General features: G+C 41.6%; 1 protein-coding gene across 1 annotated transcript; it reads left to right on the top strand.

Moving 5' to 3' along the window:
• The first annotated feature begins 6,701 nt into the window (after positions 1 to 6,701).
• Positions 6,702 to 105,255, top strand: LTK (leukocyte receptor tyrosine kinase). Its single transcript, XM_065684260.1, has 29 exons — positions 6,702 to 6,864; positions 49,655 to 49,765; positions 53,738 to 53,893; positions 54,535 to 54,757; positions 61,330 to 61,469; positions 63,409 to 63,546; positions 64,433 to 64,585; positions 66,675 to 66,775; positions 68,567 to 68,733; positions 71,588 to 71,682; positions 76,552 to 76,659; positions 78,568 to 78,745; positions 79,282 to 79,432; positions 81,461 to 81,592; positions 82,126 to 82,282; positions 83,179 to 83,361; positions 83,901 to 83,999; positions 84,500 to 84,652; positions 86,852 to 86,962; positions 87,597 to 87,783; positions 88,662 to 88,752; positions 91,144 to 91,208; positions 93,672 to 93,801; positions 96,209 to 96,306; positions 98,912 to 99,004; positions 99,596 to 99,697; positions 101,099 to 101,233; positions 101,423 to 101,513; positions 102,241 to 105,255. The coding sequence occupies exons 1-29, from the start codon at positions 6,822 to 6,824 to the stop codon at positions 103,015 to 103,017; spliced, it is 4,368 nt and encodes a 1,455-aa protein (XP_065540332.1). The 5' UTR covers positions 6,702 to 6,821; the 3' UTR covers positions 103,018 to 105,255.
• The last annotated feature ends 3,284 nt before the right edge of the window (positions 105,256 to 108,539 follow it).

Here is a 108,539-nt window from a genome sequence, read left to right as displayed (position 1 = left end):
TGTTCTTAAACAACTTAAGTGTTGCAAATAACTGTATAATACTTAGACTCAACCTTAAGTCACAATTATTCAGTCTTATCTGTACTTTATATGTACTGGGCAAAGAGATACCAAAACCTGTGCTGCTCACAGGTAGTGTTCATGTCATAGTGATATGTATGTAAAAGGTAGGGTGTATAAGGTAGTTTCAGTAATCTACAGAACTTTGAGTGGTACATTGTGCTAATGACTGACATTATTGATATGTAAAGTTTGCAGAAAAAATAGGATACTTTGGTTTTAATGCCATAGCTTAAATTATATGCTATTTTTCTTTGGGAGGAGTCACATTAAGTGGTTTAAAGAAGATAAATTGCAGATACTTGAGGTCCAGTTATTCAGAATCATACCAGGGAATTCCAAACTTGACAGCACATGCCAGAAATAATGTCTGAATAGGCAGAGTTTCAAACATGAAGTTCTCATTCATGCCTTCTGCTTGGGTGTGCAATTCAGCCTCAGAGCACAAGAAAGGAACCATCGCTCCTGAGGCTTGCTTGCAGATCTTTTTCAAACTGAGCTTAGGAGTCACTCACTGTCTTCCTACATCAAAGAGCGCCAGTTTGGGCATCCATCTTTTATGACTGGCCTAGAATCTAGAAAGTTGCCCAGTTCCTTTGCATGCTCATTCTGAATTCATTTTTCCCTCAAATTAGGGCACTAATTGTTGGGTCGGGTCCTGCAGGCTTGTCTAGGTAGCATAAATAGCAATCAAAGTCTGCTAATTTACAATTGAAGTTATCTCATGGGCTGGATGTCATCATATTCCAACTCGTTGCCATAGTTGAAAGGGTATCCTTGGAAAAACAATACCAATTTGAAAGAACTCAAGGAGATATCTGGACACTGGATGAGAACTTTGCTGCCCTGGGGAGGGAAGAAGAAGGATTTTCAGAAACCAGAACACAGTTTATGTTGCCTGATGTTCCCCATGAAGTATGGGTATAAGGACCTGAAACTAGAAGAGACTGTTGTATAAACATGAGATGGTCATATAACTGCTAAAAGAATAAAAGCTGTAGGAGAAGTTCAAGATTTTGGACTACTTTTTTTGAGAAATGAAGACTTTTAAAGCATCTGTCTCAGAGCAGTGGAACTACAGTTTCCTGTTGCTTCTAAAGGAAAGCTGGTGTCTGGCACTAAAAGGCAGAAAGTTCCATGCAGACTTGATAGGAGCGTTTCCCATCTCCTAAAGCACTGCTTCCAACAAGTGATGTAAAAATAAGCAAAGTGAAAAATAGTAATGAGAGAAACATAAACCCATTTTCTTAAGTGGTATTACAGAAATGATGAATAAGGAATAGAGTATTTATCAGGCCTGTTTGTGGCTGTTGGAATATTGATTCAGTTTCTTAGTCTTAACCTGGAGAGTCAGAAACAGCATCTGGAAGCAAAGACTTAGTAGGATATGAGAAGAAATGGAGCGCCTGAAATAGATCACAGAGGACGGGAAAAGAAGCAGGTAGTAAAAACAGCAGGTGAAGTGGTGTCCTGGTTTAATGGGATGGTAAATATTGATTCCTATGTCATTCTTTCAACCCCCTTACAGCTCAGTGGAAAGTTGTTTTGTGGCCAGGCTGTGATAACTCATGGAATTCCAGCTCACTGTATCCTCATAGCTGGTTCCTGTACTAGGTTTCCTTTATAGGAAAAGCCAAGCACCTTTTCAAGATGTTGCTGCAAAAGCAGATGGTCCAGCTGTTACTGTGGGAGATGACCTGTGCTTTAAACCCCGAATGTCAGTAAGAAATTTTGAGTCATTCAGGTGGTCTGTAAGCTCAAGGTGCTATTGAAAGAAGAATGCTTTTGCATCCACAGGTTCTTAGTAGGTTGTGGTCATATATGTTGTAAGATGGATTCATTAGTTCTAATTGCACATAGCGGGCACTTCAGAAAGCACCACTTCCTGGGACTGTTACATGGCAACTGACTCACACAGTGGCCTTTTTCTTCATTGGGTTTCTTGTGTGACACACTGACTTCCAAGCTGTCTTGGCTGCCATCCTGATGGTTTGCCTTCAGAGTTACAAGTTTTTTGTTTTGAGAAAATGGCAGGAGCTCCAGGTACTCCAAGTCATTTTTGGATTGCTCTCTTTCCTTATCTGTCTCCTTAGTTATCTACAAGTCCCCAGGGGCTTGTGACATCCATTTCTAGTAGCACAGACACTCTCATTTTTAATTCTCCATTGAATAAAATGTCAGAACATGACAAGCCATGCTTTGCTGGAGCCATACTCTGATTTAATAGTGCTGCATATGGCCTTTATAATTTTTCATTAGCAGGTGCTTTATTATTTTGACACTGCTTTCTACTGACCTGTGGTACTGCAAGTAATGGGGTCTTGTAGTGACATGCCTCGTACGTACTTCACTGCAAACTGCCAAAACTCATGTTCATTAAAGGTGTCCTGTTGTCAGACATTACTAACACAGATACTCTAACAGGCAGCAAGGGTAGTACTGACATGCACAAATGGCTTGGATATCTTTTCTTCAATGTGGAAATTAATTCAACAGTCTGTAACAAAAATAAGTTGTTTTTTTCCCATCCAGTAGTGACAAATCGATGCCTCCTTCGCTCTGGTGGATGCTTCCCCTCTCCTATGCAACAAGCATAGCAAGTTCTTCAGACTTTCTGCTTATCTGAGGCTGGTATAAAGCATCATTGGTCCTACTTTTAGTTTATAAATCTCTAATTGATTCTGTGCATGTCCTTTGTAACAGTTTTTTCTCTGATGTCCGAGGTTTTATATGCATTGAAATAAAGTCACATTTAGCAATTAAATTTGACCCTTTATTACCTTTTATAATTTTAAGGGTTAAGGCCACTCTGTTAGCTATTAGGCAGCATTTGGAGCAACTGTGTTATCCGTGGAACTGGCCACACTTAAATTCTGCAGGGATTCGCCCTCAGCAATGTCTAGAGCAATCAAGCTTCACACTTTTTCTGACACCAGGTAGATACTTTTTAAAAAGATCTTGTATGTGGAGCAGACGTAAAATCTAGTTCTGGATATTTTTGCCTCATAGTTCTTATATCAAGTACTCCAGAGACTATGTTTCTAACCATCATCAGATCCTGTGTATTTTTTATGCAACATTGCAATCGTATATTTGAAACCAAAATACTTCTGTAGCCTTTGTGCTTGTGGGAAAGGTTAGGCTGAGAATTGCCAGGTCCCTTAGGCTGTAAAGACTTTTACGACCAGTTTTAGCTCACACAGTTCTTCCATGCATGAAGACGTGAAGATTTAATGGCTATGGAGTAAAGCCAAAGCTTGCTTCTTTATTTATGTACACTAACACCCAATTTCTTTTATGGATAAGTGATGCTCTCCAAGTCTGACTACACAACTTTGAAAAAATTAACAATATTCTCAGTTTGAAGAATCTGAAGACAAGTTAATTTTCTGCTTAGATACTGTATCTCTGACTGGGCCACCTTTGGTTAATGCCTTCAGATTTCCAGATGTTTTTGCAACAGTTAAATTCTATGTCTGGTAGATAGTTTTGTAGAGCACCATTCAGGATGCTAAGGCAGGTAGACTGAGCACACATTTCTTTACATATTTTGTGTTTCAAATGAGTGTATACTCCTTCATCTTAGTGTGGCCAGTCTGCATCATCTTGCCATATTCACCTTGCTCTGTTGGATATTATTTCCATCATAAGGAATCTACTGGTACTTGTCTAGATTTTACCCTACAGCTTATTTTCCATGCAAGGTTTATGAAGTCTCTAACTGTATTTTTCACATATTTTTCTTAGATAAGATGTCACAATACAGATTTTTGTAGTATATGTGCTATCAGAAATGGGCCGTATCTTTCTACGCAGGGCATAGCCCAAAAGGTAACAGTATGTCCTAAAGAAGGCATTGAAGCTGGGTGAACGTTTGCTTTGTGCCTCATGTAGAAAAGCATTTGGTTATCACTCCAGTGCTTTCTACTTGTATATGGGGAATATTTTTATATTCTGTTTAAAATTATTGTCTCCTAAGTATACATGTGAGTGCAAACTCCCATCTTTTTTTCTGGCAGTGCCTAGACCCCCATTGCTGGAGCTCTGCTTGCTTTGTAGGTAAGTGCTTCCACCTCATCTCCCTTCAGTTTTGAGGAATTTTCTTGGCAACATCGTGGGAACTTGTCTTGCAGCCCTGGTTTTAATGTGTTTGAGATGTTACGGAGTTAGGTCTAAGTTCTGGGCTGCCCTCTGTGTTGTTTGCAACAGTGGACAGTAACAGGTGCCCTCAGAAGAACAGAAGAATAGGACAAGCATATCTGCTTCCCTCTTATGGGCTCCAGCAGTTGTTCCTGAGTTGCTGAGCCAGACATGGTATCATTATTTAAGACCAGCGGGTTTTTTCTGTCGCTGGAATCCAGATTCTGGCAGTGCTGTAGCTTGTGCATCAGTGCCCAACTTGAAAGCATGCAATTGTCACAGTTGCTTCCAAACTGATAGTTCAGTTCTCTGCTGATGAGAGCCTTTGCCTCATCATAGCATTGCCTATTGCTCTTAATCTCTTCTACAGAGATTTCCTCTGAATTAGTGGTGTTGCTGTCATTCTCTTGGTGGTGGTGGGTCTTCTCTTGCTGTGCATGCTTTGTACCACCTGCAAACTGTTGATGAGTGGCATTTGCTTGTAGTTCATGCACCCATTTCCAAACCCTGGGCATTGTTCTGACTTCTGATGTTTTCACACTCTGCATATCTTCCTGTGTTTTTCATTGTGAATCATTTTTTATTCCACATCTTTTCTTGTTATTTGCTTTTAAAATCTTTGATTCCCTAAAATACCAGGTTTGGTCTAGCTTGGGTGACTTCCTTTGCTTGATAGATGTGGGTTACCTTGCTGAGGATGAACTATGAACCTTTCGGTAGACCAAAGTTTACTTTTCTGAGCCAAGTGGGTAACGATCCAGTTGGTCAGAAATTAGTCAACTTCTCCTCTGCTTTTACTCTCTGCTTAAAAGCATCACATGCGTCTATCTCATTTTTATTGAATGCCTCACATTTCTCTAATGAGCCTCAGAATTCATCCTTCTTGGCCAAACTAATTGAAAGCCATGGAAAATATGAGCTACCCTTAAGCTGAGTATTATCAGGTATTATCAGAAACAGCATTATTTTGTCTGTCTCTGCTGATGCTACCACTTCCTTGCAGATACAGATTTTTTACATTTCATGAGAGGGTTTAGTTTAGGCAAGTATGGACATTCCTGAGGTGCCTCTACTTTTTATCAATTTGAGTAAGAAATTACCTGCTTTGCAGCCCCAGAGCCTCAGCCAAGAAAGTTATTTCTGAAGAAATAGAAAGCTGGCAGCCTTTTTTTTCTTTCCTTTTTTGTTGGTATTGGGTAGAAACACCATTCTTGGTTATTACTTTGCTTGGGGGACAGTTGATATAAACTTAGTGAATGAGCAATCAATAATGTCTTGCTACCATACTTCTGTAATTGATGTGGCTATAGAGGAAAGCTTCGGAATGATGTTTTCTTCCAAATCATCCAGGTTGTGTTCAGAACTATGTCTCTGTAAAACTGTTGAAGTGAGTGATGTTTTGCTGAACAAAGAGCAAATTTGGAGATTGAAAAACATGGTTATGGTATAAAAGCAAGTTCTACCATTGAACGGTGCATACTTTTCATAGATATCAATGGAAGAGACACAGAAGGTGAAGTAAATTCACTAAATTTTAGTCTAATCTGTGGAATGCAGACCTCTGCCTTGAAAGTGCCAGACTTACTAGACCTATCAGGGCTCTAATTCAAATCAGCTCCAAATTTCTCCAGTGCCTACAGCGTACATGCTATTTTACTCAAGACTTGGGTACTACCTGCTAAATTCACAACAGTCTGCAATCTGTATTACTGTAGTCCACAGCCACAGTCAATTATGGTAATTCAGACTAAAACACTCCTAATCCATGGTAAGGGTATCCACATGGAGAATTTAGCAGAAAGAATGTATCCTGATTCCAAAAAGAATAGCTGTTATTTTAAAACAAACTCCCTGTGAAGGAAAAAACCACATGCAAACAAATTGAAGGCAGAGTGAACTAATGGTTGAAATGCTGATGGACCAGAAGAAAAAGGAGTTTAACAAGTATAATGATTAAAGAGTAGATGCAGAAGCTTGCAGGCAGAGTACCTACGCCCTACTGTGTTGCAGGTCCCTGTTGCATGTCACACTGAGACTGTTTTACTCAGGAGTTAAGTGGCTATAAGTGAAGTTAAGGAAAGAAAGGCTGTGCCTAGGCTGCATAAATAGGTCTGATTTCTCTTTCAGGACAGTCAGTGAAAGGACTTCCAGGCCGAAGGAATCTTCTCTATCATCTTAAATACAAGCTGAGTTTGGTCCAGGCAGCGTGTCTCATGTGTCATTGAGGCAGCTGCAAGGGAAGACTGAGAAGCGGGAACAGCCCAGTAAGATGCTGAATTCAGCTTTTCCTAGTGAATACTAATGCCTAAAAAATTTATAAATGGATGCGTTTATGTCTGAAGCAACTGCGCTGTGGATTTGCTGGCCGTGCAGGAGCGGTATGCAAAAAGGGAGGAGGAGGAGGAGGAGGAGGGAGGGAAGGAAGGAAGGGAGGGAGGGAGGGAGGGTGGCTGGCTCTAGGACCCATGCGAGCCTTCCTGAGCAGGAGGAGGGAATTCTCCTCCAAGGCAGTAGGAGCCCGAGCCCAGCCTCAGAGCTCCTGCGGAGCCCGCAGGAAGCGCTGGGCACGTCCTCTCCGGCGCCGCGCACCCGGCTGGGACCTGCCCGCACCCCGCAGAGCCATGAGCCGGCTCCCACGGCTGCTGCTGTGGGTCACCACGGTGGGTAAGTAACTTCTTCCACATCTCCTGGTGCAAACTCCCTGTTATGCCAAGGGACTCAGACTTACTGTATTGCCCCTTCCCTTTTAATTTAAAAACCCTAAAGCATGATTTTCAAAACAGTGGGGAAAAAAGAAGAGGGGGGAGAAAGTACTGGCACGAAACATATATAAACCCGGTGACATATGGGAAGATAAATCATGATGGGTATTGATTCTAAGTAAATTTTGTTAGGTGAAATGAATAGCTGATCCATAGTTTTAGAAAGGCTGCTGCTGACTGAGGCTTCTAGGCTGGAAGCAGGCGCTGTCATTGTACAAGGGTTCAGCGTGAAATTAACAGCTATACCCCAGGACCATTTTGCTTCTCTGATTACTGGTCTGCTTTCTCTGGGACTATTGTGGAGAGGTGAGTGAAAGTCATGTTTCAGCAGCAGTGAAGGTTGCTTGCAGGAAAAGGTGTAATTTGGAGACGATGCTTTGTCTAAGGAGAGAGATGAGGGAGCCAGGTAAAGGGAGAAGAATTTATCAGGACTGTGAAAGATGGAGTTATGAGCTCCCACCAAGAAAGTGATGCTCAGGCTGAGTTTTGCAAGGAATCTTTGTGCCGCTCTGCTTGTTGTTGTCAGCTTTGGTTCTAAAATGCAGCAAGAGGAAGGAGATGACAGTAGGAAATAAGGGAGATGTCAGGAGGGGAAAGCAGCAGTAATAGGAGAGAAGTTGGGAAGCAGCAGCATGCACACAACCAATGATGCGAAAAAAGGGTAGGAGTGGGACATATTTCCTGTATGTGCACAGTGGCAAGCAAACTCATTATGAAGATTAGGAGAGAAAACCCTGTATCAGGACATGCTGGACTTCCCAGAGAGCAGAAGTTACAACAGTACCCCTAGTGCTGAGATAAAAACATCATCTCGACCATTAGGCAAGGATTGGGAGACACTTCTGTATTTCTCAGCGTAACAAATCATATTACTTCCAGGCAGGAAAGGAGGTAAGGCAAAGAGGTTGTTGGGCACTACAACTAGCTCTTGCTAGTGCAGTGAAATTCTCTGTCTGGCTAAATGCTGAACCTGTATATGTTTTCTTTTATATCACGACACACTAGGAACACCAGTTTTTAAGCAGGTTTCATCATTTTGTTCTGTTTACAATTGATTGCTAAGTCATAGCACAGAGTTTCTGAATTCAGGCTTTTTCTGGCCTGTTATTCCTATTGGGAGGAGATTGTTTTACTGTCAAAGGGTCCCAGGGCAAATGTAGCCCATGCAAGCATTGCTGTGTCCCCCCCACAGCCTCAGTTCTCATAGCATGCAGTCTCATCAAGAGCTGCTAAGTATCATCCCAGTGTTTTTGTTGTAGTGACTTTCAAGGTGCAAGTGAGGTTAGTGTAAGGAGTAGTCATTATATTTGCTGTATCTCTAAGTCTGCGATTTGAAGCATGACTGTATTAGGGCAGAGATAAAAAAGGTGTGTTTTGGAGAGAGTAAGTAAAGAGCTAAATGAAAACAAACGTGCATTTTACAATCTCTGTCCAATCTTCTGCCAAAAATAATCTCAGTCACCCAGGGAGAGACTTGGATGCATGAGCATTTAACTGCATAGCTGCTGTCACAAATCTTCACATGAGGGTTGCTCATCTCACTGGGATATTATGGTCAGCTCTCAGGCTCTGCAGTCAATTACTTTAAAAACCACTTGTGTGTCCACTGAGGAAGTTTTTCTGGAGCATATTCTCAGAGTGGCTTTACATTTCCTTATTTATTTGGAAAGCCCAAGGTGTTGGTGATGAGGGAATTTATAGGTCCACTTTTCTCTCTTTTGTTTTACTGGCTGACATATGCCTTCCTGATGAGCTGCATACTAAATGGATAATTTCAGAGTTCTTATCCACTGAAAAGTTTTGGCACACCAAATAACTGGAGGACGTTGGAATTCTTTTTCTGCAAAAATTAAGCCTGAGAAAATTGAGAAAGTTGTAGAAAACAAGAGCAGCAAAAAAACCTTAGGAAAAGAACCACAAACCTAGGAAGGAACAGATGTGCATTGTTCAGTGTCAAAGCAACTTTACAGTCATTCAGAGGCTGAAGTTGCACACTAGCCTCAGGTCTGAGGAGATGCTCGGAAGAAGGTGACAAAAGCCACCAGATCAATGTGTGGGAGAATTTTCCTTTTATTTTAAGCACCAGTATTGCTTTATGGATGATGTTCCTTTGTTTACTTGAGCTTGGTGGAAGGGGTAGGGGAGGCCTTTTTTCCTCTATGAAAAGCTGGGTTGTGCTTGGCCAGATATCATGCTCTTGCCTTTAGGTGTGAAGGGCAAACAAGCTGCAAAATTACAGCACAACATACATCCTGGGCAAACCTCAAACACCTTCCCAAAGTGCAGTCACGTTTATGCCATTGCTCAGAGTTTAGCTATGAAGTATAACCACAGTTCTTGAGATAATATTAATAGAGGCGTTTTGTCATGTCTTTCTTTACAGTCCTTTCCAATACTTTTAGTGGAGCTGTGACAGAATAGGGTATGTTATGTTTAGTTTCATCTGAAGGACCAGTGATGGGTCTGGGTTTTGCTGAATACTTTCTAATCTAGAGGGGCATAAAGTGGTTGATGGCAGGTTTAGGAGTGAGAAAGACAGCTTTCTGTTTGTTTGTGGGATAGTATGTCAGCTTGGCAATGGTGGATGCCCCATTCCTGGAGGCTATTTTGTCCTTGCATTCATCTAACAAACTGTTTCCAGAAGCCTTGAGGGTTTTTTTCATCTCCCTGGGTTTGCCTGCCCGTCAGAATTGAGCTGCCCTGTTTTATGAACTCAGTTTAAGCTGGTTTAAGTTTAATCAGTCCACACCACACATACATGAAGATGCTTATATAGGACTATGGTACCTCATTTTGTTCTTAATGTAAATCAGCACATCTGTCTGACTGAGACAAATCCGTATTGCTTTGGTGTACCCCTTTGTCTGTCTAGAGGAGAGCATGCCAGGAATGGAAGGGATGGAGCCCTATGTTCTCTTTCGTCTGTTCATTCAAGAACTTCTCTCTTATTTAGCTCTTGTGCCTAGCTCTGCTCAGTTAAAGTAGCACACACATACAATAGTGTGCTCCTTATATAGTTCCAACAAGGACAGCACTAAATGAACCTTGAAATCTGCCTGAAGAGTTAGGTCCATGGTTCCTTACTGTGTGAATGATGTCGTATCTACAGATACTGTGCCCTATGGCACTGTGACTGTAGCTGAAAGTCAGTGGAAAAGGACAGGATGGATATATCATAATCCTGCAGTAAGGAAGCACATGCAGACAAACAGTAGGGATTTGTAAGCCACATCAAGAGGGAGGGCTAAGATGGAAGAAGAAGAAATCAAGTAGTGGAGCCGTGTGTACTGTCACTTTAGAGATTAAGACAATGTCTTGTGATCAGTCACTGGAGAAATGCATCTTGCTGTTAGTGTTACATAGCTGCGCAGTTTCTAATTAGTCCATAAGATCAAAGTTGGAGAAGAAGATGCCCCACTCAGAGAGGTTCAAAAGCATTCCTCTCCCACACTTCAGAGCCTTCAACAAATACACAGGAGTGTCCCTGTCTTCACCCCGCTTATATGTGGTGGGGAACACACTGCCTGTGCTGGTGTGCAGAAGTGCATCTGGTGTCTGTGACTGCAGTGGAGAGAAATCTTCATCTTGAATTAATTGTAGTGAAAAATGCTGCTGTGGTGACACTTCAGAAAGAAGGGGTCTAGGTTTTGAGCTGTTACGTGTGGAGGTTGGGTTTGTGTGTGCAGTGCTTAATCCATATTAAGACATTTAAATCAGTCTAAGTGTTGAATTTTTTCAATTCAGACTTTTGCTTAGAGAAGTATTTTATCTGAAAATCTTAAAGCTTTGTTTAAAAATCCCAAACCATCCTTAGTTTTGACATGAAATATTGTAGTTCAGCTCCCTGAAATGTGCTGGTCTTTGCAACTGCATAAAACTTGTGAAAAGATGTTCAGATTTTTGTTTGGTTTGGGGATTTTTTTTGTGTGTTTTTCGTTGTTATTGTTTTGTGTATTTTCTGTTTGTTTGTTTTTAATCTCTTTGGGTTTACCAGTAACTTGGAAAATCCTGTATTAAGTCCGCTCAGTTACATTGTCAGACCACATACTGATTTGTACCTGGTGTTCATTACTGCACATCCACACAATGGCTGGTACTGTTGTTTATAGCTTGGTACCAGGTAAAATTCCTCAGGAATAAAGGAAATATAATCTGAACTTTTGCAAAGCTTTAGTAAAAGCAGAAGCACAAAGCAGCTGCTGAGAGGAGAGGCAGGTGAGCTCTTTCCAGAAACAAATGGAGAGGAAGGAATCTATGGGATTCACAGTTAATGCAAATTGATGGAGCTCTATAGGAACACAGTTACAGCAGTGCATCATCTTGCCTTCTGTATCTGGAGACTTTTATCTGAGACTCTTACGAGTAAGCATGATTTCTGTATCGAATGCTTAAATCAGAGAAGGAAAATAATGACATTAATTATGTTAATTAATTGGATCAGGCTTCTAGTCTTTTCCTGTCTCTCAGCATCAGTCCTTCCTCTTACAATTCCTCTTCCTCCCATTCCATTATAATTGCTCCCTGCTTCTCTCCTCTCCTGGTGTGTAACAAACTCGGTGCTTTGATGTGGCCTACAATGAGCAGGACAGGATGTGCACAAAGATGCAACACATAGCAGGTAGGATAGCAGGTCAGCTTGGAAAAGAGGTGACCTGCGGCTGGTCTGAGTGAATAAAGAGAACCAAGATCTCTTGTGAGAGTGGTGACAGATCACACCAGTGGGTTATGTGCGCACAGGAGGAACTTTGGTTCAGCACCATTAGGGGTTGGAGGGGCTATGCCAGGGGAATTCCAGGTTCTTGTCTTTTATGCCACATATGAGAGAGGGGAGCTCAGGGTGCAGGACCTTTACAACTAAGTGAATGTGGCATCAGGACCTCCCTGGGTCTGCGCTGCCTAAAGGTCTATGGCTCCCCAGCAAGTGACAGGGTGTCACTGAAGCATATTGCCTCCCTCAAGTGTGCTGTTTCTAAGAGCCTCTTTCAAGGTGGTGTACCTCCACGTTGCAGCTTCTTCCAGTGTGTTTGCTACCAGCTCAACAGGGCCCAAAAGGAGTAATGAAAAGAGAGAAATGACATAAAAGGAAAAAGAAATCACCTTCCAGTCTTCCTCAACTAGAAAAAGCAACTCTGCCATAAGTACACAGGAAATAAAGAACTCAGAATTCCAGTAAGATGCTTATTCACAGATAAGGTTTTATCTTTTTAGGTGTTTCAGGTTGGTTTTCTATATATCCCCCTTAACATAAAGCTGGCTGGCAAACACAAAACATTACACAGGTCTTTACAACCTTGTCTTCCGCTTGTTGGTGAAAAACTTGAGATTTCTAACTGGCTTTATGTTTATTTTAGGCAATTGGACTACATGATTGCTGTAGGTCCCTTGCAACTGAACTATTCTATTCTATATGAAGGAAACACCCTGAAAATGGCACTGAGTTTACAAAACCAGAAGAGACACCTATTAACATAGCAGGCTCATCAGAGTTAAAGGTAGTCAAGAATGAGACTGAAGTATAGAATTGAAAGCTGAAGTCTTTCCAAAAAGCACAGATCTATCCTTGCAACTCAGCTTAACATTTGCCTTATCTAATGGGAGAGCCACGTCTGTTAATAAGACATCACAGATTTTCAGCTATTTGGTATCTGAAATCCCGTAAGCTTTGGCATATCAGCCAAGAATGATGCATTTATTCATGCATTTCTGTTGCTCACTTAGGGTGGGGGGTTTTTTCCCAGTCTGTAGCACAGCATATGTTTGAGGGATAAACAGCCAAACTTTCTGGGATAGAGCATCCACATTTCTCTCCTGTGTCTATGGAGATACATATTTATATATTAAAAATAAAGGAGTGATAATGTAACTGAGTGAGGAACACATTAGAAAGTGACATGAAGTGATGTAATGGTCTTTTAGTACACAGAATAAAGTGCACCTGCTGCTGCACTGTCATGGTGAAGAGGTTTTGTGCTATGAGCCAAATAAACCCCAAATTGGAACTTTTTTCCCCACCTTGAATCCGAACTGACTCAATAACGGCAGTCTTATTGAACATCAATGACAACTGAACCCAGTAGGTTACTGGTTCAGTCAGAGTTTGCTGAAATCTTGCTTGCCACAGCAGAGATTCCATTGGCATGGAAGCAATCTCAAACTGTGGTGTGCTTCTGAGCAGTTTGTATTCAGCTTCTGCTTCCCCAGGGAACTCTGACAAGTGCCTGCTTCCTCATAGCGATGTAGAGCTGATTTGAGTGGCTGTGTGGCTCTGACCAAGAGCTTTTCCTACATGCTGAGAGTGAACTCTGAGTGCTTGAGCATTTCCTCCTCTTTGTAGCTTTGCCTCACAACTTCTGCTCCATTTTCCTGGCATTAGGAAGGCAGGAGGAAACTGTGGGAATACATTGAGAGGATGGGAGATGGCCAGAGCTGGGCAGAGGAGCAGGATGGAGGAGAGCTCGTAGTCTCTTTTCCAGTGGAGACTATGAGCCCAGCCAGTGTGGTTTTGGATTACCAAAACAAGGGTTAGCAGCTGTCAGCCTGAACCTGAGCAACCTCAGGCAAAGCTGAATTCAAACTCGAACTGAACTGAACTTTGCTTCACTGGAGAGTTAATTTTTTTTTTTTTGCAGACCCTGGTATCTTGACTAGTGTTTTAGACAGTATAAGGAACATGGATGATTATGCTCACACCCTTCTAATATGTTAAATGTTTCAATTTTGTCGGATTTTCTGTTTCTGTTGTTATATTTAACTGCAGTTTTAATTTTCCAAGTGTCTGCTATTTATAATTTCTTTTTCCTTCTGAGCTCTGCGTGATTAATACATAGAATCATAGAATAGTTAGGGTTGGAAAGGACCTCAAGATCATCCAGTTCCAACCCCCCTGCCATAGGCAGGGACAACTCACACTAAACCATCCCACACAAGGCTTCATCCAGCCTGGCCTTGAACACTGCCAGGGATGGAGCACTCACAACCCCCCTGGGCAACCCATTCCAGTGCCTCACCACCCTAACAGGAAAGAATTTCCTCCTTATATCCAATCTAAACTTCCCCTGTTTAATTTTTAACCCGTTACCCCTTGTCCTGTCACTACAGTCCCTGATGAAGAGTCCCTCCCCAGCATCCCTATAGGCCCCCTTCAGATACTGGAAGGCTGCTATGAGGTCTCCACGCAGCCTTCTCTTCAGGCTGAACATATTTGCTAATTTGACTTCAGCAAATAGAGTCATAGCAAAACATGATTGCTTGAAATTTCCTTGGTCTTGAACATGTTTTTAGAGTTTGCTCTATGGCATTTTGATGTGTGCTGTGCTGGAGTTCAGATCTTTTTGCATGAGTAACACTCATTCACAACGGGAGCATTTTCTGTTTACAGTCACTACAGGAGCCCAAATAGTACTTAAAACCTCTGAAAGAAGCTGTCTTTAACCCCATGCAGGCTAACAGTTCAGCCTAGATTTTAATGAGACCCTGGGCTTTATGAGTATTACAAGCCCTGATAGCGCAGTCATTGCAGAATACTTGCTATCACCAAGTATTTGTTCAACTTTCCTGAAGTCCACATTCTTCCTGGCCCTTCAAGATCTGTTGGGTTCTTATACGAGTTTAAAGTTTCCCAGAGTTTAACAGACTGTGACAGTTTGTTGCAGTTCTAGAGAAGAAATTTGAAAATCAGTAATGTAACTCTTGTGTATTAATTATAAGCAAAATGAAATGAATAGACAAAGCTGGCATTTAATTATTTCAAAAGGGGTTGTAATCTGACTGTTCAGGTGGGTAGAAAAATGAAAGACTTGGGCAGATCTAGCTCTTTTTACCTCATCCAGAGCTGGGCTGGACTGGTCTGACTAGACACAAGCGTTTAGCCTTCACTCTAAAAGCTATTTTCCTGTTTGATTTCCTGATAAATTCTGGATGTGGTGTAGCTTTTTTTATGTATTCCTTCCCAAACATTGTGTATTGTTTGGAAATATTGTAATTCCAAAACATTTTTTTCCTCTCATGTGTGTCTTCCTGCATATATACATGAAAATTAATGAAAGGAGGGTTTTTTTTCCTGATAGAGAATAACTTTTATTCCCTTATTATAGGACCTGAAAAGACGGGAAAAGTCTTTGCTTTAAACAATGTGTCTTCCACACATTCCTCAGTGGAAGCAGTTACCCAAAACTGTGCAATGGTCAGGGGTTGCTTGTGATTTTTTGTGATAATGTTTTAATTATGCATTTAATATATAGGTTACCATTTTGCAGGGTTTTTGTGGCATGTGACTGTGCAGGCTATCAGCTCTGGTAAATCTAGCTAATAGTTTAAATTAAGCTTCAGCAGAATTGGCATTCACCGCAGTACCAGAGTATGTGTGGAGTAGGCTAGAGAAGTTATTTCATTACTGACAGAAATTGCTTTGTGGCTGCAAGGATGAGGATTGACAAGCAACAGCCCAATTAATAATGGTCATGACATTCTTCTACTGAGAATGGTGTGAGGTGCCTTGTGTCAAGTAAATGCAGAACTTCAGATGTAGAAGTGCTGATTCTTCTGCTGGATTTCTTCGGACTCCTGAGATCAAGTGAACGTGAAGAAGGTCAATGTTCAGGTGATGTTTAGCTCAGCTCTCCAGCAGTCATGGCCACCTTGACCTCTCCTGCCAACCCCCAAACAGCAGCACGGTCTCAGATGTCAGTAGGGATGCTTTGAAATTATCTAGGTTAAAAGGCAGCTTTCTTTTTTGTAAATCATTTTAATGGTCCAGCTGTAGTGTGACCCGATACAGCTTGTGTGGGTACAACTGAGGAGATGGTGATTGCTGACCAAAGACAAGAAGGGAGTCAGTCTCTCAGTAGGGCCAGAGGAAGAGGAGATGGGGAAGGGATTATTTAGGAAGCCCTCAAGCTGTGGGGCTTTCTTTTCTGAATCTCTCCCCCCACTCACTGAAATAAGTGTCCTGTGAAAGTAACCTGAATTTAGACTACATGAATGCACCCTTATATAGCTTAGTCTGTTTTCCACTCTCTTGCAAGGAAGCAAGTGCTTGGTGTCAGTCTTGTATGCTACATGTCAGTGAGCCGACAACCTCCGTATGAAATGTACCACTGTGAAAATAGAAGAACATTGTTGTTAGCTCTCTAGTTCTGTTTATGACAATTTCTTATTTTTAGACCTTGTTACTTTTTGGCATCCTGTCATCAAAATGGTTTTACGGGACAGAATTCAAACTAGCAGTCTGATTCCTATCATTGATGCTACAGTACTGAGGAATAAGAGGTACACAGTGTTGCTGCGTAGTCTCCAAGTCTTCCCTTCAGACAAAATAGTCTGTTTTCAGCTTTGACCCATGCCACGTACAGACTGTTCTGAAACAGTTTGGGATAGGACTGAATGTGTTCTGAGGATGGAGAGCTGGAGTTTACATTTATCACCTAAAAGGGAAACAGTAAAATAGTTTTGGGCCCAGGCTTAAATTTTATACACAAGACGTTTTATAAGTTCTAGCATGAGTTTTATATATTTTTCTATATATTTATATTACAAATGTTTTATATATTATTATGTATATTTTATTAATATTAGATATTTTTATTTTTTTATATATATATAAAAAGGTCAGCTACATTTAAGAATACTCTTAAGCATGTCCTTTATTCTGGGTGAAAATAAGGCTGGCGAGAACTGACAGCTGAAAGTACCTTAGTCTTTCTGAGCTCGGTAAAGAATAAATGTATAACAAGCACCACTTTCTGGTACCTAAACTCTCCAAGCTCAGGTTTCACATCCCAAGATAGGGTTAAAAATCATCAAATTAAACCAAACATATTTATGAGCCATCTGGTTCCTGAGTCTTTCCAGTTTGTGTTTGCTATCCTGGGTAACTATTAAACAATTTTTGTTGCTGTAATTTTCATGTCATTACATGGGTCCAGAAACTGCATGTTTAAGAAAACACTGTAGAGAACTGAATGCAGAGTAGAATTATAAGTGCTGGCAGCACTGGAGAGATTTGTCATTCTTTCAGTCGTCCTAACACACTACTAAAGATGCATGTACAGAATAAATCCTGTTTTCTTTTTAATGTAACTTTAAGTTTGAGTTAGGCAAAGTGAACTTTAAGGTTGTATTATCTAGCTCTTTTCAATATGGTAAGGGGAGTCAGAGTTCCCTGGGCTGGTTTCCAGTTCTGTCACAAGCTTTCTGTATGATCTGAGGAAGGCTACTTAGTCTTGGTGCCTTAATCTTTGTTCTGTTTTAGCCATTTTATCTCCTTTATTCAGATGTGGTGGGACATAAATCAGTGTGTTTAGTTCCTTGAAATAGGTTCAGTGCACATTATTATTTTTATTTTTTGGCCTTTTTTTTAATGAAACACAAGTAGAAACTATAACTCAATTTCAGTGGAAATATAAATGTGTTGCTTTGAAAAAATAAAGGTTATTCTTTCACACTGAATGTTGGGTTACCGATAAGAGCTTTCCAACAGCATTGGCTTTTCCATTGGTGAAGGAAAAAAAAAGTGCTCTCCTTAAAGGTGTGCATTTGTATTGCTTTTCTGTAATGTATCCTTATCTGCTTCTGAGAAGGCATGGCACCAATGAATAGATGTAAAATTTCCTCTTGTTTGTCTGGTGACATGATTGATATTCTTCATGCCAGCTCAGTCATTTGTGACAGTCAATTTTCAGAGTACAGTTTTACTGTGGAAAAAAGAGAGAAGAGAATATAGCTATAATTGCTGGTGTTGAGTTTCTAGGTGCAACCAAATGCTGGTGCTATTTGAAAGTAGCACCTTTTGTGAATGCTAACTGAAGTACAGTAATCAGCTTCTCTTTCTCCATCTCCCTCATCTTTTTGACAGAGTTGTATGCCGAACATCATCAGTTTTATGAAGTCAAATTTGTTTTTGCAGGTCTTGAAAACTTTCTGGGAATTTTGCCTGCTGTGCAAAGTCATTGCACCTCATCAGCCTTACTGCTGCAACTTGTTCTCCTGTGGCTTGGTATCTCCTACACACAGTGGGTAGTAGTACCTGGCAGGTTGAGCTCAGGGAAGGGTGCAATGGTCTAGGTCTTGTTAGATGTACACAGCTTATTTCTCTGTTTCTGCTACTCACACATGGCATGAGCTTTAAAATAATGCAAAGCAATCACTTGGTGTCTCTGTGCATTTGCTTTCAAAGCCAAGATTCTCACATGCATGAAGAGGAAGAAGTAAGTGTATACAAAGAATAAGGCACACAAGCTGAGTGTGCTTTGGAGGCGAGCATTGCTTACAGCAACAGAGAACACTAGCCATGACGCAAGGAAGACATTTGAAATCTTGGCTGCCAAACTGCTAAATACCCTGCTGAAATTTGTGCTCAGTTTTTCATTCCACCTTCTTAGCCTCCTCTGAGTGTTTGTTTGACTGCTTTCCTCTTCTGGAGGCCAGCTGGCACTGAGAGGCTCAGCTGTTAGGAAGCCCATTTGGGAGCCTCTGCTGGCACTGGCAGATTCCACATGCTGCTAGATCCCTTCCTGGCAAAGTTGTGGTCTGTACCTTGGAAGCTGGCAACAATTTCTAGCTGAGACTGTGAGGAAGATGTTTGAAAGATGTTTGCCGCTGGACCTGACAGGGCTGTCCTGGGGCGATGATTTTATGGGTAGGTGTTTGTCCAGCTTCACTGACATGGTAACTATCTCTTCTTCAGAGACACAGGCCTGGGCACTGTACTGTGCAACGTTGCTGTGTTGATGTTAAGTGACAGCAGTGGCCACAGCTGCCCTCAAATGCAGGCCTTCTCCCTCACAGAGCACTATCAATGCATTCCGCCTTACTACTATGCTGGGAACTGAACTGACTTTCCAACATGCATCAGAGTAAGTTTAAAGCCTAGTCTTGCTCTGAGTAGGAGAGAGTAAAGTAGGAATTCAGTGCCCCACGAGTAACTACTGTTTACCCAGCCCCCTATATCACAAAATATTGTGGTATAGAAGGATAACAGATTCTAGCTTGGATACTTCTGGTGTGGTTATGGCACTGTGGCAGATTATATGGCTCTTTTTTTCTTAATACAAGATGAAATTACTTCTTGTCAAAGCCATTCTTTGGTGGAGGGCAATGCAAATAGAATCATAGAATTATAGAATCATTTAGGTTGGAAAAGATCTCTAAGGTCATTTAGTCCAACTAACACTGCCAAGTCAGCCACTAAACCATGTCCCTGAGTGCCACATCTACATGTCTTTAAATACCTCCGGGGTGGTGACTTAACCACTTCCCCAGGCAGCCTGTTCCGGTGCTTGACAACCCTTTTGGTGAAAATTTTACCTAAAGTTCCATCTAAACCTCCCCTGGTGCAGTTTGAGACCATTTCCTCTTTTCCTATCACTTGTTACTTGGGAGAAGAGACCAACCCCCACCTCACTACATCCTCCTTTCAGGTAGTTGTAGAGAGTGATAAGGTCTCCCCTGAACCTCCTTTCCTCCTTTCCCCTCAGCTGCTCCTCATAAGACTTGTGCTCTATACCCTTCATCAGGGTGCACATGTTCCGGCACCTCAGTGTCTTTCTTGTATTGAAATGCTTCAACATCTGCTTCCAAAAGAATATACCACCTACATTGGCTGTGCAGTTCCCTCAGAGTGCATATCTTGTGCTCTGTCACATTTTCTCATTACTATAGGCAAAGAGGAGTTCATCCTCTGCTTGCAAAGAAGCAGTAGCTTTTATTGACCAGGCAGCTGGCTGTTGTGGTGATAGGCATTCTCGGCAGTGCTTGGGACAATTCTGGTATTTACAGCATCATTTTCAACTTCCTGATGCAGAGGAGCTGAGGCTTCCTCAAGGGGAGCTAGCACAGAAAGGACATTTTGAGTGTGATTCTGTGAGAGCTCTATAAGAAGTTCTCCTGAGCACTGATGGGAGACTGAAATGACACCAATGATTTTTCTAAATTACTCTCTCCTCCCTCCCCTGGAACAGTATCCAGTAGAGTCTCAGGTGGGCGGTGGGAGCTCTTGGCAATCATGTATTGAAAAGAACAGTACTGCTCAAATACGTATTTAGTCTTTTCCTGCGGATAATAATCTGCTAATTACAGCTACAGTTTCAAGCTGTTTACAGCTGAAAAGGTAAAATGAGATGCTGGATGAGCAGTCCAAGCATGATCTCAGTGTACAGAAACTGTGGCAGTTGTGCTGCATTTGGCGGTCAAAACAAGTCAAGGAACTCGTGCTTGGTCTGGTAGCTCCTTCCTGGATGTCAGAAGAGTGTGAACTGAAAATGTAGGAATCGTGTAGAATTCAAGAGCCTTTCAGGCAGTGCTTGTATTAAGTGTTAAAAGCTACATGCCACTGTGAGGCATTTTGTCACTTTGCAAGCTGCCTTATATGAGGGACTCCACATTGATGTACCACACTGGGGGCAAAGTCAGGTTTGCTTTAGGTCTTGTCATGATTCAAGCTTTTATTGGGGGCCAACAGAGAAGAAAATTGCACGAGCTCTTGACCTCATGTTGTTTGTTTTCCTCATTGTGCTGGCTTATGCGTACCGGCTGCGTTCTTGGAGCAAAGAACTGAGGCTATCTGCTGTTCATCTTAGCTTGCTCATTTGAGGGCTGAGGGATAGAAACATTGTTTTTCTGCCTTGTGTGGTCAGTTCTGGAGTGACCCCTTGCCAGCAAAAAACCTGCATCTGCAGGCCAGCAGTAGTCAGGCACTGGTATGTAGGGAGACGCTACCAGGATATGTAGTCTCTGTCATAATTCTCTGATAAAGGTCTGCGTAAAGCAAGTAATTACCAAAAGGAGTAGATGGTCTCATACCATTTCCTCACTGATCACTTCCAGAGAGTGCACTTCTCATGGTTCCAAAAGAGCTTAGTACTTCAGAATGTAAGTGGTTGTGAAGCAGGTCTGGACTCCAGCAGCCACAGTGCTTCATGAATTCACTCTAATAGAAGATGGTTTTATTATCTCTTGAGCAAGAGTAAGAGCTTTCATTGAGATATCCAGAGAATTCAACATTCATGTGTTCCGTTTGTCTGCATCCAGTGTTTTTGTGTGCTTGTTTCTCATGCATACAGACACTCTCCAGATATATTCAGAAACGCATCCAGTTGCGTTTCCCTACTGCCTGCAAATAAAATGGCTCAGGAATGATGGTAGAGGTTGTCCCCAGTCGTTTTCTTTCAGGCACTATTTTGTTCATTAGTGTTTAATCAGTTTATCCATGGTCTGAAAGGAAGTTAGAAGTTTTCCCAATAATCTTTTCTTTGCAGATACTCCTTCTGGTTTCTTCTGCTTTGAAGTCTGTCGTGGTTTAAACTGAACCTTGCACTGGTTTCACACTGGGGCAGTGTTTTTGTGTGATGTTTTCGTCTTCAGCATGAAGCTTAAGACAGGCTGAAACGTCTTTGAAAGGAATGTATGAAAGAGGCTGCCTTGTCATAAAATGGATCAGATCAGTGCTGGTATGGTTTAGCTCTCAGTTATCTGGGTTTTCTACTACTCATTCCCTTCCATAAAGCTGCCTGAATATAACGGCTGGGGGATATTTTCAAAGCACAGTTTGTGGGTGTTAAGAATATCAGAATAGCCACGATAGCGTTGGCTCTGCCAGAGCACTAGGGTAATTAATAAAGTTGTCAAACCCGGAAGCTCATCCTCGCAAGTAATGAGAGACAGTTATTTGAAGCTCTCTACCCTGGCAGGAAAGAAATTCTTAATTTCACCATTTCTATTTTGGCACAGATCCCAAAGGGGTCCTTTAAAGGAAAGGAAGGGCTCATTATATTTAAGGACTTCCTCTCAGAAGTAAAATAAAAGCCTTCATATGGAATAGCTACTTTCCAGCTGAGAAGTGTGGTATAGTAGCCTAAAGATCTCTCTAAACCATGCTTCACACTGTAAACCTCCTCACCTTACTCTCTTGGAAGCCAAAAATAACATGAAAAGCCAAGATAACGAAGTTTCCTTCTAGTCATAGTCATTCTTTGCAACATGATTGATTGCCTTCTGTTTTATGTGTTCTGAGAACAGTGGCATCATGTGGCTAACATCACCAGTTTCTTCTATGTTTCTTTACTGGAGATGAAAACTAGTGAAAAAAACTGAAATGCAGGTGACCACTCTTCTGTCTACAAAGTCAGTTTCCTACCAAAAGCAAACTGGTACAATTCATAAATCTTAGTTATGTTGATTTAAGCCGTGATCAAAAACTGTGTTGTGCTTTTTCCACACAAAGGTGATATTTTTGGATCCAAAAATGAAGTTCAGATCTTGGCATGAACAACAGAAGAGTCTTTGAAAATAAAGAAACAATTTGCCAAACAGCCATAAGGTAGTCTAAGTCATCCGTGACTTCTAGTCCTTTCAGGAAGTTCTGGGTACTAGGGCTTTCCCTCCCACTGAGAATCTGTTACACAAAGTTTATTGCTCACAACAGTAATCCCAATTACAGTTTGAAAAAAGATTCTGCACCTCTTACACTGTGCTGGCTGTGAGTTCAGGTATTCATACTGGGAAAGACATCTCTCAGGTGGCAAATACTTAGAACAGTGTGAACAAGCTTAATCCTAATCCTTTCATAAGAGAAATGTGCAGATTTTAGGAGAACGTCCAGACTCACCTTCCTCTAAAAGCTTGGCTCTTGTGCTATTCGGAAACAGTGAGCAATGAAAATATCACTTTTTAGTTCAGCATACCATCAGGGCTCCATACTTAACTAAATTGTCTTGCTATTAAGAAGACTTGATATTGGTGCTGTGATTTGAGTTAGCGTCCTAGCCTTCTTTGCACAGATTGATTTCCTGATACCTTACCTTTTTTACCCTTGAGGTCTCTGTTCATCCATGGTTTCTCTTTCTAACTGAGCTTTCACCAGCCTCATGCATACTGTATCCTAGAAATTGCCTTTTTTGCCATGCCACTGTGGCCTGTCAGGCCTTACTGGCAAAGGACATCAACTGTCATGTCACAAAAAGTGGGATCACTTTTTGTTTGACCTGTTGAGAACCTCTTTGTCACTGCTGTCCTCTGAGACACTCTTTCCCTCTGGCTGAGACCCTTTCTTTGCCTTCCTGATTTCTCCCTCCTTAATCTGGAAATGGTGCCTACCTGCCCCAGTGCTGTCATTGCCTTCAGTTCTGCCCACATTGCTGTTTGGTGTCTGAAGTTACTTCGTACGTTGGTGCTCCGATAATTGCTGCCTCTCGCCATTGCTCCCCTTAGCCTGTTTTGTAGCCGTGCACAGACCTGCTCACTTGTGCACAGTGTACTTGGGACCACAACAAGCAGCGTGGCTTCAGAAAGCTTGTGTATCCTGGCATTTCGCTTTTTTAGCTCTCCTGGGCATATTTTTTTTCCTTCTGGGTTGCAGCACACCATGTCCATGGGGAGCAGTCTGAATACTTTGATTTCTGCTCTCTACTTCTAAAAGGGTGTATTGTGATAGCACAAAGCAACCAACCAGTAGCTCACCCTCATCTTTATGTCTCTGTTGTCTTTTGGTCATTGGTTTCTTGTCTATCTAGTTATCTATGCTTTTGGAGTATCTTTCTCTAATTCTCCCTTGCAGTTACTCTTTGGCATTTAGGACTAATGTGGCACGGTCTGTAATTTATTATCAATGCTTTTCTTTTTTTCTGTCAGTTGTGTTAGACCATGCAAAATATTCCTCCAATTTCTCCATTTTAATTTGTGTAAATCTCTGGAGAGAGGCTGGAGTAGCAGCCCATGGTGCTAAGATAATTTCTGTCAGTAAAAGTAAAGAAAATCCATCTTGACTTGTCCAAGTGTTGAGTTGGGATTTAAAGAGATTGTGAATTGTCCACGTCTGACAGTTTCATTATTTGTGTGTCTTACATTGTTCCATTTGCATATTTAATTAAATACACATGTGTATTTATATATATACACACACAAAATTGGAAAATCAGTTCTTACTAAACTTCAAACATCTTCTCTCTCTCCTCTTTCATCCTTTCCTTCTCATTCTCTTTTCAATTCACAGATTTGGGTTTAGTCATAGCTTACCTTGCAGGATTCCTTCAGAAATCAATAGATGTCTGATCTAGGGAGTCTCTATTCTACTTTTCAGCTTATGCACATGTGTTTAGCATTTGCTTCTTTATGTCCGTTTGTTAATTGTTGTGACTGGGTTTCATGATCCTGGTTTGTCTCTTCCTTGACGTAATTTCCATCCCCTTTGCTTCATTCAATAAGCAGGAATGTCCTGGGTATTTGGTGGTTAGGGGTCAGTGCAGATTAACTGGAAACACTTTTCACTGCACTTAGCCTTGGGATCTACCTAGTCAGAATTCGGTGGATGTTATAAGCTTTTTTTCTTCCAGGTTTGCTAATTCCTTTGCTGGAGGCTGTGCCAGTGCTGATAAAACTCTGCATTTCCCTGGGCTGCATGTAAAAATCTATTTTTAACTTCAAATTACTTCCTAGACATCCATTTCCTCAGAAACCATTCTTTTTATGCCATGTGACTGCCGGACAGGGTCTGGTCCTTCATCTGCATCTTTCATCTTCAGGATTATTCTTCAGAGTTACTAGTTGATGACAATGTTCTCCATACCATAATATAAACATCCTCCCCCTTTTGCATGAGCTGATTTAAATTTTTTTTCTTGTGGAGGAGGAGATGGCATGGAGGAAAAGAATAGGATGTGACCCTGAAGCACTTAGAGAAGGCACCAAGGAATGAGCAGGGTAAAAAAATGTTCTGTTCTCTTTTTACAGATGGCAGCTTGGCCACTAACAGAACAAACCCCATGTAACACAGAGTGTTGGTAGTGCACTTGGGGACATAATCCAGGGTCCTGAGCATGAAGAATGCAAAGGATACTGCCAGAAGATTAGGTTTTTATCTTGTACTTTTCTCCAACCTAATTTAGCCACTAAAGGGCTGATCCAGACAGCAGGCTTTTACTGCCATGTCGGAGATATTTTAGCACGGGTAAGAGGTACAAATTGAACTCATGACAAACCAATTCACTGTGTGGCATTTACAATAGGGACTCTTTATCAGGGATCATAGCGATAGGACAAAGGGGTTTGGGCTCATACTTAAACAGGGGAAGTTCAGGTTAGATATAAGGAAGAAGTTCTTCACTGTGAGGGTGGTGAGGCATTGGGACAGGCTGCCCAAAGAAGTGGTAAGTGCTCCATCCCTGGCAGTGTTCAAGGCCATATTAGACAGTCTTGGGCAACATGGTCTAGTGTGAGGTGTCCCTGCCCATGGCAGGGGGTTGGCATTGGATGACCTTAAGGTCCTTTCCAGCCCAAACTTTTCTGTGATCCTATGATTTAATAGGTTAGCAGTTTAAGCAAGTCTTCTAGACTCTTCTGTAATGCTTTTCTCTCTCTGTTAACCAGCTTAGATTTAACACCTAAGTACTAGGTGGCTGAGGTCATAAATCCTACTTTTATATATTTACCAGCCAATTTATGGTAAGAAATAGTTTAATCTCTTAACAGTACTCTTGTGCATCCTACCTTTTCACAACTTATGCCTATGAAAACTAAACTCTACCATGGAGCAATTGGAATCTTTCCTTCTGGAAAGGAATTTGGCAGATGCTGAGAAAAGGCTTGTAGCACTACTCCCTTATTTTCCTGGCGGTATTGAAGAGAAATTGTAGAGGATGGAATCTTCCATGCTGCTCCATATAGCTGCTGCCAACGTGCTGGTGGTAGGCATACTGCTAGATGAAGTTTAGCAAAACATTCCTGTATTCATAGTTTCGTATGAAAATATAGTTTGACAAAGATGGCCCTTTCTGACAAAGGAAAACACCAAGACCACAAGTTCTGATACAACTGCATAAATCTGATCCATTAACTGGAAAGCAAAATTTAACATTTAAGTACTTGTAATTGAAAAGTAGGATGAAGCAAGTTGCTGTGAAAAATAGGCTGGGCACTAGAAGGCAAGTTAGCTGTTTGTAAGGTTGGTATGAGTTGCATTTCCCTGATATTAGAATAAATGGCATGCTTATTAATAAGCTGTGCCTGGCACAGTCTGTAAACAACAGTGCGCAAATGTCAGTGATCAGATGAGATTATTGCAAATATGATGGCAAAGAGTCCTCTCAAAAAAACAGGAAGCAGAAAATGCCAAGGTTGTATGTTTCTGAAATCTGCTTTCCATGAACAGATCTAGAAGGTCCTTGTCAAAGCATATCAGTTCATTATTCTTCTCTTTTATATGCAAAGCAGCTGAGTATGACTATGAAAACCAGGAGCTTGCTGCCCTAACACTTCCTGGTCTAGTTCCTGGAGACCTAGCATGTTCTTTAATATCCATACCATGTAAAGGGTTGTAAAGAAGATAATACCAACAAATAAAATACTGAATGCCATTAACAAGAAAAATCCATGGAGGAAGGATGCATGTGTTTTCATAAAGATTTAGCCCAAAAGATCTCAGAAGTGCTTTTCTGCCACAATTTGGAAAGCTGATGGAGAAAGTCCTTGTTGTTAGAAAGTCACCAGCTGCAGGTGTGGTTTTAAACTGGTGGGTTTGTTGCAAATTTCATATGTTGGAAAACTGAAAAGAGTTCATGAGCTGTAGGAAATGTTCAGGCGGACAATGCCATTCTAGTCTCCAAAAGATAGGGTGGGTTGAAGACAATTTTTTATTCCATGAAACTTTGTCTTTTTGATTGTATTCCTGTTGTTAACTAATCAATTGTAATAAAATTTCCCCATTATTTTGCACAAGAACCTAACCAGGACCCAGCACATCTTTTGGTTTCTGTTTTACCTATTTAAAACACCAAGAAAACACTCACTTTCTTTTCATACTGAGATGCTTTCAGCATTATGAGACTTCCTAACATGAGTGTTATGGCAGGGGTACTACCAACCAGTTTGTTAAGGACTTTCGGGTTCAAGCTGTATAGAGCTCTTGATTTTTAGCTTGTTTATGCCTGTGGAGGTAGTGCTCTTACATTCTTCTGTGTCATACATATGCTGTGGTGTTTGTTTTCATTTGTTTTCTTGTAAATACAGAATCTACTGTTAATGGAACAATTTGCTTTTTCAGCATCATTATTGAGAACCTTATCATTTCTATTTAGTAAATAGCTGTGTCTTTATTCCCTCTTTTACTATGTGCTACCTAATACCAGGCTGTGTGCATTCAGATCTTGGAGGGCTGAGGTAGCATAGTGGAAGGATGCATACAGTGGTGTCACTGATTCATTTCTTTTTTTCTCTAAAGCCTATCTCCTATGCAGATTTATAATCTCATAGCAGCTTTCCTCGTATCTTAAGGGTTCTGGAAGGGTGTGTACCCAGGAGGTTATTACAGAAAAAGGTACACCAGTTGCTGGTTCACTGGATATCTGTTAATAATTTGATACTTGTAACCTGGCTGAATGACCTCAGATTCTCTTTCTTCTCTGTATTAGAGAACATCAGTTCACTTCTTTTATTTCTGTACTGTGGTTATTTTATTGCTCATCTATACCCTTGTGGTTATCTGATATGTATCACTGTCATAAGAGAGTAAAAGCATCGACCATGACTACTTAAAATCAGTTGAGAAAGTTTTTGCATACATCAGCAGAGAAAAGGGTGAGAGCTTAATAAAAAAGGTTGGTGGATTTGACAGATAATACTTACAGCTGCTACGTAAGTGACCAAATAGATGCTGGAGTTGTGTCAGCCAGAGGTGCATCAGCACACCAGGCTTCTGATCACCACAAGCTGTGCAACATGGGAGTGAATGTTGAGTCTTGGGTTATGTGAAGAGGGTGGATGCTGAATTCTGCTCTGCTGCTTTGCCACCAAGAAAGCTTTAAAGTGTCTGGGAATGGATAGACAGCACCCATTATACTTTGTGACAGCAATATTGCAAAAACAGATGACAGCTGAATTAACAGAAAGACCTTAAAAGGAGGAGGCAACAACGCGATGTGAGTTAAGATCTAAGTATGTTCATCCGTAGGTTACCATAATCAAAATTCCATAAAGAAGGAGTTCAGACATCACAGGAGGGCTTTGATGTGACTAATTAAAGAAAAAATTAAGTGATGTGCTTAATATTTTTTTACAAAGCCTGTGGAATGGATTAATTTTGAAATTAGTGGAAAGCATGGTATGGATGATAGGGTGGAAACTATTTACTTCTTCATGAGGATAGATTCTTTAAGCGTTGACAACAGCAAAGTAGGATAGTGACCAGACAGAGAAAAGAAACTTGACAGAATAACTACTTGATAGATGTTTATGGGTAGAAATCACATAGCAGTAAACACTCAAAATCTGGGTTACAGATATTGCAGCAGCATCTACACTTCAGATAATGAACATAACATTGCAAAAGTACTTGCTAAGAGTACAGATCATAACTTTTCTTAAATGCATGCTTGAAAACAGATAAGCTATTAAATAATGAAGGGGTTAACCTGACTTTGAACTGTGGTGGTTGAAAGGGATTAAGTTGCTGAGGCTAATGAGGAGTGTCCCATCCTCTCCTTTTCCACCCCCAGGCCTTCCTCTCCATCCCAAAATTAATTCTGTGTCAGAATGATGGAAACAAGGAGTTTGAATAGCAGACTTCAAAGTAACTTTATTCCCAGTAGTGCCCATCACTGGGGACATAGCAGTATAAGAAATACAAAGTGATCCAGTACAGAAGTTTAAGAGAGTACTTTATGCAACTGGCCAAATCTGCAGGCATAAAAATATGATTTTGATTAGTGCTATTAAGTTGCTGAATATTTAATGACAGTACATGTACAACTGTGTGAAAATATGATACAGCACGCAATCAGAATTCTCATCTCTTAGCTTCAGCACCCAATGTATTATTGAGGAAAGATGGAAAATTCTAATTTTTGTCAGTGTAGCTGTTACCATTATAAGTAAATATCAAGATTAAGTATTATGTAGCCAATTCAGGAAGCTACATGAAATTCCTAGCAGTGTTAGCACATACTGGGTGTTAGTCTACTTGAAATAAACAGGAAAGATTTCCTTTTATTAGCTGTTATTCCAGTTTATTTGCAACTGAATTGGAATAACTCCTATCCAAATGCATCTGGGTAAACTTTAATTTTCATAAATTAAATGTACTCACACTGAAAAACTGGAGGGCAGAATTTATTCTCATGTAATTCAGATGAGGCTTTCTCTGCTTCCCTCATTTTCTCAAGTGCAGTGATAGGACAGTAGTTAAGAGGTTTGTCAACATGCATATGGGTTTTTTTGGGGGGGATGTTTTGTTTATTTTCAGAGCTGCTAGTAGAATGTAGTTTGGGTAAGGAACAGAAAGCAATGATTCAGCTGTGAGTTAGCTATGAAGATTCTGAAATCCTTTTGAATGAAATTGACACTGTCTGTAATGTCCAGTCGTTACCCCAGAGAAAGAAGGAATGGAGCATCCTTGACATTGTCTCCTGTTCACCCAGCTGAGTCATGTTTTTGAACGTTCCCTGCTGCTGCTTGCACTATGGGCTGTTATAACAGTGTCACTGCCATTGGGGTTCTCTGTGGTGATACAGGGAAGATTTTGAAAGGCAAATGCCAAAGTACTGTGGTTTTGTTATTTTTAAATGCATCTAAAAACTCTGGATAAGGTAGCAAAATGCATGACTCTTACAAGAGAATTAGACCACACTGGCTATTTTGAGGATGCTGAAGTCAATTAACTGTCCTTGGATTTCTGAGGTAACATGGTCCCCAGATCCCTGAGTAAGTGGAAGTCCATCCCAGTCCTGAAATTTTTAATATATTTTTAAAAGAAAAACATGGTTATTACAGGGGCTCTTTCTCATGATTCACCAGTCCTATGGAGCAGAAAAATATCTCCAGTAGAAAAATATCTGCTTTTGAGTGGCTGAGATGCGAAGATACTTGCCCTCTATCAGTGCAACAGTTCAGCCCTGAGACACTGAGATTTATCCCACCTGGGCTGTCCAGAGAGGATTCAGTTCTGTTGCTAATCCATGACTGGCAGACATGCAATGAATTGCTGTCTAGAGATACTTTTCTCTTCCTAATGTCTGTACAGGGAGCCTCTAGACAGACCATGCCATGTGGAGTAATCTCATTTTACTGCTAATTTTTGGGGTTTAACAAGCTACTGCATTTTTTGGTGCCAATAATTGGAGTCATCTGCACCAAAGTTTCCAAGATGGAAAGACAAAAAAAACCCCAAACCCAAACCTAAGTCTCATTCTCCATTTGTCCTTTAATATTGAAGAAAAGAAACTTCCTTTTTGTTACCCTACAGAATATACAGGGTCTGGGCACAGCTAAAATGGTGGGAAGTAATACTGTTAATAGTTTACTCCATATAAGTGAGAACTGGATAAGTCTTTTTAAAACTATTAAGTTGAAGAATCATTATTTAAAGCTAGTACTGTGAGTTACCAGCCAGTTTCAATAATGGCCTTCATTAAACATTTGGGGTTTTGTATGCAAAGTCAAAAATAAGACTAGCAGAGTAATAATAGTTTGTGTAACAAGGATGTGATACAAGAAAGAAGCTTGCTGTCTTCTCTTAAAACTTGCTTAAGGGTTTAAAATCAGCCTGGAATGTCATGTCCCATGACATCTGCACCAAGACCACTGTGCTAGGTTGGAACTGAGGTGCAGCTTTAGATCAAAGGAAAACAGGCATCACTTTCAATGTCTTGGTAGAGGATTGATGCAAAGCAATTCTGTCTGGCTTAACTTTGTGATTTGGTTCCATTACCTGATGCTTTCATTTGATGATTTCAGAATTTGATTATTTAGGACATCACCATTAATTTGATTTATTGATCCAAATTCCGTGTGACCTAGACTTGGCTATAGTTAGATTTTAATTTATAGAATTTAAACCAGTTTTGGCCTAGTGATATCTTGCTTTGTTCTTAGTATTTCTTAATAATTTTTATAAAGAAAATCTATGCAGAGTGCATAGATCTGTGTTTGTATATTTTTTTGTTCTTTTGAACCCAGAAGCCTTGAGGGAAAAAAATGTAATTTAGATTTGATATTTGAGAGATATTTGGTTCTATTTAAATCCTTTGTTCCCACATATTGCACAATACTTCAAACAGCAGCAAAATACAGTGTATAAGTTGCAGTTTGCTCATTATAGATCCAAAATTAACTTTTAACAGGTAATTATAGACAAATTGGTAGTTGCTGATTTCAGCAAATCTCTCCAATACATCAGTTGACATCAGTTCACATCATACCTGCGTCCTTACTGTGAACTGAGCAGAAATGTCCATATAAATAGCAAAAGAAAAAACATCTAAAACCCCAGCATCTATCTCCACTGAAATATCATCATGGTGTTCAAAATGACTCATCGAATTCACATTTTTGGAGACCTGGTTGGAGGTCAAAAGCTTTTATATTTAACAGGTTTCTTCAGTGAAAGTCAGTTAATCCCGGAACGGTTGTGAGTAAATACAGTGTGCGAAGAAGTTACAACAGAGGGAAAACTACAATAACATCAAACCGTGAGTGGGACTGGATTTCAGCAGAGGTGAAAGGCTCCTAAAGATAAAAGTCTGTTCTGCAGGAAGCAGAAATATGTGAAATATCTAAACACAGCCCAGGAGGACACAGTGACTCTTTCTATTGCTTGAGAATACGCAGCGCACTGTTGAAAAACGTTGCTGTGTTACTAACAGCCTGATTTCTTCATTGCTTTTTGTTTGGTTTGGTGTTCATGGCAGAATACTTGGACTTGTGTAATGGTCGTCTAACCTGCCAAGGCAAGGACAAGTTAAGTGTGTGACATCCTGGCAGTGGATTCACTTAAGATAGAAAGTGTGCTACAAATAATGGAGGACTAAAGGACCAGTTGGGTCCCTTGAGTTATTGAGTGCAGTTCACCACAGTTCAAGGCAGCCCTGTCATGGAAATTTATATGAGAATGGACCACAAGACATTCACCCTGTGCTAGGAGAGCTGGAAACACAAAAAAAACACTGAGACGTAACTGTGAAGCTAAACTCTCAAAGCTGTGGCAGCTGAGCAGAGCTGTCTTATGGGTTTTCTGACCCAGGCCAAGTGTACGAGCTAAGGATTAAGTCTGATGTCTTTTCCACTTGCCAGTTGCATCATTCCACCTGAAAAAGATAGTTACCTCATTAAATGATGGTTTGGTTTGAACAAAGACTGTTGCAATGTTGCAGGAGTATCAAACTGAAGTGGGTAACACAACATATGCTCTGTTTAATGTCTGTGGGAGCAGCAACAAGTAATAGGGTAAGTCCTTTCACTAGCTTGATTTTTCTAAATGTCTGAAATCCATTTCCGATAGCTCAAGTAACAGTATCCCACATGCTAGGATTCTTCCTGTTTAATGGAATAGGCTGAAAGGAAACGACTTTGCTTAATTTCTAAAATGCTGGTTTTAAAATTTCTGAGCAAATTGTCCTATGTGCCAGTCGTACCATCAAGGAAATGAATTACTAACCATGCAGCATGCCCACTGCCCTGATTTTTTGAGGTAACAAAGAAATTGGGGTCATCATTCACTGCTCCTCTGTAACTCAATTATTAGACTGATTTCTAAAGGAGACAAATAAGGTTCTAACACCAAGAAGTGTATTTGCTATGGATAACTCTGCTACTGATATGATGAAAAAGTAAGATGTGCTTTTAGGGTATTTGCTGATGCCCTTCATACAAGCTGCAAGTTTAATTGGACATTCACTTCTCTGCCTTTTTCTTTCCCAGTCTTAAATAACTATATTACCAAGAATGGCAGAAGAAAAATGGGCAGAAGACATTTTATTCAGTCTTGGCTTATATGTTGAATGCAAAAAAACATCAAGACAGGTCATTGTGCAAAGAGCCTTACAGACATCAACAGATTGTGACTTTCCCTGTTTTGTCTGAAGGCAGGAAGCTCTTGTTTCCAGTCCATCTAACACTGGTCTGCAATTCATGAACAGAGCAGATGTGCAGAAACCTCTCCATCATGGCTACAGGTTACAGGGTTGACTCTGTTTTCCATTGGGTCGGAGCAATCCCAGGCACAGCTACAGATTGGGCAAAGAATAGATTCAGAGCGGCCCTGTGGAGAAGTACTTGGGGGTGCTGGTCGATGAGAAAATGAACATGAGCCGGCTTCAGTGTGCGCTCGCAGCCCAGAAAGCCAACCGTATCCTGGGCTGCATCAAATGGAGTGTGACCAGCAGGTCGAAAGACGTGATCCTGCCCTTCTATTCTGCTCTTGTGAGACCTCACCTGGAGCATTGTGTGCAGTTCTGGTGTCCTCAGCATAAAAAGGACATGGAACTGCTGGAACAAGTCCAGAGGAGGCCACGAGGATGATCAGGGGACTGGAGCACCTCCCGTATGAAGACAGGCTGAGGAAGTTGGGGCTGTTCAGCCTGGAGAAGAGAAGGCTGCGTGGAGACCTCATAGCAGCCTTCCAGTATCTGAAGGGGGCCTATAGGGATGCTGGGGAGGGACTCTTTGTCAGGGACTGTAGTGACAGGACAAGGGGTAACGGGTTAAAACTTAAACAGGGGAAGTTTAGATTGGATATAAGGAGGAAATTCTTTCCTGTTAGGGTGGTGAGGCACTGGAATGGGTTGCCCAGGGAGGTTGAGTGCTCCATCCCTGGCAGTGTTCAAGGCCAGGTTGGATGAAGCCTTGTGTGGGATGATTTAGTGTGAGGTGTCCCTGCCCATGGCAGGGGGGTTGGAACTGGATGATCTTGAGGTCCTTTCCAACCCTAACTATTCTATGATTCTATGATTTCTTTCTTTTGCAACACCTGCTACCCTTCCCTGTCTTCTGGGAAAAGAAAACAAACCACCAACAAAACAACAAATAAACAAAAAAACCCCAAACCAAACAACTAATTGTAAAATAAAGCCTTTAAGGTTTTTCTAGCTTGCTTGAGGGTTTTTGGGTCTAAGGCGTAAAGTAATGGGCTTTCACACATATGCTGGGAAAGGTAACTGAAGTTGTTGCTGAGTGTGTATAGATTATAGAGTGACTTAAAAAACATGCTTAAGAAAAAGTAGAGAGAAAAGCAATCAATTAAAAGCATTTTGGCTTCAGAGAATGTGGGTGGAACAAGGGCTGCCCTCTTTCAGAAGGGGTAGAGAGCTTCTTGTCCTGTCAGACATGTGATGGACATTAATGGCAGGAATTGCAGACAGTGCCTTGAAGAAAGAATTAAATTGTCTGTTGAAGAAGGGAGTAAAACGTATATCCTCTCCTTTAACAAAAATAACTGTGTTTTTCCCCCAAGAGATCAGGCAAGTCAAGTAGCTTTAGTGGTTTTTCAATATTTATGGCCTAAACCAAACTTTTGCAACCGGGTAGAAAATTAGGAGACATTTTCTCACATGGTCTGGGGGAGTGTATCCTGTATGTTCTTTCTTTTGTATGCCTGGGGGGAGCATTTTTAGTACATAGTGTTGGCCAGATTCCAAATGTCTTGATCTAAGTCAAGAAGAGAAATGTGATTTTTTACCTAGGACCACTGTAGTTCGCATGCAGTCACGTATGTAGGGTTCCTGGTAATGATATATCCTTTTCTCAGAACTAAATTATCCCAGGCAAGGACAAGTCTTTTACACTTCAAGTTTCTATCACCATCTCTGCTCTCATTCCATAGCATAGTTCTTCTGGACTGTGCTGTTCATACTTCTGCTTCATTTCTTACATTCAGCAGTATCTGGGCGTGGCTTTGCCAAAGATGCTTTTTGGGGCACATGCTATTTCATATAAGTAAGTGTGCAATCTCTGGCCCTTTGAAAACAGTAGGTTAAGTTCTTTGGAGCAGACAAGAGTAAGAGGTAAGGAGAATATACAGTGTATTTATTATCTTCCCATTGTGTGTTCACAACTTCTAATATAAATGCAATATAAAAACTTCACTCACCTGTAAGGATACAAACTTTCTGGAATTGAGTCCTTTGATTACCCCTTTCATTTCTACATAGACTTTTAAAGTATACTTTACCACTAACAGTCATTCTGTAGTTTCCAGGAGGTACCATATCTAGTCTTCTGCTTGGTAAGGGAGGAATTGACAGTATACTCACTTTGGAAGCCCAGTTATGTATTCTCGAAACAAACAATGGACATTACCTCAGTTTCATAGCTTGTTTCTCCAAGTTCTTAAAAAAAGAAAGAAAAAAAAAAGGCATTTTAGTATTTGCATCTGTCTCTTTTCTCCTAGCAAATTTTATTCTTCTCCCCATGCAACTTTATTTGCTGACATTTCTTCGTTGTCTCTTGTCTAAGAATGCGAGGTCTTCTGACCTGAGATTTTGCCTTCCTCTACACTGGATAGAGTCTGGTCCTATTTATGTGTGTTGTTTATATGGAAAGTGATATCAATCAGAGCTTCTGCCCATACCTGTACCGTTAATAATCAATTGAAGAGCTGAAAATGGGATCCAGTTCTTCAGGTCTTGAGGGTTTCTCTTCTCCTGAAATTCATAATAGATGTTTCACACAGCTTTAAGGAACCACAGCCTCATGTAGCTTAAAAAGAGGTGGCCAGCAGCCAGCTTTCAAATAAACACTCTCTGCTCTTTCATTAAAAGAAAACATTATCATAATATTAAATTACAAGTCAAATGGTGAAGGTATCTTTCCTTGTATACAAGATATTACCCTTTGAAGTCGTAGAGCCCAGAGTGATTTTTCACATGAGGGTGACCAAGTAGAAAAAAGGAAAAAAATAAATAGAACAGTAACTTCGATTGTTTTCCACATTCCTCTCCTGGTTATAGAAACAACAAGTGTTTAGATAACAAGTTTCTTGTTACCCATATCTTTTCCCCACTTCTCTGAACTTTTATGCCCCTTGTTCTTTATACGTTGTCTATGATATGTTACCTTTCTGGTATGCCTCTCCATATTGACATAAAAGGCTAGTGTTGCAGCTGTATCTTTGTGAAATTATTTTGAAGTCAGATGTTTTACTCAAACTCTTGTTGATGCTGTTGTGAGAAGAGTGGGAAGCTTGCCAGTGAATCTAGCTGAGATAAAGGAGAAATTTCATGACAGAGCTGATAAAAAGCCAATTTTTGTCCCGTTCCTAGATAGCAAGACTGTCAGATGAAAGAGACTGCTAACAACTAACCCTACTGATTATTGCTATTTTTCTTCTTTTTAAAACAATACAGGTAAAACTTCTCACTCACAGACTAGCACACTGGCACTTTGCAGAACAAAGACCTGGATGGTCAAGGTGGGAAGTCAGACAAGTGACCTGGCAAAGCAATATGCAAATCTTCCTCGTTCTATGTTTGTGCCAACAACTATCTTTGGACTTCGTGATCACATAGTTTCTCATGTCCTGACCCCTTCCAGCTCAGCTGTGGGCTTTATCTGCTGCTGACAGAGGTTTTCTTTGGCAGCTGCTGACTCGCTAGCACCATGTATCCCAATGTCTTTAGCATTCTAGATGCTACAAAGAAACAAACAGGATCTGTTTCATCCGTGAGTTTCCTTAGGATTTTTTCGTTTCGAACTCTGTTTTAAGAATTCCAGACACCTGTTCTTCGTGCAAATTGCACAGTTGCTGTCCGTTAAAGTTTGCTATTGACTTCCTTGTGGAAATTTGGATGTTCAGTTCTGCTAGCTGGGTAGTTGGGTGGCATTCTTGGTGAAGTCTTGCTGTTCTGGTTTCCCAGCACGTGAGTGTGTAACTCCTCAGTTCATTTGTCTTAAAGTGTAAAGGCATCATATAGGCAGTAACATTTGCATTCTCCTCTCTTTTCCTGTGTGTCTCTGAATCGGTAGATGACCAATATGTTGCAATAACTATCAGGTCAATTACATGCTATTTGTTCAGCTCACTTACCTTGACACATTTGAACTTCTTTCAAATTAATGAATCATAATGAGAAATATAGTAATGAAAATGCAGCTTTCAATGTTTTGCTATGTTACTACTGCAAAATTCCACTTCAGGAGGAACATTAATAGTAGTAGCTCAGTTTTAAAAGATACCATTTCTGAACAGATCTGTACCAGCGTTAGACCCAGGACAATGAGAAATATCTTAGTTCTAGCAAATCTCTCATTTTACACTCTGTGGTCTGTACCTGCTGCTGACTCCTAATGCCTTGCTCCTCCTTGTGTTGAGATGAAGTTCATCTCTGGGTTGGTCTCAGAAGTGATGAATAGAGGTGAGCAAAGCAGCTAACTAGCAGGCTCTTTCAGTCTTTTGTATTTCTGTAGGGGTAGTATTACTCTTTCTTCTTCTCTCCTTGTTTTTCATTAAAAGGAAGCTGAGAGCAGAGCCTGTTTTAAAGAGAATAAGTAAAGGCAAAGATGGCCAAATCTTCTTAATCACCAAATCCTCCGTGTGGAATCAGTAGTAAATATGTAACACTGTGAAATTCCTCTAGCTCCTTTCAACACACTTACTCTTACTAATGATTAACTGCTTTATTTAGAAGAGAAAATACAGTATGCCCAACAGCAGGAAATCACAAACAACGTTCTTAAAGATTGGTATGGTCAACTGAAACGGGTACTTACTCTTTACAAATGACATTATATGTATTAGACTGACCTTTTCTTGATTAAGCATAAATTTTTCACCTTAAAACATGGCATCTCGTGCTTTCCCAAAGTGGTAGTTTAATTTTTTTTTTGCTGCATTTGTCACTGTCACATCTTGGAAACAGCTGTATGTATTGAGCTGGTTGGTTTATATATCATCTATTTAATATCTGAGTGTCTTCATGTTGCTGAAAGTAGATGTGGCAAAATATTTTTCTTGCTTCATTGCTGGGAAGACTGTTGTGCATATGGATCTGTGTATGTGAGACCACAACTGTGCATGCCTCTTCCAGGCAAAATTGTATTAAGAAGCATTTTGCATGCGGTTTATGCACAGGTCTTTGAATATTAGCATGGAAACAGTCTGGGAGCATGCAAGCTTTAGGCATTTCTCTTCTGCTACCAATATCCTCTCAGTGTTGCAGAATTCACTGCAACGTGTAGTTGTCATGTGCTCTTCAGCAGAGAGTGGATTTTGGTACAGTTTAATAATATTAAGAGACAACATTGTTTCTGATATGAAATTGCAAAAGGATGAAATTGTCTCCCTTTTGTGGTTTGGTTTCCAATCCCTTAATCCTATCATGTTCATACAGAAGCTGAATATTGGAGAAAAAGCTTGTAGGATTCGACAGCCTGGAGTCTTGGAGGAGGAAATTGCTGAGGGAGGGCTGATAAGACAACAGTAATCAAATCTTTGCATCACGTTTTCCCTTTGTTTTGATAAAAGCACCTTCTCCAAGAGGCTAGTCCCATCATCTGTGTTGTTATATACAGTGACTCACAGGGCTAATAGCAGAACAGGAATGGGAACCCTGCTCCTGATTAATGTCTCTGCTGGACACAATGCTCTAGAGGGAGCTTCTGTTCCTGTCTGGGAAGAGTTAACAGAGGAAGCTGTGTATCTAATAAAACTGCTTTTAGTGTTGTATGGAGAATCCTTTAGCTGATTTGTGCTGCGGTGCAAGGGTTAAGTTCTCAAAGGGGAATCCTTAGATGTCAAGAGTTGGCAGTCATCCTTGTGTCCAAAGTAGTTCAAAGAAAAAAAGAAATGCAGGAAATGTGCCTTTGTGCTTGGATAGCCACTGTGAGCAGAGCAGCCCTCTAGGGATTCTTAGAGCAGTGCATACTTCACAGCATTCCTAAGGCTCATCCTAGTAAAGCAAGTATGGAAAGGCACATTAAGTAGCCTCGAAGATCAAGGGAGCTCAAGAATAGCTTGAAGTCTCTTTTGTCCTCCCCAGTTAAGTTGTGGGAAATCAAGTAATTAAAAATAATTTTCTTTTTATGAAATCGAATTCTACAGGATCAATTCCACATTCATTGTAATAATTTAATCAAAACCTGGATCTTTCACTTTCTTGCTGGCACACAATTTCTCTTTTGCTGCAAAATTTTGCATTGCTGTGCCATGGAAGCCGAAGGACTGGGACACAACTCCTGCCACAGGCCACAGAATGCAGAGGCATCCTGAAGCTGGTAGCTTAACACCCTCTAGAAGGCAGCTGTCTTGCAATTAAGTCTTCTATTTCTCTTTTGCCTAATTTTATTGGTCACTCTGGCACTTCACAGAGGGGTTATATTGGCATTTTAGCCTATGAGTTGATCAAAATCTAACTCTGTTTTGTGGGAAACTGGTTTTGGAAATCTTGTTTCATTCTTGATCATGATGAAGACTCAAAATCTTAACATTTTCCACAAGCCAAATTGGTCCAAATTTGTGCTTTGACTTAATCAACATGAGTCATTCAATATGGCAAAGTCTGTTTTGAAAACATTAAAATCTTTTCCTTCAGCTGGGTATTACACCATTTTACTGCATTGTTACAAATTCTGAACTCAGAGCAGATTACAGAGTAAAGGCAATATGCTTCAACCTTAACAAAATGCTATAATAGGATCCATGTGAATATTTGGAAGATATTAGTATTTCCTATTAGGTAATAGAACTGGCATTTCCATATAAAAATATGTAATGAGAAAATAGTCCCTGCTCAGCATTTTGCAGTCATCAGCAGTGTGAGGCTATGCGTAGTCTTTTGAGGGAACCCTTCTCTTTGCCTCTCTGTCTCTGCATTTACAGGCTTTATACCTTCCTTCACCTTTTTTTTTTTTGTGACTAATTATGCCTGTCACATCTCCATGTGTGAATTCACACATACATACCTCCTTTTAAGCTGGAATTGAAAAACCCTGTAATGAGGGCTGTTCTGAAAGAATAAAACAATTATATTTCTTCCTATAAATTTATGCACAAGAGCACAACAGTTTTGAAGTGCTGTTCCCTTGGAAGGTAAAATGTATTTCCATCATGTACTCCTTCTTGGCTCTTCTTTGGAGCTGCTTGAAAGCCTCTATTAAGAGTTGGACACATCCCCCTTAATTTACTCATCTCAGAGTTACACATCTAATGTAAGTCAGTTATCTAAGGTCTGCTTCTTCTGTGATGATGGTTCTTTGACGGTTTGTTTTAAAACAGGTATCTCAGGCTGCGGTTTCACATCCCTTTCCTCTAATGGCAAAGCCAGCTTGAAAGGCTTGCATCCTTCCTCTGCCCCAGCTTGTCATCCTTCTGGTTTTGACATTGTAATCATTTATGTGGCCAGACTGTGAACTAGATCGAAAATATTGAAAGGTTCACCTAAAAAATTTAACCTTTTTTCCACCTCTGTTTTGGCCAGTTTTTAGGAATCCAGGAAGATCCATATTCCCTGGGAGAGAAAGACAATTATGCCACTCTTAGTTGATTTTAATTTTTTCTTTCTCCATTAATATGTATAGAGAAGGAAGGGAAGAAAAGGTACCAGATTAAGAGTTCAGGATTTGGAATCCTGTCTGCTACACAGATGTGATATAAGCAGCGTATGTGTGTTTTTACAGGCTATCACCCTAGTAACGGCCAACTTTCAGATGCCAGGCTGTAGCTCAAACCAATATAATTCTACCAAGAAAAACAGAAGTTGATGGCCAATGAAGCTGTAGGTCATTTGAACTCAATCAATATGATCTACCGCTTCACTCTTTAGTACCAACAGGCGTACAACCTGTGTTAGCTGTCAGTACAATGTCTGTACACAGCCAGCAGAAATGGAGTAGATGCCTCTTCTGCTAGCAATTGTCCCAGGCTGAACAGAGAAGAGAATGTAAATAGTGCAGAATGGAGGTTCCTGGACAGTGCGTCTCAAAGGTCCTTGGAAAACCTTAGGAGAACTGGGCAGCATATGACTGATTACTGGCAGCTTTAAGAAAGGTGAGACATAATGCAAAGCCTTATTATCTACAAGTAAAGTAGTTAGTATTATAAAAATAGACATATGGGTAATGAGCAGCTGTGCTATAAAAATCTTTCTAAGTTAATGTGACACTGTATGCACACATGAGTATGCACATGTATACACTTAGTAGGGAGGATGCAGTAGATGACATATTTTTGGATTTCAAAATGTGTTTCTGGCAACCTATATCTCAACTGTAATTAAAATAGTCATTCAGATATACTTCAGTAGATGTACACTGAAAACTGAATAAGAAATCATAATTAGTAAGCTGCTCTTCAAAGGCAATTTGCCAAGTTAGTGAAGTAGTATCAAGAAGGTACTAAGAGTTACATCTTGCATCTTATCTAATAGGTGAGGTTTGTGAGAAAAATGTAGATGGTATGGGCAAAACTTCTGGGTCTAATATCTGTGACACAGTGGTGGAAACCTGCAATATACTGTATTTTGTGCTGGAGCTTAAGGAATCTTTTTTGTTTTTGAAGTGCAGCGTAGTGATTTTATTAGAAAGATTTGAGGCATGAAAGGATGATATCAGTAGAGAGACCTGGGGACCAATAACGAGTGGTGTCCTTCAGGGATAGGTGTTGGGACCGGTCTTGTTTAACATCTTCATTGCTGACATGGACAGTGGGATTGAGTGTGCCCTCAGCAAGTTTGCTGATGACACCAAGCTGTGTGGTCCGGTTGATACACTGGAGGGAAGGGATGCCATCCAGAGGGACCTTGACACGCTTGTAAGGTGGGCTGATGCCAGCCTTATGAAGTTCAACCACGACAAGTGCAAGGTCCTACACCTGGGTCGGAGCAATCCCAGGCACAGGTACAGATTGGGCAGAGAAGAGATTCAGAGCGGCCCTGCAGAGAAGGACTTGGGGGTGCTGGTCAATGAGAAAATGAACATGAGCCAGCTTCAGTGTGCGCTTGCAGCCCAGAAAGCCAACCGTATCCTGGGCTGCATCAAAAGGAGCGTGACCAGCAGGTAGAAGGAGGTGATGCTGCCCCTCTACTCTGTTCTCATGAGACCTCACCTGGAGCATTGTGTGCAGTTCTGGTTTCCTCAACATAAAAAGGACATGGAACTGTTGGAAAAAGTCCAGAGGAGGCCACGAGGATGATCGGGGGACTGGAGCACCTCCCATATGATGACAGGCTGAAGCAGATGGGGCTGTTCAGCCTGGAGAAGAGAAGGCTGCGTGGGGACCTCCTAGCAGCCTTCCAGTACCTGAAGGGGGCCTATAGGGATGCTGGAGAGGGACTCTTCATCAGGGACTGTAGCAACGGGACAAGGGGTAACGGGTTAAAACTTAAACAGGGGAAGTTTAGATTGGATATAAGGAGGAAATTCTTTCCTGTTAGGGTGCTGAGGCACTGGAATGGGTTGCCAAGGGAGGCTGTGAGTGCTCCATCCCTGGCAGTGTTCAAGGCCAGGTTGGACGAAGCCTTGTGTGGGATGGTTTAGTGTGAGGTGCCCCTGCCTATGGCAGGGGGGTTGGAACTAGAAGATCTTAAGGCCCTTTCTAACTCTAAGTGTTCTATGATTCTCTGAGTATGCAGCCTACAAAGCATTGGAGAAGACAAAGAACGGTTGGACAGTATGATTCAGAAAACTCCATTATCCAGGGAAGGAATGGGCCACTATGTGACTGAATAGAGAAAGTGAGGAAATGAGAGACAAAGCAGCATTCTGTGTGAGCAGGGGCAGCCAGGAAGCCAGCATGCTGTGAGCAGCAGGAAAGAGGACTGTACAAATTTTGTACAACAGTAAATGTCTGGTCATTCTGTATTCATGGAAACTGCAGATGATCTTTGGCAATCCAAGTGAATATTATAACAGGGAGTTGCTTAGTGCCTGGTTCTGAAAAGCTCTTAGATTGATCCACTTACCACCCTTCAAGCGACATCCTTGTCAGCAGACAGCAGGTGGTTCAGAAGGTGATGTTGTGTCTCTTGTGGGTGGGGTACCAGGTAGGATTGCAACAGCTGAGTAGGTTCTCTGAAGTGAATAAACCAGGAGCTACCAAGGATAGTCTATATGTAACTGACTGAGTTTAGTTTTGCAGAGTATAATTAATTTAGTTATTAGATTGGATACAAGGAGGAAATTCTTTCCTGTGAGGGTGGTGAGGCACTGGAATCGGTTGCCCAGGGAGGTTGTGAGTGCTCCATCCCTGGCGGTGTTCAATTCCAGGTTGGATGAAGCCTTGGGTGAGATGGTTTAGTGTGAGGTATCCCTGCCTATGGCAGGGGGATTGGAACTGGATGATCTTGAGGTCCTTTCCAACCCTAACTATTCTATGATTTTATGATTTTATAAATTTTAATATTTTCAAATGATGCCAAAGAAGAAGGGCATGCAAGGTATGTTCTTAGATGCCATTCATGTTCTGCACATAAAATAGTACAGAAAGTTAAAAAAAAAGTCTGTAAGTATTCTGCTAGCCAGATATGTTTTATAAGACTTGGGTCTATGAAATGCATGTCTATATTCTTTGGGGAAAAGAGGCTTTATGGTTTGACTGGCCTCCAGCTCACTGGAGGGGAAAAACCTCCTAGACTTGTTAGGTTAGACTTGTTTGAATGCTGTTATATTAGAAGCCAAGGAAAATGATAGAAAAGCAAGGACTAAAAATGATTTGCTTAGCAGAGAGTCAAAGTGTAAAGAATAGAATTAATCAAGGCACCAAGGACTGAAAGAGGAGTTCATTATCTGCTTACTCCCAATGTGATGAGGCTGGCTAATAAACAAGTCGCAATGGAATGGAATTACTAATTTCTAAACATGTATACCGATAAACTAGCATTTCTCAGACTAGGAAAGAGGTTTCCTGTAATTAGAATCAAAAGACAGAAGTAGGTTGGGAACAGCATCACATGGCAAAAATGGCATTTCCTCTTTCCGCAACCATTGGACCAAATGATCTTGAAGGCCAAAAGATCAATTAATACTTAAAATAAATGTTGATGTGTTTGCTGATGTCAAATCCAACTAAAGACCTGGATGCAGTACTAGCTAGCCTGTTGTGTGTATGTGTGTATGTGAAGCCTTCAATACAAGTGGCATATCAGAGGTTTCATTCTGCCAGCAGGAGAACATCTTTGCAAACTTTGAATAGATGGCAATATTTGTATGCAAATCATCATATCACAGATGGGGATATTGTCTTAGCCCTATTCTCAAGCAAATCAAGAATTGAGGGAAGAACTGAGCTCAGAACTAATTGCAGATGGTATACAAGTGAAAGTGATTGTGGCTTGAATACACATTTCTTTGAAACAGAGTAAAATCTGAAGTGGTCTGATATGTGCTGTAGCCTAGATATTCAAAGAAATGGACTTTAGTGACTAAATAACACCTGAAAGTTTAGAACAATGTCACACTAACTCAGTTGAAAAAAAGGCTGTGGATAGAAAAATTGAGATACTAATTGGGCCATTTGTGTAAATGGCTAGAAAGCCACAAATATATAGCTGAAAGAGGTGACTATGCTGGTATAAAAAATAACGAAAAAAGTACATTGCTTTCAGCAAAAGGAAGTTGAAAAGTCACAAGTTTAACAATAGATGAAGAAAGCAAAAGAAATGAAGAAGAAACCAGCAACAGAGTTAAGATGCCTAAGGAAATTTTCCAAGCACATTAGTAGCGAAATCACCTTGGCAAGGATACGAATCTGTCATAGACATGTGTGGTAGCTTTATCAATAATACACACAAAAAGAATAATAATAATAAATATTTCTCTTCTAGGAAAAACACTCCAAACAATTGTTTCTCTGCTGTCACATAGAAGTGACAAACATGTTGTGAAAAAGCCGTTGTTAAAATGCAGTTTGTAAAACAACTGGTCAAGACAGCTTGTGTTCAAGAATTCTGTAGGAGCTAGCTAAGGAGCTTTAGAAGACATCCATGTTGAATTTTTCAGTGAGTGCTGGGATGCTGAAGAGATTCTGGAGAACCGAAAGAATCTTCATGTTGCATTAGTATTAAAAAAGGGTAAATGGAACATGTTGTATTTAATGATGCACTGATTTAATCTCTATACTTGTGAATAAGAATGCTTGATAATACAAAGATTGCTACTTAACATCAACCTGAGTAAAAATATCAGAATACTCAATATAGGATCGAAGAACTAGAAAAGTATTTATAATTACATGTCAATTTAAAAGGCTTATTTGGAAAGACTTCTTGTTACAGTGTCATTTTTGATGAGTTTACTAATTTGACAAAAGTCGGTGGATGTAGGACATTCCAACATCAGTCACATACTTAACAGTTAACTCTTGATATGGACTTCGGTGCATGCCTAAGGTGGTACAAATCACATGTACATTTAAAACAAAAGTATAAATGGAAGTCACTGTCGATTAACTCTGCCTGTTAGTTTCCTGTACGTTCTGAGCTATGGGCTATTTAACAGCTTTATCAGTAAATGGTACAGAGGGTGGGAATACCTGTTCTGAAAATAACTATGACAGAGAGAAACTTGGTGTCGTGGTGAATGATGAACTAAGAGGATTTATTTTGGCCAAAATGACTGATGAGACTGTTTTCTGCATAAACGGGTTGATCTCAGGAGGAAGCAGAATGGCCATTCTGTGTTGCATGGCATTAGTGTATGCTGATGTCTGCCTCTCAGCAACGATCCTGAAAAACTGGAGAGGGCTCTAAGTAGTTTCTGAAGTATCACATAATAAGGTAAGCTTCAGCAATACTGCATTTTGTCATGTTGCTCCCCTTTTTGACCATTTGTTACTTACAGTCTATCTGTCCAGAGTACATAAAGGGTGATGAAGTAAGCACGGGATATGTGAATGAACCAACTAATGAGCAAAGAATAAGAGTTTAATAGTAAGCAGCAGGAGATCACAGTGACATTTTCAAGGTGAAAGGTTAATAACTTAAAGCTGTAAATACTCATGAAGTAGAGGGATATTTTATTGAGCAGAAAGGCGAAGGTTTAGGAGTAATTGAAAAATACTAGGATTTGTAGTAGACAAAAAGTCATCATCTTGCCTAGCCTGACTTTCTGGCAGTCAGATCTATTAGTCTATACATTAGGCTATCTTCTCAGAGAAACAGTGAGAAATACCGATTTACTATTTTGGTACTGGATGGGGAAAACACTAGAAAATGCTCTAAAGGAAACTCCTATTTGGGCAAGAAGATGGCTTGTCTGACCTGGAATTGATTTCCCATCATGAGTTCTGTAAGTATTTTCTGTAATTTTCTTCTCTTCTGCAAAGTAACTTCAGGATTCAGGAAAAATTTCAGTCCTGCAGATGTCTGAACGCTTTTTTCTGTAAGACAGTGAAAGAAATGGAATTACCTTCTGAGTGCTGGAGGCTTCTGATTTTATTGTGCTCGAGAACAGAAGTGCTGTGCTGTTTAAAAGATCTCATATTTTTGTTGTGACAGTTGAATACATTCACTGTTTCTTCCTGATCATTCTATATTCCATAATGGCAGACTTAGCTGGATCTCCTTTCTCTCGGTCTTTTATTTCTTTTCACTTAAATGATTGCCCTTTGGTGGTCAAGACAGAGAAATCATGTAGTTGATAAGCAATAGTCTTTATTGTCTGTTTAATGATTAAATGCTTGTCGTACAAGAATTACATATACGCATGTGTGAGAGGATGTGATATGGAATTATTGGAAGCATCTCTGGAGTTTCCAATTTCAAAAGAAAGTGAAGAAGAGTTTCTCTTTAGTGCCTGCACTAGATTTTTCAGTTTAATCAGAGAAGTTGAAGGAGTGAGAGAGAAAAATAACTGAGATATAAAGTAAGAGTGTAGCCTGCAGTGTTACAAAATCACTGCACAGACCTCATGCGTGGATTTGTCATACTGTAAGTCCTCTTCTGCTTAACCATCAGAAATTCTTTGCTATGAGAAAATGAATGAATGGGGACATATTCCTGCGGGTGTGTATGAGCAAATTCCTTGCCTATCACTGTGTCTAGGGTCTTCTGTCTATTTTGCCTCTCAGTGACCTCAGCTGTAATAACTGCCTTTCCTTCCCCTCATAGGCCCAGCTGAGTAAGTGGCATCTTCCTAGAGGAAATGAATAGGGTTGATACCAAGCACTTGAACGAACCTTCTTTGCTTTTTGCCAAAATTGAATAGGACATTGCTGACAGGGTGGATAATGTAATTAGTAGATCAAGTTTCATGTGGTGCTCTTTGTGACAATGCAGTAAGTTTTAATATACCTTAATACCAGACCAGCAAACTTCATAGACATGTATTTCAACAGTACTGAAAAACTTTTGTACCATTTTTTGTCTCAGTCGTCACCAATGACAATGGTTTCTTACAGTTTTTTCCACACTAAAGCAATAATATAAAGTTTCAAGTAGCTTAGTTCATGGTAGTCTGCCACTGGAACTTGTGTTCCTTAATGAGAAAGAGGAGGAAAATCCCAAAGGTGTTTATGCAAGTGGGGGAGGGGGGACAGTGCAGGTCAAATAGTTTTATTAAGTTTTAGATTTATCAGGAGAAATGTCTCTAGCAGAATTCCTGCCATGACTGCACGAAGTTTTGTGGGTCCCATGATATTCAAGCTATTTCCAAAATACATGAGCAGCTTGGAGTGTGTGAGGAGATGAGTGGGCGGAACAGACTTTACAGAATGCCCTGAGGGAAGTAAATACTGAAGCTACAGCAGTGCTTAACAAAGATCAGGAGATACAGAACTGAGCAACGTTTCATCAAACACAGAGCATAAGTTGGGAGGAACAAACTCAAGTTGTCAAAAGGTCTTGTTCCCTTTCCACAGCAGAATTTCTTTCAATATGGTGAGATAGTTGTGTGTGCAATATGTGATTGATTTTTTAGCATGGATTTTTCATAAGGCAAGCCTTTCATATAAGACTGGACAAACTTTGGGCAGCCAAGTGCCACAATAAGAACTCACATGCTTCTTGAAGATTTTATACCATGATCGAAGATAGCTTACTTAACAGATGATTGTCAGTGTCATATACAGTGCAGAATCAGCTCTTTCAACATTAATATCCCTACATATTTGAACACAGAGGCAGGAAAAAAATGTAATGTTTGGCAATCGGTCTGTGGGTGCCACAGGTCTGTCATCAGTACAGCAGGTGTCTGCTGCAGCGTGATGCTCTTCCGTTCTGAAGTTATCTTATCCTTAGAACCCCATGAGGACTGATGGCTGTCTTTAGTCCTATAATAAAAGATGGACGGATATAGAATTCTCATGCTATGAAACCTTTCACAGCATTTTCCTCACTGTGTAATGCATGTTGTCATATATTAAAATGGAAATTGTTTTAGCAGTTCAAAATCAGTCTACATACTGCTGAAAAACTAAAAGCAGTGGTAAGTTTGGAAAAGTTAAACTTGAAAAAGTAAGTTTTAGGTTTGGGGTACTTTTTTTGTTTTCTTTCTAGATCCTTCTGTATGTCTTCATAATATTACTGTTCAGATGACTTCTGCTGACCACATCTTAGCTGTTTGTTACCAATGGCATGTATATATGGCTTTGTCTCAACTGCAATTCATGTGAATAAAATTCCTATCTCCTCTGACATGATTTCACACTTTTATGTTGCTGAATTCATAACCATCGTGGCTGAGGTTTGGAAGCAGTTTATTTTGCATCTCAGTCTTTGAACACCTTTAGAAAACAAGCATATTTGTTTTAGTCAACTTATTTATGATTCCTAGAAAGGAAGCAACCAGGGACAATCTTAAATAAAGATCACTGTGTGCTTAGTTTGGGACTTGTGTGTTTTCATATGCACAGGTTAAATAAATAAAAAAGCCATTGCTGGGATGAGTTGTTCCAAAGAGAATTCAGAAGGGACTGAATGTTCTCTTGTCAGAAGTACCACATTGGATAATGATTTTGGTAAACTTGTTTTACTTTGAATAATTGATCCAGAAGAACAGCTCTGTTTAAAACCAGCTAATCTGAACATGCTGGATTTACTCTTCATGGTGGTGAAGTAGAAAATAATTTCTATAGCCTTTTATATCTTCTGAGATTTTACTTGTTGGGGATTTTTCCCTGCACAACCAAACTTTACATGAGGACTCTAGGATTTTAATAAAAAGGCACAAATGAGTATGTATTGGTGCCATACTTGTGGTCAAATATCACAGGTACCAATGAAGATTTTTATAGATATGTGACAAAAGGATCCCTGAAATAGAGCGGTGCAGAGGGATTAATAGGATAGGTACTGGAGAGAGTACATATTACTAGGTATCAGATACAGGAAAGTTACCTGATTCCTTTGAAAATCCCAGACTTCATGCCTGGTAATAAGAACAAAATCTGTTCCCTAAATGGTTGCAGTGGTGCAAAGGTTTCATTAGTGTTAGTTTCAGGTGGGGTGTTCTTGTGTGGTGAAGATGAGCATTTATGCAGGTCCTCCCAAAAGATTGCTGTTAAACCCATGCCATGTACTGATAACATATGTTTTAAAGTTGAATTCTTCTTCTAATCACAGAATGGTTTGGGTCAGAATGGGCCTTTGAAGATGACCTAGTCCACCCTCCTTGCCGTGGGCAGGGACCAGGTTGCTCAAAGCTTCGTCCAACCTGAATGCTTTAGAGATGTAGTTATGGGCAAGCAGCTAGATGTACTGTTATTGCAACATGGTCACTACTAGACTATACAGTGTCCCTTCAAAGGTTATATGCTGGTAAAAATGGGAATGGATAAAGAATAGTAAAGAACCAATTATTAAGTAAAATATTTTGTTGTAGTTATGTTCCTGGGAAGTGGTAGGGCTATTCTGGAACATCATCAGGAGGATACTGCGCCAGTACACCGTAATGAGGGTGAGTGTAATATAACAGGGCTTTGTTCAATATATGTTCATGCTTAATAATATGTGAGCATATAGTTTTGTATAGAAACATCAAACTCATCCCCTGTTCTTTTTGTTTCATTATAGTTGTCTCCTGTTCTGGGTCACATGAAGAAAACTCTTCTTCAGCAAATCCACCTCAGAAGCTCCCCCTGATAAAAAGTACGATGGTTTCATTGCATCAGCCTTCAAAACCAGGTACTACAATTCTTCTTGTTCACATCCTCCTTATTCCTGCTTCAGAATTTAGGTGCAAGATAGATGCTGGCAGTCACAAGGACCCTTTCCACGTTAACATCAGGAAGAACTTCTTTACTGTAAGAGTGACAGAGCACTGGAACAGGTTGCCCAGGGGGGTTGTGGAGTCTCCTACACTGGAGATATTCAAGGCCCGCCTGGACAAGTTCCTGTGTGATGTACTGTAGGTTGCCCTGCTCTTGCAGGGGGGTTGGACTAGATGATCTTTTGAGGTCCCTTCCAACCCTTGGGATTCTGGGATTCTGTGATTCTGTGAAAGCTGTGTTACTAGATTTCTGACTGAAAGTGGAGCAATGACTCAGAAAGGCCAGTGTAACCATAAGGGAATCCCTTGCTTCCTTATTAAGAAAAAAACCCAAAACAAAATAAACCAAAAAAAGAACACAGCAGGGGAAAAAATAAGGAAAAAAAGGAAAGGAAAAAATAATCTTCATCAGCACAGTGAAATCCACCATATTGAGGGCTGGGAGTTCATGAAATACAAGCTAATGAGTGGAGGTACCTTCTAGCAACTATAGAAAAAATTACATTTCTTGATAATGAATGAAAGTTTTTTTCAACAGTAATTTTCTTTTTCTAGGCATTGTAAAAGCTCAGTGAGCTGGAAAAAAAATGCTTGTGAGATAGGTAGGATGAGTTTGGTCTTACTGTGATATCAGCAGCTCAGAAGTCTGTTGGCCACCTTTGTCACAAGTGTGTGTTGCTGGCTCATGGTCAGCTTGTCCTTCTCTTCAGAGCTGTTTGCCAGCCAGTAACCCCCTAGTATGTATTGGTGCCAGGGGATATTCCTTCTGAGGATCAGGACCTGGCATTACCTTCTGATAAACTTCAGAAGGTTCATGTCAGCCCAGTATCCAGCCTCTCCAGGTTCCTTCGAATGGCAGCACAGCCATCTGGTGTGTCAGCTACTCCTCCCAGGTTTGTAACCTCTGTGGGCTTGCTGAGGATGCAGTCTTCCCCGTTGTCCAGGTCATTAATGAAGATGCTAAATAGTAGAGATAGGCCTGTGCGTGGTAGAAAAGTCACATATGTTCCTCACAGGAGGTGGCAAGGTGACCTAGCCTTGTGAGAGAGGAGTTCCTTATAGTGACATCTTGCAGATGTTATCTAATACTTTAAATTGTGTTTCTCTTTTCTGACATACACTGGACTGTCTATGAGTTTTCTTCAGTCTAAGCTTCTTCAGAGCACTTTTGTAACATCTTAAGATATGTTCTTTGCTGACTGTAGTAATACAGATATATTTCTCTATTTTACTTTTTTCATTTCTGTCATATTTTGCTTTTCTATGGACCTGTGCTTGAAGTTTTCCAGGTTCATAGGTGCTAGACAAAGCTGGATAGGAAGCATCTGTTACGTGGCATGCATTTGTGTTGGAGGTTGCAGCTTTTGGTATTCTTTTTCACTGTAACCATGAGTGCACCCAGTTCTTTTGTTCAGGGATTTATGCTAAACAACAGCTTCTTGTTGATCAGTATTTCCATTGCAACGCAATACATGATCTGTCACCAGAAAGCTCAGAGTCCTTTTTTTATCAGATGTCAGCAACTCCTCTGATCTCTTTCAGATATCCCAGGCATTGTGATCCTGCCAGGCCTCAGGTTGTGGCAGATAGGCTTTATACAGCCCAGAGAGTATGGGAATTAGGTGCTTTTGAAAGAGAATATTGTGTTCACTTATCTGAGCTGCAAACTGCTTGATTATGTGAGGCATGTTCAAAGGGTTAAGTCTGTATTGGTACAGTCATTGCTACTGCAAGTGGAGGTACTGAGAAGATCTGTTGAAATTATTTTGTCATAAATATTAGTTTCAAGTAACCATCTGAAAAAAAAAAAGGCATTTTTTCTTTTCTGAGCTCTCACTTTGCTCTCTTGCACTGCTGTGCTGTTGGGAGAGAAATCACTTTCTGGGTTTTATGACCAGCTAGATTTTTGCATGATAAAAATATTACTACTGCTGGCAATAAGTCTGTGAATACTAAGCTAACTCATCAAACTTTCATAGATTTGAAACAGGATAGCAAGTCTGTATCAGGACTCTGCTTTGTCTCACACAGGCACGGAATTTCCGAACTATTGAGATCCCTAAAGCTGTTTTACTGGATCATCAAACCTCAGCACAGACATCTTTCCCTAGATCCATCAGTCAGGAGAGTGGCTGGTGTCCTCCTTCCTGTGCTCTGCTGGAAGCTGTCATTGCATACACACATTAGAAGCAATTTGCCAGTCCATCCTTTTATGGCTTGCATTTGAAAATGAAGGGCTGAACACTGCAGCAGACCTTTGCTGAGCTTTATGGATTTGATGAGGTGGGCTGAGAAGTTATTGAGGTGGCTGGTCCTGGTGGCAGTGTGAAAGGCAGCAATCTCCATCAGCAAGTACGCCAGAAAGGGCTGGAGAGCTTGTAGCGGAATTGAAGGAGGATATGTGTTGGGGTGGGAGTTAACAGCCTGTCCCAAGCCACAGCAACGTGCATCTCTGTAACATCTGCGTTTCTCTTACCCCTGCATGCTGGGTGGTGTTTCATCAAAATGTAGTTAAAACTAACTTTAAAAATTAAGAAAACTGGTCTGCTTTGGTTGGAAAGATTCTTCCGTTTCTTCTGCTTTGGGAATTTTAATGTATAGTTTTCTGGAGGCTCTTACCTGCCCCATCTGCGTTGCACTTAATTGCACAGGTTACACCTTCATATAGCCCGACCTTAATTCTGTTCTTGATACCTGTCTTTTCTCCTCCCCAGGAACAGGGATACCAAAGGGATAACATTACGTCATGTTTGCAAGGTCTGAACACCCTCTGAAATCAGAATTCCAAATGCAAATGTTTAGTCTCTTATTTTGGGTTCAAATGGGTTCAAACCTAAACAGGGGAAGTTCAGGATAGATATAAAGAAGTTCTTTACTGTGAGGGTGGTGAGGCACTGGAATGGGTTGCCCAAAGAACTGGTAAATGCTCCATCCCTGGCAGTGTTCAAGGCCAGGTTGGACACAGCCTTGGGTGACATGGTTTAGTGTGAGGCATCCCAGCCCATGGCAGGGTGGTTGGAACTGGATGATGCTAAGGTCCTTTCCAACCCTAACTATTCTATGATTCTATGATTTCTCATATAGCCTGGGGGTCCTCCAGTTATTACTGTAATATTATTATTACTACTGAAAATAAATATCATGCAAGTTAATATCAGCTTACAATATCTATTCAGTCCCCCTCTGTGTGGGAGAGGTTTTGCAGCTAACATCCCTTCAGGGAGTTTATATTAGGTTGATGAGAGAACAGTGAATTACTTCTTGTCTGGTTTATAATATGCTGATTATGAAAAATTCTGGCCAGGTTGATGTAGTGTTCTCAGTGCTGTGAACAGACTCTGGGTTTTGTTAAGAGGGTGTTCCTGTCCATCCTGCAGGAGGAAAAAAGAGCTGCTTAAAATAAATAAATACATACATACATAATATGTAAAGTTTGCATTGCTCAATTGTTCTGCTTGAGACTCTGTCAAGCTCTTTCTGTTGCTGAGAGAGGGTTGACTTTCATTTGTTTCTCTCTGCCACAATGCTAAATCCGTGCAGTTCTGATGTCCTTTCTGCACTCAGTATTATTCTCATTCAGGTTTTTATGTACACGTGGCCTAGACCTTCCACTGATGTAAATTCACTGTTGATACAGATAAGAGGAAGCTGATTTACACCTGCCAAGAATGTGCAGGGCTTTTTTTATTCTGTCATGATCTTCACCCACCCTGGGAGAGACTTTGTTGTAATTGCAAAAGACAAACTTCCCTTTTTCCCTTCAACTCTTCCATTTCTGGGAAGAGAAAGCTCCCATTCCCTGTACATCTGCTCATTCACGTGCCTGCATTACCCCTGCCCCTTGAAATGGGGAAGGCCTCCATGAAACCTTTGGTTTCTTGTAACAGAAATCTCTTGCAACATCGGCTCAAGCTGTTCATGGGTGACGTCTACAGACAGTTTTGGAAAACCAGACTGGGTGTTATCTTCAGTTGGTGTCCTGGTGTCCCAGGAGAGGCAGCAGCAGCTTCTGGAAAACAGCTCCTCCTATGGAGATGTGGAAGGTAGGCAGAGTTATAGCTCTCCTCAAATGGCCATCCCCTTTCTCCCACCACTGATACTAGCTGTGGATGGCAGCAACAGAAGCCATTAGGCTGAGGCCTTGGGCACATATCACTGACAATACTGCCATATGCTGGCGCTGGTGCACAGCTCGTAAGGGTGCTGCCAGTGCCCAAGAGTCATTAAGAGCCATATAATCTATTTATACTGCCTAAGTTGTGTATGTATGGACCCTGTAAATAACCCAGCCCCTTTATATACTTGTTTTGTACCTCCCTGTTTTAGGATAAGCTACTTTGACTTATGGAGGCTGGATTCCTCTTAGGAAGCTCCATCCTTTACAAGCCAGGGCTTGGCTCCATATGTCTGCTGTCTGACTTGCAAAGTCTTTAGTTTTTGTTTTGTTGAACATGGCTTCATGCTGCTTTGTTTGGTTTCTTCTCATTCCTTCTATCACATCTTTACTTATTTCTCTCATTTTCACTTTATTCTCCTTTCTCTACTTTCTGTTATTTGGGCATTTGTGCATAGTCCTTGCCTTTCTTCTCATGATTCCTTTCTTTAAACTCCATATGTATTTTCCTCTTATTATCTCTCTTCCACTCACAGTGTGTGTCTCTTCTTTATTTTTTTTAACTCACAGGGGACATTTTCATCCTGAACACCAGTAGGCTCCCAGATAGATGTGAGTTCAGCCTGCATAGCCCCATCCTGCCTGGGAGCTTGGACTCTTGCTTGCTGGAGCTGGCCATATGTTCACAGGATGCTGTTCCTCTCCTCCAGAGGTTCACAGCCGAAATCAGATATGTGGAGACAAACAAGAATACCATAATTGCTCTAAGAGTTGGCCATGAGGAGGATGCCGGGTAAGACAATCCATTTGCAGCTGTTTACACTTTTAATTGCAGGGTAGAGTGAAGTCCCTCCAGGCCAACGTTTATCAGTGTCTTCTCCCTTCCTGAGATCATTGCTGCAGAAAATGAAGGTAGAACTGATAGAACTGAAGTATGCAGCTTCCTGATGGGATGTCTGTTACAGATCCAGCTTGTGTGTGTCCCCTTTGCAAAGAACACACTTGCTTAGGACTCACTCTTTTTCCCTTGCATTTGGAAGAGTCAAGAGTGGCTGACTCTCTCACTGATGCTAGGACCATAGCTGTAAAATGCACTCAGTCTGAAGACTGCCTTGGCAATATTGAAAAATACTCAAGGGGTCACATTTGTTACAAGGGTCACATTTCTCAGTCTGAGGTAGGATTAACTACCTGTTTTGTAATTTCCTCCTTCCGACTGCTAAGTTCAGGAGCATTCTCTTTTGCTTCACTTCTAATATTCAGAGAAGAGAAAAACAGAGGCTAGGGGTGAGAAGAGGTGAATACAAAAAAAGAAAGTGCAGCAACCCTGGATCTTGTCCTGTATTCTACCCTGTTTGATCTTCCCAGTGGTTCACTTTTTCATTCCTGTGTGTAGCAGGATGCAGTGAGTAGGAGAAATAGGCGAAAGGAATGAATCACAACAGGAAAAAAGGAGAAAAGTCCACGTGTCATCTGATTTTGCCATTTTCCATGTGCTTGTTTTTCCTTTGCTTCAGTCTGCCTTGTAAGAACCTGGGTCAGACACACAGCAGAGCTTTTTATTTCCATCACCTGACTGACTCCCATGGAGAACTTAAGCAATGGATCCCAGTTCTTGTTTTCTTTGAATTCTTTGGCACTCCCCAGGCTGCCATGGAAATCTGTAGCCAAGACTCCTGGTCAGCCAAAGATAGCAGAGTTTGACTAAAACATAGTATTTATTTTCCTTCAGATCCCTCTCCTGCTTTTAGTTATTGCTCACTTCCTTCCTGGCTGCTCCTTCCCCTTCTTGTGGGATCAGTTTCCAATGTTCTTTTTTACCTGTAACTGCCCTTGCTGCTTTGAGTATCTGACAAGCCACTTTAACTGCACCCACAGCTCCATTCCCCTGTATAAACTCATAAAATACCCTTTGGATATACTTAGCTGTCCAAACTGAGCTTTGATCACAACCACTGCAGCATCTCTGGAATGAATCATAGATGCTGTTTAACAGTTTATTTGAGCATTGCAAAAATAATTTTACATGAAATCAAGATAATTATCTCTCCAAGAGTGATGGTATTTAGATTTATTAGAATGGAATAGGCTTTACTGGAAGCTGGCATAGATACTGGTATTATGTTTTCTTTATTGAGTGAAATGAAGCACTGGTAAGCTCAGAGGGTTTAGTATTAAGGTTTTAAAGATGGAAGGCAACTGAGTCCCATTTTAAATGAAGTTAGAAAGAATAGTAGATAGACAAAACAGAGTTAGGAACCGTGTTAGGTCAAATACCCTTCCTTTCGCCCCTCATTACACGGAAACTCTTTAAAATCTCTGCACAATTCCAGAAAAATGTGAGTGTGAAGGTGGACAAACTGTTTCTAAAACAGCTTCTACTAGGCAGGTAGTCTGAAATGAGCATTCTTTCCATGATTAAGATTTTGACAACACTGGTTGTTGAGATATCGTCCTGAATTGTTCCTGCTTTCCAGGGGCTTTCCATAGGGAGTGGAATTTCTGCAAGCTTTTTTGTGGTAACCAAAGATTGCTACACAATTTAGAGCAGAACAAGGAGGACAATGAGTAAATGACCTTGAGATATATGCCTGTGTGTAGTACGTAGTTTAACCATTGACAGTTACTGCCAAGGAATTGTCTTGAGATCAGAGTAGAAGCTTAGATACAGAAAAAAGGCTAGGTGACACTTGTTCAGATAACCAGGCACTCCATAAAATCCTGTGCCAGTCCCTTTTGTCACCCCTCCATTCCAGGACCAACCTACACCTTCATAAATTCCAGCTGCACCAGACCACTTCAATGAACTCTTCTCTTTCTGGCCCTAGAAATATTCTCCTGATAGTGTTTTCTCATTCAGGATCCATCAGAAACACCGTTCCCAAAAGCTTTTATGTAGGTCATGCATGACAGAAGGTTACTGTCCACCTCACTAACTACTAGGATTTACCATAAAATTGAAGCAGTGGTGATGAAGCTACCACTCATTTTTTTTGCATAAATACCCTAGTGAAAGAGCAAAGGCACAGGTGGACCTTCAGAGACTATATCCTGTGAACAAGTAGCGCACAGTCACAGTATTTCTTGTTACATATACCATACCTATAGGTTGTGGGTATTCTGAGTTACTAGCATTAGAGAGAGAACCACTGAGGGAGTGAGGTGCTTGAAATTCTTTATATGTACAAAAATACATAAAATTACATTTCTCATTGTCTCAGTAGAGCTCAAACATCAAAGCCTATAGTTTTCCTTGCAAGTCCAAGCCTTCACCTGGGAGTTGGCTCAGAAAGCTGTCTTCACTTTCTCAGGGTTACAGTTATAGTGCTTGTACAGGTCACATCTGATCTCTCTTTTACTATTTTGCTTATCCCACCTTTTCCATCTTTACCATACAGATGCAGAAACAGTCACAGCTGCAAATTCTTCTTAGCCCACTGTGCTTTTGTTTTGAATGGTTTCACATGCTTGTGTTTGGTTTTGGCCACAATTATTTCAGTTTTGTCAGCTGAAACTGTTTCAGTAATTCTGTTTCTTTCAACTCTTAAGTACTCACACTTTAATGAATATAAAAAAGCACCACTTGGGGCAGAGATAATCCTTTCCCTTTTCACAGTCAGTAAGCCAAGTTGATTTTGTTCTGTTTTCTTGCTGAAATATAAGGCACTGGCCATGATAGTCTTGGCAGGTTAAAAAGCAAAAGGTTCACAGCCATGTGCACACGTAGGTTTTTCAGTTAGCTAGCCTCACAAAATAATATTGCTCAATTTTTTGTGTCTTCCCCCTTTTGGGGAGGAGACAATGGTACTAGAATGCCCTGCCAGCTTCTGAGACATATGTAGAACCTTACCATCTTTGACACTTCTATTAATGTGGTTGTTTTCATCCACAAAAATTATTTGACTTCTGCTATCATACATTGAAACATTGCCATGTAGTTAATCTGAACATCTAGAAACACGCATGGTCTTTTGGGTTTCATAAATTAGGTGTCCAACGACATAAGCCTTTGAAAGGGAGCAGTGTGGTAAGCATCCTCAGAAAATGCCTAATACATACTGACAATAGTGACCACCATTTCGATTAAAAACCTGGATGTTGATGAAGACTTGCAGGCAACAACTTCCTGTATGTAGAAAAGTAATGTAAAGTTTCTAATTTGTACATTCACTGGTTGAGCCTAGAAGCAGTTAACATATTGCAGAAATACCTTTGTGCAATAACCCATGCAGTGAGTCCCCCTAATCCCAAACAGGTTTCAGCTTTCCTGTTCAGCTTTATTGAATTTTTCACTCTTAATGAAGAAATTGTTGTTCTTAATATTAAACGTCTTTGTGAAAATTAATCATCAGTTACAGTTGGATATGGGAAGGCATGGCATAGAAGGGATTGGTAAGGAGGGGGAGGAAAACTTTGGCTCAGCAGAGGAGATAAAGAGGCTAATGAAAATCAGAAGTTGAAATTATAGGTTTGCAGGGTGAATCTTGAATTCTTTTGCCTTAAGCATCAGGTTGCTTGTAACTCCAAACTTTCTATCCATGCAAATATCTCAATTATGTCAGAGTGATAGCCCTTCCATACACACAGATCAATTTTAACATCTCTATTTAGAAGAATAGTAATATTACCTCGTTACTTGAGATCTGGTTTGACATATAATCAATAGTAAAGGTATTGCCGAACTTGGCTGATGCAGTGATCCATCTTCTCTAAATCGACAGTGGGCTCCATTCCGGATTCCATTAAGGAAATTAAATTGGCTTTGACTAGCCCCCATTTGGATAGTGGGAACAAGCAAAGAAGGTGTAACTATTTACAGCACTAGAAATCTAGCTGCAGTTGTCTCTTGTGAGGCTTTCTCTGAAGGGGAATACCTTGATGATGATGAGACTCCATACACTGAAGTATTCTGGGTGATGTAAAGCTACTTGTCATTTTTACAGTCTCTGAATGCTTGCCAGCTTTTGCTGTGGTATTATAAATGCATCCAAGTTTCAGTGCTGCAGATACTTTAGTGCAGAAATAAATGTTTTGCAGGACCTTAGGGCTCTGACTCAGAAGAGCTGGCAGTTCACAGTAGTGTTTTAAGGTAGCAGCCTGGCTCTTCTATCAGATGCCACAGTTCTTCCAGCAGAGATGGCAGAATGGACAGTGTGTCTTTCTCAGTTGTGACGTTTCAGAGGTTGGTTTATTGAGTTACATCACCGGTGGTTTTAATTTATTTTGATACCCCAGGCTTTTAATGGCAAGTTCTAACATGTCTGGCTCATAAACCATGTAGGATTACGGTGCAGCAGCTGAACTAGTCATTGTTTTCAGCATGGGGCAGTAATCTCTTTAGTTGCCACTAAATACAGCTAATACTTGTTGTGAATCAGAGGCTGTGTGCTACCAGTTCCTGCACTCAGGAGTGTGATAATGCTAGTGATACTGTGATGTCTCAGTTCCAGGGGTGGGTTGGAACAGGGAGGCACTCAAACTATGTCTCAGTGCTCAGAAGATCTAGTATGCTCAATAGGTAAAATCAAAAGATTTAAAGACTGACATTCAGTGGATCATTGAACCAATTTGATTGAGACCCATTGATTTTTGTGGCCAACAGGATGCAACGGAATGATGAACAAAGCTGTGTCATGTAGCATAAGTGATTCAGTTCTATGTCACAGCTAAATGGCCTCAGACATCATGCCACAGTGTGGCGGGGGGGCTATATTTATAACTGTAGTTATAAGTGCTGGACATTCCTGAAGCTGAAAGCAAAGCAGTCGTTCTCCTTTGGTAGGTAGTAGCAATGGTGCAGTTGCAGTTCAGGGCTAGATATTTCTAAACCTGAATTAAATTATATTGAACTATTGAATGTGATATGATGGGACAAGAAAGAGGAGAAACAGGGTCATGTAGGCTCATCTTGATAAGAGGAGCTCAACTTCAGATGAGTTTAGGGTGTCTGTGGGTATTTATGTGTCCATACAATGGTGAGAGTGGAAGATGGGGGGATGCCATAGAAGGGAGAGTCAAAAACTCACACCAGAAAAAGGTATGTAATTGGTTTGTGGAGGGAAGAATGAGTTACCTAACTAATCGGTGACAAGCAAAAGCAGAGAGTATGATAAAAGATTAATGTTATTTTGGGTTTTTTGCAACTTGCAAATTAGGTGGTCTGTGATTTTTGTATAGTGTCCAGTAGAGATATGTTTGCTGTCCAGGTGTTGCCTTCTAATGTGTTTCTGGTGCAGGACAGGGGCTAGATGATCACTTCATGGCAGGTGAAGGCATTTCCCAAATGAAAATATAATAATAGGAGCAGAGCCTGAGCAACACATCTTAACACTGGCACTGACTCAGAGTCACTCATCCACGGTGCCCCCAGCAGCTTCAGCAGCATGCAGGGGATGGGTAAATGTGTTTGTGTCTGGTACTCTTTCCAGAAAAGAGTTAAGAGCAAGTATCCTTGCTACAATCCCTTTACAAAATAACAACATGCACTTTCAGCTGTATTTTATTTTCTCCTTAACGTGAGGTGGGACAGTTTTTAAAATAAAAACAAAATAGATTTTTTAAAATCCTGCTGTATTTTTTTGATGACACCTGGATACCCTGACTCCCATCAGACTGATTTGAGTGAGCTACTCTGGAAATTGCCATTTGATACCTTTCTGATGCCTAACAACCATCTTTAAAATTAGAGTGCCTGGGACCATGTCTTTCTCTGCACTGCCACAAGTGCAGCACAGTTGAGAAACCTTTGCTGTCTAGGGGCTATGGGATTTGTTCTGTAGTGAAATGTAAATTGTCAGACAATCTACATTTTCTGCGACACCACATCTCTTCTTCCCCTTGCTTTGTGGGTGCACTTTAGCTTGTTAAACTGAGAAATTAGGTCGAGAAAGCATAGAAAGGGGTTCTTACACTTGACATAACCAAGAAGCATTCAGACATTTACTTCCAGTAGGTACAATGTCAGTGTTAGTTTGAAGAGATTCAGAGACTTGTACAGCTGCTTGATTGATCTGTGCTTGCAAGAGCAAAGACAATGCAACCATATGTGTGGAAGGCACATGCAGGGGTGTGTCCAAAACTGGTGATCATTTAAGTCCCATTTTAATTTAATCATTTGGAATAGTTGCACCTTTTCATCGTTAGTGATAGGATCTGCAGCAAAGATAACTGAAATGAACTTGTTAGGCTGAACTTCACTTGGTTTATATTAACATCCTTTTGTTATGCTGGGATTCACATTCACCAATCTATTCCCCATGTGGATGCTGTTACTGCTATTTGGTAAACTGCACAATCTTTATGCTAGAGATTCCATGGATTCCAGTGTGCTGTGTGTATGTCTGATAGCTCTTTGTGGTCTTCCAGGATGAAATGGAAATACCTGATGGCCCAGATTGGCCGTATAGAAAGACCTTTTGAAATCACCTTGCTGTATTCAAACTGTGGAACACAAGAGGTTGGAGTATTGGCAGTGGGCTCCTTGCAACTCAGGAACTGCTTTCATGGTATGTTGCAATACAGTCAGGTTTGGAATAACCAAATGCAATCAGAAAAGAGAACAGCATCCTCACCAAAATTGAAGAATGTGATCTGGGACTTGATCAGATGTGTTTTAATGAAAGCTGAGTCTCCTTTTGGATTTCTGGCAATGCTTACCTGTCAAGGGTCACATTTGCATGTTTTATGTGTGTGCATGCATATATACTGACTCCAAAAGCAAGATTGAAGCTCAGAATTACAGAAGTGATTTTAAAGTGATCATCTCTGCTTTTCAGCTTTGCTTTGCTTCATCTTTGTATGAGAAAACAACAGGGTTTATGTTGCATCCAGCAACAGGGATGGAAAAATGTCTTTGCCTAGATTGTTTTAACATTAACATTTCTTTATTAAATAAAGAACAAAAGATACCGTATGTCACCAAAAGCCTTTTCCATACTGGAGCTCTATCTTTCAAATCTATAAGGGAAAGAAGCATTCATCTGCTGCGCATGGAATCTCTTTGCTACTGCCAGAACTTCTGTCTAAAATTAAAATAATTGGAGTGTAAATGTTTCCTCCAAAGGACTGAGCACTCATCTCAGAAATCCTCAGTTTTACCTGGCATTTACAGTCTTGTTGTGCGTGCCATGCAAATGATCCTCAATAGCTGTGCAGAACCTTGCTAATGTCATTTAAGCTTCTTGGAAGTACAAGAGTCTGTTGGCACAGGCAGCCCTGCAGGTTGGAGACATAATCATCTTCACTTCCTGGTTTTCATGTCTTAATGTAATGCTATTGCCTGGTTTGCAGACACTGTAGAAATAGCTTGGAACGAAATGTAAAAAGCTTCAAATGAAAAAAAAGTATATTGGTTTCACAGAGCTGTTTCATAATGTATCATGAAACTGGGTTTGATCATATTAGAGTTTTAATTTTATTGCAGTCATTAATCTTTATATTACATTTTTAATCTAATGGGGCTTTGACAGTTGTGGAGTCTTGAGGGGATGTATATGGTCTGAAGCACTGTGCTAAACACTCAGCCCCTAAATAGGCTGATGCGTGTAGGCAGGACAATACAGTGCCATGAAGAAATACTACTTCAGACTACTTTTTCATGTTTTCCAGAGCAGTAATAATCCCAGTGGAACTTCTTGCAGAGGTCTGCTAAAGGGAAGCAGGTCCAGAAGATGAAAACCTGCAGGTCCATAACAGACCCATGCACATTCACATCCACAGGACAGGCTGGGAGCATTGAGTTATGCTTTTTGGAAATATCAGACTTAAAATTGTGTTCAGCCTCATTGCAGCATACTTGTGCAATCAGTCATTTGCTCCTAATAGCTGACTAGACTGGCTGGGATGCATGATTAAAGCTCTGCATAGTGAGCCCAACTTGCTGGAGAAGCAGCTATCTTCATGGGCTGGCACAGAAATGTGTCAGCAGCACAAATGTTAGTTAAGCCTGAATCTTAATAGGGCATAGCAATGTGTCTGTCTTGACTGGAGCTAAGTGTGTATCTCTGCTTCCAGCAGCAGTGTCATGCAGCATACCAGAGCTGCCTGGCAGGAGCATAGTGATGTGTGTAGAGCTGAGGAGCACATCATGATAGGAAACTGCAAGATCCTTCATAACAATAAAACCCCACCAAAACCAAAACAGCCAACACACACAAACACCCCCCCCCCAAAAAAAAAAAAAGAATAGTGATTATCTAAAGATAGCACAAACACAGCAGAAGACAGTGCATGAGAAAGGAGCAATAAGTTTGGGCTCCATGAGAGCTGAGGTGACCTACAGGAATGTCATGCTGGGATAGAAACCTACATGGTAAAGAGCAGAAGTGAGTATTGTTTATCACTGAAAGAATCCTGTCTGAGGTCCTTCATGTGAAGGCTGATGCATGTGGAGGGTCATAGACTTCTGCCAATGCATCTCTGGGCTTCCCTCTCTTTTTCCTTTAGATAAAAAGAACCAAGATCACTCTATATATGACAAAGTCTCCACCTTCCCCTGCCTTCCTGGAGGCTGTGTCAGTCACCTACAGATCTGTGAATTCATCAGTGATTGCCCTGCCAAAGAACGGGAAGGAGTGTGGTGTGGTGAGTATGTGGCATGGCACCTTGTGGGAACCCTCCTCCCTTTAGGGGAAATTTAGAATGAAATCTCTGGATTAATTCAGTATTTTGCCTCCTTAATTAACTTTGCCTATTTACATTAATTGGATACCAAGATTTACTTTGAAAAGTCACCCTATATAGGATAAAATGGATTTGGATTGTTTGGCTTGTATTCTATGATTCTAGGATTTTTAAATACTGCACTAAGGAGCTCAGTGACCTGCCTTGCATAGTTGCTGCTGCTGCAGAGAAAAGCAAAACCTTATTTACATGCCTGCAGCTGGGTGAGAAATTCCCTCTGGACCCAAGGTCTGAACCTTTCTTCAGTGGAAGCTGCTGATCATCTTTCTAGTGCCAGCCACCAACATAGTATTAAATCTGTTCCTCCAAGATCCCTGTTCGGAGTTCTTGCACATCATGATGGAGAAAACCACTGACTCATTGTATGTGGTGCTAAGAAACAACATTTAGCTTTGTTGTAAGTACAGTGGCAGAAATCTGCTTGATTGGCCCTCCTTTACGTAAACACAGAAAATTTTGTGGTGGCTGAAGTTTTATATGCAGCAAGGCCTTTCCAAGTACATGGCAGTGATTTATGGTTCTTTACATTGTGGGAGCTGCAGTTTTACACAGTATCTATTGCAGGATGGAACTGCAAAATCTCAAATATCTTCAGAAGCCAAGTGTTGGCTTTCTGATGGTGATTCTGGAAATAAACAAATGACACCTACTAATATTTTGATATGGAAAACTGCATAGTATAGGTTGGGTAGCTTAGCCACAGTCAGTTTTGATGTTTGCTGCTGTTTGTGTTCTTCCATAATCACGTTTCTCCTGTTTTCCTGCTTTTTCTTATTCACCATTGTAGACAGTCTCCCAGAGGGCTCACATTGCTCTTTCGAAGAGGGTCCATGTGGCTGGACACTGAATGAAACTGCAGCATCTCCTTGGTCTATTCGGGGTTTTACTGAAGTGATTCAAGATGACTCGTCTGTAGGGTCTACCTTACAAGCCACTGCTGGTAGGTTCTTTGTAGTTCTCTGGGTGTGTGTATATACAATAGCCTTGAACTTACGGTTTAAAATTGGTTTAAAGTTTTTGGCATCACTGACAAATGAACTTTTAGCATCGGTATTATGTATGACAACTTTAAATGTCGAAAGAGGTGATCCTGCCCCTCTACTCTGCTCTTGTGAGACCTCACCTGGAGCATTGTGTGCAGTTCTGGTGTCCTCAACATAAAAAGGACATGGAACTGTTGGAACAAGTCCAGAGGAGGGCCATGAGGATGATCAGGGGACTGGAGCACCTTCTGTATGAAGACAGGCTGAGGAAGTTGGGGCTGTTCAGCCTGGAGAAGAGAAGGCTGCATGGAGACCTCCTAGCAGCCTTCCAGTACCTGAAGGGGGCCTATAGGGATGCTGGGGAGGGACTCTTCGTCAGGGACTGTAGTGACAGGACAAGGGGTAACGGGTTAAAACTTAAACAGGGGAAGTTTAGATTGGATATAAGGAGGAAATTCTTTCCTGTTAGGGTGCCCCTCAATTCAAGAAGGACAGGGAATTGCTTGAAGGAGTCCAGCGCAGAGCCACAAAGATGATTAAGGGAGTGGAACATCTCCCTTATGAGGAGAGGCTGAGGGAGCTGGGTCTCTTTAGCTTGGAGAAGAGGAGACTGAGGGGTGACCTCATCAATGTTTACAAATATGTAAAGGGTAGGTGTCAGGATGATGGAGCTAGGCTTTTTTCAGTGATATCCAGTGATAGGACAAGGGGCAATGGGTGTAAACTGGAGCATAGGAAGTTCCACGTTAACATCAGGAAGAACTTCTTTACTGTAAGAGTGACAGAGCACTGGAACAGGTTGCCCAGGGGGGTTGTGGAGTCTCCTACACTGGAGATATTCAAGGCCCGCCTGGACAAGTTTCTGTGTGATGTACTGTAGGTTACCCTGCTCTTGCAGGGGGGTTGGACTAGATGATCTTTTTAGGTCCCTTCCAACCCTTGGGATTCTGTGATTCTGTGATTCTGTGGTGAGGCACTGGAATGGGTTGCCCAGGGAGGCTGTGAATGCTCCATCCCTGGCAGTGTTCAAGGCCAGGTTGGATGAAGCCTTGGGTGGGATGGTTTAGTGTGAGGTGTCCCTGCCTATGGCAGGGAGGTTGGAACTAGATGATCTTGAGGTCCTTTCCAACCCTAACTATTCTATGATTCTATGATTCTATGTAGCTAAAATAAACTTTTGAACATGATTCAAAATTTTATATAAAACAAGTTCTTGCAACAAAGTTAACACAAAACTATTGGAGACTATTACTCTCCTTCACTTTAAAAAACATACAATTAATTCTCTTTTCTGTCTGTATACTTCTTCCTTCCTTCCTCTTATGAGCAATGCAATTGCAGAATACTTCACCAGCAACACAATAGCTGCTGCATTACAAAGTACAAATTGCCCAACAGAACTGCCAGTGGGTTAGGAAAAGCATCACATGTAAGCATATCCCAGGACCAAGTGATTATACAAATTATGTGCCATAGAATGCCACAATAAAAAAAAGTCAGATAATTCCCAGAACTGTCAGCTTAGTAAATAAGAAGGACAGAGGCCAGTCCCTCACATCTTCAGGTTGATAGTCAGACCAGTTAGCACAGATGAGTCTTGTCTCACAGCTCCCTGTCAAAATAAAGATGTCCATATGAGTGTCCTGTTTGTCTCTCAAGAGCTTGCATAAACTACCCCTGGGAGCAAAGACTACAAATAAGCTCTTAGAGCCCAGTGGTTGTCTCTGCAAGAGTCAGTGATGCTTGTGGTGTAAGAATTAGGGCTGATTAGTAGTTCACAGTAGTTTGGTGTGAGCTCCTGTATAGGAAGATACTTGTGTGATGCCTGAAGTTTATGCAGTCATGTTCCAGGAAAGGGTTTGGAATGTTGTCTGTGCTACTGAAATCTACCAGAGTACTTATTATATCCTCACTAACAGATCTACTCTCAAGATGTGCTTGTCTTCATACTTACATTGTGCTTCAGCACAATGATGTTAAATTATTTCAAGAGAGTATAAAAAGGGGCAAAGCATCATCTTGTCTTTTCTGGTTCCTTTTTCACAGGACACTTCCTCTACCTGCGAGCAAATAGCCATCAGACGAGTGGTATGGCCAAGGCTTACAGTGCCAGCTTGCCAGCCAGTATTGCCACTGAAGACTACCAGGTATATCACTGTGTGTTAGCACCTATACGGAGTTAATCTGTAGGCACTGTTCGCACAATTAGCCCAATCTCCTGTGCCTCTGCACACTCTACAAAACACTGGGAAGCAGAAGAGTTGGCTATACTGCCTAGCTAGCTACTTGTGGAAAACTGGTAAGGAGACATGAGGTGTATCCCCAGTAAGTAAAAGCAGGAGTCCCAAATCAACTCCTCAGTATGGAGAACTCCCCAGCCTAACTGTACCAATTATTCCTCTGAAGGGTACCCAGCACCTGAATTGTGTGGCATGGCCTTGGTTCATAGAAAAGGGAGTTGGCTGTCTAAGCTGTTGAGCCATTCAGTGTATAAATACTGCTGAGACTTCTCTTCATAAGTTCTGCAATACTTTCTCAGGAGTTAACAAACTTAAGTTTCCCTGAGAGCAGGAGTGTGAAGTTAGTAGGCACTACATTTTCCAGGAATAGTTGAAGGGTATAAACTTCTGTTCACATTCTTCAGGAATTTCGAAAGGTGAGGGCAACCTGGCATGAATAAACTCATATAACCTGCCTTCAGCCCAAATCTTTATACACAATAAGTGGAGCTTGGAGATGCTGTAATTAAAAATATTCAATAATATATTCATAACACTTAGGGAAATTAAGCTGCAAGTTTGAGCTGGAGTCCAGGCCTGCCAGGGGAAAAGAGAAAGCTTTGATGCCTCCTAATTAGAACTGGCAAGAGAAATAGAGTGCACGTGCCAAAAACGTAACTTCAGCATTTGTGTTCATTTATAAATCCAGGTCAAGTTGGCTGGGTAGTTTCAACAAAATAAAATGCGTTTGGAGCTAGGTTCACAAACCCAGGAAGAGGAGAAGCAGTAACTGTTGGTTATGGTGTACAGGTCACAGAAGATCTGGACCTATTCTCTCCTCCACCAACAAGGATTTGGATCCATCTTTCGGCAGCAAGGAACTTCCTGTGGTTGTTCTTTGCAGCACTTGCACGAGTGCACTCCCTTTCCTGCTGGTGCTCTCCATAATATAAAGAGCAGCTGAGTGCTCAAAGCAGTTGCTCCAAAAAAAGAGGAAAGAACCCTGCTTCAAGATATTCTTTGGGCTGGTGATCAGGTTGCTTACCTGTCATGTGGGTGTTACAGTCCAGACTTGGAGCAAATATATGGATTGAGGTTTTCTGCCTCTAGAGATAGCCTAATTCCTCATTTCAAGGGCATTTGGGGCAGTGCAGGTCTCCCATGAAGAGTGCCTTATATAGGGCCTGGATGCAACACATTAGCCTGGGTGGTTACAGCGGCAATCCTCTTTTGAAATCTAAAGATTTAAACAGTGATTCAAACCCATTCACAGGATTTTTTAAGCTGGTGAAAACATTGAAGAGGAATGCAGTTAGGGTTGGTTTTCTGCAATAACCTCTCTAGTGGAAGCATTTAGTGATAAAGCAGGTCTGAAGTTTAAGCCTGTGCTCTTCTGCTTTACTACTTTCTGTTCCTGAAGGAGATAACAAGGAAACCAATACTCTTTCACTCAGATGGTGTCTGAGGCCGTGGATATTGTTGTCAGTGGCTGGAGAATAGCTGCCCAACAGGAGTGTCGGTCAGGGTCCTCACAAAGAAAATTCTGTGCTAGAACAGTGATGAGCCATACACAAGCAATGAGGGTCTGAGCGGTGTGCCTGATTAAACAATTTGACCCAGGATCAAAGGTTCGGTGTCTCAAATCCCCAGGGAAAGAGAAGTGAGTAACTTTCCCTTTTTATCACAGAATACCTTTCTTTTCTTCTTCCTCTATTACAGATCCAATTCTCAGTTCATGTTTTTGGCAGCTACAATGGTACCATCTCCTTCTCTGTCAGGGAAGAGATAAAAGGAGCTCCAGTCATCTTGCCCATGTGGGAAAGGGCAGGGAGCTGGAGTGACCACTGGTTTCTTATCACCTTACCAATGCCAGTGCTTCAGAATCGGTAAGAGTTCCACCAGCAGCATCCAGTTAGTAAATTGTTACCGTCTTTGTTGTGAAGCATCACCTTCATTCTTGCCTTCTTCCAGGGTCATTTCTACTAAAAAAAAAAACCCACAGTAGTACTGCAATTCTGCTTGCTGAGGAAGTATTCTCCCATACACGCATATCTTTGTGCCTGTACACAGCCTAGCTACAACTGAGGAAAACCTGGTCTTTGTGCTCCCAGGACACGGGCTCCATCTCAGGCCTCTTGCCTTGTTCCTTCCATGCTCTGCTCCTTCTGTCCCATCTCACCAGCATCTGTGAGCATTCAGAGCCTTTCTTCCTTGTTTTCCTATACATGATCTCTCCTAACTCCCATTTGTGAAAGCGTTTTATCCTTCTGTTTCTCTCCATAGATCCCAGCCCCAAACCCCCTACACACTAAGTCCAAGCTCTCCTGCTGTAAAGTTTCCAGGGAGCTCCACAACCTCTTCAAAAAGTGTATTCATTAATTTGGAAAGGCAGTCCTTGCTTCATGAAGCTGAAGCAGGACCTGACACAATTCATACAGTGTTGTCATGGAAAGTACCATTTAACCCTAGAATTGAAGATATGCAGGGAAGAGGAGACTGTGGGATTTAAAACAAACAAACAAACAAACTACCAGGCATGGAATAGTCAGGGATTTAAAATTTGCGATGATTTTTTACTAAAATTTGAATAGATTCTCATTCAAATGGAAAAGATGGTCATTCCTGCTGTGTGACTCTTCCTCACAAAATTCAGATCCCACTTCCAATACCTGGTAGCACAGAACACTTAAAAAGTTGTTGGCATTTTCAAGCATGGTCAAAATGATAAATCCCTGCATTGCCTCATCCTCAACGCTGGGAAAACATTTTGACTGTATGGTGTACAGTTTGGTATAAACCTTCATGAATGACTTTTCTGTATATTTGTGGGTGCTGGCAGCTTTCCTTGGTAATGCAAACTCCAGCAATGCTGTGCTTAGGGAATTTTTTAGCACAGAGTTTGGGCTGGCATGTCATTTTCCCATATCCTGAATCTTCAGGAAACACCTGTCCTTCTTTTGGTAAATGAGAGCTACCTTTTTCCTTCATTCCTTCAGGGGATGATAGCCAGCAGCAAAGTGGATAGGAGAGGATAGGTCATACAAAGAGAAAGGGTAGATACGAATTGCAAGACAAATAATTGCTATAGCAGGACATGAATGGCTTAATGGGGCCATAAGTAGGCAGCCATGGATGGGATATGCAACCAGTTTTTAGCAACAGCTTCCTCTAGTTTAATTTATTTCTTGGGAGAGAAGGAAGACAAACTACACATTTTGCTGAGCAGTCTCCCGGTTGGGTACTGAGCTGCTTGGAAAACTGCAAATTCACTCACTTGGTTCACACACATAGGGAAAAAAAGCTGCTATCAAAAGAAAATCAGATGGGCAGAAAACCAGACATCAGAGCTGGAGGGTGTAATATGCTGGAGTCAGCAAAATGGGCTCAATGAGCACGAACACTGGAAACCCCTCTGGCTAACACTGAAGGCTTCAAAAGGCAAATTTCTCCCCTTTTTCCGAAGTCATGAAGAAGGGGAGGCATGCAGAGCTCAGAGCTTATGAGATGTCTAATACTGTGCACTGGAGGAAGGGGGTTATTCCCCAGGATCCCACTTGTACTTGGCTGGAGCAGAAATCTACCTTGTAGAACAGTGCCATGGACTCTCTGCTGCTCTGACTCTATGGACCAGATGCAGCAGATTCACCTGACAGAGGGTATACTTTGATGTGTGTACTTTGAGTCAGGGGTAGGCTGTGGTGCTGTATCTATGCCTGTGGGTGCTAGAAGTACCCTAGTCCTGGGCTCAGCATGCTCTGACTTTCTCTTCCATCAAATGGATGGGGGAATCACTGTCTAGTGCCAATGGACTTCTGTACAAGTCTGAAAATGCGGAAGTAGTGCTAAACTTGCTAATAAAGAGGCAGGTTTCTATACAAAGGGGATCTAATGGCAAATTCCTCTGCTAACCCCATAACTAAGGGAATGGTAATTCAAGAGACCCTTGCTTTGCATTTGCTGCACCCATACTTATTCCCAGAGCGCTCAGATCCTGTAGGAGTGAATGCTTTCATTTAACACAAAGGGCCATTCTTGAGTTTTTGTAAAAGCAGCTTATCTCTAAAGACCTTCATGCAGCTATGCAACATTATATTAACTGTGGATATGGACCAACATTTGGCTGGTGGGTGGAATATGCTCACGTACTTTATTGCCACTAATATGGGATAAGTGTGTTCCTAGGCTGAATGATTAATGTGTTAGGCAGGTCAGTGCTTGATCTCTCATAAATCATCATTGAGCTTCACCAATGACAACAGTAGACGTCCTCCCCATATGCTTTTAATAAGCTCTAAATGGACTGAACATCAGTCATCTGTTTATTTCTGAAATCTAATGAAAAACAATTCAGTCCTATCCATTAGAAGGAGATCCTTCAGCCCATTTTCTTTCTTCCTTATGAATTCAGAACATAGCAGTGCATATGGGACATGACAGACGTAGATAAATAGCTAAACTGCTGGTCATGGTGGGAAATGAGGAGAGAGCCCAGGAAGCTAGCACTTCAGGGAATTATGACTGAAATTTAACATGTCCTCACCTTCAGCTGAAATAAACTCATGTCTATGTTTTGAGTTATGAACAGGCCCCAGATTCCTGTCTATTTGAATACTGTTGTTCTCATTTTTTTCTGGCTATGTCTTTGGGGGTGGAAAGATAAGGGAACATTGTCTTTTTAGTTGCCTTTTTTTAACCTGCTCATTTGTCTCTTTTCTCTAAAACTTCTGTCTTAATGCAAAGGTTTCAACTGGAACTCCTGGCAGCCTGGGGCTGGAATTCCCAAGCTGACATTGCTATCGACAACGTTACGTTTGGTCTGGACTGCTTCACTGACGGTGAGCCACAAGTGTTGCAGAATCCCTTAAAGAATTCGGGTAGTGTAATTAGCACCCCACAGATCCAGGACACACACTCTGCTGTCCCCTTGTGATACCTTTTACAGTACAATGCCATTTTATCTCAGACCTACTGAAGATTGCAAGTAGAGGCAATTTTACACTGTGTCAGTGTCCTACTGCTGTTTTTTCTTTAATCTGGGATATCCTGTATCACAGAGTTGAGACCTGTCTGTGTGTCTTGGCAAGAAGCACTAGACTTATTCCTTAGCCCCAAAGTGGAAGGATTACATCAGTGTTCTTCAGCGGTCCCTGCTGACCTATGTGCCCTGGCAATGGATAGCTGAAGGGAATTTGTTGAAATCAAGGGGGAAAGTCACCCTATATTTTAGTGGAGGAAAGGAATACAATGAGGGAATAAAATGACTCTCTGACAGTAAAGTTTAGATTATTGCAGTTTTGTTCTACTTTGCAAGGAAGTACCTCAACTGTCACTGCCAGGTGTATATCAGATGTGCTTCTGTTTACTTTGTTAACTGTGAATGCAACAGACAGCAGTGTATTCCACTGAATAATGGAGCTAGTGCTACTCTCAGAAGCCTGTTAGCAGGAGCTGCATTTTCTTAGCAGAGAAGTATAAAGAGGTTGGATACTTGAACTACTTGCAAATATTTAGAAACTGCCTTCTTTTTGTCCCTGGAGAAAAGACTTCTATTCTTGTAAAGGAACTGGAGGATATGCAGCACTTGAATTGAGACTCATGTTGTAGATTAAATGTGCATCAGTGGTCCTGTGCCACACTTCATGTATCCCATACCCAGTGTGTCAGCATTTAGAGTAATAACATGTCTCTGCAGGAGCTAGCTGTACATAGCATGAGGAAAGGCTTATGCCAAAGCAGAGGTGTTACAAGTTCATCAACAAAAGTCCCCTTTCCCTCCCACCTTCGTCTGATTTAATCACCTATTTTCTGTCCCTTTTTTCTGTAGGCATTGAAACCACCCTTCTATAAAATGCTGAGCATGCACATTTTCATTTGAAATTAAAAGCAAGAGATGTTCCTTGATGGCAATGTCATTTGTCACTCCCTGGTCCCCAAGCTAACCTTCTGTTTTGAAATCTTTTGAGGAAACTGAAGGGAAAGATTCCAGATGCTCTTTTGCCACCCAGCTGCGGGAGTTTACTACCCCCCATGAGAGCAAATACAGCCTCCAGTTCAGCCAGGGACATTTTGCTGGCTCTGGTGTAGGGATGTATCCTTTGGCAAATAGATGGGGAGTAAATGCCACTGCACCGATGTTACCAGAGCTTGTCCATTAGAGTGCCCAAGTATCTCCTCATTTTCAATTAGTGTAAATCGCAGTGATGTCCAGGAGCAGCTGGCACGCACCCCATCTGAAGGAGTGACCCAGAGATGTGTGACTCATGCAGAAGACATCACGAAGGAAATACGTTTCTCGGAAGCCTTGCACTTGCCCCTGTTCCTTGAATCCTCTTTGCAAATTGACGTTTTCTCGCCTCTGAAAGCAACCCCCTTGCATTTGTCTTCCCATGACTTTAATTCAGTTAGGTTGCAGAGAAGCCCAGCAGCTCTGCTGTGTGCTCAGTAATGAAATTATTTCTCCCTGGCAAGGAGAGGTTTCAGATGTCAGAGATGGAGCCAATTAAGATCCAAGGCAGTGAATTCTTTGCATGAGGGCAGCAGGAAGGATGTATGGCAGGAAGGAAGAATTTGCTGCTTGCTAGGATGTAAATATTATTTTCTCCATCTATTTCAATCTTGTAGTTCAATTGCTTTACGAATCCCAGTGCGGGCTCTGAAAGCACTGCTTGTCTGTGTGCAAGGTGGGAGAGAAAGTGAGGTTTTCCATATAACTCAAAATCAAGAGGAAAGATTCAGTAAAATTTAGGAGCAGAACAAATGGGTAATGAGGACAGCTCAAGGGAGATCAATAAGGACAAAATCCAAAGCATTCTTTGGACGACTGTTCCTGGGCACTGGCAGATGTTTTCCCTGTGAAAAAGGTGAGATGCAGCCACCTTCTGGTTTGTACAAATCACCTTGTATAAGACAGTGTCACAGACATGGGTGGCGACATGGGTCTGGTTTGTTGCGAGAACTTTCAGGGGACAGGCATAAAGATATTTCATCATTTCAGTTAACTAATGCTTTCATGCAGAGGTCTGAATTAGGAGTGTTTAAATATGAAAACATGGGCTGGAATGGCAAACAGAGTGCTGGCTGTTGTCCTCCTCAGTGCTTATATGGTCTCTGACTATTACTTTTTGGTGCTCTGAGCCTTATCTTGTTCCCATTATGATCCCAGGTCTGTGATCTATCAAAGTGCACTCTACCACCCTGGCCTAGGGATTACATTTTTGTTCTGTGCATTGTTTCGCACAGTTTCCCAGAAGACTGGTTTATAAATGGCAAGACTGTGCATAGAGAGCTTTTGTGCAGCACATCTCTAGTTCTTGACTTTGGAGTCCCTGACCCAGCAAAGTCTGGTTCTGTTGACCTGCCAGTATCATTGCTTGAGGTGAATGGTGAGGGGTGGTTCAAGCTTCATCACTGCCACGTTTTGCTGATTTAAGGGGTAATGGGTTGAAACTTAAACAGGGGAAGTTTAGATTGGATATAAGAAGGAAGCTCTTTCCTGTTAGGGTGGTGAGACACTGGAATGGGTTGCCCAGGGAGGTTGTGGGTGCTCCATCCCTGGCAGTGTTCAAGGCCAGGTTGGATGAAGCCTTGGGTGGGATGGTTTAGTGTGAGGTGTCCCTGACCATGGTGGGGAGGTTGGAACTAGATGATCTTGAGGTCCTTTCCAACCCTAACTATTCTATGATTTCTATGATTAAGAAAGTGTTGACTACAAATGCAATAGATCAGCCAAAGGGATGGGGAAGAGGAAGCTGATGCAGCTCCCTCATTCTCTTTGATGCTTTAGGACAGGCTGGAGAGGCTTCCAGGAATACTTCAGTCTGCATCAGTAAGTTGGGATCTCTGAGAAGACTGAACACTTTGAGGATCTGTGGGGCACCTTTCTCTAATTCATCCCAGCCACAGGACCACTATATCTTTTTTCATTACATTCCCAAAGAAGTAGGAGTGGGTTACTTTAGCTCTTTGCCTGCAGAAGATGCCCTGCATTTCTCCTTTACAATTCCCTCTGTCCCTTTGCAGTGTAGAAATCAGCAGCATTAGCTAAATCCTGGAGAAAGGAGTCCTGTGCTCTTCATATTTTTCTAGTATAGGTACTTAATATGAATTAAGTCTTGTTGCCTTTCATTCACTTACAGTAAAAATGTTGGCTGTCAGAGGAGCAAGTGGAAGCTAAAATAAACTGGAGCACCAGCCCCTCGATCCCAGGGCTACATCATGTTTGTAGAAAATTCCACCCTACAAATTCATGTCTGAAGGCTAAAATATCAGCCTTCCAAGGGTTAACAGCTCCTGTGGACAGCGTGATTTTCAGCCTGCAGCTTGTCTGCTGCTGAGCACGGGGGAGAGAGAAACTTTCTTCCAGCTTGTGAGGGTTTGAGACTGTTTGGAGAAGGAGGAAGGATTGTTTGTTTGGAAACGAGGCATTGCCTTAGGATACACAGTTGGGATGCTGCAAAAAAATCTTTGCAGACCCACAGACTGACTCTCTGTTTCAGCGGGTGATTTACATTCCTTCACTCCGGCAAACATAAGCAGATTTCTTGTATGTCTATGAGTATCTGAAACTGTTATGACCTTTGGGATTCCTAATTCATTGCAGGTCTTGGGAGACCAAGGATCTTTTCTGGCCATGCATTGTCTTTTTCATTTGGTTTTCCTTCTTGTCTCTGATCCAGTTCATTTGCTTTGGGTTAATTTCATTTTTCGCTGGTCTGACAACTCCATCCATTTGAAGTTCTCTATCTCAGTATGAACAGAGTGTGTCAGTACAAAGAGTCCTTTTACTTCCATCCATCAATATGCTTTCAGTCAGACCTGGGGGGAATATTCTCGGGAGTAAAAGCTCAGCAAGGTCTCCATGCTTCAATTAGTTATTTGGCCTTTGTGACACAGCTAACAAGGGTGTTAATTATTGCTATTTAGAGCAGTGGCTTTGTGGCAGAGATAATTGTCCAGCTGGAACTGAGTGGGGCTCTTTTGAATAGAGCATCAAACAGCTGTTAAGTTCTCACAACTGGAACAAATTGAAATATTTGTAATGTTTTTCAACTGGTGAAAAATGTTCAGTATTAAATTAACCGAGGGCTCATAAAATGGAAGGAAGTCTCTCCTTTTTCTTATTGCTATTTTCCAAGCAAAGTTCTGCGTAAAAATGGGTAATTTAACTATTCAAACAGGATGCTTGCAGATTAAAAGGCAAGGGTTCATTTATTACTGCTTTGGTTGTGTGGTGTTCTTGATGCATTCAGATGCTTTGGATCAGCAACTGCTTTGAAGTCCCTCCTCTATGAGGGACTTACTTACCATGACGCCGTTCAGAAAGAAAGACAATTGTGCCTTTACACAGCAGAGCATCAATACCTGGTATCTGTCCTCCCACACTATGCTTTTCTTAATGTCTCTTGTAATCACAGGCAGTGCAATTTGTTGACCCAGGAGCTTATCCTGCAGGTGAGCCTGCATGGGATAGCATGGAGAGTTTGTGTTCATGTGAAAACCCACTGCCTTGAGCACAAATACAAGTGACTAACCTAAGACATAGGCCCAAAAGAATAATACAAAATTACAACTGTTTAAAAGAGCTTTTCTGCCTCAGGTATTATTTCCTTATTTTAACAAAATTGCTGTCCTTGGTTCATTCACAAGATCTTTAAAATTCACACTTCTCTGTTCTACCATTGTCCCATCTCTCTCATTCGTTCTAGAAACAGGAAGACAACAAAATCATTTTGTTGGGAAGCGCCAGTACCCACGGGAGATTAGTATCCTGGATGAGCATCTTCTGAACCCCTTGGAGGAGCCCTCCCTCCCAGGTACATGATTCAGTACTGAAAACCTGTCTCGGTTACAAAACGTGTCTCTGTTCCCTTCTGTGTGTGATCTTCCTGCCCTGTAGCAACAGAGCAACTAAATATAATCCGTTCCAAAGATGTGGAGACCATGTTGGGTAATCTCTGTTTGGCTATAGGATAGCAGTTTGCTGGAGCCCAACTCACGAGTCCTTAAATAGCAGGACCTCATTAAAGAAAAGCAGAATCTTTAAGTAAAGATGCTCTAAAATAAAAGCAAGAAGCTGCATGACTCAGATTGAGAGTACACAAAAGCCAGCTCACGAATGAAAGGTGTAGACCAGTACAGAAAGCTGGAAATAGATTTAGTGGGACTTGGTGAGTATTGAAGCTGAATCTAATAAGTAGAGAAAAGGGGTGTAAAGAGGAAGATCCAGGGAGGAGAAGTAAGTGAGGATCTGGGGAGAAAGACTGGATGAAAAACTAGTTGAACAGGGGATACTAGGGACTAATTTATTGATAGTGGAGCTATCTAAAAGAGGACCTAAAGAGGGGAGGTGGTGCATGAGACTGCTTTGCTGCCAACAAATACTTGTGTGTGACTGCACCACCTCCTGAAGACTCTGTCCACCTGAAATGTGACAAATCTGTACTGCTGTCATTTCCTGTTAGTTCAAGGGGCAGAGGCTTCTGCCATTACCCCAATGATCCATCTGCATGTTCACATGCTAACGTCTGTTGGGGACAGTTTTGCTTGCCTTTTTGCTTAAACAAGAATAGGCTTTTTATTTTAGACGTATGTGATTTTTACTGCTGTTTTAAATATTCGGCTTTTAAAGAGTTCTGATTCCTACTGGTTGTTGTGCATGCACTGCATCATACAGTTTTTAGATGCATTATTGAAAGTGTCATTCTTAGGCCTCATTTAATTCAGTGGATGAGATGGATATGTTTGGGTCTTGGACAAGGGCTATTAAATGGAGGAGATGGTTATCTGCTGCATTGTTGTAGATACAAAAGAATAATGCTTAATGAGAGCCAGGAAAATTTTGGCTTGGAGGAGAAAGGCCCTTTCTGAAAGTAGCAAAAGGCTCTTTCAGTTGTACTGCTGGCAAGGTTCTTGTGCAAACCTGGGACAAGTCACTTCAGATTTTCACCATGTTTAATAGATAGACACTAGATGTAATGACAGATGTTTTCAACCCTTATTTATGTGTATATACTTCAGTTCTCATCTGGAAAGTTGAATAATATCTCCTTACTTTCTATTGGAGCTGAGAAGAGAAATTTGATGTCTGTGAAAAATTTGGCTAAACCTCTTCTCAGAAGTCCTATCCTGTTACCCCGGCATTGATAGGGTTTATCTGCAGCCCCTGATTTATTGAATAGTGTGCAGGAAATAGAGTGAGGAGGAAAAAGTAAGCAGTGACTATATACAGAGCAGTAGTTGTGCTATGATTAGAATAATATAAGTACTCTTTTATCGTATAATTAAGGGTGGTATCTTAGTGGATTATAGTACAGGGGAGCTGCGCTAAAGTTGAACAGATAAATTTAACTTTAGCATTTAGCAACTTTCAAGTCCTCAACATTGTAAATGCAAGCTTAAGCATTTTTTGTGTGATTAAAATAATAAGCACATGATCAAGTGGATGTACTGAGTTTTAAAGCCCTGTAGATAGCACATACTGTTGCAATGTGGTCTTTCTCTTGTTCTGTTTTTTATACAGAAAATCATTAATGTTCTCTGTGAAGAATAATAATAATATGAATTTTGTCATCAAAGTGTCATTGAGGAAAGATATCAACAGAAACAACAATTTTTTTCAATGACATTTGTCCTTTAGTTATATAGTTCTGTGCATTATTGCACATGTCTGGGAAGTAAAAGGAAGTTTACATCTGCCTCAACTCTTTCTGTTTTGGTCACAGGGGATACATCTGTTGTCCTCTGGTGGTTCACAACATGTGGTGCCAGTGGTCCACATGGGCCAACTCAAGCTCAGTGTGACAGTGCTTATAAAAACAGCAACGTGTCAGTGACTGTGGAGAAAGAGGGCAGGCTCCGGGGAGTGCAGGTCTGGAGAGTGCCAGCCACAAACCGGTACAGGTGAGTACCACTGGGTGCTAGCGAGGCAGCCACATGTAAGTACCTTCTGTTTGTGGAGTTTCAGCAAGCATGAGTGTGGGACCATCTGTACTGAGTAGGTGGAGGGGGCAGTGAAGTAAGAGAGAAATAGGAGTGCTAGCTGTTAAGGGTCTGTGTCTGAGCTACTGTGGAGCATGGAGGGTGGAGTGGTGACTGAGAAGAGATGAAAACAGAAGTGACTGTGGGCATGCAGTCAAGTGGAAGTGCTGCCATCGTTTCAGTCCCAAAACCTTAGTCTTCTAGATTTGGCTATACCAGCTCATGCTATTTCCTCCCAAAGTCTCTGTCTCCAGTGCAGTGATGTAGAGCTAGTCCATCCTCTTGAGCAGCCTAGTTGCATGGGTGCCAGACAAAGAATAGCCATGAGATGCTGCAGCAGGGGAGCCTGCTCTGAAGCAATGGTTGGAAGTGCAGAATGGGTAGAGCTTGCACATGGAATTGCTTTAGGGATGAGATGTGTGAGATTTGTCTCTTTAACTACTTACTTTTTCTTCCAGGATTTCTGCCTATGGAGCAGCTGGGGGGAAGGGAGCCAAAAACCACAATAAGAGGTCCCATGGGGTCTTCATCTCAGCCACCTTCCAGCTGGAGAAAGATGAGCTGCTGTACATCTTAGTGGGGCAGCAGGGGGAGGATGCCTGCCCTGGGGTGAGGGCTGCACAAGCACATGCGGGCAGTTCGCAGCTACGATTCAATGAGATTCAGTGGGTGGCTTGGGGTTTGGTGATGAAAGATAGAAATCCTAGAATCCAGCAATGAAATCCAGTCAGGAGACTGGGAAGAACCAATAAACCAAGTTAGAAAGAATCTCAAAACAAATATAAAGAACTCTGAAAAGAAAAACAATCCCAAAATGTGCAAACAAATATGAAGCCCACAGGAACTTTGCTTTAAGCTCCTGGTGTTTGAAATAAGTTCTTCATCAGCTTTCTTCTGCTTATTTTAAGCATGGAACTTAAAGTAGGTGAGAGTTGTGTGCTCCCTCTCTTATTTTTCCATAGCCTAGGTTTCTTTCTGTCTGCCAGGATTGCAGATAATTTACTGTTATGTATGGAAGCATTCAGCAGTGTTGTGGCTGCACTGTTGGATACTCTGTAAGCTTAGAGACTAGGGGCTGAATCTAAAGCCTGTCAAAACTAGTGGGAATCTTCTGGCCCCTGAATTTGTAATGACAAAAACCCTACTCATGAGAAACGGAAATTCACATTCGTGATGTGAATGATTATATGTGTGTCTTCTAATGCTAGACTCAATGATTTGAAAGTCTCTATATCACTTTAGCTCAAAAGTTGCCTCTTTTCAGCATGAATCCTTTGGTACAGCTTCATTCCAGAAATGTGATCTATAGACCCCGCCCTGAAACAAGGCTGTTTGCCCTTTTCCCCACAGGTAGACTTCTGAGGTTTGGAGTACACATGCTGTTCTTGTAGGCATTCAAAGTTGCCATTTACCCTGCCCAAAGCATATGATGTCTTACCCGGATGCTGGAACAGATTCTAAACCCAGCCTTTCTTCACTTTCAACAGTACAAGACTTGTACTTATCTAAATAAAACACATATTTGTATATCGGCAGTTCCCTCTGAGTGCCCTCTCTAGGGTTAGGTCATAATCTACAAAGTTGTCCATTATCCCCTTGTGTTTCATGACTTGTTCTCCAAATTGCAAAGTATAACCCAGCACTAACTAGCTCCCTTTTTCAGATGTTATTGGAAAAAAATTCTGTTCATTTTTCCCACTTCCAAAGCCCAATTTTCCTTAGCTTTGGAAATCCTTATGAATCGTGATGAATGCTGGGTAACTAATGTTTGTTTTCCTTTCTCTGAAGAAGTTCTGCAGCTCCAGACTTTCATGCTCTGTCCTTAGATTTACCCCTTGCTTTTCTCTGGTTCTTATTTACCTCATCATCTTTTGTCCTCTTCTCTGAATGAGAGGACCCAGGTGGTAACACTGGCACCATGCTTCTGGCCTAGATATATGATGTGATCGATACAAATAGAGATTTCACCTGTACTGAGTAATGTAGCAATTTCTGAAATCATTCAGAGTTCATCATCTGAATGAAACTGGGCAGATTCCCAAGTCATTGAAACTCATGGGAGTCAGTGTCACAAAAAGAAGAAAAATATGAAATGGCCAAACAATCTTTACTTTTTCAGCTTTTTCAGTGTTCTTTAGTATTTAGCAGGAACAGGAAGCTGAGACCTCAGATTTCCCTTCCGAGGTGTGTCAGTAGGTCACTCTTGACTGTGAGCAGGTCATCTCTGTCTGCTTTATGCATTTATGACCTTGAGAAATACACAGCAGTAAGAAAGTTCTGAGAAGTAACCTGTAATTTTTCACATTTTAGTGTTCTTGTGTATAAGAAGTTCTAAATATGCAAAATACGACTTGCAATATCAATGAGTTACTAGCGTATTGCCTTGTTTTTTTCTATGAGCATTTGTATTTTCACATGCACGGGTAATGTGTTCGTAAATCAGAGGTAACAGACAGATCTATCCCTCAGCTGTTAGTCCTTGTATAGGTGTTCCCTTTCCATAGGTAATATATATACTGATTTATATATGCCCAATATACATCACAAATAATACAATATTACTATACTGAGATATACAGACAAGTCTCAAGAGCTGGGTTTTGCTGATATATGAGTGCGCCTCTTGTCTCCTTTCAGGGCAATCCTGAAACCCAGAAGATCTGCTTAGGCGAGTCATCTCTCATTGAAGAAGATTACAAGAAAAAAAGGGATCTGAGGGACTGGGCTGGAGGAGGTGGGGGTGGAGGAGGAGCAACCTACATCTTTAGAGTAAGTGTTTCCTCTTTGCATCCTTTCTGAGCAGTGTCCAGCAGAGCAATTAACTTTCGCTGTCAATCATTGCCCATGATACTCAGTTCTTAAAAAAGGTGATGAAAAGGGAGTCTCTCTCTTTCTCTCTTTCCCTCCCTATTCTCCCATCTGTCTTTTTGTCTTTTAAATTTAAATTCTTTATGTCTTTTCATATCCATCATACTTGTCACTGTCACTAAGCTAGCCGAACTGGTTCCTTGGTTCTTGACAGCTCAGATCTGGGAATCACACCAGGATCCCACTTTCATATTGGCAGCAGTCCTAAAAAAAACCTAAATCCCAAAATATTGGAGTTTAGTTAAACAGCTACTTTTGTACCCAGGACACAATGTAAAACGCTTCTGTAATGAACTTAGGAAGCAATCAGTAGTATTGCCCTGGCCTTGGACCACTTTTCTTTGGGATGCTTTCATGCATTTTAATGAGTTTATGTGAGTTTGCATATCCAAGGGATGTGAAGTTTTTCTGATGTTTGATGGGGGGTTTTCCAGCAGAAGGATGGGATTTTCGAACCTTTGCTCATCGCAGCAGGAGGAGGAGGAAAAGCTTACCTGAAGGCTCAGGACAGCACTCTGGATGACGTACCCCTGGAGCAATTTGAGAACAGCACTGCAGTACCTGGAGTCAGTGGGAGGACTGGGGCAGCAGGTGAGACACTAAAACCACATGAGGTCTGAACCAAATGGCTGAATACACACATTGTCCATTAGGCGCGAATTAAGGGGCTTCTTTTTGATCTTTTGGAAACATGCTGGATATTACCAGCGTAATTCTTACAGTGCTGGTGATCTGTAACAGATGCTGGTTTATATTCTCTTTTCTTGTCTTGTATTCTCTTTATCTGTCACCAGATAAAAGAGAATGCATAGGATAGGTGATGAGCTCTCCATTAGAGGCTATTCCACAGGCCTCCTACTCTCTTCTATGAAATGACTCAGTAAAAATGATGTTTGGGAGATGGAGCTCACTCCTCCACACTGTAAGAATTGTCTTTGAAGAGATGGATTTTTTTCCCTGTTACTCCCCTGGAACCCTAACAACAAGAATTATATCATAGAAATTATACCAAAAATGGAAGCTTATTTATAATCTTGCAACAGCTGTGCCTAGAATTCATTCCTAGGAGACAAAAAATTCCAGTGGTTCTCCATCTCGTGCTTATAGAAGTGCCACTAGAGGGAGATGAGGAAATCCAGCATATTTGTGTTTCCTCAGGGAACTCAACATTTTGCATGGCTACAAGCCCTAACCAGTTATCCTGGAGAGGAGTGTTGGGCTCCTTATTTCCCTAACGCCACTAGAAATTGGTGCTGAGGTGCTCTTTATGCAGCACATACCACAGGCTGTGCATTAGATTTCCACATTATTATTGTCCATGGCAACAAGAAGCTTGTCTGTGTATTCTCTGAACCTTAAGAGTTAACCTGAATGCAGGCAGTTAAGAAATCAATAAGGACCGATCTCTGTCCCTCTATAGTATCTCTTCTACTTTCCTTTGCTTGTTCTTCCCTCAACCTGTTCTTGTTTAATTTCTCTGACTGAAGGTGGAGGTGGTGGCTGGCAAGATGAGAGTCTGCTTCCTCAGGCTGGGAAGTCCCTTCTGGAAGGTGGAGAAGGGGGTCAAGCTTGTCCCCAGGCACTAGCCAAGCTCCAGTGGGCCACCTCTGGTGGCTTTGGTGGGGGAGGAGGAGCTTGTACTTCTGGTGGAGGAGGTGGAGGCTACAAAGGTAAGTCTGCTGGAGGAATAGTCATGATGGCTAATTTTGTACCCTTCAGAGCACCTTCAGTTAAGTGGTAGAGCTCTTAGTGCAGAGGCGCACTGCTGCAGAACGTGATTCACAGATACTTAAAACTGAGCAGCATGAAACCTGCCTTACTTTCTGCCATCAGTCTTTAATTAGGAAAATCAAGGTTATAGAAGTGTTCCTACATGATTTTGCATTTGGAAGGTGGGTTGAACCATCTCTTCCTTCATTTCTAATTTGCCCAGGGAAAATGTTCCATGTGGGGTTTTTTTGTTTAAAGCAAATATATTTTTACCTTGCTGAACTGAGAAACCGATGTTGGAGTAAGTCACTTTACTAACCTTAGTACTGGCTGGGTCAAGTGACACGGGACAAGTAAGGACATTATACCTATGAGTATAACTGAAAGTTGCAGAGTGACCCCAGGGGATAAGAGCCAGGAATGAATGCAACACTTCAGAGGAATCACATTTTTTTCAGTACACAGCACTGATCAGCTAGCCATACTCTTCTTTCCCCAGGGGGACATGCCTCCAATGCTGATGATATCACAGCTGGTGGGCAAGATGGCATCTCTTTTGTGAACCCCATTGGAGAAATCTTCTTGCATCCCCTGGCAGGTACGATATACTTTCTATTCCTCTTAGTTCCTTTCTTCTTCCTTTTCCCTTCTTCCTCTCTATTTCCTCTTTCCTGCTCCCTCTCCTCCAGTCTTTGTTTTTTATGTATTTCATTCAGGCATGTTTCACTCTGCAAGTTGGAGCTTTAGCTATGGCAATTTCTTTAAACACTTCTATAATGCTCTGGGACCTTTTCCATCTCAATCTCTAAGCCAGGAGAAACACAAGTTATCAGGTTCAACTGCATGTCCACAGTCCCAGACCTTTCTAGGTCAATTCACTTCAAGACCTCACTGTTTGCTTGAGGCACCCAATACCTTCTTCCCTCCTGGCTCCCATCAGGTTTGTCAATGTGTCAACACTGTGTTGGACTATTTGCTCTCCTACAGATAAGAGAAGTTGTAGGTACCTGCTAGATTTTAGTTGGGGCTTTTTCCTTACTGGAACAAGATGGGAAAAACTGAACTAAACCCATCTGTTGTGTCTGATTCATTGTTCAGCCATGGAGAGTCACGGTGAGGTGGAGGTTCAGATCTATCTTAACTGCAGCCACTGCCACTCGGACAACTGTAAGCGGGATCCTGACACCAACCTACCAGTCTGCCAATGTGAAATGGGGGCTGTGCTAGCCAATGACAATGTCACCTGCACTGGTAAGATGTGAAGTTTTATCCTCAAGATGGGTGAAACTTACAGATGGATATATAGAGCTTATATAGATAGATAGCATCTATAGTCTTTGTATTGCCTCTCCTTCTGGCTTTTTTTGATGGTCAGTTCCCCAGGTTACAGCTAGTAGCTTCAGTGAACAGTGTTACACGAAATGAGACCCCACTTGGAGTACTGTGTGCTGTTCTGGTGTCCTCAACATAAGAAGGACCTGGAACTGTTAGAACAAGTTTGTCGATGGCACCCAGCTGTGTGGTTCGGTTGATACACTGGAGGGAAGGGATGCCATCCAGAGGGACCTTGACACGCTTGTGAGGTGGGCAGATGCCAACCTTATGAAGTGCAACCACGACAAGTGCAAGGTCCTACACCTGGGTCGGAGCAATCCCAGGCACAGCTACAGATTGGGCAGAGAAGAGATTCAGAGCGGCCCTGTGGAGAAGGACTTGGGGGTGCTGGTCGATGAGAAAATGAACATGAGCCAGCTTCAGTGTGCGCTTGCAGCCCAGAAAGCCAACCGTATCCTGGGCTGCATCAAAAGGAACGTAACCAGCAGGTAGAAGGAGGTGATGCTGCCCCTCTACTCTGTTCTCGTGAGACCTCACCTGGAGTATTGTGTGCAGTTCTGGTATCCTCAACATAAAAAGGACATGGAACTGTTGGAACAAGTCCAGAGGAGGCCATGAGGATGATCAGGGGACTGGAGCACCTCCCGTATGATGACAGGCTGAGAAAGTTGGGGCTGTTCAGCCTGGAGAAGAGAATGCTGCGTGGAGACCTCATAGCAGCCTTCCAGTACCTGAAGGGGGCCTATAGGGATGCTGGAGAGGGACTCTTCATTAGGGACTGTAGTGACAGGACAAGGAGTAATGGGTTAAAACTTAAACAAGGGAAGTTTAGATTGGATATAAGGAGGAAATTCTTTCCTGTTAGGGTGGTGAGGCACTGGAATGGGTTGCCAAGGGAGGCTGTGAATGCTCCATCCCTGGCAGTGTTCAAGGCCAGGTTGGACGAAGCCTTGGGTGACATGGTTTAGTGTGGGGTGCCCCTGTCCATGGCAGGGGGGTTGGAACTGGATGATCTTAAGGTCCTTTCCAACCCTAACTATTCTATGATTCTACGATTCTGAGTCCAAAGGAGGGCCATGAAGATGATCAGGAACTGGCACACTTCCCATATGAAGACAGGCTGAGAAAGTTGGGGCTGTTCAGCCTGGAGAAGAGAAGCTTCATGGAGACATCATAGCAGCCTTCAAGTATCTGAAGGGGGCCTACAAGAATGCTGAAGAGGGACTCTTCATTTGGGACTGTAGCGATAGAACAAGGGGTGATGGGTTCAAACTTAAATAGGGGAAGTTCAGGTTGGATATAAGGAAGTTTTTTACTGTAATGGTGGTGATGCACTGGCACAGGTCGCCTAAAGAAGTGGTAAATGCTCCATCCCTGGCAGTGTTCGAGGCCAGGTTGGACAGAGCCTTGGGTGGCATAGTTTAGTGCGAGGTGTCCCTGCCCATGGCAGGGTGGTTGGAACTAGATGATCTCAAGGTCCTTTCCAACCCAAACCATTCTGTGATTCTGTGAGTCTATATGACTCAAAATTCCTGATGTTAGTTCCTTACATGCTGAGCTGTCTCTCTGTCACCATCTTCAACATTCAGGTTTGGATTAGGTAGAAAGTAAAATATCTATAAAGAGACATAGTGTAAATTTCCTGAATTGGCACAGTGTATCAGATATTTAAGCATAAATACCTCTTTGGTATAACAAACCACCTACTGCTGAGTTATTTAAGCCACAAATTACTTCCTTCCACATCAGTTTCCCACTGTGCCTGTTCAGCTGATGCCTGGTATGCACTGTTACTTCCTCACTCAGTCTCTTGGAACTCCAAAGCATCAACAAAGTTTCAACTTGTGATCAGTGATGTTACCCATTTATAAAAAAAACTGAAGTATGGATAAGAAATCTGCGCTTTATCAGGCAGTTTTCTGTCTTCACAATGCTTTTAAAATTATTTAGGTATTTTTCATCTTCCAGGGCTATAGGTAGATTTGCTGTTACTTTTATAAGGTGGTCTGGTCACGATCTCTGTAGTGTTTTCTGAAGTAGGAACAACCTTCAGAGGGATGTGACAGCAGCTCTGGTTGCTTTCTGATTAATGCGTCTCTATTTTGATTTTTACAGTGCCCCAGGGTCCTAGCCCAGAAGGTCACCTGCCACTCCCACTTCTCCTAGCTGTGGTGGCTGTGATTGTGGTGCTTGGAATGATCCTTACTTGTGGCAGCTTATCTATCGGTAAGAAGTATTTACTTCTTACCACCATTTGACTTGGCTTTTCCTGGTTAAAGTAGACAAAAGGACCCATCCACATGCCACTACTTTTAATACATGGAACCAAAGTGTTGTGCTCTCCCAGGAAGATCAGAGGGACACAGGAAGAAAGAGGTGACATAAAACATCACTACCCCACAGTTACGCACAAGCATAGTCCCAAAGGGTAAGGACTCCTCTGTCCTCGTATTTGCTACAGAGAAAAGAGCTTGGAGAGCCCTTTTAGCAGGTGCTTCTTTAGCAGCCACTGCTATATAGGCTGAACTCACAGACTGTAATTAAACATAGAATTCATTCTGGGAGATAATATGTTTTTTGAGACTTAATGCCAACAAGATGCCCCTTTCCCCAGCCAATATACAAAGAAGCAGAGGAAACCTAAGTTGCTCCCTGGTGTTGAGGTCTCCGCAGAAATAAGAATGTTTGCACATCCACTGTTGAATCACAACAGAGCATGGAGAAGAACACGATACTGGCAAGCTAAAGATGCTCCTTGAGCATTTATAACATGGAGTGGATTTCTGTTCTGTGTGGCCAGAATTATAATTTCTCTCCAGGTGTTGATCTTGTGCATTTTGATTTGCCTCCCCACCTGCAGTTTATCACCTTAAGAAGCAGCAGCTGGAAGGAGCCAGAGCACGACTGCAGAGCCCAGAATATAAACTGAGCAAAATCCGCACATCAGCCATCATGACAGATTACAACCCCAACTACTGCTTTGCAGGGAAGGCCGCCACTCTGAGCGAGCTGAAGGAGATCCCACGGAAGAACATCTCTCTGCTTCGGTAAGGCTTGCTGCTGGGTTGCTCTCTGGCAGAGGAGAGGAAAGGCAGCCTGAAGCAAAGGCAGAGGTAGGACTCACATGCTTGTTTTACTCATCATCAAGTATCCAGGACAAGAAAACAAGGGCCAGCTGTCTGACTAACTGGAAAGCACCTAGTCCAAGCCAGCCAAAATACAATAGAACTTACTATGTTCTCTAAGATATTTTGATTCCATAAAGTCCTCAGGCAGAAGTATACATTTATGAGGCTCCTGCTCCATGTTCCCACACACAGCATAGGGTATTTCACCTCTCTTTTTTTGATGTCTAGGATTAAATTTGCCACCTGGCAATAATTCCCTTCCAAATCTATAGCAGTATTTCTTTTTCAGCATTTCCTGTCACAAGGAAATACATGCTCTGTATCATCCAGAGGATATTGATCAGAGTTATGTGAACTTTAGAAGGAAAAACTTGGTCATTCTTTTATACTGTCTTTCATCATCTCCTAAAGACATCAGCTGGCAGCTGCCTCACTCTGTTGTTCTCCAGTTCCATCTTGCCTTGCTATCGCCGTACTTGGCGATAGGGCCCTGGGATTGAACAGGCTGCTCTATGTGTTCAGAACCATCAAGGATCCAACCTCCCTGTTTTAGTGACAGTGGCAGAAAATACTGAGAAGTTATTTTCAGAAGCTTTGAGATGAAAACAAAACTCTGTTGTTGATTCAGTCTGTTACAGCAGGTTCTGTTCCTGTTTTGGGGCTGGATGAAGAGAGCAGCTCGGGAACACTGGGTCCCGAGTATAGGGACCCAGTAAGGGCATATGCCCATATATGCCCAGTAAGAGCACAGTAACATCTGTTCTTTCTCTGGTTTTGGTTTTTTTTTTTCCTTTCAGGGCACTAGGACATGGTGCATTTGGTGAGGTTTATGAGGGAACTGTGGTAGGCATTGCAGGGGATCCCAGCCCACTTCAAGTGGCTATTAAGGTCAGTACCCACAAATTTCTTATACAACAATAATTGCCTATAAAAGCCATATTATCTTATTACTGGTCCACCTGGAGATTCACGTTCATCGCATGCATAATGACATATGCAGGTATGTGATGCAGATTTCCATACATTGCTGCATCCAGGAGTCACAAACTTTGAGTTTTAAGCTATATGGCGCTAGCAGCCGGTTGAAAGTAAAGCATGTCTTTTTTGTTGTATGCCTAATGGCTGTAAGTTATGGTCTAACTAGGAGAAGAATCTAAAAGGGGCAGTCTGTTCTGTAAGCTCCATTCCCATTGCTCAGGAGAGATAGAATCAGTACCCTGAGATGGAAAGTTGTGTGAATTAGGCACCTGGAGACAGCCTAACATGGTTATTTAAAATAACGAATTCTCCAACAATGTAAATAAATATAGCATCCTTGAAATCAACACAGACCCATCAGTTCACCCCAGCAGAGAATCTGCCACAGGAGCTTTTCTGCCAGGATTATTTACAGATCTGAGTTAGCCAAGAAAAAAAGAAACTTAGGGGGAAAAATATAGCACCAGGCAGACATTCTGGGGACACTGGGGGCTAGAAGAGGATTTCTGAATCTTATATAAAGAAAAGAAAGATCTGGCAAATATTAGTGTGAAGCGTTTATAAGGCAGCAAACAGTAAACATTTATAGTAATGCTTATACATTATTACTTCTGCATTTCAGTGGGTTTGAGTGCTTTCTCCTAAGTTTTTCACATGACATTGCCGTATTTAAAAACTTGTATTGTTTCTCAGTTATATTTTCTTTATACTGAGAGTTGTGCTTGTCTACCACATGGGAAACACTCAGGTACTCTTTTATTAATGCACACTGTTAAATACGCTGCTGTGAATATAAATTGGGATATCATGCTCATTTGCATGTCTTTAATAGCTAAAGATAACAGGCTGGCTTTCTGTGAAATTACTGCTGTTGCCTTAGGATTTGTCAGTTACTCAGCCCTAAAGATAAGGATGCTTATAGCCCTGCTTTTGTTCTTTTATAAGCCTGTGACTCAGAACCAGATCACCTTCTATAGGTTCAGCCCAAAAGGTGGCCTTCATTAATAAAAAGAAGTTCTACCATTACTCGTACTATCTTTCAAACCCCTTTTTAAAACAAGCAAGCAAGCAAACAAGGTGAAAGCATGCATTATGACATTTTGTTATGAACTTCCCGTGCCACTGAACAGATGTGAATGAAATTCCACAACAGAAACTGGCAAGCAGTCGTAACTGCCCAGCCCAGTTTCACTGTCCAGACTGGCAGAAGCACCACAGCACAGTGGGGAACAGAAGTGGATCAGTATGTTGTTCAGTTGTGATAATCCAGTGGGGCTGTTACCAGTTTTGAAGGTCTCAGCAATGACGGCTACTTGTTAGGGCCCTGTCTGCCTGCTTGTTCACACAGTTAGTTCCCTGTAAAACATCACCAAAAGGCAGCTCTTCTAGCTGGCTGGAAACCAGTAGAGTATCCATGGAGCCCAAGCTGTGGCCATGCTTACATTGCTTGATGAGCTCGATGAAGCGTTATCAGTCCTGATCTGACTGTGCAGAAGAAGCAGCTGTATACAGGGAATAAATTAAAACATATATTTGCAACATACTCCACGTATTGTTTGTGGCTATTCCACCAATTTAATAGATCAGCTGCGCTGTCCTGTGTGAAGCAATCACTTATTTGAGACAGAAATGTGTAACACTGTCTTCTGTACTCCACACTGTTTCCATGCCAGCTTCACCCCACTGAGCAGTGAACGTCCCACCTCTCTGTGTGCAATTTGGCAGGCAGACACTACACACAGCTGTGGCCAGACCATCCCGTGATGTTAAACCAGTGGGTGCAGCAGTAGGCACTGCTTCTACAGCTGCCTGTGCGCTCAGTTGATGTTTATCAGAGGCAGATGCTGTCCAGATCTGCTGGCAGGAGAGGAATGGGGTGTGACACAATTATTGAAATCGTGTGGCTGTGTGAGTCAAATGACATGGAAGGATGCGCTGCAGTGTGGACATAGAGAAAAAGGAGAATAAATTAACACCTGTCATTTTAAAGTGTATGTTAGATCTCTATTTCCTCACTTAATGCCTTTCTTGAAGTATACCTGAAGCTCCAGAGCACTGCATATAGTTAAATGCACACAAAAAAATCTCCAAGTAGGTCACTAGTTTCCTATTCCAACTACCAAATGGGTCACATGCAGTTCGAAAACTGGCTGCTGAATAGATGAGCCCCTTCTGGTAGGTTCCTGATGGCACTCACATGTTACATGCTCACTGTTTTTTGTTTTCCGTTTCCTTTGGTGGTCACCTAAGTATTCTCAGTTCTTTGGTGGGATGGTCCTCACTGTCTTTACCTCTCAACAGACCCTGCCAGAAGTCTGCTCTGAGCAGGATGAGATGGATTTCCTAATGGAAGCATTGATTATCAGGTATAGTTTAAGGGTTTTATACTCATGGTGGGTGGGTGGAAAAAGAGTCATGCAGGTAATAAGAATAATTTATCTTGCTTTGGTTTGGAAAAGAAGTCCACCCTTATTTTTCACCAGATGGTATTTTGGTAGCATTACTAGTTTCAGGTGCTCGTGAATCTCAAGCAAGGCAGCAGAGTTTCAGCCATTCCCAGGAAAGCAGGGCTTCATCATGCATAAATGCCAAATTCTGAATGACCCCCACTTCCTCGTTCTTCCCCCAGCTTTTACTGGTGAGCATGAAGTATGGACTATCCCTTGGGTCAGTTGGGGTGAGCTGTCCCAGCTTCTTGTGCACCCCTAGCCCATTTGCTGGTGAGATGGTGTGAAAAAGCTTAATGCTGTGTAAGCACTGCTCAGCAACAGAATCATGGAATGCTTTAGGTTGGAAGGGACCGTAAAGCTCATCCAGTTCCAACCCCTGCCGTGGCCAGGGACACCTTCCACTAGACCGGGTTGCTCAAGTCCCCATCCAGCCTGACACTGAGCACTGCCAGGGTGAGGCATCCACAACTAAATACATAGCTAAAATATCAATGTGTTATCAACACTGTTTTGATGACAAATCCAAAGCATAGCACCATATGAGCTACTGTGAAGAGAATGCACTCTATCCCACTCAAACCCAGTACAACATCTCAACAAAAACTGCTGCAGGGCTCTGTGGGTCATGTTCAGAGAAGTAGAAAGGCACATCTTTGTACAAACATGTTCTGCATTTGAAATGTTTTCCTTTACAAAGAAGCTCATTGCCCTTTTACTAACTATAAATCATGTCCTGAAGTTCTTGCTAAAACAAATTGTCAATGATGAAACGGAAAGCTAAGGATAAGAGCCACCTGTGCAGTGACTCAGAAGTTCAGCCTCTGTAAGAGCAGCACCAAGGTGGTACAGCACAAGCTGTGTGCCAGAAAGGTATGTTTTTAGACTTGGATGTGAGGGCATAAAGTATATTATCTCTTAAAAATAAGAGTAAGAAGTTTTGTAAGAGCAGGTTTGGCAGCGGAAAGAGAAAGTGTGAAAAGTTTTTCCCATTGTGGCTTTTAGTTATTAGCTAAGTTGTATGTGCAACCTTTTTGCCTTTCTCATCTTTAGAGTCGTTTGCCATAAGTAAGCGCTTTTTGCTGTGAAAGTCTTCGGCTTTTATGCTTTTTTTGCACAAAGACAGCTGAGTGATACACTCTGAAACCTCTGTAGGCATAAGGTAGTGAATATGGCTCACTTATTATAGCTTGCACAGATGGAACACAGCCCTTTTCCCAGTGTGGGCACTTCTCTTAGATGTGTTCTGGCTTATAACAACTTTGTAAGCTTGACAGAACGTTTATAAGGGCTCACCTGTATGACCTTATAACAGTGAACTGAGATCTATAAAACCTCCCTGGAGAGAATAACAGCCAGCCATTCTTATTACCACCTCTACTTTAAGTATTACAGTCTTGGAATTGAATTCATTAACACAAATCCATAACCTTCAAACAATAGTATAGTCAGGGGTGACTTTAAAGTAGTAGTATAGTTGGGGTTGACTGTAAGTGATCAGTGTTGATGCATTTTTAATTTGTGCAGCTAAAAGTTCCTGTTCTCATTGGCCCAGCTCATACCTAGATGCTGGTTTTCTGCTATTAAAGCATGAATCTTGTGACATAGTGCCACTTCCTAAAATATGCAAGAACTTTGGCCGCTGAACAGGAGGTAACACTGATGTATGGAGGTTTTTTTTAAGAGCAATTTCAAACAATTACAGAGTGCTTTGATTTACTTAGTACCACATGACTCTTTCTCTTCCCCTGCATCCTTTCCATTTTTAGTTCCTATATTATCCAGGTAATCACCAAGGGAAGACGCTGCTTTCTAATGACTTGAGTCTTACTGAGCTTCTTAACAATCTCAGTTTTCTTTTGTAAGAGAGAGAAAGCTGCTGCTGCAGTAGGTAGTAGCTGAGTACCTCTTTGGCAGACTAGACACTGAACTGAGTCCATCAGACTATACAGCAGTATATTTAAAATAACCAATGCTCAAATAAAATCCCCACCAGTCAGAGTTTTGTTTTACAAAGGTCAATAATATTTGCATATTTGAAGTGCTTAGCTTTCCTTCTCCCTCTCATGTAATCTCCATCTTTCAGTCAGTGTGTCCATTAAATTCCCTCTTTACAGACAGAAGGCTCTGCTTTACTTTCAGCTTTTCATACCTTCTGTTGAAAGCTTTTCATGGGCAAAGCCAGTCATAACCCTGAGCTTGGGGCTGTCATAATCAGGGCAGCATTTTGATATGGCTGAAGTAGGAATTTGGTAACTCGCACTGCATCAGGATTTACTTCAATCCAGCTTGTCGGAGCTCAAGGCACAGGGAGTGTGATTGACGTTGGCCAGGTGCTAATGCTGTCTTTCTCTTCCGTTTTCCTGTGATCTTGGCTTTCAGTAAGTTCAATCACCAAAATATCGTGCAGTGCATTGGTGTTAGCCTGCAGACGCTGCCTCGCTTCATTCTACTTGAGCTCATGGCTGGAGGAGATATGAAGAGCTTCCTTCGGCAGAATCGACCCAGACTGGTGAGATAACTTCTCTGCTAAACTTGTAGTTCATTTTAGTATGATTGTTTCTCTTATTTTTATAAATTGGACACTGAAGCCAAACAGGGCTGTGCATGTGTCCCAGCTCTTACAAACTTCTGGATATATACCTCTGATTACTTGATGTAAGCAGATGCCAATGAGAGAAAATGAAAGCAGTGCCAGAAATCCAGTCTGTTAGCGACTGTCCTGTCATTCCAGAGCTCTCTGTCAACTGGACCACAAATTAAGGGGCTTTCTTTCCTCAGTGTCTGCCTTGTTTTCTGTGTACTCTGATGGTGTGTGAGGGGCTGAAGTTATAGCACTGATATGCAGTAATGGGAATTTGTAGCACGAGGTCTTCAGCAGGTGTGCATCAGTACCATATGGAGATGTACAGATTTATACCAGTTGAAGAGCTGAGCCTGCATGTAGCACTGTGACAGGGATCTAAATCAATGAAATGAATTTATCAAGGCAAATATTTTTGTTTAAAAACTTCCCACCTTAATAAAAAGCTGTCATGAAGGGTTTTGCAAATGATCTCTGATTTCTAATGCTGTATCGATGCCAACCAAATACAGTGAATATTTGAAATTAATTAGTTTCAGTGTTCTTCTAATGAACAGCTGATTCCAGAGTTTTGTTCTTGTTTAACAGTGGCATCTTGGGCACCTCTGTTAAATAAGTATGTTTCTGTTTGAGTGGAGCCTTCAAAACACAGAAGAGTTAAGCCTGATTCTGTGTTATTTCTTACTGTACTGAGGTGCCCATGCTGGCTGCCTACAGGGGCAGGCGGAGGCTGACTAGTGCCTCATGTACGCCTACACCACATGATGCAGTAGCACAGCTTCTCCTCCACATGCACCTCCACCCCAAATAGTTAAGATGATTTAGCTTCATGTGTGTACACTCCTGTGCTGGTATTAACATGTTGTTGAAACACTGAGCTTAGTTTCTTCCTGATAAAGGAGTAAATATACTAATTAAATGTATTTACAGTGGTATAACAGCACCCAGATGGAGCAGTTTGTATATCTTTATTTTTGGCATTTATACTGAAAGTGGTACAATTTTTGTAAGTATATAAAGTCTGTGGGCAGCAGAGAATAATAAATGCTCTTATTTGAATATTACTCATAGTTGTAATGTAAAGAACAGTTATTTTTTAAATATCATGAAAACAAACTGCTGCTATGTTTGCTGGTATGGTAGCAGATAGCAAATACAACAGTTGAGGCCCTCTTAGTACTCAACAAATGTCCCTGTACACCTTTTCTGAAAGGAGAACTAACCCCATCACTAATGCATTTCACAAGTTTCCCTGGATGCAGAGAAAATGCATGTCCACCACAGTCTTCTGTCAGAGGGATCCCAGAACAGAGAGAAGGTTCGGCTCTGTGGTTCTATTTCTCCTCCCTGCTCTTCATTTCCTCTCCAGAAATGCCTGCTTTATAGCTATAATAATTCTCCATGGCAGATATCCAAGGTCTTTGTGCAATAACTTTCCTAGCCAATAAAAACAGAGCTGTAGTGTGTGTTATGTGGTTTGAGCATGAGAAATTGCAGCGATATTGGCATCCAGAAACAAAAGCAGCCTTAAAGCGAACAATTTATTTGATATCTCTCAGGCTTATGATCAGCAGTGTAGTAATTTCTCCCCACCCTTCCTAAGAGCAGTGCTGAAGCTCCAGGAGAAACACCAAGGAAATTTCCCCATGGGGAAATAAATGACAGGATGAAAATAAGCAGGGCTCCTGCAGAGAAACTTCTTTATTGTTCTTAGGGAAGTGCAGATGGTGAAGGGCTAGTACCAGTCCCTGAGTCTGTGGTAAATCATCCCTTTTTCACATACTGCTCCTGAGGGTAATCTCCATCTTTCCACATGAACAGATAAGTTGATGAATGCTGACTGCAGGTGCAGAGATGTGCACTCGTGCATCGTTGCTCTCTCTCTGAGTCCATGTGCTACTTTCTCTTGATAATTTATTAATCCACTATTTAAAAGTGTGTGTGTGTGTGAAGTTTCTCTCCCATCTCACCTTTTAAACTTGCTTGTCTTTTGATTTCACAAAGTCCAGCACCAACAGGGACTAGTCCTCTCACATCCCCTTTTCTAGGCTATTTAGGTCAGGCCATAAATCTCTCACCAGTTTGCGCTCATGCATTGTAAGCAGGAGAAGTGAAATCTTTTGAAAGCATTTTGGCTTAAATAAGAGTTTATTAATTTTCTAACCCTTCACTTCGGTCTACTTCTATTCTTCTTTGCTCCTGACTCATTTAACACTTCCACCACCCTGTATGTATCTCTCCCTTTCCCTTCTCCTGCCCCTCTCTGGTTATCCCCTGCCTGAACTATATCCTACTTCGCTATTCCCTTTACCATTTTCTGTGTGTCCCTTTCCAGAATCAACCATCCACGCTGACAATGCAGGACCTGCTGAACATCGCTAGGGATATTGCCTGTGGCTGTAAATATCTAGAAGAGAATCATTTCATCCACAGGTGAGGAGAAACAGTCCCTTCTGATGTATCCCAATGTGTGTGAAGCTCACATAGTTTCCATTTGCAGTGGATTAGAACTAATCTCCAGGGGGAAGACAGAGATTCCTCTACCAATACACGTTTGCACTTAGATGTCTGGGCTGGTCTCAGTGTTTTTTGGTAGGAGTTAGGCTCTGCACAGCGCTTTGTGCTGCTGGGGAGAAAGGAATACTCTGTTCACAGCTACTGTTTTCAAGTGTTAATTTTCAGGTGCCTACAATAGCCACATTTGAGATTAGCCCTGTAGTCCACTAGATGGTAGTGTCAGTCTGTGTTAGTTTCTAAGACAATAAGGTACCATTTCTCTCTTTTCTGTCTCCCTGTCTTGACTTAATGTTTTCCCTATCCCATCAGCACAGGACATGCCATCATATTTGAGCCATTGACTCAAGAAAGGTAGAACAGGGATACTAGAACAGGGATAATAGGAGGTAAAAAATCAACTCTAAGGCTTCCTTCCCAGCTCAGCAGCGGACCTGCTGAGTGGTCTTTGGGAGCCCATATTTGTCTGTTCACAATTGTTTTTCCTCTTTTGTAGAGAAAAAAGAGATGTTGATATGGCAGGCTTCAATAAGAAAAAACTATTATAAAAGAGGTAAAGTTTATTATAGGTAGCCTTTTAAAATTCACAGTTGGATATCAGAGTCCTTTGCTTCTGATTACAAGTTGTTTCAGCTCATAATGTTCCCAGGCATAGCATGCAGCTGAATTCCTTCCTGAATGCCACGCTGAGATCAGCTCTTGTGTTAAAAGGAAAGGAGAGACCTGCAGACAAGAGGGTCACAGGCTCTAACTAGAGCAACATGCAGCCTGAAGTTATGCAAGTAGACAACTGATTCACCCCACACACACAAGCACGTGTATATACACATGACATTGCACACAGCAAATAGGCAGAGCTGGGCAAGGGCAGGTAGAGACTGGAGAAGGTGAGGGAAACACGGGGTAATCAGCAGCTAAGGCAAAAAGCCATGAGGTTCAGATATGGGATATGTAATGTCTTTATGATTTCAGCATCTGAGACAGTTTTCAGTCTCCTTTATATTGGAACAATAATTAAGTTCCTTTGGAAAAAAGTACTAGTTTTCTGTCATTAAAAAAGAGCAGTAAGAGTGCAATAAGTCGTGGCTCTTGCATCTCTTAGTAAGTAGATGAGATGACCAGTATTCTAATTGGAATCTTCAGAGTTAATTGCTAAAGCGATTAAGAGAATCCTTACTGTAATAGTAATATCCTTCATCAACCACCACCCACCCTGATCTACTGAATTTATTATAAGGGACAAGTTTTGCTTGTGCTGCAAGAGGTCCAACAGAAACTCAACAGAAATTTTCTCGGCAAGTGTTTTATAAAATAAGTTTCCATCTCTCCTGTCAGGTAGATGTTCCCTGCTGTTCATATGTCATGGAGCACAGCAGTCATCACATAGAACTTCCAACATTTATGTCAATGGACAGACGACCTGTTATTGCTCAAGACCAATCTCCATTTTTGGAGAGAAGTGGAAGAAACTAGTGCTTGACTCTCTTAACAGCAGCATATGACTTTCAAAAAGCTCTCAGGGTCAGTTTTTGCACTGTTAGGTCTGTAATATAAGCAACCTGTGAAAGGACTTATTTTGTTTTAGCCAATAACTCAGGAAATCAATATAGAAGGAATTTCATTCAGGTTCTGTATTAGTATTTGTTAGTGATGTCAGTATTACTTAGAATGGGTTGGGAAGGGAAGAAGGTTATAGTTACAGATAACAGGTATCCTGGGGTAAAAAGGTAGTGTAGTGGGTTGCGGCGATGTCACTAAGGGCAGGTCTTGTTATCCAAGAGTCATAGCTGATGGAAGAGAAAGCAGAGCTTGGCTTCCAGATCTTGAGGGATTTTTCAAGGCTGGCAGTGGGAAGAAACATATGAGTTGTTCAAGGAGCTGATTTTTCTTGGCAGTCAGCAGGACCCCCACAATGCTATGATTTTTAATGAGTTTCTTTTAGGAATTAGTATTTAAATTGAACACAAATCCTTCAGTCTTGGCCATGAACTCATCACTGCCATGTGTCGCAAGCTAAACTTGCACTCAGCAAACTGCTGCTCCAATATGCAGCTTTACTTGGTTCCGCAGGAGATATCCAGAAGCAGCCATTTGCTGAATCTGGTTCTATATTGACTTTTCAAGCAGTTTACTAAGACTACCCAATAGCATCACATCTGTAACTGATGGAGACACTGCTGAGTTGCCACTCTAAATGGAACAAAAGAGACATCTGTCATAATGTGGTTGAAGCAAAAGGGGTTGGATCTGTCTCTGGTTCGACACTGACCCTGCTTTCTACCTTAGTGGAAAGAGATGGGAGTGGGGAATGCTTGGAAAACACAGGTAGAAAATGTGATGTAAATGTGGTTTAAGAATTGTGGTTAATAAAAATTATAATGTAGCTGGCATTATTTCTTATTAATAAGGCTCTTCTCATTTGTGTAAAGATGACTCAACTAAGACTTAAAGGACTGGGTCTAATATTCGTTCTTTATTCCTTTAGCTACTTTTAGAATTATAATTTATCTTATTTTAATAAAAGAGATATAGCTGCAAGGAATTGCCTTTTGACCTGCACTGGAGCAGGACGAATAGCCAAGATTGGTGACTTTGGGATGGCCAGAGATATTTACAGGTAGGTGAAAAGCCATTTCAGTCCTGTGAATAACTCTGTAACCTGTATAATCTTGACCAGTTTGAACTGTCTCGTGATACCTGAAGCAGTGGAACCATCCATTGTATGCCTGAATTTGATCACCAGTTAACTAGCTGGAGGTTAACAGACTGTAAATTAACACAGCTGTGCCTACTAGCCAATAGACTTCAACTGTGTTTATTCCAGACTGGGCCCCAAGGAACACTGCAAACACATGTGGACACTAGGCCAAGCACAGGCACATTTATTAGCTGGTTGATCATATGTAATCTTAAATAAATAATAACACCCCCCAACCATAAATCTCCATTTATGATGTCCAGAAGACTTGCTGCATCAGCACCCTGTGCAAAGCAGTATGACATTTGAGGTCTTCAGTTTCCATCCCAGTTGCAAAGAGGTTATAAAATAGTGCTTCAAGGCACTGTTTGTGTTGATGGCTTTTCCTTTTCTCACTTGGCTCCCATTGCTGCATGCAACCCCCAGCTGCTGTTGCTGTGGAGATAAGATCTTTTCTGTATCTGAGCCTTTTCTGACTGTGACATTCACCGTGTGTTTTACCTTTCCCAGAGCAAGTTACTACCGTAAAGGAGGAAGAGCCATGCTTCCTGTCAAGTGGATGCCACCAGAAGCTTTCCTAGAGGGCATTTTCACCTCCAAGACTGATACCTGGTAACAAATGTCTTTTAATCACTTCTGCTACTCAATGTTAAGGGTCAAGAAATTGCTCAAGAAAAAAATATCTGCTTAGCAGAAACCTTAAAAAGTGTCAGAAATTCCCAGAAAATTATTGCAGGGCTTCCCTCTACATTCACTAGAAGCACAGCTAAAGAATTCTGAATGAGAATTAAAAGATCTAATGTAAATGGCAGTAATAAAAATTCTCTATACATAAATGCAGAGTATCAGATAAAGGTAGTCAAGAAGTGAAAAGAGAAAGCAGTTTAGATCCCCAAGAAGTCTCAGTTAAAAATCCAAACAAATACCATCAGATACTTCCCTCAGCCCTCAGTATCTGTTACTCAGTTCCTCTTGGTGACAAGGCCTGCTTATGTCTTGTAAATGACTCTGTCATTTACAGAATAAGGATTACTTTGGTATAATTTCTTTCTGTTGCATATAAAATGAGAGCAGATTTAACCAGAAGTCCTTGCTGGTTGCTGAGGAAACAATATTTATATATTGATTCCTCATGTAACTTCATCTTTAAGATAAGCACCCCCTCAACACTAGCACATTCATGCACAGGTGCTGGGGAGTGGAAGCTTTCCAATTGCTTAAGAACGTCTCTCTCCGTGTACAGTAGATTCCTCAATGTACTGTACTGAGCCGTTCCCTTAAATGCCACACTGACCCAGTTTCCTGGAGTTGTTAGTGATGCCGGAAGGCATCGCTTATCAGTCCCTAACTGTGAGCAGCCAGTGCTAAATATTTTGGAGGAAAGTGCTACTGTTCCTTTAAAAGACTATTCTAAATAACATGCAAGTACTGGAAATTTCTTCCACCTTTGCAACAAACAGTGACTCTTACAGCCCTCTTGACTCCCTTGGCTCTAAGAACTCATATGGTATTTTCAGTGGCACTGCTAACTGACCCTTGGATATAAAACAGAGCATCCATGTCATGACAAAAAAGTAAATGCTGCTGCCTTTCAGTTTCACTGGATGCCTCTTACTCTATTTTACTCTTGAGCACCCCAAACATGATCCAAATATCTTGAGTCTTCCCAAGTAAGGTAGGAATCTCCATGCCAGAGCCAACAGATATTTTCAGTTAAACCATACATAGCAAAGGGTTCTCTGGCATTTCCTGGTCTAGAAATAAGGAATGCAGCAGAAAGAACAAGTTCAGAGTTATTTAAGTATTTTGAAGCCTCTGCAAAACTGGGTTTGGAGCTTGAGCAAAGGTTTTGTTTGGTTTTCATATTAAAATTGATTCATAATCATGCTAATTGCACATTACTGTGGTTGGCCTTCAGCTTCTAAAGGTTGTTGCTGTGGTGTTACACTGTGTGCCAGGTTTATGGAGCCCAAATGACACCTAATTGGTATTGCTGGCTGGTTTCTGACACAGGTCCTTTGGTGTGCTGCTTTGGGAGATTTTCTCTCTAGGCTACATGCCCTACCCTTGCAAAACCAACCAGGAAGTGCTGGAATTTGTCACCAGTGGAGGAAGAATGGATCCACCTAAAAACTGTCCAGGACCAGTGTAAGTATTCCCTTACTTCCAGAAGACAAGGGGTAGTGGGTATCAAACAGGTTCAACAAAGGCAATCAGACACCTTTAGTCAGGGAACTACAGTTCCTGTGGACCCATGACCATTTCATTCAGAAACACCTTTTACATGATTATCTTTCTTGATCAATGGATGTATTTCCTTTTTGAACTTACTTCAAGGTACCGGATCATGACCCAGTGCTGGCAGCACAGCCCGGAGTATCGGCCAAACTTCTCCACCATCCTGGAAAGAATCAAGTATTGCACACAGGTACTGGTCTTTGGTATCCAGATGGATGATAATCCGCAGAATGCCAGCTATCCAAAGGCACTAGCTTTAGTGCCCCAAACAAGTGAAGAGTCCTGGCAGACTGATTTAGTTACTTTCCCAATTGGTGCTGTTGGATCAACTGCTCTTTTCATTTGGGTTTTCTGGTATCCATCTTCACTCTTCAGCCCAACCAAAATGAGATTATGCTGTTCCTGTGGAAGTGGGTGCTTTCAGCTCTCAGCTTCTTCAGTACCAAAATGTCCTTCATTTTGTGATAGAAATGTGTTTAGAATCTCTTTTAAGGTCCATATTCTGACCTTCCTTACCTAATGTTGCTCTAAAGCCACAGCAGAATTGGTATGGAGTGGGTGGGGTAATGAGATGGCACAGTGAGTTCACCATCTGGTAGCATTTTACAGCTACCAGTCTGGTCTAACCTCCCAAGGGAGAAATGATATGCTAGTGACCCCCAGCTTAGCTGCTGATTTCAATAAAGCACAGCTGAAAGGAAGCACATACATGAGAGAGCATTTTTGCAAGTCCTAACAGAGTGCGATATCCAGGATGGCAGATAGCACCTTGCATGATGTGCACAGATATTGCCCAAACCAGATGTCAGCCTCTGCCAAAAGCTTTTTCACTGTCATAGCTGTATCTCTTGAAGTGCAGGTGTGTCCATCACCCTGGAGTGCTCAGGGTATAACAGATTCTTGCCTCTCTTTTTCAGGACCCTGACGTGATCAACACTGAGCTGCCCATGGAGTGTGGCCCCGCACCAGAGGATGAAGGGAGTACGGTCATGCGCCCAAACATTTCCAGTGGGATGGTGCCCCTCTTGGTAAGCCCTTCTCTCACACCACAGACAACGCCTAAAGCACTGGACTCCCACCAGGCTGGGCACAAACTTGTACAATGCCCACAAGAGCTGCTGGTGGAGAACCTGAGCAACCGGACTGCTCGAGGGCCCAGCCTGCCATGCCTCACTGATTTCAACAGTGGGCCCTGGTTCCAGCAGACCTCAAGCCAGAAGCTGGAGCTCAGCAATCCACCAAACCACAGACTTAAAAACAAAACAAAAAACCTTTGGAACCCAACCTATGGATCGTGGGTGCTAGAGAACATCTGTCACTTCAGCCCCAGCTCCAAGCCCAAAGCAAATCCGGAGCGGGAAGATTCAGGCTTTGATGGGAATTGCAGTTCTTCTCCTAGCTCCCGGGCATCTCCAGCGTCTCCGAGTCGAAGCAACTGCCCTCAGCTGGATGTCAGTGGGATAGAACTGGTGAAACTCCAGGCTTTCCCCTGTGGCAATGTGAATTATGCTTATGATGACCTTTGCTGTGGCACTGAGCACCAACCATCGGGTTTGGCAGGGGTCAGAGGAACTGTGCTAAGGAGCTCCAGCCTGCACAGAGATGAAAAGCCGCTTTACAAGACAGAGAAAACATCGAAGGAGAGGGACTCTGGTCTGTCTTTGTCAGATGACCTGAGTGTTACTCCAGTATAACAGAAACAGTTCTTCCAAAGATCAGGGAATGTGTGTGTCTGGAAGGACTGCTTCCTATTTCACTCACTTCCTCCATTTAAGTTCCTTCGGATGGGTGATGTTTCAACATCAGCAATGTTCTGCTTTCTCCTTCAACCTGCCAGATCCCCAGATCGTTAAAGACAGTTGCATTCCTATTCCTGTCCATCAAACATGTTCTGTGAACGAGCTTAGAGGTGGAGATCAACGGCATTGCTGCTCTCATTCAGAAGACAATAGTGAAAGGACTCTTTCTCAATCTGCTCAGGTGAAAAGAATTGGACCTACCATCCAACTGCAGCATTTGGATGGAAATAAAGAATGGCTGACACAGGTTGTACTTCTTTCTGACTGAAGAAACCAAAACCACATGCTGTGCAACTTGCAAAGGCTGCTGTGTTCCCAAGAGCTTCTTACAGTCCCTGTGACTTACTAATGATGCTCATGCACTGTAAGGGAAGCAAATAAATAGCAGCTACATTTGCATCTGTGTTATTAGCAGACCCTGTGGAAAAACATGAAAAAGAAGCTACTGCTCAAATTGGAAGTAGCAGGAAGGATGAAACAAAACCTCCAGGCTCCTCTGAGCATGTGCTTTGAGAGCAAGCAATGAAGAGGAAAACAAATTTACTATTCACAAAGAAAATAATTGGTGGAGCTCCTGGTGTCCCTTTGGATAGTGAAGGAAATGTGCTGCTTGTCCCATGGTGTCCCTTTCCTCACAGCTCCTGGCGTGGAAGGGGCAGGTGTTTTTTCTAGAACGGCTTTGCTGTGTGGCATAAGGAGAAATGGACTGTCTTTATCTAGTAATGGACTTTATTTGGGTTGAACTTCATTTGTGTATGTACGTTGGTATTCAGCAGTAGTTTCCTGTGCTGTGTTGTAAGCATCAGGCTGAGGTTCTCGAGTAACTGACTAGCTCTTGGTGCACTGGAGTTGTTCGTGGTTTTAATACCTACTCCTCTGGGGTAGAAACAAAGTAATGCAAAGGAAAGGCAGAGTAGGGGGGAACCTAACAAACACAGGCACAACCTTACAATGCTCTTTACACAGGAAGGTAACATAGCTCCACCATTCAAGAAAGCTAAAATCATGACTTGGCTTCACACACCTGAGCAGGTCGCCATTTCTTCTCACATTGCAAGCATAAGACTTGCTGGTAAAGGCAGTTGCTTTGAGGACAGTTCATTTCTAACACTTTCTTCTGTAGCTTAGGGTCTAAACTGATGTTTACTGGTTAAAGCCTACAAAATAAGGAGACTGAAAAAGTAAATAATTTGGATTAAGCCTGAACAGTCTCAGAAGGGTTTTGTTCTTGCCCCACTCCTGAATGTTGCACTGCCAACCTACAGTGGCAAAGTACATGCTGCCTGCAAGTGTAATCAAGCTGTGTGGCGAGATGTCACTTGTAGACTCACTCTGTTTCCTTTCCGAGGGAAGAGGTGCTCTGATGCAAGCTTCACACTTAGCAATCAATCAGCTGCACATACAGCCTGAAGATGTGGGCTGGCAGGAGAGGGTTTGCTTCGACCACAGACTTCCTGTCCTCTGCATCATTCAAGGATGGACACTACTGAGATGAGGTACAGAAAAAGCACAGAGGGAAGAGCCTGAATCCATTGGGAGTGAAATGTGTCTTCAGTGCAGGTTTATGTTTTTCTGACTTTGCATCTATCTGTTCCAAGCTTCCTATAGTTCCAGGCCTTTGGCTTTAGAACTGATAGTTTTACATACCATCACTTATACCCCTGCACATCTGTTACAATCCTGCTTTCAATTCTCCTTAGCCATCAGAATGGAAGACAAGACAGGAGTGAAATACTGACTTGTTCAGAAGCCATGGGATTTTAACTATAGCACCTTCTCTTCCTGCAGCCTTTCTGTGAAGTAGCAGGCACAAGGCATCTATTTTCACATGGAAATGACTATCTAATACCTTGAGTCCAATGAGAAGCAGGCAGAACCTGTGCTGTCCACGTGGTTAACCCAGCTTGAGCTGCCACCATTTTCCCCATACACAGCACTTGCCTCAACTTGATTCAGGAATTTAGAAAGGTCAGTAGTGATAAAACTAAGCCATTAAAACATGGGGTGAGAGAAGAGCACAGTGTTACTGCCAATGCCGTGGGCAGTCTGGGCTGCAGCTGTGCCTTCATTTCATAATGAAAATGCAAGTTCTTCAGTCCAGCACTTTGGGTAAATACCTGAATAGGTACTGAATAGCTGTGTCAAGGTACTTAATTATTTACAGGAAGAGCATAGACAAAGCTGCACTGAGCCCAAAAGAGAAGTCCATCCCACCCAATATCTTAACCCTAAGTGTCCAGCAGTGGGGTGTTGAAAGACAACTGTAGGAGCAGAATGAGCAGTGATATGACGACAGCATGTGGCTCAGGAATGTACTGAGTGAGAATGTCTTGTAGCAAGACAGAACATGGAGCTGCATGTACCGAATGGGCACTGAAAAAAAGATGGGAATTTTGAAAGGATCTGCATTAGCAACCTACATTTGATATAACTCCCACAAACAAAACTGAAGGTAAATAATCTTTCAGTGCAGTTGTCACAAATCTTTGACCTTTTTCTGTGCGTATCTGATCCCTTGGCTGCTTTTTAGAAACCCTCACAGATAATGAAATTTTAATTAATATCCTGGAGGAAATAATGCCAATATTGCTCCTGTTGTGATGCTGAATGCTCCATGCTGCCCAAACCATATTACCTAAAATAACAATCACAATGACATATTCTACAGCCCTCAGTTCTGGGACTGAGACTTGCTGTTCATACAGTCACAATTTCACAGTGCTCAATTGCTACTATTTCAAAATATGACTTGAAGCTATGTTCTAAGAGGACACTTTCAGGACGTAATCAGTGAGTTGAACCCATACTGTCAAAATTAGATTACTTTTGGCAGCTGAAAGCTGAAACTGATTTTGTTTCCTACCAGAATGTCATGAGCAGGATATCTGGGATTGTCTGTAATCCATGTGAAAAGTCTTCCAACACTTCCCCACTGCAGACCCAGCCATTTATAGGATTAGTACAGATTGCTTTTCCTGATGGGTGGTCCGACTTTTAACAAGTTACCAACTTGGTTTTAAATTGTGTGTATAGAGCTGTTTTGGTTTTTTTCTGGATTCAGCATTTATGTGGCTTCATACAAGCTCATACCTACACTTTAAAGAAGGGACTGCATAACAAAGGATGAAATAATCCTACAAATTTCAATTTGTCTTTCACACTCATCGATATTCTTGTTTGGGATCTGTCGCCTTTTCTCTCCTCAACTTACATGTTTGTATCTTCATTTGCCCTTTAAAGAAATAGAACTTTTAACTGCACAGATTTAAGTTCTCCTCCTCATACCAACCCCCTTCCTGCAGTAAGCTCCCCACTGAATTGCAAGAGGGCAGGAGTGTACTGAGAGAGCTTTGCAAGTCTAATGGAACAGTTATGGGCTTTTGCAAGTGTAACTTATTCCACCTCCAATACCCACCCCCTACTCACCTGAAAGAGAAGCAAACACTGCTGCTAGGAGCTGCAGCTCCATTGCTGTGTCAGCCAGAGACCACACTCCTCAGAGCCTTGAGCAGCAGAGCAGTGTGAGAGCTGATCCTGTAGACACAGTCATGCTTTCTCCTCATCAGCCCTCCAAGTTCCTGCCCTTCCCAGGCTGATGGAAATGACATCTTAGGCACGACATCACTAACATCTTCTCATCTCATGACTTTTTCATTTAGTTGAACTGGTTCCAATTTGGCATTACCTCTGACCATGGCAGCACCTCTCACCAACATACCTGTCTGGGTGACTACTGTACATAAGTAGATGGCATGCCTGCTTCTATGCAATTGAAAGCTGGACAAGTGTATACTTCTATATTTGCAACACGAAATAAAGAGACACTCCTGGTGGCTGTTTGTTTCCCCTCTCTGCTAAGTACTCTTCACACACAGGTAAGAGGACACTCTCTTGCTCAGAAGTGCTGCCAGGCCTGCAGGGTTGACTGCTTTTTCCCTATTGCCACCAAAAACTACCCCATGGGACTGTTGACTGCTATGAGTCTGCCAAGTGCCTGCTGATGCATGATGTCTTGATATACTGCAGGCTGTGAACTGAGATTTTTGAGACAGAGCTTACCCCAAAGGAAGCTGTCCAGCTTTGTGTGGATTGGGTTCTAAAGCAAATGTACCTAGTTGGTTTTGAACCAAGCTTCTACATGTGTTAGAATCAGTTTTGTTTCAAGAACTATTAGATGCTATAGACTAAAAGTACAAGAAACACCAAAATAAATAGTCCTTGTTCCTTCCCTAAGGACGTTCTTGAAGAAAAGATACTACTGTCCTGTGACCAAACCACAGTGGGTCTTTTTTTCCTTCGTCTCGTTTATTTAGTAGTATACACACTTCAGAGTAACAAAAAACTCAACCAATACAGTCAATGTCAAAAGTGACCACGGTCAGCATTGCATTGTAGTGTTCAGAACGGATGCATGAGGATGATACAGGCCATTTGATCTCAGTACCTTAAAAACAACAAATAATAACAACAGCAATAAAAAAAATAGCAAGAGCCCTCCAAGATACTTAAGGGTTTGGTCCAACTCTCATTGAAACCTTTCCCTCTAGTAGGAACTGGATCAGATGTTAAGTGAATTTCTCCCCCTGTGTAAATGTAACAGGGATGTCATTTAATTTTTACCACTTTGTTTAAATTTCATCCAAATTTCTACCCTTGTGGGGCCCCAACACCCATCCTTTTTAAACTTAGCTGATGTATCCTTTTGTGCATTTCTTTCTATATTGCACCTTCCTCCAAAAGAATCTCACAGCATCTTGCAAGCAATAATGAAGGACAGCCTCACACCAGTCCTGTGAGGTAAGTAGGTACTATTCCCATCTGTAAAATGGGAACAAAACTGGGGCCTAGTTGACCAAGGCCAAAGAACCAAGTCACTGACAAGGCTAAGGGAGAGAAGTCCTGCTGCTGGATTCACACAGGAATGCAGCAGCTACAGCAGTAAGAATTGCTGCATCTAACTAGTGAGTTTAAAGACCTTGGTGTCAGAAGTTAGCTGTGCAGCACCAAGGTGCTCTGGGCCAGCGTACCTTACTGTGCTGTGGAAACACACAAGCTCTCAGTGTCCCCACAGTGAAGCAGAATCTCAGTGGAGGCATTAAAGAACTTCATGCCAGGCCTGTATGTGAACAAATACCTTTTTTATCATGCATCAGCTCTGTGTTACATGCCTGTGCGAAGGCATGGTACTGACCCTCTGGTAAATATAAGCTTATTCAAAGGCAATGTACTCCACAGTGGAAAGAGGCCATACCGCTTCCTCACACCAGCAAGTGAGTGTACACAGACAGGCACTTGGGAGCCATCCAGTGTGAATCCAGGTACCCAGCTCACCCAGTGGTAGTTTGCTTGTGAGCTCATAGCCTCCAATCCCTTGGAGCTCCAGTGCTCAGTTCCAGTCCCACATGTGCAGTTTGATA

The sequence above is a fragment of the Lathamus discolor genome, chromosome 6 (assembly GCF_037157495.1).
Source record: "Lathamus discolor isolate bLatDis1 chromosome 6, bLatDis1.hap1, whole genome shotgun sequence".
Lineage (NCBI taxonomy): Eukaryota > Metazoa > Chordata > Aves > Psittaciformes > Psittacidae > Lathamus > Lathamus discolor.
Note: the sequence above shows the minus strand (reverse complement) of the source record. Positions and strands in the feature narration are given on the sequence as shown.

Bases quoted from the DNA above. Each gene is read 5' to 3' on its own strand.
- LTK (XM_065684260.1), top strand. From the start codon at position 6,822: ATGAGCCGGCTCCCACGGCTGCTGCTGTGGGTCACCACGGTGG. The intron at 83,362-83,900 runs GTAAGTCTGCTG...TTCTTTCCCCAG, and splicing joins AGGAGGTGGAGGCTACAAAG to GGGGACATGCCTCCAATGCT. The intron at 91,209-93,671 runs GTATAGTTTAAG...CTTGGCTTTCAG, and splicing joins ATGGAAGCATTGATTATCAG to TAAGTTCAATCACCAAAATA.